This window comes from Lepidochelys kempii, chromosome 2 (genome assembly GCF_965140285.1).
Source record: "Lepidochelys kempii isolate rLepKem1 chromosome 2, rLepKem1.hap1, whole genome shotgun sequence".
NCBI classification, from domain to species: domain Eukaryota; kingdom Metazoa; phylum Chordata; order Testudines; family Cheloniidae; genus Lepidochelys; species Lepidochelys kempii.
Window position 1 is genome coordinate 208,402,558 of NC_136381.1, and position 143,743 is coordinate 208,546,300.

General features: G+C 43.9%; 4 protein-coding genes and 1 long non-coding RNA gene across 20 annotated transcripts; 2 read left to right on the top strand and 3 right to left on the bottom strand.

The window, feature by feature from the left end:
* Nucleotides 1-1,166: 1,166 nt before the first annotated feature.
* On the bottom strand, nucleotides 1,167-26,219 carry CBX3 (chromobox 3). Of its 11 annotated transcripts, none has more exons than XM_073333667.2 (7): nucleotides 25,149-25,525; nucleotides 23,390-23,440; nucleotides 19,410-19,552; nucleotides 15,800-15,965; nucleotides 10,659-10,753; nucleotides 3,982-4,054; nucleotides 1,167-1,807 (listed from the first exon to the last, which is right to left on the bottom strand). In XM_073333667.2, the coding sequence occupies exons 2-7, from the start codon at nucleotides 23,411-23,413 to the stop codon at nucleotides 1,739-1,741; spliced, it is 570 nt and encodes a 189-aa protein (XP_073189768.2). In that variant the 5' UTR covers nucleotides 23,414-23,440; nucleotides 25,149-25,525; the 3' UTR covers nucleotides 1,167-1,738. The 11 variants fall into 11 exon arrangements, with proteins under 11 accessions (XP_073189768.2, XP_073189769.2, XP_073189775.1 ...); XM_073333668.2 differs by having other exon boundaries at nucleotides 1,167-1,804; nucleotides 25,149-25,524; XM_073333673.2 differs by lacking the exon at nucleotides 1,167-1,807 and adding an exon at nucleotides 1,830-1,850 and having other exon boundaries at nucleotides 25,149-25,521.
* HNRNPA2B1 (heterogeneous nuclear ribonucleoprotein A2/B1) lies at nucleotides 25,281-42,221 on the top strand. Of its 6 annotated transcripts, none has more exons than XM_073333660.2 (13): nucleotides 25,281-25,494; nucleotides 32,119-32,229; nucleotides 33,582-33,728; nucleotides 34,916-35,126; nucleotides 35,486-35,587; nucleotides 35,670-35,750; nucleotides 36,811-36,873; nucleotides 37,878-37,997; nucleotides 38,256-38,381; nucleotides 39,573-39,655; nucleotides 39,809-40,737; nucleotides 40,975-41,105; nucleotides 41,872-42,221. In XM_073333660.2, exons 1-10 carry the CDS (start codon nucleotides 25,465-25,467, stop codon nucleotides 39,632-39,634), a joined length of 1,053 nt encoding a protein of 350 aa, XP_073189761.1. In that variant the 5' UTR covers nucleotides 25,281-25,464; the 3' UTR covers nucleotides 39,635-39,655; nucleotides 39,809-40,737; nucleotides 40,975-41,105; nucleotides 41,872-42,221. The 6 variants fall into 6 exon arrangements, with proteins under 6 accessions (XP_073189761.1, XP_073189758.1, XP_073189759.1 ...); XM_073333657.2 differs by lacking the exon at nucleotides 25,281-25,494 and adding an exon at nucleotides 27,005-27,149 and having other exon boundaries at nucleotides 40,485-40,737; XM_073333658.2 differs by lacking the exon at nucleotides 25,281-25,494 and adding an exon at nucleotides 27,005-27,149 and having other exon boundaries at nucleotides 40,502-40,737.
* A 7,213-nt stretch (nucleotides 42,222-49,434) lies between these two features.
* Nucleotides 49,435-88,054, bottom strand: NFE2L3 (NFE2 like bZIP transcription factor 3). The gene is given in 9 exon segments (XM_073329665.2): nucleotides 49,435-49,724; nucleotides 49,726-49,914; nucleotides 49,916-50,227; nucleotides 50,229-50,810; nucleotides 51,753-51,863; nucleotides 53,770-53,853; nucleotides 55,265-55,363; nucleotides 77,867-78,231; nucleotides 87,952-88,054. Coding segments are annotated over 9 exon segments (2,013 nt in total). The 3' UTR covers nucleotides 49,435-49,556.
* A 25,973-nt stretch (nucleotides 88,055-114,027) lies between these two features.
* Nucleotides 114,028-120,132, top strand: LOC140906167 (uncharacterized). The gene is made up of 3 exons (XM_073329666.1): nucleotides 114,028-114,482; nucleotides 115,007-115,232; nucleotides 120,111-120,132. The coding sequence occupies exons 1-3, from the start codon at nucleotides 114,098-114,100 to the stop codon at nucleotides 120,130-120,132; spliced, it is 633 nt and encodes a 210-aa protein (XP_073185767.1). The 5' UTR covers nucleotides 114,028-114,097.
* Nucleotides 120,133-122,550: 2,418 nt separating this feature from the next.
* Nucleotides 122,551-135,927, bottom strand: LOC140906041 (uncharacterized). Its single transcript, XR_012157029.1, has 3 exons — nucleotides 135,841-135,927; nucleotides 126,019-126,142; nucleotides 122,551-122,817 (listed from the first exon to the last, which is right to left on the bottom strand). It is a non-coding gene; the product is annotated as an uncharacterized LOC140906041 (long non-coding RNA).
* Between the last annotated feature and the right edge of the window lie 7,816 nt (nucleotides 135,928-143,743).

Here is a 143,743-nt window from a genome sequence, read left to right on the forward strand (position 1 = left end):
TAAGGTGCCACAAGCACTGAGTGATGAGATCACATTGTGATACACGTCTGGGATGATGAGCAGTGGCTGCAGAACTATCGCATGAGGAAAGCCACATTCATGGGACGGTGTGATGAGCTCACCCCAGCACTGCGGCGCCAGGACAGGAGAATGAGAGCTGCCCTGTCGCTGGAGAAGCACGTGGCAATTGCATTGTAGAAGCTGGCTACTCCAGACTGCTACCGATCTGTCACTAACCAATTCAGAGTTGGAAAGTCAACCATTGGACTTGTGTTGATAGAAGTGTGCAGGGTCATTAATCGCATCCTGCTCCAAAAGGCTGTGACTCCGGGCAATGTGCGTGACATTGTGGATGGCTTTGCACAAATGGGCTTTCCTAACTGCAGAGTGGTGATAGATGGCACACACATTCCAATTCTGGTACCATACCACCTACCTCCCAAGTACATTAATTGCAAGGGGTATTTCTCAATGGAGCTCCAGGCACTTCTGGATCAGCTTGGGCATTTCACAGACATTAATGTAAGCTGGTCTGGAAAGGTGTATGACGCATGCATCTTTCGGAACACTGGCCTGTTCAAGAAGCTGCACGCAGGGACTTTCTTCCCAGACCAGAAAATCATTGTAGGGGAAGTTGAAATGCCCATTGTGATCCTGGGAGACCCCGCCTACCCCTTAATGCTGTGGCTTATGAAGCCATACACAGGGCAACTTGACAGCATCAAGGAGCGGTTCAACAACAGGCTGAGCACGTGCAGAGTTGAGTGTGCATTTCGCCATTTAAAAGCCCACTGGCGATGCCTGTATGGGAAGCTAGACATGGCTCATGACAACATTCCTATGCTTATAGCCGCGTGCTGTATACACCCATAGTATTTGTGAAGAGAAGGGTGAAAGCTTCACTGAGGGCTGGACTGCAGAGGCGGAGTTTGAACAGCCAGAGACCAGGGCTATTAGAGGAGCACAGCATGAGGCCATAAGGATCAGGGATGCCTTAAGGCAGTAATTTGAAGCTGAAAGCCACGAATATTTGTTGCTATGCTCAGGATGGAGGTGCTTGTAATTCTAGGAGGTGATTGGTGCACATGATGCAAGAAGGGGCCTTAACCTAATTGAATGTTGCTTTGCATGCTCTTTTTGCTTTCACTTAATAGAATAGAAATTGCTTTCAAACAAAATTATTTTATTAAAAGACAACTGGAGGAAAGACTCAAACAAAAAAATTAATCAGCAGGGAGGGGGATGGGGAAGGGGAAGGGAAGGTCTCAAGGAGGGGTCCTGGGTCAGCTACAGATTTGTTTATGTCCAGGGATCACACCCAACCTTCTCCTTTGGCGTACAATGCAGCAGGTGCTGTACTTCAGCAGGGCCAAACTGCAGAAGGATGGGTGTTGGTGCAGTGAGTAGTGGGAGTCGTCAATCCTGGACTGTGAGGAGGGAGGACTGGAATGCTGTGGGTAGACAGTGGAGCCAGGAGGTTGATAATGTGTTGGGGGTGTGTGTGTGTTGGGGGGGCAGCACATGGGCAAAAGTTTTGCCACAGCGGCTGTAGGGGAGAGCAGGTACGGAGCTGCTTGGTTTGAAGAGCTAGTATCACTTGGAGCATGTCCACTTGGTGGCTCCATAATGTTTAAGAGCCGCTCCATGGCTTCTTTCTGGTGTGCCGCGTTCTCCTTTCGATCCCTGTTTTCGCTGTCCCACCACTCCTTCAATTCCTGTTTCTCTGCAGTGGAGTGCATCATAACCTCATAGAGAAAGTCCTCCTTAGTTCTTCTTGGCCGTTTTCTAATTCTGCACAGCTGTTCTGCTGCCGATAACAAAGAGAGAGGCTGGGGCTCACAAGGTCATCTCTGTGAAGTTTAAATGCAACATTTTACAGAAGCAGTATTGTTTTCAACACAGACAACACTGATTCAGTGCTTTAAAACATAGCCGGTACTGACACCTGTCACTAACTGGCTGACCCCAAGCAAGCACACAAGCCACAAGACCCCCAAAATGGCGAGTAGCGACAGGGGCAGGGTAAATCTCTCTTCCTGGACCCTGCTGTACACTGGGCACATGGCTCTTGGGGAGAGCTAGCACTGTAGGAGGGGCCTGATAATCATTCCTGTCCCCACACTTTCCTCAGGAGGTGATCATTATGGGAGACATTCACCACTGAGGGTGAGCAGGGAATCAAGGGAGGGTCTTCTCCAAGCCTGTGGCTTCCGCCCTGGCCTCTATGTGGCTCGCCTGTGTGCAGCAATGATCCCCCCACCCATCACAGGAAAGTGGCCCGGGAAAGTTACCGTTAATGGGGCAAGAAACAAAGCACCTCTGCTCAGGAATCTGCAGCAGCGGATTGCCCAGTATCTCCATGAGAGTTTCCTGGAGATCATGGGAATCTCCCTCAGAGGAGCAAGGAAATCAACAGCCTGTTCCGCCACTCAGACTAGGCATGCGGTGGGAGACGAGCCTGCTTTCTGCAACCCTCCTGTCCCCAACAACTTGCTTCAGCATTTCCCAAAATCAGATCCACTTACTAGGGGCTTCCTCTCCTGTTTGCGCTTTGCCAAGATCCGACTGCTGTGACTGGCTAGGCTCCTCTGGGGTAGGAAAGAGCTCCTGACTGCATGCATCTCTGGCCTCCGAGTCATCCTCTGCCTCTGGGTCCCCCGTCCCCTCTTTCTCCAAGGATTTCCTCCTCCTGGCTCAGTCCACTCTCAACTGACATGCAAGCCAACGAAGTATCCACAGGGGCCTTCGCAGTGGAGTCACCACCGAGTATTGTGTACAGCTTTTTGTAGAACTGGCAGCTCGTGGGCACAGCACTGGAGCATCAGTTTGCCTCCCGCGCCTTGTAGTAGGCATTCTGCAGCTCCTTCACTTTGACCCTACACTGCAATGTGTCCCGCTCATGGCCCCTTTCTGACATGCATCATGAAATCTGTCCGTAGGTATAATTCCTATGGCTGGAGTGCAGCTGGGACTACACAGACACCTCTCCCCAAATGTAGATGAGGTCCAGCAGCTCGGCATTGCTCCAAGCGGGGGATCGCCTGGTGCATGGAGCAGGCATGGCCACCTGGAAAGATGCGCACAGACCATTGCACGGACCACCAAGCAAACAGGAAGGGGACTTTCAAATTTGCAAAGGAATGTATGGGCTGGGAATGACAGTTGGGCACGTAAGGGCAAGGCAGTAGAGTTCAAACGGATGACCAGGAGGTGAGAACTGGCTTCCTAGAGGTGTCCCACAATGCCTACCACAGCGCTGTAAGTGCCACGGTGTCTATGCTGGCACCACAGGGCTGTAGCCCCAGCGCAGAAAGCTCTATGCCTCTCGTCAGGGTAGTTTTTGTTTGTTTTTTTAAAAACAAGAGTGCTACAGTGGCGCAGTTTCTGTGCACTGAGTGGCTTGGCAGTGTTGGGAGTTACTGCACAGAAAGCTGCTTTACTACGCAGAAACTTGCCAGTGTAGACAGGGCTTCAGTTGCATCAATATGGTGTAAGTCACAGTACATCTACACAGGGATTTGCACCAACATAATTATGTCAACACCTACAAGATCTTCACCAAGCATTCTCAAAACTACGATACCCACACGAGGAAATAAGGAAACAGATCAACAGAGCCAGACGTGTACCCAGAAGCCTCCTGCTGCAAGACAAGCCCAAGAAAGAAACCAACAAAACTCCACTGGCCATCACATACAGTCCTCAGCTAAAACCTCTCCAACGCATCATCAGTGATCGACAACCCATCCTGGACAACGATACCTCACTTTCACAGGCCTTGGGAGGCAGACCAGTCCTTGCCCACAGACAACCTGCCAACCCTAAGCATAGTCTCACCAGCAACTACACACCGCACCATAGTAACTAACTCAGGAACCAATCCATGCAACAAACCTCTATGCCCACTCTGCCCACATATCAACACAGCGACACCATCACAGGACCTAACCAGATCAGCCACACCATCACCGGTTCATTCACCTGCATGTCCACCAATGTAATATATGCCATCATGTGCCCCTCTGTTATGTACATCGGCCAAACTGGACAGTCCCTACGTAAAAGGATAAATGGACACAAATCAGATATTAGGAATGGCAATATACAAAACCTGTAGAACACTTCAACCTCCCTGGACACACAATAGCAGATTTAAAGCTATTTAAAGATTTAATAGCCATCCCGCAGCAAAAAAACTTGAAGACCAGACTTCAAAGAGAAACTGCTGAGCTTCAGTTCATTTGCAAATTTGACACCATCAGCTCAGGATTAAACAAAGACTGAATGGCTAGCCAACTACAAAAGCAGTTTCTCCTCCCTTGGTGTTCACACCTCAACTGCTAGAAGAGGGCCTCATCCTCCCTGATTGAACTAACCTCATTATCTGTAGCCTGATTCTTGCATGCATATTTATACCTGCCTCTGGAAATTTCCACGACATGCATCCAACGAAGTGGGTATTCACCCACGAAAGCTTATGCTTCAATACATTTGTTAGTCTATAAGGTGCCACGGGACTCTTCGCCGCTTATGTCAATATAGTGGTGCAAAAATCCTTAAGGTAGGCAGGTCATCACAACTGATTCCTCCTCAAGGAATAAATTGTGAGAGGTTGGGGTGTGGAAGAAAATTCAGGATGTGCTGTGCCATTCAGTGGATAGTATTACCCTGCAGGAGACTATTTCAGAAAGTATCTTCAAAGCAGGCTAAAATATAACCTTCCAATAAGAAAGCCCTGGGGGACAGAAGTGCAGGACTGTAAATAAGATTAAGGTAAAACGGTCAAGAGTGCCTAAAGATCCTTAATCCCAAGTGATTTTCTATGAGATTTAGGTTCCTAGATGCCTAAATCCACTTTTAAAAATAGGACTGAGACACATTAGCAACTCCAGACAGGTTGCAAAGTGGCCAAGACAATGAAGGACAGTCTACCTTAGGCACAGAGTGAAGTTCAAAACCAGAGCAAGGAAATGCTGGAGTGCAAGAAGTATTCCAAAATGAAAGTCTCACTTACTCCCTGTCCAGGCACAGACAAGTGGATGAACTTCAGTGAAAGATGTCTGAATGAGTCCAATTTTATTAAGAATACATAGTCTCTAAAGGTACTTACATAGGTTATCCCTGATGCTCTCAGGAAAAGGATCAGATGTCCTTAAGGTAAAGGTAAATACAACTCCCGTTCTGAAGGAGGGTGGCTATAATTAACACTAAGCTTTTGGCAAAGTGCTGAAGCCAGGTTGGAAAGTGGGGGCCAGGGGATGGAGAAAGAAAGAGGAGGGGAAAAAAATTCAGAATCTGAAATGGACATACCTACATTTTGCCTTTTGGGGTAACACTAGCCCCGGGGTGGCCGACCTGTGGCTCTGGAGCTGTATGTAGCTCTTCAGAGGTTAATATGTGGCTCCTTACCTAGGCACTGATTCCGGGGCTGGAGCTATAGATGCTAACTTTCCGATGTGCTGGGGAGTGTTCACTGCTGAACCCCCTGCTCTGCCCCAAGCCCTGCCCCCACGGCCCCTGCCCCTGAGCCTTGCATGCCCTTGCTCCTCCCTCCCATAGCCTCCTGCACACGTGAAACAGCTGATTGCAGTGGGTGGGGGAGTAGGCGCTGATTGGTGGGGGCTGCCAGCAGGCAGGAGGCACTGGGGAGCAGATGTGGGGCTGCTGACCTATTACTGTGGCTCTTTGGCAATGTACATTAGTAAATCATGGCTCCTTCTCAGGCTCAGGTTGGCCACCCCTGCACTAGCTGTTAGGAAAAAAAGAGAGAGATTGCAGATTTCAATGAATTTATGGATTTTGAAGTAGCTGTCCTAGACATTTGAAATTAAGTATGTACCATTAGTCTGCTTTATATAAAGTCAACTTCAAAAACACTCAACTAAATACTACTTCTAATCTGGAACTCTCTCACCCAAAATGTTTTGCAGGACCATGAAAGGCATTTTGGGAGCTTAAGTTTCCCACTTTAGGAAACTTTAAAGCAGCCAGTGATAGTGAGATAGCTAATTCTTACCCATGTCAAAGTGTAGATTCAAAAGCTCCTGCCGCCCCTCCTCCATATTAATGGCGAATCCCAAGCCCAGTTGTGCTGTGCATCTGACTGCATTGATGCCTCTACTTCATTTGTTGCTCACTGTGAATTTGTAGGGTTTCAAATTCCAGAGCTCAACAACTAAATTGTTGTGATAACAGCGGACACTAGCAGGGCCAGCTGACAAAGCTATTTAACTTCACCGCAAACATTAAATTAAGGTAGAGTGAAAAATCTAGCACTCCTTCTAAACATTCTCCATCATAACAGGCAGGAATTGCTCATCAGCCCTGTATCGAGAAGCCTAAATATTTCTGCACTCCACAGCTGCTCCAAAGTAAACTGCATTCAGGGGATAGAAGACGAAGTATAGGAGAGGATGCAAAAGACAAAAGAAAGTGGTTAAGAAATAAAATGGCAGATGGAAGTATATTAGAGACAGTGGCGGGGAAAAAAAGAGACAGCTTTAAAGAATGAATACAATCACACCAACATTAAATTGGCAATTTTCAGTTTTGGTAGACTGACCTACTTGGTCTTCCATTCACCACAGTTAGAATTCAAATGCTTATGTGAGTTTGTACTTTAATAGACGTCATCAAGGGAAACTCCTATTTTCTAATTCTCCCATTCCCAAGCATAAAGTTTTCTCCTTGTTTCACTAGAGCCTGATTTGGTGACCTCTAGAACATCCTGGAAGACCTGTTTTTCCCCAGGCATCTCCAAAGGAACATGGTTGGGAAGATATTGTAGATGATCTCTATTCTTTTTAGGATTATGGGTCTAATTTGAGTGTTCTGTATTGCTATTTTCTGGAAGCTTAATATTATAGAAGCATTGGCAGCAACTCACAGCTAGGACTGGAATCTGAAACAGGTTTGAAATGGGGCATTAAGTAAATAGTTTCTCTATATGTAGCCTTTTGACAGCATTAGGGCATGAAAGCTATTTTTCTGTATAGTTACTTTCTTTTCTTTTCATAAATTTAATCAGTGTTTGAAATTGGTCTGTCTGAAACTTGTCTATGATAGACTGCTATCTACACAAGTTAGTAAAAAGGGAAAGTATGTTACGGAAAGTGAAAGTATCTGGTAAAACAGGTAGATTGGACTTCATTTTCAAAACTACCTTTTTTATTTTATTAACTATTCTCATAACTGAAAGGTTATCTTTCAGCAGAGGCTAGAGCAGGGGTGGGCAAACTTTTGGGCCTGAGGGGTTGCACATCGGGGGTTGCAAAACTGTCCAGAGGGCCGGGTACGGAAGGCTGTGCCTCCCCAAACAGCCTGGCTCCTGCCCCCCATCCACCCCCTGACTGCCCCCCTCAGAAACTCCAACCCATCCAACCCCCCAGCTCCTTGTCCCCTGACCACCCCCTCCTGGGACCCCACCCCCCCGCTCCCTGTCCAACTGCCCCCCCCCCGCCTCCTATCCACACCCCCACCTCCTGACAGGCCTCCTGGGACTCCCACTCCCAACCCTCCCTGTTCTCCGTCCCCTGACTGTCCCCCCAGAACTTCCGCCCCATCCAACCGTCCTCTGCTCCCTGGCTGCCGCCTGGGACCCACCGCCCCGTTACCATGCTGCTCAGAGCAGCAGGAGCATGCCGCCTGGCCAGAGCCAGCTGCGCTCCCTGCGCTGCCCAGTAGGAGCAGCAGGCCAGAGCGCTGCCTGCACTGCAGCATACCTATTGGGGAGGGGCCGGAGGCTAGCCTCCCCGGCCAGGAGCTCAGGGGCTGGGGCAGGACGGTCCTGCAGGCCGGATGTGGCCTGCGGGCCATAGTTTGCCCACCTCTGGACTAGAGGATAATCCTTTCAAGACCATTCTTCTTTCAGGGAAAAATCAAAGAATGGCAATTGATGGCCACTATCTCCCATTTTCTCCATGGGACTGTGCCCACAGGCTACTCTTAGTTAAGAGAGTATGACCATTTCCCTTCAATATGTGCAGGAGGCTCAGGCTCCCCTTAGTAAAGAAAGGCCAAAGGGAGTGCAATCAAGTTGCTCTTGGGGAAGTTGGCATCTGTTTATGCTTTCAAGAGATAGGTTAGTGTGAGGAGCAGGAGAACGAGAGGAAGACAAGATGGGAAACTGGGGGTGTGTATGTGCAAAGACTGTGGAGGGAAGGAGGGAAACAGGGACAGATGCAGGGTGGATCATAGAATCATAGAATATCAGGGTTGGAAGGGACCTCAGGAGGTCATCTAGTCCAACCCCCTCCTCAAAGCAGGACCAATCCCCAATTAAATCATCCCAGCCAGGGCTTTGTCAAGCCTGACTGATCAGAAGACAACCCATTGAATACAGACAACTGAGAGCATGATGAGAGAGGGACAGTGTGGTAGGGAAAAGGATGAAATAAGAGGAAAGATGCCAGCTTAACCATTTTAGCTGTTAGGGGAACTTTCTCCAGGCAGCCAATGGAAAGGCTCATAATTTGTTTAATTTAAAATTCAACCTGAAATATGTGATGATCACATGCTGGATCTGCATCTTTCCTCAGACTGCTCAAAGTGACTTTCATTCATGTAGGGAACACCATGTCTCCACAATAATAATCCTTCCTACACAATACTCAGCCCTTGTTTACCAAGTCAGAAGAGAAGCCAAAATCAGGTCTCTCTCTAAAAGGGAAACTGCAAACATTAGACACCAGTCTACTGGGACAACTTCCAGTTCAATATTTTGATGAACTGAAAACTAACTCAAAGCTCAACACTTCTTCATATTATGTACCAGTTTTTTGTTTTTTTTTTAAATTGAAGTATCAATATAAAGGAAGAATATAAAACTATTTTATTGACCACCGTTCACCAGTATTTACAATAAAGTAAACAATATACAGTATGATAACATTCAAATTACTACAAAGTTAGTTTTTACCTGGCCTCTTTGGGACTAAATTACCTCAAAGACTAAAAAGAATGGTTCTACATGTTACGGGGCTAGGTTGGGGTAAAGAAGATACATGCACATCAATAGCATAGAAGACTATAAAACATCTGTGAGTTTGTTTAAACATTTGTTATGATTCAGTAATAACTATGGAGGATCATGAAGGTTTAAAAAAGCCTTTACCTAATATGGAGGAAATAGTATCAAATGCTGTCCTTTCATTAATGAAGCAAGTTGCAGAAAGCCTTTATTTACTTGCTGTTGATGCAAAACACACTACTTCAAAAAACAAACATATCAAACTCAATTCTCATTAGAATGTAGAGGTTTCTCACATTGCTAATAAATCAAAAGAATAAAATCCAAATCCAGGTTTTAATATTCATATATATATATAAAAAAGCAATGCAAATGATTATTGTGCTTCATCTTCCGGACACGAATGCCAAGTTAGTCGCTCTTCATAAAAAGCAATTACAATCTGAGGACATTTCATGTTAGCTTCTTTGGCCAGCACCAAGTCTGCCTCATCCGAGTCTTTCCTAAGAGGGCAGGGTTTAAAAAAAAAAAAAAAAAAAAGTCTTGAGTTTAAGAGCTATTACTAAACCAGATGTGTCTGCAATTGAGATTAGAATATATTTCATGATCAAGGAGCAGAGGTAGGAGTTTAAATTTTAGAAATATCTATCCCTATTAATCACCACTAGCAACTTTCCAGAGGCCATCACTCTGAGAAGGTCCTCTTAAAAGGACATCAATTGAACATCACAATTTCTAGTTAACAGCAGTTTCAATACAGCAGTCCCCAGTTTTCCCTGCCAATTTGTGTTTTACAGTCACATTTTCCCCTCAATAAAAAACGTCTCTCTTTCCTGTTTGAGAGATCCACACAGACAAAAAGGGAAACACTGCACAAAGAAAACACTGACTACACAACAAAGGATAACCTGTCTAGTATTATGCATTACTTCTAATGTCATGTAAAACTTTTCAGACAGGTGTCACGGACAGTTAAATTGACAGTGTCACTCTGGGTAAACTGGACAATCACAAACTATTAAATCCAATTGGAACATATGCAATAAACAATTTATCAGATTGCAATTTTTGATCCCGTGTCAGAGTGAGAGAAAATGCAAGACAGACACAGTTGATACCCCTGTATTTTAAAAACTTTTACTGATTTCACATGCATGTTAGAAGTAGGTTTGTTGCATATAACAAAGTATAAGCTAGCCACAAAGACAGGAAATAAGAACAAACAAGTTCTCTCATTTCTTCATTTAATAATGCTACAGAAATTCCAAATTGCAACCTGCATTTTATATACATCCCAAACTTCACATATCCACTACTTGTGGTTTTTAAGAGGATGAGTAAGAGTCTTCTAAAGTGCAAATCTTTAAGTGTCTCAAAGTGAGACTCTGATATTTTTGGGGCAACTCAGTTGGACTTCATTGAGAGCAAAATTAGACATTTAAATAAAGGGATGGAAGCTACTATTGCACTGCCCACACTCCTCTGCCAAAAAGCATGTATTCAGTCTCTCATTAGTTTGACCAATGAATATTAGAAATGAGATTCCAATCTTACTCTACTTACTATTTGCTCAGGACAGGTTCCCAAACACAGAAACAAGTAAATTGTCATCTTTCCTGTCTCATTCCAAAAAGGAAATGGTTTCTTACCAGTTTAAACAGTGGATCAGAGTTGTCTGTACATCACTTACCATTTCATAAGAAACATAAGTTCTCCGCTGCTATCTGTGGCCCCAATTATCCGCTCAGGATCAAGACCTCTTGCAAACCCCCTTGGTTTATCAACCTATTAGAAAGGTTGAAAGTCACATCTAGTTTAACATTAATTTTCATCATTTTAAGGCAAGTGTCAGACAAGTTACAGCTTACATCAAGTCAAGATTTATTTTGTCATTTTACGCTTTAGAATGAGCCACTGAATTAGTTAAATTTAGCAAAAAAGATGAATTTACATCATTAATATACACATTTATTTCAGAAAACTAGATAAGGCAGGAAGCATCTTTCTAGTGGAAGCTTAGTGTAAAGGTCAGGGAACATCGTAGCATCCCATAGTTCGCCTATATGAGTGTATGAGTGACATGCAAACTGCAGCCAATTTCCTGAGTTTAGGAGTGCGGCAATAGCTCCGAGTTAAAAGTGATTTCTGCAGAGAAATTAAAATCCAAGCCTGCAAACAGGTATTTCCTTGTGAAAAAAAAAATATATCACAATGATGTCAAGGGTACCATACAGGAATAACTAAGAGTATGCAGTCATTGTTTACATGACCATACCCTTAAGATTAAACAAAAAATCTCTTATTTTAAATTTCAATTTTTAGACTAATTTAATTTGCTAAACATTCAAATTTAAGGTTATTTTAAGAAGACTGCCTATCACTTTATAAGTAAGGCTATGATTTAGTGACAGGTGATTTTAGTAAAAGTCATGGACAGGTCACAAGCAATAAACAAAAAGTCACCACCCATGACCCATCCATGACTTTGCTGCTCCCAAAGCAGCAGCTGGTGCAGCTTACCCAGGGGCCGCCCCAGCTGCTCGGGCAGCCCTAGGGTCAGCCACACTGGCTGCTGTAGAAGACATGGAGGTCCCAGAAAGACATGGAATCTGTGACTTCCAAGACCTCCACAAAAGACTTGCAGCCTAACTTATAAGATCTACAATGTAGACCGGGGCGGGCAAACTTTTTGGCCTGAGGGCCACATTGGGTTTCCAAAATTGTATGGAGGGCTGGTTAGGGGAGGCTGTGTCTCCCCAAACAGCCAGACATGGCCTGGCCACTGCCTCCTATCCGACTCCCCCCCACTTCTCGCCCCCTGAGACTCCTGCCCCATCCAACCCCCCTGTTCCTTGTCCCCTGATGGCCTCCCCAGGACTCCTACTCCATCAAGCCCGCACTGTTCCCTGTTGGCCCCGCTGGGACTCCTGCCCCATCCACCACCTCCTGCTCCCTGACCACCTCCAGACCCCCCACCCCGACTGCCCCCTGCAACCCCATCCAATCCCCCCCATTCCTGACTGCCCCCCGAGACCCCTGCCCCATCCAACCCCCCTGTTCCCCACTCTCTGACTGCCCCAACCCCTATCCATACCCCCGCCCCCTGACCACCCCCCACCCCTGAACTCCCCTGCCCTCTATCCAACCCCTCCCCCCAACCGTGCACCACAGAGCACTGGATCAGGTTGCGGCTCTGCAACTGCACTGCCCGGCTGCCCAGAGCATCGCGCTGGTGGCATGGCACGCTGAGGCTGTGGGGGTGAGGGGGGCAGCAGGGGAGGGGCCAGCCTCCTGGACCAGGAGCTCAAGGGCCGGGCAGGAGGGTCCCACGGGCCGTAGTTTGCCCACCTCTGATGTAGACTGTTTTACCAACTTAAGTGTCTCATGTCAAATAATTTTGTTTTATAGTGAACTAATGCCCACTGTGTACTTTTGTGCATCAGTAATAAAAGGTAAAGAACAGCTCTAGGAAAAGATGACCAGTTACCTTTTTCTCCCTTTGCTGGTCTTAAATGGCAATGGTATCTTTTCCTCTACCCCTATTTTCAGATGCAGACTTGGAATGATTTTAGACTAGTCATTACCCATGAGATAATTACTTTGAAGTTAGGTCATTTCAGGCCTAAACTTATCAACAGCATCCCTTTAAAGCAGAGGTGGGCAAGCTATGGCCCGCCCGGTCCCAAAGCTCCTGGCCAGGAAGGCTAGCCCCCAGCCCCTCCCCTGCAGCCTCAGTTCACCGTGCTGCCAGCACTCTGGCAGCATGGCTGGCTCTGGCTGGGTGGCGTGGCTGCGAGCTCCTACCGCTCTGAGTGGCATGGTAAGGGGGCAGGGAGTTGGATAAAGGGCAGGAGGCCCCGGGGGGGAAGTCAGGGGACAGGGAGCGGTTGGATGGGACAGAGGTTCTGGGGGGTGGTGGTCAGGGGACTGGGGGTTGGATAGGCGTGGGAGTCGGGCAGGGGGGCTGTCAGGGGGTGAGGGTGTGGATAGGGGTCGGAGCAGTCAGAGGACAGGGAGCGGGAGGGTTGGATGGGGGTGAGGTCCCAGGGGGTGGTTAGGGGTGGGGGGTCCCAGGAGGGGGCGGTCAGGGTACAAGGAGCAGGGAGGGTAGGATGGGTCAGGGGTTCGGGCCAGGCTGCTTGGGGAGGCACAGCCTTCCCTACCTGGCCCTCCATATTAGTTTCGCAACGCTGATGTGGCCTTCGGGCCAAAAAGTTTGCCCACCCCTGCTTTCATGTGTGGTACATTTAGAAGGTGTGAGAACAGATCCAGATATGCGAGTTGATTTCTTTGACTTTCAAGAGTTATCAACTTTTACTGTTTTAGTTCATAGGAAAATAGGAATTGACTTTCAAGAGTTATCAACTTTTACTGTTTTAGTTCATAGGAAAATAGGAATTGCCATACTAGGTCAGATCTAAGGTCCATCTAAATCCAGTCTGCTGTCAGACAATGGCCAATACCCGATGCCTCAGAGGAAGATGTAAAATCCCCACAGTAGGCAGACATGGGATAATATGTCCCCAGAGGTCTCATTCTGATCTCTAATGGCAAAGATTTAAAACAGGGTTGGACATGGGTATCAGGAATATCCAGATTAATGACAAATTTTGTAAGGGACACTAATGCTTCAGGACCTAAGTTAATATCTTAAGTACTTGGCCTGAGTGACTTCCTATTGTAATGAATTCCACAGTTTAATTATCCATTGGGTTAAAAGTATTTCCTTTTACTGTTTTTGAATTTCCCACTTTGTAAATTTCATTGAATGTCTCTTTGTCAATGTATTATGAGACAGGGAAGAACAGGAGTTCCCAATCTACCTTCTCTATATCATTAACCATCACGTATACTTTTATCATGTTCCCTTTCAGTCATCTCCTTTCTAAAGTAAATAATCCCAATCTTTCAATTTCTCTTCATGAGTTTAATCCATGCCTTTGATTGGTCTCACTGCTCTTCTCCCCCTCCCCTCACCCGTTGTACAATATCCTTTTTGAGATGGGGTGATCAATACTATATACAGTATTCCATATGAGGCCATACACTGATTTATATAAAGGAATTAGAATATTTGTATTATTCATCATCCTACCCCCATGCCAGTGGTTTTCAAACTTTTTTTCTGGCGACCCAGTTGAAGAAAACTGTTGATGCCCACGACCCTACGGAGCTGGGGATAAGGGGTTTGGAATGTGGAAGGCTGGGGCAGAGAGTTGGGGGTGTGGGCTGTGGGGTGCAGGAGGGTGCTCTGGTTTGGGGGGGCCCAGGTCTGAATCAGGGGGTCAGGGCTCTGGGTGAAGGCTCAGGGCTGGGGCAGGGAATTGGGGGCACAGGTTTACCTCCAGCAACTCCTGGACAGCAGCACAGCTGGGGTGCAGAGGCAGGCTTCCTGCCTGTCCTGGCACCAGAGAGACCACAGTGCGCTCCGGAAGCGGCCAGCAGCAGGTCTGGCTCCTAGGTAGAGGCGCGCAAGCGGCTCTACGCGACTCTCACCCACAGGCACCGCCTCCCACAGCTCCAGCCAATGGGAGTGCAGACCTGGTGCTCGGGCAGTGCGTAGAGCCCCGTGCCACTCCCCCAGCGCGTAGAAACCGGACCTGCCGCTGATCACTTCTGGGACACAGCGCAGTGTTGGAACAGGTAGGAACTAGCCTGCCTTAGCCAGGCAGCACCACTGATGGTGGTGCTGATGAGAGCTGCTGCGACCCAATGTATTCTATTCCATGACTCAGTACTGGGTCATGACCCAGTTTGGAAACCACTGACCTATGCATCCTAACTTTAAAAAAAAAACAAACAAACAAAAAAAACAAACAAACAAACGAACTACACAGCTGCATACTGAACAGATATTTTCAGTGAGCTGTCTACAATGACACCAAGGTCCCTTGCTTGAATTAATAGTTACTTTAGAATCCTGCAAGACATTTATGTTTTCCCCTCCAATATACATTATTTTGTACTTGTCAGCAATGAAATCATTCACCATCATGCTGCCTATTTTTCTAGTTTGTTTAGGTCTTTCTGAAATTCTTCAGCCCTCTCTGGTCATGACTAACCTAAACATCTTTTTCATTTGCAAATGTTAGTAGCATCACTCACCTCCCTTTCTAAATCATTAATATATTAAAACATTGGACCTAGGACAAAACATTGAGGCACCGTAACCCATGATGAAAATTGACCATTTAATCCAGGGGTTCTCAAACTGGGGGTCGGTACCCCGCAGGGGGTGGTGAGGTTCATACATGGTGGGGGGGGGGAAGGGGTTGCGAGCTGTCAGCCTCCACCCCAAGCCCTGCTTTACCGCCAGTATTTATAATGGTGTCAAATATATAAGAAAGTATTTTTACTTTATGGGGGGGGGTGCGGGAGGTTGCACTCAGAGGCATGTTGTGTGAAAAGGGTCACCAGTACGAAAGTTTGAGAACCACTGATTTAATCCTATTCTCTGCTTCATTATCTCCTAGAGCCATAATAATACTCTCACCAAGGAATACTTATCTTCTTTCGTGGAACCTTGTCAAAAGGTCTTTTGGAAGTCCAAGGAAGACTTTGTCGACTATTTATTCACTACTTTGTCATGTTCAAATATATTAGTGAGACAACTTTCTTTTGCAGAAGCCATGCTGGTTAGACCCTATCATCATGATCTTCTAGGTGTTTTATTATTCTGTTTTTAAATTATTGTTCTAAACCAATTTTCTAGATATAGATGTATGGCTTGTCTACAATTCCCTGGATCACTCCTAGAATTTTTTAAAATTTGGGTACAAACATTCAACATAAGAAAAAGCATTTGTATAGCAACAACTTCAAAATACTTACAGAATCCCTCTTTTTCTTTGATTTGCTGTCATCAGATTCACTATCTGATAAAGATTTTCTTTTACCACCATCTGTTTTTTCTTTACCAGCTTTCTGGGAGTTCAGAAAGGCTTCAATTAACTCTGGACAATCTAAGTTTTCTTCAGGCTCCCATGTGTTGTCAGCACTGAAACATACATACAGCTAGCTCATGAGATTATCAAAAGCCCAGAAACCTAATTTAGCCACATAACTGACAGTAAGCAAAAGCTTCTTCCCCAGCACATAAAACAGGCTTCTTAAAGAAGAGGGGAGTCTACTTTATTTTCTTAAATTACCTTGCAGTCATCAGATATGCACTTAGAGTTATGCTCTATTCTGTTATTGCTGCAGAACAACTGCTGACAGAAGATACAGTACAGACATCCCCATCCACAACATTTTTTTTTTAATCCCTACCAACCCACCCAGTAGAAGCTGACTGACCCTCGAAACTCTACTCCCTTCCTATTTAAACACCTTGAAATACAGATAGAGAACCATATAAACTGTCTGGGGGCATAAGAAGAAGCTAATTAAGTCTGGAAACTATCCAGGTGTGCTTAGTTTTTATTAGCTACTGAACGTCAAATCTATTAACTGTGTCCCTAGACAGTATAAGTGCCTTCTCAGTCAATCATATGCACCAGTACCAAACATTGCACAAACATGGGAATCCCCAAGATATTTTCAGTTACTGAAATATACTGGGATATCTTGAGGCAAGTCCCATAAACATCCAGACTAAACAAGTTACTGCTATGTACATCTGAGCAGAATATGCACTTTAGGAGATAATACACAGGCAATCATAGTGTGACTATTTCGAGCAATATACAATTATAACATAAATGTGTTACTCTTGAGGGAATTCTGTGCTACAAAGTAAAAATCCTGTGTACAGTTTAAAATTCTGCAGTTTTTTATTAGTCAATAAATAAATGTGGAGGCTCCAGCATGTCAGTGGGGGGCACAGGCCACTTGCTGCACAGAGGCAGATTACCCTGCAGCTCCCCCTCTCCTGGGACAGGGACTCAGCCATGAGGCTGCACCCAACCCTGGCACAGTACAAGGGCCAGGCCTGCCCCAAAAACACCCTGGGACCCCGCCCCCTCTGCACCGGGTGCACTAGGTGTGGGCAAGCAGGCTCAGCCCAGCAGGATCCAAGTGTAGAGGGGCTTAGTGTGGTGGAGGGATCCAGATGTGGGGTCAGAGGATTTTGTGTGGGGCAATCCGATGCAAGCAGCTTGGGGGGGAGGGAGGGAGCAGGTGTGGGGGAGGGAAGAATCTGGATGCACAGGGGCTCGTTGGGGAGTTCCAGGCAGAGGGGCAATGGGACTCTGCAGGATGGTCCAGGTGAAAGTGGTTGGGAGCTAGTTGGGCTCAATGGAATAGGAGTCTGGGGGGGCTTGTTGGGATGGTCCAGGTAGGTGCACGGAGGGGTGGCGGTTCAATGGGCCTGCTTAAGAGGGGAGCCCTAGAGGCGGCCAAGGGGACACCCCATGAAGGGCTCCCACTTCCTCCCTCTCTTTCCCATCCCTTTCCTAATGCCCCTCCCCAAGCACTATCCTCCCGCCCATCAATCCCACATGCCCCTCTCCCAGCTCCCTCCTCCCACTCCACCCTCCCTTCCCCCATGGGCACTCACTGGATGGCTCCCAGCACACAGAAGGGGAGCACAACTAGCACTAGAACCCAGGAGGCAGTGTCCAGCTGCAGAGTCAGCAGAGCCAAGCGGCACCCTCCTTTACCCAGCCAGTTCTGTGCTCACAGAAATAGAGGGGAAGCAGTGGCACAACCCCATACCTCTGTTTGGGGGGCAATGCCTCAGTGAACTATGCCCATGGACATCCCCAAGCGCCCACCTTCCCCATTATTTTCTGCAGGGAAGCAAAGAAATCTACAAAGGGACATGAATTCTGTGTGCACACAGTGGCGCAGAATTCCCCTAGGAGTAATGTGTGCAAGATTGTGGATGTGTTCTACCAGTAGGTAGGATATATGTTTAAAGGGATTTATTTATTTATTTATTTGCAGCTGATGAAGTGTAATCTCCCACAATTAACTCTGAGCAGAGTGATTCACTAGTCAAGCAAGCCCAGAGTTCCTCGAGTGAATTTAGCTTTGTTATCCATGTCTTAACTATATGGGATCAGAGTTTCTCTACAGTGCTTTAGCACCAATTTAGCTATCAATTTTTTTAAAAAAGGAAGTTAAATCAGTGCAACATCTAACGTGCATACAGTTATATCAATAAAAGGTGTTTATGTGTATATCTATACTGAGAAACAGTGGCAAAGTACAACTATTAGTGAGGCCTTATTGAATATTACAGTTACTTCAGATTTTCTTCCACCCTGGTCTCAAAATATCCTTAAAACATTAGTTAGAAGAATGAATACATACTTAAAATAGATCTGCTTGTTTTGAAATGCTATGGGCTACTGAAGTCTGATAACCCACCAACAGAAGCTCCAGTATACAATATCCCTTTCCCTTTTATAATTTTAAAATACCAAGGGCATGGATACACTTGCAGATGTAGAGCACTTTGAGTTAAACCAGCCTTCGGAGAGCACAGTAGGGAAAGCGCTGCAGTCTGTCCACACTGACAGCTTCAAGCGCACTGGCGTAGCCACATTTGCATCACTTGCAGCGGCATTGGGAGCGGTGCATTATGGGCAGCTATCCCAGCATGCAAGTGACTGCAACGTGCTTTTCAAATGGGGGGGTGGAGTGTGACAGGGAGCGTGTTGTGTGTATATGGGGGGAGAGAGAGTGGGTTTTGGGGGGGTTGAGAGCATGTCAGCATGCCGTCTTGTAATTTTAGACAGCAGCAGACCCTCTCCCCCACCCCTCCACATTCCACACTAATGGCTTGCTTTGTTTCAGAGCAGGTAAGCAGCCGGCTGTCAGAAACAGAGCTTGCAAAGGGCATATCCGCATTCCTGCGGCGATTCAAAAACAATGACAAGAGTGGCCACTTGACTTAAGGGGATTATGGGACATTTCCGGAGCCTGATCAGAGTGCAGGAATGCAACACCTCGTTCACACTGGTGCTGCGGTGCTCCGGCGGGGGCGCAGCAAATGTTATTCCACACGCTGAGGTGGAGTACCAGCAGCGCTGTAGCCACGGAGTCAGAGTGCTCTACGTGCCTTGCCAGCATGGACAGGTAGTGAGCTAGTGCGCCCGGGGCTCCTTTATTGTGCTGTAACTCACAAATGTAGCCAAGCCCCAAGTCATCCTAAATGAAAGGCTACTCACTCTTAGGCCTGGTATACACTATGAACTTAGGTTAGTATAACTATGTTACTCTGGGTTGTGAAAAATCCACACCCCAAGCAATGCAATTAAACTGACCTAACTCCCAGCATACACAGTGCAAGGTTTCTCCCATCGACCTAGCAACCACCGCTCGGTGAGTTGGAGTTTTTCCATTGACATAGGTAGTCTTCACTGAAGCAATGCAGCTGCACCACTGCAGTGTTTGAAGCACAGAAAAGCCCTTACTTTCCACTGTATTATTGCCTGTCGAAGTATCTAATGGATTTTAGGGGCTACCAGAAAAATATACATTTGGAATTCCTTACTCTGTAAATCCTTTCCATTTCAAGAAGTATTCAACCTTCCCATTCACTACACGTCTGTCCAGGACTTTCTCCACAACAAATTCTTCAGGCTCTGCTTCTTCAACTTTTTTACCTTTGCCATTCTGTTTCTTTCCCATTTTGTGCTAAAAAAGTTAAAAATTATATTTATAATAATATATTTTATATTGCTTTATGTAGCTATTTCAATGGTCAAGCACAACCTTTACTCACTACATAGCAGAAAAATGGCAACTTATTCATACTGGGTCCAGGGCTCAATTTCCTATTAGGTTAGAGCAGGTAATCTGAGTGCCATTTTTTGTAAGTTGCTGAATAAAATACCCAAAACTGAGAAAACAGTCTTTTTTAAAGGCAAAATGTTTTGCCTATGCAATCAATGCCTCCTTTCCCTTAATTGTCATTCCACTCCTTCCTCTAGTGCCAAAGACTCAAAATTTACAATAACTTCTACAGTAAACATAACTGAACACCCACAAAAAAGGCAGTGTATAAGGAACAGCATAAAGGCATACACAAAGTAGTAAGCGTTAAAGGAACTGTGGGGAGGTGGACCAAAGAGAAAGGGAATGATATTCTGGCTACTAAGAAAGAAAACCAAAGGCAATTGATTACTACTTTCCTCTCACTCCCTCCAAAAAAAGTAAAAGTGTGGAGGGGAGAAGAGATAAAGACATATTGCTATACCAATCTGGATGCCCAACAATAACCGATAACAGCTGCCAGCAGAATGTGTTACTTGTAACATTCCATAGCTGCCATTCTCCCCCCATCTTTACCCATGGACCAATGTAACTTTCATTCAAACACATGTTACAGAGGTTCAAAAACCTAAGATAGCTAAGCTTAAAGAACAGCACTTAATGTACAAAATTTATCTTATTAAAACTTTACAGAGATGTTGTATTTAAGTGTACATTAGATATATTATTGTATAACATCCTTTAAATGCTTAAAATAAAAATTAATTACATCCACATCATCCTCAAGGCATTCCAAGTTTAATAAGGCACAATTAAATGTATTAGAAGGACACAAGGTATTTTTCAAAATTTCCTTGTTAATAATCCTAAAAGGCTTGAAACAAGTCTCGTACTGTCACATTGAGTGTTTGGAGCTCTATGGGATTAAGTGCACAGTTTTGGTTGCCATTTTGGATGCGCTCCTTATGGGAAAGCATTCAAAATGGCAGCGGGACTTTGAAGCTCCCACAATGCAGTCCTATGGGAGCATTAAAATTAAGTAGTGCTGTCACATTTCCTTTACCAATGTATTTTCCTACTGAGGACAGGCCTGCTATTATAGCATTGGTCATGAGTACTATCTGCATTTTGAGAAAGCAATGCATCAGTTTGTTTTGAAACTCTACATAAGTTTTAGATAGACTTTCCAGAGTTTGAGGAAGGGTGGGTGTTTTGTTTTTTAAAGGGGATATCATCAAGTATGTCAGGCCCAAATTTAGTTCTTTCCACTTTTTGTAATTCTTTTCAAAAACATACGTAATCCTTGAGGATCCTTTTCCCAATTAGCCCTTCCCAAATGCCACTTCAGACTCCTGGTTAGAAACCTACAAATTGAAGGTTCATACAGCAAAATATAAAAAAGGAAATAGGTTTCAAGATTTCTATTCTAAACAGTGAGTTTATACATATAAAGATACCAAATGTGGTGTTTGTTTGGGGGATAGGGTGATTTAAAATAGAGCAAACATTTACAATCAGATTTAAATCTTTATTTGTATGTCCCAGAGATGATATTTTGAGCAAAGCACCAATGTCTGAAGAGTGCCAACTTAATCACAGGTATTTTTTGGCCGAGAGAGAGAGAATATACAAGAAGACAGAGAGAAAGGAAAAATATGAAGATGTCAAGCTATCCTCTGAAGGCAGTTTCCTTTAAAGAAAGAAAGGAGTGGAAGACAGAAGAGAGAAATAAGTAGAGATCGAAAAATAGCAAAAAGTGAAGAACAAGTGACATAATGCTCATAGCACAATAGTAGCAACACTACAGTTATAGCTGATGAGTAAACATGTATTCAAATGAATATAACTTTGTGAGAGATTCTCCTTTGGGCTTCGACTCAGTATCAAGGGGAATTATTTTGAGAAAGTGAAAAAAAATTAATTCACCCTCTTATTCTCATAATTTAAGTACAAACGCTTTTTAGACCTCTAAATCAATGAAGAAACTTAAAAATTTGGCATGCACAAAGCCTTCCATGGAAGCATATGAGCTTTGTTTTTAAAAAAAGACGCTTGCTTGAAAAACTGTCATGAACACTTGAAATTTACTGGACATTACTGATTTAAGCATGCCTCATATGTACACGAGGACAGATGTTCAAACTTGTCTTCTTGTCCCTCACTACATTCTATTATGCATATCTGACTGCATGGCCTGAAGAAAAATTGTGCATTCATCTCAAATTTTGGATGCTCTGTGGATGGATGCTTCTACATGCACTTCACCCAACAGAAGCACACAGTATCTGAAGTTGTTAATGGAAAGAATTGTCACTATACCCGTTTGGCCTCTTTTTCCGAGTCCCATAGCTGAGAACACCATATCCTGGGCATTTTAATGTTGCATGTTCGAATAAAGTGTACTTTGCTACTTTCCCATATTCAAAATTCACATAGTAGTATACACACATTTCCTTCAGTGTATCATCACTCACCTTTTTAATTTTATACAAGTGAAAGATTATAACATTAATGTAGCATTGTGGTAGATGGTTCAGATATACAAAAGTCAGAAACATCAAAGTTACAGTTTCAAGAGAAACACTATCTGTCCCCCTCATACATTCGGAGAAGCATGGTTCCTATGGGAACCATTAGCTGATTTTCCTGACCTGTGCAGCTAAGTTCCTAAAAAAATACTGACTGCATTAATAGGTTCTCTTCCCGTCCTCTGAGCATTTCGGACCCGATATTACCCTCACTCATGTTAGAGAGTTGGGGCACTAACTTCTAATGGAGGGTTCTTAGCTTGATAAAGTGTTTGCAATGTTATTGCTTACACTGTTGCAGTCCAGTGAAAAATGATGAGGCAGTTAAGGGACAGGAGGTGATATTTAATTTGTCTGGATATGGGATAAATTAGTACTTACTGACTAGTAATAAGTTTAACAGCAGGCTTTTTTTTAGTAAATGTCATAAGAGCACACAATTTTCCCTCCTTCCCCACATTTAGGCTATATAAAAATCTGTTTGTTTATTATTTTTCCATCAAGTAAACCTAGCACTAGAGTTCTGCACTTCTGTCCTTTACAAACATGTACTGCCATTAGTTAAACGAATATTAGAGCAACTACTGTGACATCCATTTGTCCTTAATTTCAGAATTGTTTGGCTCATAATTGAATATCAAGAAGTTTCACAGTAACTTGATACCTGTCAAAGCCCTGTTATAATGGTCCAGGTGGGGGAGACATTTAATAATCTCTGCTCCTCTGAAATCAAAGTGAATTGTTATTTACTAGTAATAGTTCCAACAATCCTAACTATGCCCCGTCACATCAGTATTAGGTAATAGTACTGTTCCTGTAGTTGCCATCATTTTTCCCTTAACTGCTAAGAAGAAGTTAAAATGAATATGTTTTTGCCCTTTTTAAATACACAATGAATTACATGGGGTGCTGAAAGGAGGCTAAAAAATTCAAAGTGTTTTCTGTTAAAGGTTATTAAACAATCTTCACTTTAAGTCAGAGAGCTGAACTGGAGCACAGACCTCCATTAAAGAGAGACGTTCTTTTGTTTTGTTTGTAAAATGGCAGTTTTATTTAAGCCAAAGTTAATGTCCTTTCTATTAGCCTTACTTTCTGGATCTGAGATTTTAGTCAGAATAATGCTGGGGAGGAGAGATGTGGATGTATCTTCTACATGGAGATGCCAAGTTATAATTTTGAAGAAAAATACTTCGGTTAAATCCTTATATATTTTAGGTGCTCATGAACTTACCAATGTAGTTTTATTGGAGGCCATTTTTATTGCAGACTTGCAGAGCTTTTACTAGAAAAATGTATGACAATTAAAAGGAAGTTTACATTACTCAGCGAAAGGCATCCCAATACAATCATGGTCCTTGTTCCAACCCCCATGTGTTTACTGCACATAACATTTCAAGTGTGGATTAAATCCAAAGAACTAGATTACTAGTTTCTCTGACAACCCACAAACACACCATTATGCTAGCCATCACTCTTGCTACTGATTGTGTAGGAAGGGTTACAAGAATGTCCTTCCACCAGCATAAAGCAGAGATGTTTCAGAGAGAGGCTGGGAGAACCATTAGGATATATATTTCCTTAAACCCAATGGGATAAAAAGCGTTCGGATTCTAGCAGTTAACCAAGAGATATTTAAAAGCATTTTCAAGATGCAAAAGTTAGATTTTAATTAGCAACAGCTAAGTATCTGTAGTGTAACATAGTAGTGAGTTACCAGTAACCTTGACACAGCAAGAAATACATATAAACTGCAGATTATGTTAAAGCAATTGTAATGTTGCAAATTTAAGGATCAGAAGATAAGAGTTAAGGCTAATACAGACATTAACTCTGCCAAATTGCACACATTGTATATTGAAGACTAAAATGCTTAATTAAGAAATATACATTTCATTAACTTAAATAGATTATACAAACATATGGTCTGGATGAAGCAAACTCGTCCCCTTTCCCATACAATTTCTCACACTAATCACCTCTGGGCACAGATTTCACCACCCATTCCTAGAAACTACAAAATGAGCAAGACAAAGGTAAACCTTTATTAAAGGCCAGAAGAGGCCTTTGACTCAGCAATCCCGCCCAATTCTCATCTCCTGGCAGCCAGAGAGGTGGTATCATAGCCAAATCCGGTGGGGGGCGGGCAGAGGGTGAGGGTTGGGCCCTGCTGCTGGGCACCTCATCTTGTCTCCATTGTGATGAGGGGAGGGAAACAAAGGCCCGTGGTAGAGGAACGAAGGGGTAAGGCTGCACCATAGGCTTGTGGTGGGTGCACATAAAAGGCCTGGGTGACCTAACGGGACTAGGCGAGCCAAATCCGGTGGTTTTGCACGGAGTAGGACCAAGCCGCAGCCCAACATAGAGGGGGAAGCCCTGCGCCCCTTTCCCCTTGTGAGGGAGGGAACAGCTGTGGCCACACGACAGCCGGACCCGGCAAGTCATGTGCGTTGCCCAAAGCCGCCCGCCACCATTTCACACAGCCGCCCTGAAGAGAGAGCGACGGCCCCTTCCCAGCGCCACGTTGCCCCCTCGCCAAGCACGACCATTGCGCTCCAAGGCTAAGCCAGGCGGACCGCGGAAAAACCGCCCCCCATGCGGGGGGCTTCGCTTTGTCTACTGAACGCGCCCACTCCGCCTCCACGCTGGGTGCTACCGCGTCTCCCCAGGCTGCCCCCCAGCGTCTACCCGCTCTCCTCCCCACACCCCTCACGTTGCACCACGGCGAGGCCCAAGAACCTTCCTCCTACCTCGGGGGAGAGGCACCCCCTGGAGATCCCGGGGCTCAGCTCCCTTTTCTCCCGCCCAGCGCCGCCACTTCCCTTCAGCTGGGCTGGCTGCTAAAGGCGGGCAGCGGTGGCGGCGTTGGGCTGGGGGGGGGCAGGACCTTTGCAGTTACACCAAACACGAGCCCAGCTGCAAGGGATTTGGGGCGCTGCCCAATTCACGGCGAGGTTAAATTGGAAACGAAAGAAAGAGAGAAGGATACAGACTTCAATGGTGCCCGGCGGCTCGGGTTTCCCGTCTCCTCCTTGCTCCCTGCGCGCACTGAGCAGCAGCGACATCTGAGGGGGTGGGGGCAGCGGCTGGGGCGGCTACTGCGGGGTGTGAGCGCTGAGCTGCGCGCTGGCTGGCGGCGGGGCACAGCGCACAACGCCGCCTACACGCTAGCTGCAGCCTCCTGCCGCCGCCGCTGCTGCTACCGTGTCGCCAGTGCGGGAGCGAGAGGGGGGCCAGCCAGGGCTTCTCTCCGAGACGGCAGCTTGAAACACGGGGACGCGGCCTCAGCGAGCGCCTGGGCGAAGCAAGATGCCTCGCGGAGACAGAGAGAGCGACTGGGTGAGTCCCGGGCCCCCCTGAGAGCGCGCTATGGCCGCCTGGCGAACGGCCACCGCCAGCCTCTGCCTGGGCGCGGCTCCGAGGCGAGACGGGCCCAGCGCCCGAGCGCAGCGCCGGCGGGGGAGAGGCCCCGCGTCGGCCGAGGGGCTGCTGGCGGAGGGTTGGGGGGTTCGGTGACGGAGGAGAACGTGGGGGCCGGTGGGGCGAGGCGGCTCCCGCGCGGGGAGGGGGGGGCAAGTAGAGGAGCTCGGGGCGCTTCACTCCTTTGCCCAGTGGGGGGAGGGGGGAAGATGGGGCCATGCGGCCACTTTGCCGAGGGCGGGCGGTGGCAGACCGCGGCCATTTCCCCACTGAGCTCGGCGCGGGGGGAGGGGAGCCGCCGAAGCGCCATTTCCCCGGCGAGGCGGGGGCCGCACTCACCCTTTGTGGCGGGGCAGCTGTGCGAGGAGCTGGCTACCGCGGGGTCTGCTCTTCTCGCTTGCTCGCGGGCCCGGCTGGCGGCGTCTCAGTGCTGGCGCCAAAATCTGGCCACTTATCACTTCCTCCCAGGCCGCCAGAGGCGAAGGTGCCAGCCCGCCAACAAAGGGGATCTCGGGGGTGCACACCCAGTGCGCTCCGGGTTTGTGCCTGCACCACAGGTGGGGGAAAAGGAGACCTTTGGCTAATTATATCTCTCTTGCTGCGAGGATCAGTCTCCGGGCAGCTTCGGCAATTTCCGGAAAAAACCCGAAGCTGGAGCAGACCCCGAGCCGAGCAGCTTCGGCTTTGTTCGACCACCAGAGGCTTTCCGGCTTCTTTTGCCGGAAATTACCGAAGAAGCCATTTTAGGCGATGATTCCTGTTTCGGCTCTTCCCGGAAACTGCCGAAGCGGATCGGCAGTTCGTTTTTTCCCGGGTAGTGCCGACGTGGAGTAGGTCCACGACGACGCCTGCTTCGGCTTTTTCCGGAAAAAAGCCATTGCTAACGGCGTTGCTGAATTTTTACTACGTTATTGAAACACAAACATCCCGCAGAAGTGCGGGAGCTCTTGGGGGTGTTTAATTCGAGTCGAGGTCAAAACAGCCAGAGACCGTTGTGAGTGGGAAGGGGAGCGAGGGACGGACCACTGCGTGGCGATGCATTTAAAAAGACGTAACAGTTAAGGCAGCCATTACTAGAAAGGTTGGGTCGTATTCTCAAACAGGGTTACGTAGACCATGAGGTGTATGGTACGCAAATTTGGGTTGTACAGCTGCGAAAGGTGCGTTTTAGTTTGTAGCAGTTAGTACCTTTACGTAACAAAATACTTATTCGTAAACCCGTACGCTGTTAGCGCAGCTCTAGTAGTTGCAACTTTCCCGTTAGCTGATGCGCTTGGTGGCGCAGTGGGCGAGACTTGGTGGTTTTCCGTAGCAGAGACGTTAGAGGGGAAGGAAGGTTCTGGAAGCGCCGCCGGCGGTTGGGCTGGTGCGCAGCACAGGGAGGCGGGGGTACACGCTGCGGCAACAGCGCAAGCGGAGGCGAGTCCTAGAGCCGCCTGACAGACCGTTTAACCGAGCTCCGGTTGTGCTAGCGAGCCGCGCGCGCCCTAGGGGTGACCATGGAGGGCAGTAAGCGAACCGGGTCTCTCTCTGGCCCTGCGAAGCGCCGGGATCAGGCCGGGGAGGCACAGATGGTAATGGCGGTAACGAGGGGGAGGGGTGAATGGGCCGGGGAGGGGAGGCGGCTGGGTCCTGCGGTAGGGAACCTCCACTGTGAAATAGCTGAGAGGAGTGGCGGGTAGGGACAGGAGGGTGCGCTGAGTGGAGCGGCCCCGTTACCTGGTGCAGCATCTCTCTGTGGCGGGACGGGAGGGGGGGGGTCTGGGAGCCGGTGCGTTGGCTGAGAAGGGCGGTAGCTAGTTCTGTTCCGGCCCGAGGGAGAAAGGGGGTAGCCGGGGCCCTGTTCCCGAGGGTGGGGGGCTGGTGGAGCGGGCGTAGCCGAACCTGCGCGGCCGGCCAGAGAAGATTTTCCCCTCCTCTGCGGCATCGCGCGCCCCAAAGCAGCAACCATTTTCCTTCTCTGGCCACTGGCGGCTGCCCCTGTCTCCCGGCGCTGCCACATGGCGGGCGCTGCGCGGCCGCCGCTTTGCGCTTGATGATCTCAGGCCTTTGCGGCGCCAGTGCCGCTGCCGCGTTGGGTGGGGACGCCGAGGAGGACTCGTGGAGTCACACGAATACGACTAGCTCCTTTTGAGTGGAGTCTGCGCGGTGGTGGGGGAATGGGGAATCTAACCCTAACCCCTCCCCCCATCCCGTAGAGGCTTCATCCCTCGGCGCTCCTTTTTTGGCGGGCACCCAGTTGTCGGATGTTGATCAGAAGCTTCCGCTCTCCTATCTCTGGCCGCCATTTTTGCTGATTATGATCTTAACCTGCTTGAGTTTGCAACAGTTCAGAGCCATTCTTTCCCTGCCTCTGTAGCTGTTTTTTTTTATAAAACACATTCCTTGTGATTGGATGCTGTCTTCTCAAATAGAGGTTTCACATTTCCCCACCCTTTGCAGATTCGTGGGACATAATATAATCTCAGAACTGGCAGACTCCTAGTTACTCATTAAAATCTTACCCATCATTCGCTCCTGTGAGGGGAGGATGCATGATGGGAAGCTTTAAAGACCACTTATACCCTATTCTTTTATTATAATTTGGGCGGGGGGGGGGGAATTTTCACCAAGAGTATCATAGAAGGTGGGAAAACCATCAGATGGTTTGTGTCATGTGTATTTTATACCAATTAATGTTAACTTTGGTATTAATTGATGGTATTTGATTTTATCTGAAGGGTTTCTTTTAAGTTGCCATATGAGACTTAGGCCTTACTTTTCACTACAAACATTAGACCAGTATAGTTATGCTGACAGAGCTCCCTAGTGTAAAGAGTCTACTGGTGGGAAGTAAGTTTTTGTCAGCAGCAGAGTAATCTGTGTGCCCCTCTTCACTCCCTAGAAGTCTCAAAACTCCAAGTCCATGAGCCATCCAAGGCAGGGCATGGCACAGCATCAAGTATTTGAGCAAGTCAGTACTGTACTTTGGGTGGGACATGCTATTTTTGATGTACTACACTGCAGTTAAAGAGTTGAGACTCCAATGGCAAACTTCAGAATATAATTTCTGTAGCTCATCCTAATGGAAGTGTGTGGTCACAGTATGAAAACTTTAGTACTGAAACTTACTTTATTTTTAGGTCGCAGCATGCATTTTTTTGTTGTTGTTTTTTGGTGGTTTTTTGTTGTTGTTGTTTTTTCCTTTTGGCTGAAACAGTTCTTTGCATATAAACTCAAACTTTAATTGTGCAAACATCAATTTAACAGGGGGACTAGGCTGTTTACTGGGCTACCTTCTTTTTCCTTCCCGGTCATGCTGGCTGCTTCTTGTCTCAGTAACATATTGCTTGTATGGTGAAAATATTACAAAATTATATATAATTTTTAGCTGTCCTGCAAGAAACTAGTTACCAAGTGTTCTGCAGATCATCAGAACTGTCGTGTCATAGATTCTAGTACATAAAAAAGGTGGGGAGGCACTACCTTTTATTGGACCAACTTCTGTTGTCTTGTCTCGTCTCTCTAAAGTCCTATGCCCAACATGGCTACAACAACACTGCTTATTCTAGTAATTATTTATCTTCAGAAGGTATTTCAAGCCCTGTAATCTGTTGCCAATACATGTAACTTAAAAATACCTGGTTTGGTAGTCTGCTTGCATGCCAAATGATAGTGATTTGATCTGTTTCGTTAGCATTCCTTTTCTGCCAAATACTCCAGTTAGGAGTTTGAGGTAGGAGGGTGCTTTGTGAAAAATAAAATAAGTTTATGGAAATACCTTATATCATAATGTAGTGGCCCAAATATTCCCATTCACTAATGATAGATTCAGGTCCTTTTATCTTCCCATTCCTTCTCTTTCAATTGTTCGCAACTTGAGTAGTGTGGGTTTTTGTTTTTTTTTTTTAAAGGGGGGGGGATTTTGGGGGCCTGTATATGGGTTAGTACTGACTCAACTTTTGATAACTCTCTGTGTGCCTATTGCTTTCCTCAGGCTTTGCAGATTGTTTTGCAGCAGTGCAGTAAAGTAACTAGAATGATAAAATTGAACAGTAAAACATTTTACATTGTTGTTGCAAACCTACCTACTGACTGCAGAGCCTGAGAAGGGCAGCAGGATATGCAGCTATATCAAAAGCAGATTTGGTATTCTCTCTCCAATTTCGTTTAGCTATTGGGGCACACTATGGAAGTCTTGCTTTAGGCAAAATCAAGAAGTTTTTTTTATTGGTCAATGTGAAAATTCAACTGGAAAAAAAATTGAAGGGGATACTGTTTTTAAAACTATTTAAAAAAAAAAATCTTGAGTATTTTCTCAAATGCTCAGTGTTAGTTTTTGATTACCTGTTAGGCTACCTTTTCTTTCTCTCAACATGAATAGTGAAACAGATTAGCCAGCTACGCTTTTGTTAATCTCATTCTGTTCAATATTATTAGGTTCTTGTACCCTAGTCCAATGCTCCATTGTTGGCAGTATAATATATACAAGATTTTTTTTGAAGCTATTTCTATTAAAATAAAAAAAATGGAAGTGTGTGTAAAACCTCAGTTTTTACAAATTCTGTATTGGAGCAAATTTGACCAAGCCAATCCTCTCATGTTCTTGAAGACTTGAAAATAACCCACTAAAATTTATCGGTATTCCCAAAATTTACCATTAATAAGTGTCTCTTCACCCTAAACATGATGATTCTAAAGGAAAAAGAATCTAGCCTTTCAAAATTACTTACCCAAGTGAGTGGGTAAGCAGAATATTGTGAGGGAATAATTAAGTATCCAATATTGGGGCAAACCAGTGTGACAAGGCATTCATTCCATCTTTTTGATGGTGTTAACTGCTCTGGAAATTTTTACTGACTTGAAACTTCTAATTGTGCTAATAGCTGCTTCCTTTCCAAGGTAGTGATTCTTCTCCAATTTGATAATAAACTCTTCAGTTGTTAATTGAGCTCTTCATAACTTTGGCTATTTGTTTTGTGGTAGCATCTTGACATCTCGGTACCGTTATGCTAGACGTAGTACACGCCATGAAAATTGTCCCTGATTCAATAAACTTCGGCTGTTGGCCATTTTGTTAAGATGAATTGCTTTCATTCCTCCTCTTTATATATTGCTGTTTCAGTATCCTACAATATTTAATGTACTGTATACCGGGGTGGCCAAACTTACCGACCCTCCAAGCCACATACTATAATTTTCAGAAGTTTGAGCACCAGGCGCACCTGCCTAAACCCCACTCCTACTGAAGCTCTGAGCCTTGACAGGTGTTTCTCACAGGGCTGAAGCCCCAAACTCCCTTTGCCCTAGTCTGGTAGGTGGAGGATGGTGGGGGGCTCAGTAAGCTGCCCTTAGTGCAAAGGCCTTCATCACCTGACTAGCAAAAGGTAAATTTGCCTTTCTGAAGGCTAGATCTTTTAAAAAAAAATAGTTTCATTTTTTTTAAAGCAGGTAAAATAAAGTATATTATATGAGAGCTTACTGTTGCTTAGAACTGCAAAACATAAAATCTGTTTGCCTTCACGTACCTTTCCCAGAAAACAACCCCTATATCTTACTCTAAAATATCTACTTCCTTTATTGTATGCCTGATTTTTTTTAAGTTTTTTTTTTTTTAACTGAGTATGTATCAAGGCAGAGTTAGCCTATGTGAATAACACTAGTTCAGAATATGTAGTCTCCTTTTTTTTATTTTGTTTTGTGTAAATTTTGCCTGGGATAGGCATGGCTACAACTTTCAAGCCTCTTTTTGATACAAAATAGACCTCAACAGTAAATGTAGAAATGTCTGTCTTGGAAGAGTACTTAAGATACAATGAGGGAAAAAAAGTAAGCTGCTTCCCACTTGAGGCCTGATCCTACTCCTATTGAAGTCAATGGCAAAACTCCCATAGCTCCTTAATATGTACCTCATGAGAGCTTTAATTGTCCATATGTGAATGAATTGATGAAAGAGATTTAATAGCTTAAGGTTTTTGGTGTCTGAGCCTATAAGTTTTTATTTGATTACAAAAGACGCTCCCCCACCCGCATTTTGTGTATGCCTCATATAGAAGCTTGTTTCTCCTTTTCTGGTTTGTACTGGTGAACATCAATTCGAGCACAAACACTTCTTTATATTTAAAAAAAAAAATTGCCTGCATTTTGGAATGAACAACATAAATCGGTATCTTCTAATCTGGTTTTGTAAAGAGACCACACAGCTCATCTATTATAATCTATGGGTTTTTTTTAAGAAGACGCTATTGCAGGGAGGAAAACTTGATGGCATTTCAGTGGACATTTCTCCAGTTCTAAGAGTACTTAAAACCTAATTTTAATTTTTAATATATTTGTGAGTGGAAGGAAGGTAATTTTAAAAAACACTCTGAAATTGTAAAGAGCTACTTTTTTATAATATATGGGTCTGTATTGAATGGCAATAATGAACTTCAGATAAACACAATCTTTTGTTGAAAATGAGTATTCATTGACATTTGTGAACATGTCTGAAGACTTACTCTGACATTAAACAGTAGTATGGGAGAATTGCAAATGATATTAATACTATATTCTCTAAATTAGAGAGAAAAGGAGCAGTTTCGCAAACTGTTCATTGGTGGCTTGAGCTTTGAAACAACAGAAGAAAGTTTGAGAAACTACTATGAACAATGGGGGAAACTTACAGACTGTGTGGTAAGTTGCATGTGCTAATGTATGCTGATAATGTGGACTTAAAAACTTGGTAATAATTGCATACCATTTTCTGAAGTATTGGAATAGCAGTAGATTACTATTGTGACGTATGTTGAAGTATTTAGAATTTTAACTGAAAATATAAATTGGTGAGTACTTACATAACCCAGACACCTGAGGCTCTTGGCCTCAGTCTTGTCTTTTTGCAGGAGGGCCACAAGTTAACTTTGCCTTATCTATGTTGGGAAGGGTAGCATTTTAATAAGAGAGCAAATAGAAGCATCTAGTTGATCCCTGTATGCTTCATGTGAGATCTTTAGAAAGCTTTATGTATAAATTGTGGTTGAAGTCAACAATTTCATGAACAATATGCATGATGAAGGGTAAAGCCAAGTTTTCACTGTAATGCAGAATTATACAGTTCAAATACTTTAATCATGAGTAATTGGGTTAAAACACCTGCTTTTGTGTAGAAAGCAGGGAAAATCTAAATTAAAGATATGTAGATTTATTCTGTTCAAGGCCCATCACTTTTGGTTTTTATTTTGTTTTAAATTTCTCAGAAATCTATTGGTGTTCATTACAAAATATACAAAAGGGGTAAGAAGTGGTGCAGGGACACACCCCCCCCCAACTGTGAAGTTAAACTTTGAGGGATAGGAGGACAGAAAAAAGGGGGGGGGGCGACAAATAGAGACACGTAAGACTATTTAAAGTAAAAGAAGGTTTAATCTTCGTCTGGAGCAGGTTGCTGGAGCCAGAAGGTTCTGGCTTTTTTTTTTAGGACTTGAACACACACACAGAGAGAGGCAGGTGTTTAATCTTCCACTACATTGTCTTACTTTAACAGACAGCTTCACATTTACACTGAGGCCTGGTCTACGTCTAAAATTAGACTGACTTAACTACATCACTCATGGTGTGAAAAATTTTGTGCCCCGTGAAACAGTTACCTAACTTCCACTGTAGATGCAGATAGGTCAATGGAAGAATTCTTTTCAGAGAGGTTGATGAACAAAATCGATGGAAAAACCCTTTGGTTGATGTAGGAAGCATCTGCACTAAGGCGCTATAGTGGCACAGCTGTAGCATAGATCTACCCTTCGACTAACTTATTAGTAACATATCTATCTAATGTATTGCATTTTCTTAACGTCATCAGTATTTTCATGTTCTTGAGTGGTCCAAAATTTAGGTGAAGATTGATTAAAAACCAAATAGCAGCGTTTGTAAAACTGGGAAGTTTTTCAGTAAAAATTTGTCAAACTGAAAACGAAGAGCCTTGTTTATACTTAGTGGTAGTATGAAAATTTAGTAGTGAAACAGTAAAACTTCCTGATTTCTTTTTGCAGGTGATGAGGGATCCTGCAAGCAAACGATCGAGAGGGTTTGGTTTTGTAACATTCTCCTCTATGGCTGAAGTTGATGCAGCTATGGCTGCAAGACCTCACTCAATTGATGGAAGGGTAGTTGAGCCAAAACGAGCAGTAGCCAGAGAGGTGAGCAAAGTACTGAAAAGCAAAGAGGCTTTTTACATTATGAAAGATTAATGTCTCTGATTTGGTGAGAAACCAGCTTATCCTTAAAAAGGAAAAGGAGTACTTGTAGCACCTTAGAGACTAACCAATTTGTTTGAGCATAAGCTGCATCAGATGAAGTGAGCTGTAGCTCATGAAAGCTTATGCTCAAATAAATTGGTTAGTCTCTAAGGTGCCACAAGTACTCCTTTTCTTTTTGCGAATACAGACTAACACAACTACTACTCTGAAACCTAGCATATTCTTACTGATAGAATTTCAATGCTTTTTTTTGTAATTAAGAGTCTCTGGTTAGGGGCACATGCCTTTTTCCTTTCTCCTTTATCTTGTTACCACTTCTAGAAGCTTTACAGCAGTACACATGTAGACGTTGACTTGTGCCAGTTTGAATTTAGGACTTGATTGACAGAAGCCATTTCAGTTTTTTAGGTTGAGTGACTACTGCATTGGTGGGGGCTTAAATATCAAAAGTTTAATCCCTGCTGTTGTAGGTTGGATATCCTAGTAGCAGAAGCATTTGGGGAGCTGTTCTTTTTGATACTAGAGATCAAGGGTGAGATTCTGGCCTCATTCATGGAAGACCACGGGAGTTTTGCTAGTGACTTCACTGGGGCAGGATTTCACCTAAAGTTGTCTGGCACTTAAAAGATAGGCAGACAAATTAAATGAAGTTGTCTGGAATGTGAGTATAATCAGTTAAAATGAAAAGGACTCAGTCAGTTTATAGATCACAGTTCTGTCTGGAAAATTTGTTCCTTGCTATTCTTGCAAGTAAATGAGATTTCTCTTAACATTTCAGTTCTATCAAAATATATTGATCTATTTTTTAACTTTTCTTTTGATTACACTTCCTGTATAATTTTCATTCTTTCTGCAGCATAGTCTGTTTCCCCTCTTGCTTGTTTAGAGCTTTTCGCATAGCAACCAGAGGTAGTTGCTTTAAAAAATAGAAGAATGATTGTAAAATTAAAAAAAAAGGCAGAGGCATTCCAGATAATACGGTTTATCTGAAAACACTATAAACTCACTTCTTGAAATTGATTTAGATTTCAAGTTGGCTGTCTTTAAGATCTTCATTAAAGAGTCCATATGCAAAACTCTCTCTTCCACTAATAGTTTTGGAAAAAATATTTGTTAATTCTTTCAAGGAATCTGGAAAACCTGGTGCTCATGTTACTGTGAAAAAGCTGTTTGTTGGTGGAATTAAGGAAGATACTGAGGAACACCACCTTCGAGACTACTTTGAGGAATATGGGAAAATTGACACTATTGAAATAATTACAGATAGACAATCTGGCAAAAAGAGAGGTTTTGGCTTTGTTACGTTTGACGACCATGATCCTGTTGATAAAATTGTATGTAAGTAAACTTCATTCCACAATTTCATCTAACAATATTGCTACTTAAGGTCCCAATATAGAGAACACATAAGCATGTGAGTAAGTTTTTGAATGTAATTGGATTAATTACATGCATAAATGTTTGTAGGAACATGGCCTTAGTTTTGAATCTTCAATTTATAAATTTGATGGGATCATGTAATAATACTACCTGAAATTATCCTGACATCTTTATGACTTCTGGATGATTGGAATTGGTATTGCAAAAATGTGAGGAGGGAAAAATTATTTTCTCTTTGGCAGTTTAGCCATTCCTGAGTTAAACTCCAGAAGCAACATTTACTGCGTGTAATTTCTTCTTAAATTTATGATTTACAGTGCAGAAATACCACACCATCAATGGCCATAATGCAGAAGTAAGAAAAGCTTTATCTAGACAAGAAATGCAAGAAGTTCAAAGTTCTAGGAGTGGAAGAGGAGGTATTTGAGTTTCACTTCATGCTTTTGGGTTCAGAGTTTTCCTATAATACGTACATTAACAGGAATCTAAAATCCATCCTAGGTAACTTCGGCTTTGGGGATTCACGTGGAGGTGGTGGCAACTTTGGTCCAGGACCAGGAAGCAACTTCAGAGGTGGATCTGGTAAGGCTACCAGGCTTATCCCTTTTTTATTTTTCTTTTGGGTTTCAGTTTGCTCTGTAGGTTACTATCATCTACTGTAGTATTGGCAACAAAAAACTTCTTTTAGAAAAGACTAATAACAAACCTCTTATTAAAAAGAAATTAATCTTTGTGATTAGAAATAACAATGGAAAAGAATCTATATAAATGTATGAAGTCAGTGTTTTTGAGCTGTTAGTTCACTTTAATACAAAAAAGCACTGTGACCGTGTCTGAAGTAATCGGAAGTTTTTTATAAAGAAAAAAGCAAAAGTGGTCCATTTTAGAGAATGTATACAAAGTAATATAATAGATTGCTAGAGTAAATTATTACAATTTTAGAGTGAGCTTTTAAGTATAAGTAATTGGCAACCAGGAAACTGCTACCTTGACTATCTTCAGTTCAAGTCCAGAAATACAGCTCCACTTTAAGAGAAGAAGATTATTTAAGGTGATGGTTGTATGCCTTGTTTCTGACAGATGCACATTTCTTGGTTTAGGGTGCATATGTCTGAAGCTTTAAATTCAAATGACCAGAAAGCTTAAAATATTTTCTTAAGTCCATTATACTTTTCTCATATATACCCCCTAGAAATGGCTGTGGGTCAAAAAAAAATTAAGGCTAAAAGTAAGAGAAATACTAATCGCCAAAGTGATTTTATTTATCCTTAAAGAAGGTTAATCACAGTTTGGAAACTACAGTTACATTTTGAAATTTGTATTTCAGATTAATACAGCAATTTATAATATTGAAAGTTCATGATCTGTGTTTAGGGTATTATGTTTCTCCCGCAAGAGTTGATCTCAAATACGGTATTTGTGACACCAGTTTTTGAAACGGACATACACACAGCATCTGCTTGGTACTGTATTTGTGGGTTTAAAAGTAAACTGTTTTTTTGTGAATTTTTTTTAAAGAACTAGCTTTAAATTTTTAAAATTGAGGTGACATCTTTATATATTTTAAAAATTCCAGCTCACTATTAAGAGTAAACTTTTCCAGTTCCGTACAGATGAACTAAAAAATACTTATTTCCAACAGATGGATATGGAAGTGGTCGTGGATTTGGTGATGGATACAATGGATATGGTGGAGGACCAGGAGGTTAGTGTAGGCTAGTGGGGTTTTTGTAACTTCTCATACTTGAAAAGGTTCTATATTTTTTGTTACTAATCATATTAAGCTGTAGAGCCATATTGATCTGGTTCGGGAACAATAAATAACTGCTGATGTGTTTTAATCCTTGGTCTTTAACTGTGTGGTTTGCCATACATCCAGGGATGACCATGCCTTCCCTCATCTCCTGCCCGTGAAAACCTGGTGTTTCTATCTGCAGTTTTTCTCATTTTCTTTTTCAGCCCTAATCTCCAGTACTAGATTATTCTACACCCAAATACCTGCACTTGCTGATAAATGTATGCAAGCATAACCAGTCTGGTGGTTTTCCCTAAGGCCTTCTTGCATTCAAATCCATGTTTCTCATTTTGGAAGTATATAATACTTTTGCCACACTACTCAAAGTAATTAGTTCATCCTGATGGCTCATGCTTATGTACGATTTTCTCCCCCATTCCTGAACTGCACACTCAGTCTTCACCCTATTAAAAAAAATCATGTCTTACACTGAGGTTTTTCCTTTCTATACCAATGTTTTGTGTTCCTTTATGACTTTGCAGAAAGTCTGTCAAAAGAATTGGTAAAGAAAGTTAGTGACTTTTTAAAGACTTGAAAATGTAGTGTTAACTCCGGCTCTGTGTTGCTCAGCAGTGCTTTTCTAAACTATTAAGCTTTCTGTAAAATTTAGGATTTATATAAAGAAAAACCACATCTCTTTAGACCTAAATATCATGCATTGGTAACATTTCTGTTTTAATCCTTAGGCAAAAACTGCAGTCAGGCTAAACAGTTAAGGGGGAGTATATAGCTTTAAAAACTTCTATTTGTAGAAATCACCCTTCAAAACTTCCTGTTGGCCTTTTTGTCCTTCAGTAGACTGATGCTGAAGAAAATTAAAATCTTAGTTTTAGCAGAACACTGCGATCTGAGGAATAGTACAACTGACTTTTTTATAATGTAAAGTTACTATTTAAAGGCTTATTTCATAATAGGTGGCAATTTTGGAGGTAGTCCTGGTTATGGAGGAGGAAGAGGAGGATATGGTGGTGGAGGACCTGGATATGGCAACCAGGGTGGGGGCTACGGAGGTGGTTATGACAACTATGGAGGAGGTAATACATTTGCTTAAAACATTTAACTGAAAGTTTAGTTTTGGACTAGCCTGAGCAAGATTATTGACTTGAGAACGTTTTACTTCATAAGTGTTGTCAAAACCAGTATGCCATTTTCTATGGTCAGTGAAGAAAAATAATTGACTTTAGTGACACACTACTCTTTCTTTCTTTCGTTTTTTTATCTTGATTTGTTAGGTTTGTAATAACACAGAGAAATAATTCTTACATTTACCTCTTTTTGTGTCAATAATACAGGCAATTATGGAAGTGGAAACTACAATGATTTTGGAAACTATAACCAACAGCCCTCAAACTATGGTCCAATGAAGAGTGGAAATTTTGGTGGTAGCAGGAACATGGGGGGAGGACCATATGGTGGAGGTATTGTATATGTCATGGGTTGAATTGGGACCAAACTTTTCAGTGGCCTTTGATCCTTTGTAGAGACCAGGGGACACGTACGGATTAATCTGTGTACAGAATTGCTGCATAGTCTTTTATAAATCCAACTTGCCAGCAGAATTTTAGAGCCAGTAAACAGTAGTTAAAAGAGTGGTAGTGGTTATCTGTGAGTGCGCCCAAAAGAAAAATACATTGTCAGCATTAAAACAGTGTGATTTCAAATAGCAAGATCATTATTTGGTGTGAAGGCCAGTTTTCTTAGAGCTGGAACAGTTAGTTTTTGTGGTGATGGTGTTTGTGTGTGTGTGTGTGTGTGTTTTTTTTTTAAATATGTTTACTAATAGTTTGTTTACCAGATTGTACTTGGGTCAGATATGAACTTTCAGTGGTCTAGTCAATATAGAGTTTGTTTTGGGATACTAACTTCATGCACATTAAGTCTGTTTGTTTGTAAAATATGATATATGATGTAATATCACACTTCTTCCCTGCCTTTCCCAAATTTTAGTGTTAGTAAATGTCGTCATAGGGATATCAGTCAGACAATAATTTAGTTTTGGCAATGGGTTAATTTTTTTTAATAAGCCTCCTATTTAAATTCCTAAGCATTAGTTAGGGTGATGTGAACAAATTATTTACTATGGTAGTAATTATCACCAACTCGCTACTCGCCACTAAACTTTGTTTTTTCTCTGTCCCGTATTAGGGTCATTATAAAATTTCTGCCTTTTTTTCTTTTTGGTCAGCAGCTTCTAAAAAAGTAATGCTTTTACATGTGGAAAGCAAGCAAAGGGAAATTTACTTCAGACCAGCCTTCTGTAAGGTGTAGTATGTGGGTGGACTGCTGTACCCACATAATACATGTTGCAGGATCAGGCCCCAAGAGTGCAGCATTATCTTCCCTATTTGAGTATATGTTTAAACCATTGGAATTTCTCTTGCTGCAAGAATCTTGTGTTCTGTTTTCAAAATGTGGCTACCATGGCAGTTCTGGGGGAGGGGGAGGAGGAATAATCTCTCATAGAGGACAATGACAGGTTAGCTTTATATTCAAGGTGGTGCGCACATTGTCATCTTGAATTAAACCAAATATAAATCTTCTTGTAAATGTGCCTGGGTTTAAAAAATAAAGATGTAAATGTCGTCTATCCTGTTGTTCCACAAATGCAGGAAACTATGGTCCAGGAGGCAGTGGAGGAAGTGGTGGATATGGAGGGAGGAGCCGTTACTGAGCTTCTGCAAACTTGCCATGGGTAAGTATCTTTATAAGTGCTAAAATTGCAGTGTTTCTTGAGACTTAGCTGCAGGAGTAAAAGCTTTTTAGGATCATATTATCTTTCCTTTAAAAATTCATTAGATGGATAATTTCATAACCTATTTTTTACTCTTTACTTCTGTTGAAACAGGCTTCACTGTATAAATAGGAGAGGATGAGAGCCCAGAGGTAACAGAACAGCTTCAGGTTATCGAAATAACAATGTTAAGGAAACACTTATCTCAGTCATGCATAAATATGCAGTGATATGGCAGAAGACACCAGAGCAGATGCAGAGAGCCATTTTGTGAATGGATTGGATTATTTAATAACATTACCTTACTGTGGAGGAAGGATTGTAAAAATGCCTTTGAGACAGTTTCTTAGCTTTTTAATTGTTGTTTCTTTCTAGTGGTCTTTGTAAGAGTGTAGAAGCATTCCTTTGATAATGTTAAATTTGTAAGTTTCAGGTGACATGTGAAACCTTTTTTAAGATTTTTCTCAAAGTTTTGAAAAGCTATTAGCCAGGATCATGGTGTAATAAGACATAACGTTTTCCTTTTAAAAAATTTAAGTGCGTGTGTAGAGTTAAGAAGCTGTTGTACATTTGATTTAATAAAATAATTCTAAAGGAAATACTGTGTAATTATAGATTATTTTTTTTTAAAAAAATATTGTAAAGGCAAGGAGTGGGTAGTATAAGGTCCCACAAATAATACAAAGCTGTTTGTTGTACATGTAAAATTAAATGCTGGTCAGAAAAAGTATGTTGTCTGTAAATTATCAGGTTTAAAATATCTAGATAACTTAAGGGATATCTCTGCAAGGAGAAACACCTTTTTAGATCTTTTAGATGCTGCTTCTTCAATGGCAAGGAAAGGAAATATCCCCAGCGAGGTACTCTTCCAGGGACACAGGTCTAGTACAAGAGAACTCTTGAAAACGGCACTAAGTTCAGCCAGTCTTAAAAAGCTGCGCTGTATTTCTGCAAAGCTTTAACTACCGTAGTTTTATAAGGATGCCAACGAAGGCTGAGGGTGTAGAGCAAAATAGTTCTAAGCTTCAGTTAAACTTCTTTAGGTAAGATCTTATTTACTTTTCCTTTCTTAATGTACCAAAAACAAGAAACTAATACTATATGACAGTCTCTTTCAGTATAGTGGTTATCATATGTAGTTTAACATAGCAATGAATTGAGTTAACCATTACCAACTGAAGAGAATTTTGTGAATCCTATATTTTTCTTGTATTAAATTTTGACATCACGTTTTCTTAAATTTCAGCTACTTAACATATTTTTTTCCTACTGGAATCTAGCTTTGATATGAGCCATGGACAAGCATAGACTACTGCTACTGTACACTGCTACAGTTGAACAAATGAGACCTGCAAGTGTCCATTAGTAAAGTTTTGCAAGGGTTCCATACCCGATGTTGGTAGTTAAAATGGTAGGTCGGCAAGTTAATTAAATCATAAAATGTTCTTTACACTTTGCAACCTTCTTATTTTTCTGGGGGTTTTGATGTGCAATGAAGATAAGAGTAGTTGTACAATAGTGTTAATGCTGTTGGAAGTGAAATGTACTGCATCTGTCTGTTCTGGCAACAGTATTTTATGTAGCGCATTGCACCCTGAAGGATCCCAAGAAACTTTAGATTGTTTATATAATAGAGAATTTTCTTCACTACTGAAATGCATCTACCTCTCGTAAGGAATATGACACCCATTCTTCTTTAATGCTGCATAGTATTTCTTTAGGAGGGCAAGAGAAGGTCTTCAGTTGTAACTACAGGTGGAATTTTATATACTGTATATGCAGAATGTTATTACCTAAATTGGAATTTGGCTAGGATACTGAGGTTTCCACTGTCTTTTACAGTTCTTACCGCTAATAACTCTTAGCAACAGATTCTGTCACCCTTATGCTCTTATTGAAATCAGGAAGATTTTACATTCATATGCTATTCAGCATGTGTAAATTGGTAGAATCTAACCCCTAGTTTATTTTTTGTATTGGTTTCATTGCCTGAAACAGGCTGCACACCTAAAGAACAGGTATACAACCAACCAAAGGTGTATTCGTTTTGTGATCTGCACATTAATGAATTGTTTATAATTTTTGAAACTGCTGAAGTTCTTCCATAGGTAATATGGATAGACATACATGATAAACATCTTCAGATACACTTTATTTTATTTTTTTTCCTTTGGCAGGAAGGTGCCATGCTGCAGGTAACAAACGAAGAAGTGGTCAACCACAGACATGCTTCAAGAAATAAGATATTCTGAATCATCAGAAAATAATTGCTTTTTCTGGCTTCATTAAAAATCTATAGGTTAAATGAATCCTGATAATAAAACATCTCCGTTAGTACAGCCTCCTGTAATGCTGGGGTTTTTAAAAATATAAAATGATAGTAATAACTGTCTGTAAATCTCTTGAATAAAATTCAGGCGGGCTAGGAAAAGCGGACCATTAATGTTATGAAATAACAAATGTTATATGAATAGAAACATTAAATGCATATTTTTATCGCGTTAAAATAAAATATTTTTATACCAAAGTAGTTCTAGTGTAATGATTAATAAATCTAATGTGTGTTAACAACACTGTTTATATACAATTGAGTTGAGCCTTTGAGGCCTTTCAGAAACATACATTTCATTTTGAGGGAGATTAAAACAATTTGACAACCATATTGATATAATTTGCATATCTGAGTAATCATTCACATGCGTGTACTTGTTCTGTGCTGGGAGAAACAGCATTACGCAGTCAAGAAGCTACTTTGATTTTGGACAAACTTCATTTGTTTCTAAATAAGTAGCTTTTTGGCTACAATTTTTATCCTACTGTATGAAAAAGTCTCTTCTGTCTTTGAAAACTAATTGCTTAAGACAATTCAGATGAGTCAAAACTTGTTAAATAGGGTCTTATTTAGAAACAGCTTTGCATTTAGCATGTAAGATGTAATGCAAAACTGTGATCTACCAAAACCCAAGTTGACTTTTTTTGTTTGTTGCTTACTGTGTATAATATTACACCTGGGGAAATTCTGTTCCACTGCGCGCACACAGAATTCATGTCCCCTGTAGATCTCTCTGCTTCCCTGCAGGAAAAATTACTTTCTGATGGGGAAGCAAAAGGAAGCTGCAAGAACTGTCACATGACCCCTCCCCAGCAACCAGGGTAAATTGTTTCAGGTGTCCAGAGCATTCGGTGGAGAGAGAAATCACTGCAGGGCTGGTGGCTCTTACCCTGCCCAGGGCTCAGCTGCTAGTCCCGGCTGGGTTGGATGGGACTCTCTCTTCCCTTGCAGTGAGGGGCTGGAGCCAGGTCAGACCCACCCCCAGAAACATCCCTCAGTGGCATGAAGCTCTGCGCACACAACCTCTCCCCCTTCCTCCCCACTCTCCCTCCCCAGTTTCTGTCCCCATTCTTCCTCAGCTGCAGGGAGAGGAGTCTATATGGGGAGGTGCAACCCTTGTGCATCCAGGACTCCCACCCACTGCTGAGCCTCACCCTCTGTATCCAGTGTCCAGTTGCACCTGTACCAGCCCACCTCGCTCCTTCCCCCCGCCCGCCCGTTCTTGGACCCCCATTCCACCAATCTCTATCACCCACACCACACTGCTGAGCCCCTCTACTGATCTCCAGCCATCTTCACCTGGACCCCCTCAGAGTCCCATTCCCCCTGCACCTGGAATCCCCAATGAGCCTTTGTGCATCCAGATCCCTCTCCTGAGCTGCCTGCACCCAGATTGCCCCAGCCCTGGATTCCTCCACACATGGATCCTGCCAGGCTAAGCCTGCTTGACCTGCCCCTGGGTCAGGGCTGGGCATGCATGCAAGAGACTGTCCCTTTCCCTTGCTATCTTGGTGCACTTGGTGTGGAGGGGCAGGGCCAGCCATTGCACCTCAGTCACCATGGTGGAGCTGCAGAGTTATCTCCCACCTCTGTGCAGCCAGCGGTCTGTGCTCTCCACTGTCATGTTGGAGCTTCCACATTTATTTTGTGAGAAACTATGCAGAGTTTTAAAATACTGTGTATGGAATTCCCTCATGAGTATAATGTGTATCTTCTGAATTACACATAAGAGGTTGAAATACATTCCAGCTTAGAAGTTACTTGGAAAGCTAAAGCATTTCAGCCTTGTATTGTTTGACTGTCCACTGCACTGAGTTTAAAACAAAGTTGGAAGCTATTATGCTTAGCTTTTCTATAGTAATAGACATTCTTATGTCTTTATGCATTCTTGAAAATAGTTTAAAATAATGTTTTGAGGCTTTAGTATAAAATTTCTTTGATAAAACAATGTAGCAAACCTTGAATTGCATAGTTAATTGCAGGGCTGCACAGGAGACAGCCACTAATCATGATTGACCTAGGGTCAGACCTGTAGTCTTTTGGTATGCTTTCTAATTACTCAGGAGGCTTCCTTCCCTGCTTGGACATGTAACCTGATTTGAGCCAGGTCCGGTTTACAAAAATTTGTTTTGCGTTTAGCAATTCTGTGTTCACATCCCAACTCACTTGGCGACTTAAGATGCAAATTGGAAGAAAAACATTTGGGGAGGAATTCTTGTGCCTTTTGTGTTTGTATGACTCCTATTTTCTATTTGAAATAAAATATATATATATATATATACATATATATATATATATATAGCAGTACTTCACCATTGTGTGAATTTAGCAAAGGTGAAAGCATAATCTGTGTTTCTCTGAGGCTATGCCACCTTCCCTCCCTGTAAAGAGGGGGTGGGGGGCGATGGGGGTGACGTAAATGGGGAAACATGCTAAAGCTGTGGAAAGCTGCAACATTTTAATAGATTTTAAGGTGTCTCACTGTAGCATACTTCATTTATTTAGGAACATGCTTAAGAATCTGGACAAACAGGATTCTTGTGTTCAGTGGTGAATTTAGTGGAAAGTTGTGGTTTGTAGTCAACATAATACTAATTCTAGTAATTCTCAATAAGTCCTGCAATGTGTGGTTATTGCTCCTCTGTTTGTAAATAACCTGTCTTCCTTTTTTCCTTCAAACTACTATGAAGCCACTTTTTTGCAGAGTAAATCTTCATTTAAAAAGTTATTTTGCCATTCAAGATACATGCTATGTCTCAGTAAAAGTGAGTATTACTGCTAGTACTTTGCTTTCATAAAACTGTACAATAAAGAATAAGGAAAGATCATGTTCATTCACTTAAACAACATCAATTTCTGAAATTACCTGTGTCTGCCAAGGAACTTCCAATATGCTGCAGACAACTGAGGACCTGGTTGTAGATTTTGGGATTGGGTTACCCCACAGAACAGGAGGCATTTTAATCTTAAAATGGTCAAGAGTAAGGCTTTCCTCCTTCATTCTTCAAGGTGGAGGTGAATGAGTGCTTTCCTTTGGTCCATTGCTGGCCTCCAGCCATCCAAAGTAATGCAAACTCCTAAGTTGTGCAGGAGTGTGGCATAGCAGTGATCAAAATTACAATTGATGCAGAGTCTGGTGTGTAGGCAGAGAAGCAGGAATTTGTGACCAGTTGGCCCCGCTCTTTCCAGCCTCCTTTTCTGTGCATCTCCTAAGAGATGGGTGGGATTCTTCAGATTCTCAACTACCCTGCTCTAAAGGATGAAATTTACAATCTGGAGATCTGACCCAGGACCCTCTGCACTACATAAGCTGGTTGGTTGAGCAGCAGCACAAGAGGGGTTGGTCTGGGCTGCTGGAGAAGGTCAGCTGGGAATTCTGCTCAGCCCCTGGGTCTGCTTTTGTGTGCATCCCACAGGCCCCTAGGGTGAAAGTTCTGTGGTTCCAGTCCAAGGGTTGAAATAGCAGCAACCCCAATCTGGGACCAACATGTGCGGGTGAATTTTTGCCTGTAAATAGTGAGTTTGGGTAGGTAGTTGGCTGCATAATTCAAGTCTATTGTGCTACGTATGGCATATGCACATTGGAATATGTTAGTGACAATTCAGATTTCACATCTGTTCCTTTTTAGGTGCACTACGTTTCTACTTAGGCTAATATTCTGGCAACCTGATCAGGAGAGGCAGATATTGGATGGGAATGCAGTGAGGCAATAAGTGCTCCTTAAACTGTTCTTAAAGTGTGAAGCAAAGTGTCTGCAAGTAAAGGCACTTCCATCCCAAGGTGCATTGGAGCTCAGTTATGTACTTCATTATAAAATTATCACACTGATATTTGAAACGCTGTTCCCCATAGAGGATACATGTTGGCTCAACATTACCTTCATTTTGTGCCTTTAGGTTCAGTTTATAGTAATAGTCATTGCTTTGGCAAAGTAGGAAAAGAAATTACTGGAGTTGAAATTTAAGAAAGAGGCTAAGATTAACCTCTTCTAAAAGTGGTATAGGTAGTCAGCACTTTATTTCAAAATATCTGTATGACCTCTTCAATACTCCTTTGTTGCAGAAGTGAACAAATGAGGCTTCAAAGATGGGCACTAGAGGGAGAGGAGCTCTAAGAGAATAGGCTAGAAACCATGGAAAAGGTGAGGACATGGAATCTATAATCACTATGTAGTATACTTGTAAAACCAGATTTCAAATAACCATACTAATCTAGATTAGCTCATAGCTACCAAATAGATCAATTATCTACCACAAGAGATGTCACTACCTGGTCAAGAAGGGGTTAAAGATTTAAGCGGTAGGAAGAAGCAGGTTAGTTAGATTTGAGGTGCAAGGGCAAACTTTTACAGAAGCTTGCTTGCACTTGTACTTAAACAGTATTGGGTCAGGTCAAATAAGCCATTTTAGAACCTGATGGCCTTACCGTTTTCCATGAAACTCCTAGGTATAAAATATCTGCAAGTCTGATTTTGGCAAGCAACTACATTCTCCCTTTAAGATTCCTTTCTTCTGTGTGTCTACAAGTTAAATTCACTTGTAATAAGTGTTTTTTAAAGGGCCAGTCAGATTTAAAAACTACTGTATTGTAGGTACTACTGATAACTCTTTAAAAAGAGAAACTAGCAAAGTAATAGTCACAGGGTTACTAATGTTTCTATTTTGAGCTTGACATTAGCCTTTTTCATGGTATTCTATTGAATTATACTAGGGAAAAGGTAGTTCTCAGTGAAAGTGGTTGAAGCCCAGAGAGTTTCATATATGCGTTATGAAATAAAAAAGCCTTGAGAGACTTCAGTCATATATCCTCTTAAATGTTAATACAGGTTCGACTAGAATGGCAGACTTTTAAAGATCTAAAAGGGTAAAAGTTGTGGGTCTGTATACAGCTATTTTTAAATTGTATGGTGTGCCAATTAAATTCCTATTGCTGTGATCAATGCCAGTGATTAGCAGAGATTAAGATTTAATCTTCCTAACTTTCTTCAACCCTCCAAAGTTTTGTCTTCAAGGCTAGATCAAATCTTAATAATTCCTTCAGAGATGCAGAATGGGACTCGGCTAATAAGTCACCTTTTTGAGAAATCGAAAATACTTGTATAGGAGGAAGCGGTCTGTTCTGTCCTTAATGTTAGATCTTGCCTAGGAGCCAAACCTGCTGCTGGCCACTTCCGGGGCGCAGTGCGGTCCGTGGTGCCAGGACAGGCGGGAAGCCTGCCTCTGCACGCCAGCTGTGCTGCTGACCGGGAGCCACTGGAGGTAAGTCTGTGCCCCAGCCCTGAGCCCCCCCAAACCCAGAGCACCCTTCTGCACCCCAAACCCCTCATCCCAATGCCTGCACCCCCAGCCCAGAGACCTGGTCCTCAACCTCTTGTCCCAGCCCAGAGCCCTCTACCACATCCTGAACTCCTTATTCCTGGCCCAACCCTGCAGCCCTGAGCCCCTCCCACACCCCCAAACCCCTCATCCCCAGCTCCGTTGGATCAGGGGCATCAACAATTTTCTTCAACTGGGTCCCCAGGAAAAAAGCTTGAAAACCACTGTTCTGGGAGGTGTGACAGTTGTCCACTAAAAACTTGGACATATATAGCAATTTTTAATGCACAAATACAGTGTGAATGGAGTATTGTATAGGAGCAGATTGTTATTCTCTCAGGGGTAAGTTTTTTGCATTATGAGGAAAGTAGGTATTTGGTTAACAAAATATGAATTGATAGCCTTGCATCTGCTGCTCTAATTACTGTAAACATAGCTGCAGCAAATTTAACACTGTAGATTCGTGCCATGATAAATGGCATACCTTCATCCAATTTTTCTTTGAAATAGAAGTCATCTTGGCATTTCCTTTGTACGTACAGCATCTTACTACTTTCGTATAGCACTTTTCTGAGTTACTGGACACTGCTGCTGTGGAATGCTTATACTATTCCTTTTTTTTTTTTTAATGAACAAAGTCCTAATTTTTGTGTTAGGATACCAGATATTCACATAACTACATTCTGTATCGGATGCTTATAATACTTAAAAGGTAACATTTTTGGTGTAAGTTCTTATCTCGCCGCTACATACTTATTTCTTAAAATACCTTTTCAGACCTGTTTTAGGATATGTATAAGAAAGGGAAAGTGATCTATTGTGAATAAGGATGTAAATACCTTTGCAGATTTCATGGCACAGATAAATCCACTAAAGCTAGCATGTCTTCACTGTATGCAATCATAAGGCAAGTAAAATAGTATATATAAGTATAAATAAATAAATTAAATAAGGCAAGTAAAATAGATTTTACCTGGGAACATTTGAGAAAACTCTTGGCAAATCTGACCTCTAATTTGTTTTTAAACAGAATTTTTAAGGTGTTTACAAAAGATTTAATTTAGAACAATGTAAAAACTTTAAAAAAAAAAAAAAAAAAAAAAGTAATTTTCCTTAGGATAAAAGAGAAAAGTCAAGTTATCCAGACTTTAAAAAGACAGTAGATAGTACATTACATATTTGAAAACATACAAATCATAGGAAGTGTCTGATTCACCACTGCATTCTTTCATGTTTACATAGAAAAGTGAATGGTGTAATAGTGGCATAAGACTAGGGTAACAGATTGTACCTGCTTCAACAATTTCAATATGTACTTAGTGGAAAAAATGTCAAAATAAGTATAAAATTAACGAGCAATCCTAGTTTGCTTGAGACTACAAGTGTTTGTGTATGTGTATGTGTATATTTTGTGGGAGAGAGGAAAAGTCTGAATAGCCTCCATGACCTCTTCAGAAAACTAGTACAAAAAGTATAATTTACACCCACAGAAAAGAGAAATACATAAATAATACATAAAACTACACAAAATTTAAGCCAAACCTTTGCAAATCTAAGCCTTCAGCTTTTTTAAAAAAAACTCTGCCAGTGCTAACAGACTAAATCAAAATATAAGGCTTTACCTTCCAAGAGTCATGTACTTAGGAAGGAAAATACGTTTTTTCCCCTCCATTTGCAACTCCTCTCAATTTTGTGCCGATCCCCCACCCCCTTTTTTTTTTTTTTTTGCATTGATCCTTCAATTTCTCTACCAAATAGGGAGAATTCTCCTAGTTCCGACTGTGACAAAACTTATATACCTGTCTGCCCCCTACAACCCTTTTTCCATACAATTATATCAATGTAATATTTATTTGCAAATACTGTGTGCAAACTCATTTTAAAGGCAATAAATCCACACTAAGTAGAAATTATACTTCTGCTGGTGGCCTGGCATCCTCCAGTAACTCTAATTACATCTCAACAGCTCAGTCAAACTAGCAGGTTTTTACTGCTGTAGCTTCTAAGTGTTGACAATTTATTTATATATAAAAACTATCCCAATAATTAAAGATGCAGGCCACCTGCACAAGTCTCAAAATACTAGTTTGGGTCTCTCTTTTTTTTCTTTAACATGTTCATAAGCATTCTTGGCCTCCAGCGTTTGTTACTATCTCCCTCTCCCCCACCGGTCAGCAGAATGAGTTCTAAATAATGTAGTGATCCTAATATTACTTATTTTTGTTTCCGTTCTTCTTGGTTATCTTGTTTCTGTTCTGATGTGACTGGTCTCTTAGGTATTATCAAAATGCTGCCATTACTACCACAATGAAGAGCATACTGGCTTGGATTAACAGGTCTTCCCTGGTCATCCCTTAACCTACTGAAAACTACATGATAAAGTAGTTACACTTAGTTTTTGCTTCATAAGACTAATTGATTTATTACACTGAAATTTCTGCTTCTTAAGGCTCTCTTTTTGGGCATGAAGCTTGCACACATCCTCTTCCAAGTTCAGGATCACATCTAGTTTACATTTGCGGCAGTTCTGAGCAGCAGCCTTGTTTTTTCCTTTTCGCCTTATGTCACTTATAAATAAGTGATATTTCAGTATCTGTCAGATAGAACTTTGATAACATGTTGTTGAATGCATCAATAGGCATGCTCACAATTTCATCTACTGAAAATGGAATTCTCAGGGCTTTGACATGGCATTCATCATGGCTAAGATTATCTGTGCTATTGAGGCAACTGCCCTTTACTTTGTTTGATTTCCTAGATGATGAAGAATGATGCTCAGAAGTGGATGCTAATTCATTTGGCAGCTGCCAAATAAGTGTGGTTATGAAGAATATGTTGAAGTGGGGGGACTCCCCACAATAGTCTGAATCGCTTTGATAGTCCATATTGGCAGTGTTTACTATGCTCTGGGTAATGACCCCCTACAGCTCCTAAGCCATCATGGGAAGTATATTCTATATTGCTACTGTAGCCAACAGCACCTTCATTGCAGGTTGAAACAGAAGATAAATCAGAATTGCTTGAAGAGGTTGTGCTCTGGCTTGAAAGTCCAGAATCTGAGTCAGGTTTTTCAAAAAGCTGAGAGACTTCCCTAGGATCAAAACCTTCCAATGGTAATGCCATTAGATTTATCTCCTCAAATATGTTCTCATCAAGGTCTGAAAGAAGATTCTGGTTTGTTAGGTTCCTAATGTCAATAGATGGTGGTAACCCCCAATTAGTCCCATGAAGTAATGATTCAGGGTTTATGATGCTAGAATTTAAATGCAGAAAGGAATCCTGTCTCTGTATACTCCTTATTTCTGGATTTACCCTAGTGCTGTGGTTTGATCTCAGTAACATAGCTTCATGGAGGCTGACATCATGGCTAATAGCCTGGGTCAAATTTACAGTGTAGTAAGAGGATAATGAATTCATGCCTCTACTACTACTGCAAGCAACAGGTTGAGTAGCTCCCAGTGAAATTTCCTAAAAGGAAATGGGAAAAAAAATACAGAATCAGCAACTTTTCACTCACTCACTCTCACTTTTTTTTCTTTCAGTATTCTCCCTACTATTAGAATCCATAATAGCACTAAACTTTTCTATTACCTGATCTGGAAGCACTATGTCCTACTTGCACACAGGATCTATCTAGTCTACAACTATAGAATTTCCCACAGACTGCATCCTTTAGCACAGAATTGTGCTCTAAAATTTAAGAGATTAAAAACATGAGCAGAGTCCAACCACTACAGTGCCGTCTTCCTAAATCTGCCGACAGCTTGAAACAAGCTGTGTGAGTTATGAACTACCCCATTCAGCGTAATGGCTTGATAAATGGTCCTGTTTAGTTTTAAGATGTCAACATTAGCTATTTTACTGATCATTCTGGAAGACATACCCTGAGAGTGAGGGACAAGCACGTTGACTGGATATGTCCTCATTGCAGAGAGAACTCAGGTGAGCGGTACCTAATAGAGCCTAGCCCAGGCAAGAACAGCCATGCTGCAAAGCTTTAGTCAAATTACTGTGTCCTGACTGGTGCTGCACTCACCCATGTGTGTTGCTGGGACTTCTGGGGGCATGTCCCATAGTTCTTTGTACTTTCACAAGCTGAGCTGTGAATGGTGGGAGAACATGTCTCCCATTTTGGGCAGCTGGGGGTGGGTGGGGGAGAGGGGGGAGTTGTGAGAAGGCACTGAAGGACCAGCATTCTAGTGGCTTAGCCTGGGTCTTCCCTGCAAAATGGGCAGGGGTCCAGCCTCAATGAAAGCATCGCTTGGACTTAGTCTATACAGAAGGATGGACAGTTAGCCCAGTTTAAAAGCACCATCACGCTTGGGTCAGATATTTGAGTGTGTGGATTGTAAAGGTGTTAGCGGTAACACCTGAGTAACCGTGTGGGTTAACTGTACAGTAAAGACACACCTTTAAACTGCCTGCCTTCTCATCCACTAAAACAGTCCACTCTCCTGCTGTCAAAACCTCCAGGTTACGGTCTCCTTCAACATTTATATATAAAACTTCTAGAATTTCCAGCTAATGCAAAATAGGGGGAGGCAAGATTGTATTATTCATTATCATATTGAATTCATTATTTTCTTTCAATATAAATGAAGCTGCTGCATAACCTCCAATTTCCAAGTGCTAGATTGCCAAAGAAGCCACAGACCTTTGTCATGGCATTTAGATCCTTACTGTTGCAGAGTCGACAGGCCTTGGTTATATTTTGTAACTTCTAATAATACAAAATAATTATAACATTGTAATGTCCTGTTTATTGACTCAGGCTCTAGCACTCAGTGTAGCTGCTCTGATTTTTATCAAGTCCAATGTTCAAAAAAATAGTCTTAAGACTAACTGAAAGCTGGTGGGTGGCTTTATTTATTTATTTATTTTTTTAAATGAAGTAGCTTTAAGCCCCAGACAAGATCTGGCCAATGTCATTTTAAGCCACATTTTCTTTCTTGGGGGAGGGGGGAACAACTTGCTATGCAAAAGACTTGGGCAAGCAGGAAAGACCACACTGCACTCTCACTGCATGCAAAATACTATCAAATGCACAAATTAAAAAAAAATTTGAAAAAATATTTCCCCCCTTTTAATCTCTGTTACCTACCAAATGTTAGTAACATTTAAGGAAAGTCAGACAAAATATACTTTGAAATGTAAAGTAAGGTTTGAGAATTTAGATAAACTCTGATTCCTTTACAGCTTCATTTGACGAACAGTGCTTCATTGTGAATATATCACAGTACATAAAGATAACACCTTTAGTAACATAGGATTTTTAAAACATTAAAAATTAGCTGAGAAGTGGGATGAGACCCTTTTATCAAATAATGAGGTTTTAATATTCAGATTTATGTCCTCTGATATTCAGATTTCTGTTTACATGCTGAAGCTATGCCTGTCCCAATATTTTGCATATTTTGAGGGCCTATTTCTGCTTTCAGTTATGCAACTACAACCCCCTTTGCAAACAGTGGGATTTACAAACACATAACAGAGCAAAATTAGACCTACCCACTGGTCCAGTTACAGAACCAAGTCTGGAGCCAGAAGCTGGATTTGAAACAAAAAGTATTATGAATAAACTAACAAGCATATAACAGGTCATCTCTACCAGAACAGGAAAATGTTAGGTTATGAAGTTCTGTCTTATGGTTATTTAGGGGGATGGTAGGAAGGATTTGTTTAAAGTCCAATGACAGATGCTTGGCTCCATCATCTAGCTGGAGTCAAAGATGTTCTCCACCTCACCAACTGTGAAGTGAATGGCAAGGTGTCCCCACAGTTAAATCCTACATATTTTCTCTTACAAGTGGGCTTATCAGACTGCAGCTCATTAAGCAAATAATCTCAGAAGCATTTGTACAAATCAGTTGTGTGTGTATATATAAAGTTCTCTGCTATGCTTACCTGTAACTCAGGTGACCGAAAAAAGTCTTGCCATGTTTCTTCTACGGAGTTATCACATACTAGCCCTGCTGTAGACTGGGAGGTAGAGCTGGTGTTTTCAATTTATGCCCTTAAAAGAAACAGAAGTTTTTTTTCCAAGATCTGTTGTTATTTTTTTAAACTGTTAGCAGTTAAAAGGCCTACGGTTGCTAAACACAGACTGTGAAAATACTGTCATGAGTATCCTGTTTTACATAGATAAACTGTCTTGTTGAATATTACCAAGGGGCACTGGGAAGAACTGGAATTTTTAAACAGTTTTCAAATAAGTTATGTAATTTTACAGATTCAGGAAGCAGGTAAGTAATGACTATGCTAAAAGGTAATGACCAGAGTAGCTTTTTACAACAGAGTTTTCAGATAAATTACTGAACTGACTTGTGACATACTCTCTGCTTACTCTTTAATTAAATGGATTATCCCAGTTATCCAACTATGCCAGTTATAATCCATTGCTAATACAGCTGCGAGTTTTCACATTTACCTCTAGTGCATTTTCTGTCTGTGATGTCAGCAGCAGCAAATAGTCTCCCAAGAAGGGAGAGGAATCTATGGAATTTCTGTTGCTCTGCAGTGGAGGAAACAAAAACACTTTTTGAAAAGCACAATTCTTTAGAGACAAACAAGAAGTAAAGTAAGGGGTGTGGGGGAAGGGAGCACAGTCCCTTCTCTGCTAAAAACAGAGGGAGAGCTCCCTCTCCTCTCACTCTGGTTTCAGTCCAGTGGGCTCTAATCATCAGACACAAATGAGTGCAAGTTAGCTAATACAGATTCAATGGTTTGTAATTTTAAGCAAGGGTCTGAAATATAAAAACTTAAGCAAATCTTGACTTTCTATCACATCCCCACCATCACGCAGATGCCACACTAGCAGTCAGTGGCATGTCTAGGTTGAAGTTTTAGGTGGAACACTGTAATCCATTAAAATTTAAGGTGTCCCTCAAGCCCCTGATGGGGCTGCTAGAAGTACAAAAGAGCACAGGTGCTCTCCTTAGCTTGCTGCTGCTTTGGAACAGTGCAATATGGTGAAGTGTGCTGGAGCTGTTAACCCTGCATGGAGCCATCGTCTGGAAGAGAAAATGCTATGCTGTTAGGAGGGGCAGAATGATCCTATAACTAAAAGCATCACTCCTGCCCCACAAATGGCGCACTTGTGCTTTCCTCCTTGACAAAGTTGCACCCACCTGACAAACAGTGGGAACACATTTGAAGCCTCTAAGTCCAGTAAAAGGTTGAAAACAGACTGGGTAATGACAGGCAGGGCTGCTGGCGAAATAACTGGAAATTAAATTCTCAGCTCTCTTGGAAAAGAAGCAATCCCTTTATTGCAGATTGCAAGGAGACGTAGGCCACAAGTGCTCACTTGACTTTTTAAGTCCGTGCTTTAGTGTAACTGTAAAATGTGGCAACCTTAGTGTAACTCCCCCCCCCTTTTCAATATACAACAATACTTGGATATTGACAACCAAGTCATCCAAAATTTAATCCTCTAGGGACGAATCCTACTTCAAACATTGAATCCTGTGGGCATACAGCACCATCTATACCTTGATAAACCACATAGTAAAGTGAAAACATAATTTAGCATCCTTGTCTCAAATATTTATGTGCCTAACTTTGAAAGCTTGGAGAGAGAAGGTCTGCTATCTTCAGAACTAGAATAAATAGAATAGAATAAAAACTAATTTTAAGATGACTGATTTTGGAAGGATTAGAATGTTTCAAGGTGAAACAATATTTGTAAAGGGAGCCTAACTTTTGAGAAGAAGAATGGGGATGTCCTATTTAGAGTATCATCCAGACATTACCTCTTTATTAATTTTCCTAATAGCACTCACAGAACGAATGATAAACCATTTACCCAGGGGTTATGTGGGGGTTTTTTTTGTATCATTACACTTACCTCAGTGTTAGAACCTGTATTTTCTCTCTCTTCCCCCTCAGTTTTAGCCTTTTTTTCCATTTTCTTCATCATTCACCTGCTTTATCTTCTCCCCGTCTTGAGATTCTGATTGTTCACTTCCTTTATGCAGATAATAGTAATCCAAAGCTTCCTGACCAGTTTTCAAGTCTACATCCTGAAGAGTCAGAAAAAGTATATTCATGCCAAAAATATTCTTTAAAAAGACACCCCTGCTTAATTCAGTCATATTATATAATTTCCAGTGAAACATATATCTGATCATATATAAATGTCATAACATGACAAGCTGAGAATAGGACTGAAGTAGGACAGAATCCTGCATGTGTAATACATTAATGTACGCTCTGTATCTCCAGTTTTATATGGGGATACTGAACCTCCTTATGGTATAGCTTGACATTCTTCTGCTTCACTCACCAGCAGGGGATAGTTGAATTGCATAGAGCTGCAAACGATGACCCACAATTGCACTGGACATAAAAGCAGACACTACCATAATTTTTTAATATACAAACATGCTAAGCTGTGACACACAAATTACATGAAATTGTGCTCATGGTGATATGGCAGGAAGGGGTTTGCAACTGCTATTACAGTAACTATTTTGTTTCCATGTAGGCAAAGTCCAGGACGGAGGGGGTCAGAATAGTTACTTTTGTAATTGTCTAAATATGACTTAAAACTCCATTGCACGGTAGATACATTGTGACTATATTCCATCCCAGTGTGTTATTGTGGAATGTCATCCAGAAGACACTGAAAGCAAAAACTTTTCAATATTCTGAAATCAGAATAATGTTGTTTCTGGTGTTTGAGACATACATACTGGAACTTTCAAATGAGAACTAAAAAGACAATGTCTACAATGGATAACTCCATTCTCTAGAATGGAATGTTCTGCAACAGCAGAAAAGGTAGGTTCATATTGAATAGCAAGTGTTACCTTCTCTGTTCCAAAATCATATGTTGGAGCACCATGAATTTAGGTTTAAGGCTTTATTGATCCCCAGACATGAAGTGTATAAATTCTCCAACTTGAATCAGTCTCTTTCCTATATAAAGCTTTTTCTGAACTTCAAAAGGTGTCTGTTTTTTTTTAAGTACAACTTGATACAAAACACACTCAAAATCATCTGAAATGTCAAGAAGCTAAAAACATAGAAAGACAAAGTATTTTAAAATATACTAAATGTTCTTGGGAAACAAAGTAACTTAGGACCCTAATTTTATTATATGACTTTTGAAAAAGTTGTAAGGGAACCCTTAATTTTAAAAATAGACTTTTCCAATGGTAAACTGGCATCAAGTGCATTAATCAATTCCTCTGATGCAAATCTTTATCCAGTATATAATATACAATTCCCAGATACTAATAAGGAGACTTCAATATAACTGTAACTGAGAAAATAGCCAGATATCTGGAACTGATCAGAGAACTTACTTGTTATGAACAAAGATCAGGAAGCGATTTGTTTTTCCAAACACTTGCAAATTTTTCAATATAAATTTCCCCCCTCCGTAATGGAACGCCAGTGGAAGGCAGTTTAGGATGTGAGATTTTTAGTCTGCAATAACTAAGGTCTTGTTCCTGCACATGCTTATGAGTTCAGTGAGCTACATCTGGTGCATGCAGTTATTCACACACACTAGTGTTTGCATGATCAGAGCTAAGTCTTTCATTCTAGAAAGAACTGGCCTATATTTGACAAATATTAATATAATTCAGTACTATCTCAATCAAAAACTGAGATCTAAAATCAGGGATAAATAGGTATAAAAACCTGCAGCAGCTCCCCTGGTCCAGCAGGTGTACAGCATGTTGAAAGCAATACAGAGTGCTCAGCCCCAAAGAAACAAACAGCCTAAAAGTGCTCAGCCCCAACAAACAGCCTAAAAGAGCAAATCCACCCCCCCCCCCCCAAGAGCAACCTTTCTGGATGACTGAGGAGTGGCATGAAGGAATCTTTAGCTTGCAGGATTACAGCCACAACGTGGTGTCCCGAAGGGTAAGCATAAATAGAAAATTATGAATGGGGAGGCAACATAGCATCCTCAAGATTCCTAGCAGAAAAGTAAAAGTTGCAACCTCATCCCATCTCAGGGGGTGGGGTGGGGCGTGGCGTGGCGGAAATCGGCCACAGCAGCTTTGTGAACAGTAATGGACACGTGTTTGCAGTGTAGATAATGCAAAGCATTTGAAATTGCATTAGCCTACAATGGACATATGCAACAGCTGATAGCCTGCTATAAGCCTATTGTGGAGTTAGGCTAGCCTTTAACAGCTGTTCCATCATCAGGAAGACAACTCTTTTCTGATGCTTCAGAATGGTTAGTTCCTTTATAAGGGCAAAACCAGTGGTCAAATATTTCTACAATCTATAAAAGTCAGTAGTTTTCATGCCTTTACTGTCACCACCAATTCAAAGATCGCTTTCAGATCCTTTCCTATCACTTCAGGAGGCCAGGACCAGTTTAGGCTTTAGCGTTCACATCCAATGAGATCAATGGGGTGGGAAAGTTCACACTTCTCAGAGCCATTGTTTCAGATTGTCCGCAGACTCAGGAAGACAACTCTGCAGGAGGCAACATTCAGTTCATATTTGGAAGATTTTCTATACAACCATAAGGGCTAGAGCCATATCATATTGCCTCTATATAAATCTATGGTATGCCCACATCTTGAATACTGCATGCAGATGTGGTCGCCTCATCTCAAAAGAAAAAAAAATGTATTGGAATTGGAAAAGGTTAAGAAAAGAGCAACAAAAATGATTCAGGGCATGGAACAGCTTCCACATAAGGAGAGATTAATAAGACTGGGACTTTTCAGCTTGGAAAAGAGACGACTAAAGTGGGATATGATTGAGGTCTATAAAATCATGACAGGTGTGGAGAAAGTAAATAAGGAACTGTTAGTTACTCCTCATAACACAAGAACTAGGGGTTCTAGAACTAGAACACCAAATGAAATTAATAGGCAGTAGGTTTAAAACAAACAAAAGGAAGTATTGCTTTATACTACGCACAGTCAACCTGTGGAACTCTTTGACAGAGGATGTTGTGAAGGCCAAGACTATAACAGGATTCAAAAAACAACTAAAGTTCACGGAGGATAGGGCCATCAATGTCTATTAGCCAGGTTGGGCAGGGATGCAAAACCATGCTCTGAAGTGTCCTTAGCCTCTTTTTGCCAGAAACTGTCAATGGGCAACAAGGGATGGATCACTTGATGATTACCTGTTTTGTTCATTCCCTCTGAAGCACCTGGCATTGGCCACTATCAGAAGACAGGATACTGGGCAAGATCAGTGGTTCTGATCCTATTTATCATTGTGGGCCACATATGCAGCTCTCTATGTATTATGTAGGCTGCAGCCACATAATATATATACTACCTGTATGGCCCTGAGGATGTCACATGGGCTGCAGCTGTGTGCTGATTGGGCTGTAAGCGGCCCACAGGCTGGGGGTTGAGAACCACTGGGACAGATGGACCATTGGTCTGACCCAGAGTGGCCATTCTTATGTAAAGACTTACTCTAAAAAACAAAACAAAAAACAAAACAAAAAAACCCTTCAGATCTATAGGTTTCAGAGTAGTAGCTGAGTTAATCTGTATTTGCAAAAAGAACAGGAGTACTTGTGGCACCTTAGAGACTAACACATTTATTAGTTAAGCTCACGAAAGCTTATGCTCTAATAAATTTGTTAGTCTCTAATGTGCCACAAGTCCTCCTGTTTTTTTTTCAGCTCTATAGGTTCTGAAAATGCTTCATCATGTTGAACAGGTTGAGTGTTTGACACCTCTGGATTAGTGCACTAAGCACAATGCTGAGAGCCAGGGAATCCCAAATTCTGTTCTCACCTCTGACACTTGTTGATTTTAATTACACTAGACAATAGAATTTGGGAGTGAGTCTGGTTAGTGGATTAGGCATCAGCCTTGCATCTAGGAGGCCTGGGTTCTTAATCATGGTTGTGGCATTTGCTTGGTGTGCAACCTAGGACAAATCACTTAAACTCTCAACTTCAGTTTACTAATCTTTAACATTGAAGTAACAATATGGACTTAGTTCATAACTAATGTTTAAAGAGTGCAAAGTATTAAGACACAGGTGGGAAAGAGGTCTCATCTCTAGTAGCAGCAGACAGTACAAACCAGCATTCACTGCCTTTAATTGCTTCAGAGCATGCATTTCACAGTGAGTCAGACGTTCCAAACTCGGCCCTCAGTTATTTGTGGACATTGTTTTTATTGCTGGTTATTCGCTTTCCATTATATTTCATTCTAAGCCTGGACTGGAAATATTCACTCCATTGTTCTTGTTAATCTGTGTGTTGTTTTGCTATGGGTTTTTTGTCCCTTTTCCTTTGTAAAACTATAGATAATTTTATCAAAGATTAAAAATGGATGTTAACAGATTTCTCAAGCTACAGCTTGCTCTTAAGATAACATGCATTCTCTGTCCTGCTAAATTGATTTTTTCACCAAGTTCTCTACACTTTAAACAAAGTCAGATTGCACTTTACACAAGTTTACACCACACAGTACAAGACAGACTTGTGCAAAAGAGCTACAGATACTGGTTACACAACCAGCAGTGTCTATTTTACTATGCTTTGATTAAGTAATAAAAATATCTAGTTCTTATACAGCTGCTTACTATCTGATTACTGCTGCTATTTGTCTGTGTACTATCAAGTCAGTTCTCTACATTCATAATGAAACAAAACATCCTTTTTTCCTCAGACACAGATGTTGGATCATATTAAAGAAGTCCTGTATTAAAATCACAAATGAGTTTGATTCCCCAGAGTTTAAATTCCAGGGTATTACTAATTAAGAGGAAGGTCTCTTGGTTTTTGGATGCTAATTGTGTTAGTACATCCTAAGACAGAATCTATTCTCAAAGCAATACTTTGTAACAGCAATAACTCACACAGAGAGAGACTCAAAGCGATACTTTGTAACAACAGAAACAGCATACAGAGACTCCCCGCCCTTTTGTTGTATTTATCTCGCTTTGTTAACAATTATGATTAAAATAGAGATAGAGGATGTATGTGGATGGATGCTTGGTGTTGATAATAAATGAATGATCAGGGAGGTGCCAGTCTAAGAATCCAGTGTCGATCAGCCGAAGAAGGCGTCAAGTGGAAATAACCAGAGGACCCCCGGAGGGCAGCTGGAATCCACCCAACAGCCTCAAGAATGGGAGAACCAAAGAACAAGATAACATCTGGCAGCACGGAGCCATCAGGACTGTGCCATCTGCTGACTGAGTCAGCAACAGCATGATGAAGCAATTCCCATAGACTGGCATAGGAAGAAATTCCTATAAAAATGGACTCTAGAAACTGAGAACTTTGGGGTCCAATTCTGCAAACCAACTTCCAGGAGCATCAGATGAGCATCTGAGAAGGCCCTGCTCCCTCCTCGTGTCCAGGCCACCTGGCCAGTGGCTTGGCACGAGCAACTCTAAGGCTGATAACTATGATGATAACCTTGCAGAACCTGTGTGTGTGTGTATGAATGAATGCGCGAATAAATATGAAATTGAATGGAATGTTTATAGCTATAACTAACTGCTTACTATGATTCTTTCTGTATTCATAATAAATGTGGCATTTTGCCTTTTCCCCTTTAATAAGATCCTGCTGGTTTTTATTTTATTGGTATAACACAGACATTTAAAGTCCTCTGAAAGGGACATTATCCTTTGAAATATAATCACAGTTTAAAAAGTTTGGAAGATAAAACAGTAGCACAGGAAATATCAGGATTATGACAATCAGGCTGCCTTGGATTACATATTTTATGTAATGCTATGTCTAGGCATTTTATTAAGATTGCTAAAATTAGTCAAGTGAGTTATTTAGGCTAACTGAATATTACATCCGTGGTTTCAAATGCTGCACCTGTTTACCATCTATTATTATTTTCAATATCTCAATCCTGAAAATTTACTCTGGGCTGCAAATAGGCACACGCTATTGAAGATCCCTTGTTGGCTTCAGAACAGTCATGACAGTCTATTGGATCAAACAAACACTTGGGGGCTGGGGGGGGGGAGTATTTACACAGCACTGGGTCTACTATGTCAACCATCATGTTTACTTGAAAACACACTATTAAGTGTGTGTATGCAATATGTCACACACATTTATACATACGACTCCTCCCCCCGAATGCAAATAGTGATGGACAGAATTAGAAGCGAAATACATAGCGCTATGGTATTTTTATTAACTTCCTGCAGATGTGTAAACCACTCAAATTCAGTTACCGTATAGTTCGTAACTTGAAAAATCACTGACATCCCTTTAAAACATTCAAAAGTTAGTCTTTTAAAGCATTTCTAGAAAATATTTAATAGACCTTTAGGTTTTCAGTCGAAGTGTTCGGGGCTGCCCAGGGTGGGGGTGGGGGGGGAGTGGAAGTGGGGCAATTTGCCCGGGACCCCACAGGGGTCCCCACGAGAGTTTTAGATGGCATTTTGGCTGCAGGGGGTCCTTCAGTGCCGCCGAACACACCCGGAATGAAAGACACACTCTGGGTCTTCAGCAGCAATTCGGCGGCAGGAGTCCTTCTACTTCATGTCTTTGGCGAAGTGCCCCGAAGACCTGGACCGGAAGGACCCCCGCCGCCAAAGACCCCAGGCCCCCTGAATCTTCCAGGCGGCCCTGAAAGTGTTTGGCCTTGCATTGGCCCTCTATACCATGAGTTAATTTCAGCCTGAAGGAAGAACTATTAATAGAAAGGATGAAGTGATGTGTAAAATTGATTTTGTTCTGTGTTTGTGCAGTGTCTAGCCCAATAGGAGTCATGGACCGGGAAGCCAGGTGCTACAGTAATACAAATACTAAATAATAAACCTTGTGAACTGTACAACAGCTTGTTTATTTACTATTCTCTTCTAACCCACTGATGCATCCCTTCAAACTGTATTCCCTCCAGAGTTCTCTTCATCCACTACCTATGAGCAAATCTACAATAGAAACTTTTGCCAGTATAGCAATGTCAGTTAGGGGGTTGATTTTTGACAACATTTCTATACTAACAAAAGCCCTCATGTAGTTGCAGTTATACCAGCATAAGAGTCTTTTGCGACTATAGCTTATTTGCTCACCGAACCGGTTTAAGCTATACAGGCTTCTACATGCAATTTTTTGCCAGCATAAGAATCATAGAATATCAGGGTTGGAAGGGACCTCAGGAGGTCATCTAGTCCAACCCCCTGCTCAGAGCAGGACCAATCCCCAATTAAATCATCCCAGCCAGGGCTTTGTCAAGCCTGACCTTAAAAACTTCTAAGGAAGGAGATTCTACCGCCTCCCTAGGTAACGCATTCCAGTGTTTCACCACCCTCCTAGTGAAAAAGTTTTTCCTAATATCCAACCTAAACCTCCCCCACTGCAACTTGAGACCATTACTCCTTGTCCTGTCCTCTTCTACCACTGAGAATAGTCTAGAACCATCCTCTCTGGAACCACCTCTCAGCTAGTTGAAAGCAGCTATCAAATCCCCCCTCATTCTTCTCTTCTGCAGACTAAACAATCCCAGTTCCCTCAGCTTCTCCTCATAAGTCATGTGTTCCAGTCCCCTAATCATTTTTGTTGCCCTTTGCTGGACTCTCTCCAATTTATCCACATCCTTCTTGTAGTGTGGGGCCCAAAACTGGACACAGTACTCCAGATGAGGCCTCACCAATGTCGAATAGAGGGGAACGATCACGTCCCTCGATCTGCTCGCTATGCCCCTACTTATACATCCCAAAATGCCATTGGCCTTCTTGGCAACAAGGGCACACTGCTGACTCATATCCAGCTTCTCGTCCACTGTAACCCCTAGGTCCTTTTCCGCAGAACTGCTGCCTAGCCATTCGGTCCCTAGTCTGTAGCTGTGCATTGGGTTCTTCCGTCCTAAGTGCAGGACCCTGCACTTATCCTTATTGAACCTCATCAGATTTCTTTTGGCCCAATCCTCCAATTTGTCTAGGTCCCTCTGTATCCTATCCCTGCCCTCCAGCGTATCTACCACTCCTCCTAGTTTAGTATCATCCGCAAATTTGCTGAGAGTGCAATCCACACCATCCTCCAAATCATTTATGAAGATATTGAACAAAACCGGCCCCAGGACTGACCCCTGGGGCACTCCACTTGACACTGGCTGCCAACTAGACATGGAGCCATTGATCACTACCCGTTGAGCCCGACAATCTAGCCAACTTTCTACCCACCTTATAGTGCATTCATCCAGCCCATACTTCTTTAACTTGCTAACAAGAATACTGTGGGAGACGGTGTCAAAAGTTTTGCTAAAGTCAAGAAACAATACATCCACTGCTTTCCCTTCATCCACAGAACCAGTAATCTCATCATAAAAGGCTGTGTCTTCATAAGCTGTGTCTACATTTTTAGTGTAGACCGTTAATCCTCACTTTCCCATCTACAGCCCCATCGCCCTCCTCTCTCCACCTCCACAGTCCTTCTGCAAGTCTTCTTCTCCCATTTCCTCAGTTTCCTCTCCTCCATCTTTCTCATTGACGTACACTTTGACTTCCAGCCTGTTGACTCCTCTAAGGCCATTCTCACTAGGTTCTCTGCCAAGTTCAAGGACCTTTTCTCTAGCCTCATCCTGCTCAAGCTGTCTGTTGCCTTTGACTAACAGTTACTCAGTCCTCCTTGGGCTTTTGTAATTCTGTGCTTGACAGGATTCTCCCACTCTCTTTCCCTTGGTAGCTTCTCCTCTCTAATAGAGTCTCTCAGGGCTCCCTCCTCTTCCTCTTCTCCTACAACACCATACTCCTGAGCAAACTCATCCATTCTCATGGTGTTAATTACAGTTTCTATACTGACAACTCCCATATCTACCTCTGTTCCCTATCCTCACCCTCTCTGTTCAGTTTTACATCTGCAAGTGTCTCTGGACATCCTGGAAGAAATATAGTCCCTCCCTCAGGCTGACCAAGTGAACAAGGAACTTCTTTTCTCCTTCACCTGTCCTCCTCCCCAAAAATATCCATCTTCCCAATCCCCTCTTTATCATGGTCAATAATGCCCCTGTTCTCCCAGTTGGTAAATCCACAACCTTGGTGCTATATTTGACTGCTCTCTTTCCTTTTCCACTACTCCCATCCACGCTGTCACTAAATCCTGCCAGTACTTCCTCTATAAGAAAATAACTTACCTTTCCTTACCATCCTTACTGCTAAAACCCTGGTCATTTCTCATGTCAGCTACTGAAGTCTCTTTCTTTGATCCTTTCCAATTAGCAGTGTATCCTTCCAAGTCTATCTAACTTGCTGTAGAAAAGTCCTCTTCCCTGACCACTGCTCTAACTGGGTCACCTTCTCTTTGAATCACTGGTCCTGACTGCTGATCTGCTTCTACATCAAATTCAGACTTCTTTGACCTCACCTTTGCTCCTGTTTGCATTTCATTTCCTGCAATTCGCCCCCTAGCCTCTGTCTCCCTGGCATGCCTCAGCACTTCCCTGACTCTCTCCCATAAATAAAAGGAGTACTAGTGGCACCTTAGAGACTAACCAATTTATTTGAGCATAAGCTTTTGTGAGCTACAGCTCACTTTATCAGATGCATTCAGTGGAAAATACAGTGAGGAAATTTATATACACACAGAACATGAAAAAATGGGTGTTATCATACACATTGTAAGGAGAGTAATCACTTAAGATGAGCTATTACCAGCAGGAGAGCGGGAGTGGGGGGGGTGGGGGGGGGGAGAAAACCCTTTGTAGTGATAATTAAGGTGGGCCATTGCCAGCAGTTAACAGGAATGTCTGAGGAGCAGTGGGGGGTGGTGGTGGTGGGGAAATAAACATGGGGAAATAGTTTTACTTTGTGTAATGACACATCCACTCCCAGTCTCTATTCAAGCCTAAGTTAATTGTATTTTCCACTGAATGCATCTGATGAAGTGAGCTGTAGCTCACGAAAGCTTATGCTCAAATAAATTGGTTAGTCTCTAAGGTGCCACTAGTACTCCTTTTGTTTTTGCGAATACAGACTAACACGGCTGCTACTCTGAAATCTCCCATAAATGCCTCTTATGCACCTCCTACACCCAGAGTGCCCTCCCACATTTTTGAGGTTGCATTGCACACATCAAGACACTTCCCAAGGTTTAGCCCTCCGACTCTGACCCCCACTCTACTGTTCTGGCCCTCTTGCTTCACTTGGCTCTTTCAAGCCCTAGACACATTGCGGCTTGCTGTAAGACGCACAATCAGAACACACCATCACCAAGTCTTGGGTCCAGCATTAATCAATATTTTCATTCATGGCACAGAGAGCATGCTTATAAAATTTGCAGATGACACTAAGCTAATAGAGGGTTGCAAGCACTTTGGAGAACAGGATTAGAATTCAAAAGGACCTTGACAAACTAGAGAATTGGTCTGAATGTGACAAGATAAAATTCAATAAAGACAAGTGCAAAGTACTTCACTCAGGGAGGAAAAATCAAACACACAGCTACAAAATGGGGAATAACTGGCTAGGCAGTAGTTCTGCTGAAAAGGATCTAGGGGTTATAGTGGATCATAAATTGAATATGAGCCAACAATGTAATGCAGTTGTAAAACAGCTAATACTCTGAGGTGTATTAACAGGAGTGTCATGTGTAAGACAGGGGAGGTAACTGTCCTGCTCCACTCAGCACAGGTGAAGCCCCAGCTGGAGTACTGTGTCCAGTTCTGAGTGCCACACTTTAGGAAAGATGTGGACAAACTGGAGAGAGTCCGGAGGAGAGCAATGAAAAGGATAAAAGGCTCAGAAAAATCTGACCTATGAGAAAAGGTTAAAAAACGGTATGTTAGTCTTGAGAAAGGAGGACGGCGGGGAAGGGAGGAGGGAGAACACCTGAAAACAGTCTTCAAACATGTTAATGGCTGCTATAAAGAAGATGACACTCAATTGTTCTCCATGACCAATGAAGGTAGGACAAGAAGTAACAGGCTTAATCTGAAGCAAGGAAGATTTAAGTTAGATATTAGGGAAAATGTTCTAACTATAAGGGTAGTTAAACTCTGGAATAGGCTTGCACATGTTTGCAGTGTAGAAATCCCTATCATTGGAGGTTTTCAAGAACCGGCTGGACAAACACCTGTCAGAGATGGTCTAGGTTTACTTGGTCCTGCCTCAGTGCAGTGGGCTGGACTTGATGACCTCTCGAGGACCCTTCCAACCCTGCATTTCTATGATCATATATTGTTACCAGCAATATGAATTTAAGAATTGCATTACAAAAACTAAATCTGCATTACTTTGCTGAAACGACAACACTTATCGGAAAAAGCAATTATACTGTACAATTCAAGTAGTTCTAATTCCATGTAAAGACTTTCAATAAGTTTAAAATTAGAGGTCAGGCTATATCCTTACAGTAGCTTAGCTCCCTCAACTGCTCTTGCCTTAAAAAAAGATACCAGATTTTATTGGGCACTATTAACCAGCCATATATAATTCCCCTAAAATAAGATCCCCAAACATGGACTTGTAGACAATTATGAAAACAAACAATAACATTACTGAATTAGCACTTGCTTCCTTGACTTTCACAATATATAAACAATGTAATTAAATTAATAATTAAAGCAGGCATTTTAAAATTCTGTGTGTGAATTCAGTACTTGCACAAGGTACCAGACAAACACAGCCCTGGAAAATGGAGCTAAACTACACAGCAAATCCAGCTTGTGTGTGGGCTACAGCTTTCCCAGCACTGCCTATGTGCCTCACCCCTGAGTTGGACAGAGTCCCATACAGGAGTGAGTCAGGAGTTCAGCTTCAGTCCTCACTCGGATCTTCAGCATCTCTGCCAAGACTGCCAAATGTCAGGTGTAATACTGGTTTCTGTGATGTTGGCCATATAGGCAAGTAATACAGTTATCACAAGGCTCTATATCCCATTACCAGTCTTCTAACCCAAGCAGTCCCCACCTGTTTCTCTTGAATGAAAAACAGCAAACCCCAATGCCTCGGAAAGGAAAGTTCTACTCCAATTCTTACATCCCACTCCTGCAAACACTTACACGAGAGTACCGTATGGATGTACACAGTCCCGTTAAATTCAGTGGGGCAACTCTCATACATAAGTCTTTGGAGAACAGGGCCTTAGGTTGTGAACTTCTTTCTTGGACTTTAAGCTCCTTGAGGCAAGGATTGTCTCTTCCTGTGTGTTTGAGGATAGATGCTATTGCAACATGAATAATAAAAATAACACCATAACTTGCTGTGCTAAGATCTTTAAAACTCCATATTTACACCTTTTAAGGTGTTTTTTGAAAACGGGTCTCTGGCGTTACCTGATTAAAATATGACCATATAGATAATTGTTGCAACCACTGTTATATATTTGCAACAAATCTTGTACAAAATGTGGCATGTAATATGTCTATAAAATGGTTATGATTTGCTGGTTATGATCATGCTATCTGTATGCATGTATCGTTTTTGTATTTGAAGTTATGAGTATTGGCTCAAAACCTGGATTTCAAATGTTTGCTCTTGGGGTAACACCCACAAGGTAGTTAGCCAGCACATCTTGGAGGGACTATGTAAATTAGGTGGCCCATCAAAAGGACACAACTCACAATGGACCACTGGAGACACCCATCTACACTGAATGGACTTTTCTGTGAACTTTTCCATTTGAAGTATAGGTAATGGTTCCCTGCAATGATTAAGCAAAATTATGCATGGACATGTGACTTGCTCATGTGACTCCAAACCCCATCTTTTACCTGTAATTTTCCACTAACTGCTGAGGGCTTTGTTTGAAACAATGGGTATCCCTCCACATGGCAGAAGCTATGAAAGACCCTGCAAACACCTCCATTTTGTCTCTTTTCTGCTCAAACCTCTGAACTATGGACTTCTATTAATGGGAGTATTCTAACCAAGGGACTAAGGTCTTTCCAATGATTTCGAAGCAACCAGAGACTTATCAAGCCAGCAGTTCATTCCATCACTGCTACAAGCCTAATGGACGAACTTTGCATTTATTTTATGTATTTGATTCCTTTAAACAATTTAACTCTCACCTTTTTCTTTCTTTCTTTCTTTCTTTCTTTCTTTCTTTCTTTCTTTCTTTCTTTCTTTCTTTCTTTCTTTCTTTCTTTCTTTCTTTCTTTCTTTCTTTAGATTTTAAATACCAAAGGATTGGCAGTAGTGTGATTTTTGGGTAATATCTGAGTTATATATTGACCTGGGTGTGTGGCTGGTCCTTTGGAATCAGAAGAACCTTTTATTTGATGAGATTGGTTTTAAAGAACCACTCATCTTTAAATACAGTGTTTTTGGTGGTAATACAAGGACTGGAATGCCTCAGGAAATTGCTTCTCTGACTTCTTGTTAGCCAGTGTAGTGAAACAGAAATTTACTTTTGCTGCTGGTTTGGTATATCTTATGGGGGAATAACCACCAGTTTTGGGATGTATTTCTCAGCATTTTCTCCTGAATTTGGTATTCTCATTTGTGACCCATGAAGGCACGGTTACAGTGCTAAGATCTTTAAAACTCCATATTCGCACCTTTTAAGTTGTTTTTTGAAAATGGGTCCCACTCCTTCGTTATATAAAATTCCAGCATAACCCAAAATATTATATTCTTTTTCTACCCTTGTCTTGGTACCTTTCCAACTTTGACTTTTCTCCCACTCTGCATTCAAACCCCTCCTTTCTTACTTCTTGAGCAAATTTTTCAGTAAGAATCCATGGGACATCAATTTATAATTTTTGCATTGCTACAATTTTAAGTCTTCTGCCTATATAATATAATCGTATGTGTGTGATCCAGGAAAAAAAGACGTACACTTGTTTAACTTTACTCATGTAAGTAGTATTGTGCAGTGAGCAGCCCATTCACATAAATAATGTCACTTTTAACATGCTAAACATAGTTCCATTAAGTTTACAAGGCTATTAGTCATTTATACCATTTTTTACTTTACAAGCCATATTTTTTTACCAGTGCTACTATTTGATTGGTTTGATTAGTAAGGCAACACAACATTATTGTGAAGCCTATATTTTATTACAAAAATCAATTTAATGACAGTCTGGTTCCACAATAGTCAATACCAAGGCTACGCTGATCTCAGTTTGTTGTGTAACAATCTAATGCAGAAACACGTACACAGCTCTACTTGTTCTTAAAGACTGACCAGCCTCCATAATACTAATCTGTCTCTTCTCAGAGCACTAAAGAGAAAAACAGGTCAAACTGTACTGTAAATGATTGCATGCCCAGATAGGACACATCAGCAACTGTACTTTTCATTGACATTTTTAAATCCATTTGTCTCTCAGGCCCATGAATATCAAGTTCCCCAAAACTGATATTATCTGATCCATGAGAATCCACAGCATGAACTTTGCTGGCAACCCCACCCCCAGTGCAGGATGAACAAAGTAAATTCAAAAAGAAAAGGAGTACTTGTGGCACCTTAGAGACTAACCAATTTATTTGAGCATGAGCTTTCGTGAGCTACAGCTCACTTCATCGGATGCATACCGTGGAAACTGCAGCAGACTTTATATACACACAGAGATCATGAAACAATACCTCCTCCCACCCCACTGTCCTGCTGGTAATAGCTTATCTAAAGTGATCATCAAGTTGGGCCATTTTCAGCACAAATCCAGGTTTTCTCACCCTCCGCCCCCGCACACACAAACTCACTCTCCTGCTGGTAATAGCCCATCCAAAGTGACAACTCTCTACACAATGTGCATGATAATCAAGGTGGGCCATTTCCTGCACTTGTTTTTCTAGTCAGTAGTTACCTAAGTCTCTTGACTTGTTTTTAAAACCTTACTAAACCAACCAAACAAAATACTTCCTTTAATCCCCTTACCTAGACTCCAAGCTCCAGTCCTGATTTCTGGTGGGGAGTCTAAGGCTATGTCTACACTGCCACTTTCAGCGCTAAAACTTTAGTCATTCAGGGGTGAAACCCCCAACCCCCCCCAGCCACAAAAGTTTTAGCACTGAAAAGCGCCAGTACAGACAACACTTTATAGGTGGGAGCCCGGTTCCTGGCGACAAAGCCACCACCGCTCGTTCAGGGTGGGCAGTTTTTTTTTAAATCGCTGGGAGAGCTCTCCCCGGCGATAAAGCGTGTCTACACTGCCCACTTCACACCGTAACCATGGCCGCACTGTAATGTGGGGAGTGTAGACATACCCTAGGCCCTGGTCTACACTAGGACTTTAGGTCGAATTTAGCAGCGTTAAATCGATTTAAACCTGCACCCGTCCACACAATGAAGCCCTTTATTTCGACTTAAAGGGCTCTTAAAATCGATTGCCTTACTCCACCCCTGACAAGTGGATTAGCGCTTAAATCGACGTTGCCGGCTCGAATTTGGGGTACTGTGGACACAATTCGATGGTATTGGCCTCCGGGAGCTATCTCAGAGTGCTCCATTCTGACCGCTCTGGACAGCACTCTCAACTCAGATGCACTGGCCAGGTAGACAGGAAAAGAACTGCGAACTTTTGAATCTCATTTCCTGTTTGGCCAGCGTGGCAAGCTGCAGGTGACCATGCAGAGCTCATCAGCACACGTGACCATGATGGAGTCCCAGAATCGCAAAAGAGCTCCAGCATGGACCGAACGGGAGGTACGGGATCTGATCGCTGTATGGGGAGAGGAATCTGTGCTATCAGAACTCCGTTCCAGTTTTCGAAATGCCAAAACCTTTGTGAAAATCTCCCAGGGCATGAAGGACAGAGGCCATAACAGGGACCCGAAGCAGTGCCGCGTGAAACTGAAGGAGCTGAGGCAAGCCTACCAGAAAACCAGAGAGGCGAACAGCCGCTCTGGGTCAGAGCCCCAAACATGCCGCTTCTATGATGAACTGCATGCCATTTTAGGGGGTTCAGCCACCACTACCCCAGCCGTGTTGTTTGACTCCTTCAATGGAGATGGAGGCAATACGGAAGTAGGTTTTGGGGACGAAGAAGATGATGATGATGAGGAGGTTGTAGATAGCTCACAGCAAGCAAGCGGAGAAACCGGTTTTCCCGACAGCCAGGAACTGTTTCTCACCCTAGACCTGGAGCCAGTACCCCCCGAACCCACCCAAGGCTGCCTCCTGGACCCAGCAGGCGGAGAAGGGACCTCTGATGAGTGTACCTTTTAAAATGCTATACATGGTTTAAAAGCAAGCATGTGAAAGGATTACTTTGCCCTGGCATTTGCGGTTCTCCTAGATGTAGTCCTAAAGCCTTTGCAAAAGGTTTCTGGGGAGGGCAGCCTTATTTCGTCCTTCATGGTAGGACACTTTACCACTCCAGGCCAGTAACACGTACTCGGGAATCACTGTAGAACAAAGCATTGCAGTGTATGTTTGCTGGCATTCAACCAAAATCCGTTCTTTATCTCTCTGTGTTATCCTCAGGAGAGTGAGATATAATTCATGGTCACCTGGTTGAAATAGAGTGCTTTTCTTCAGGGGACACTCAGAGGAGCCCATTCCTGCTGGGCTGTTTGCCTGTGGCTAAACAGAAATGTTCCCCGCTGTTAGCCACGGGGAGGGGGGAGGGTTGAGGGGGTAGTCACGCGGTGGGAGGAGGCAAAATGCGACCTTGTAACGAAAGCACATGTGCTATGTATGTAATGTTAACAGCAAGGTTTACCCTGAAAGAGTGTAGCGACTGTTTTATAAAATGTGTCTTTTTAAATACCGCTGTCCCTTTTTTTCTCCACCAGCTGCATGTGTTTCAATGATCACAGGATCTTCTCCTTCCCAGAGGCTAGTGAAGCTTAGAAAGAAAAAAAAACGCACTCGCGATGAAATGTTCTCCGAGCTCATGCTGTCCTCCCACACTGACAGAGCACAGACGAATGCATGGAGACAAATAATGTCAGAGTGCAGGAAAGCACAAAATGACCGGGAGGAGAGGTGGAGGGCTGAAGAGAGTAAGTGGCGGGCTGAAGAGAGTAAGTGGCGGGCTGAAGAGAGTAAGTGGCGGGCTGAAGACAGGGCTGAAGCTCAAATGTGGCGGCAGCGTGATGAGAGGAGGCAGGATTCAATGCTGAGGCTGCTGCAGGACCAAACCAGTATGCTCCAGTGTATGGTTGAGCTGCAGCAAAGGCAGCTGGAGCACAGACTGCCACTGCAGCCCCTCTGTAACCAACCGCCCTCCTCCCCAAGTTCCATAGCCTCCACACCCAGACGCCCAAGAACGCGGTGGGGGGGCCTCCGGCCAACCAGCCACTCCACCACAGAGGATTGCCCAAAAAAAGAAGGCTGGCATTCAATAGATTTTAAAGTTGTAAACTTTTAAAGTGCTGTGCTTAAAGTGCTGTGTGGCATTTTCCTTCCCTCCTCCACCACCCCTCCTGGGCTACCTTGGTAGTCATCTCCCTATTTGTGTGATGAATGAATAACGAATGCATGACTGTGAAGCAGCAATGACTTTATTGCCTCTGCAAGTGGTGATTAAAGGGAGGAGGGGAGGGTGGTTAGCTTACAGGGAAGTAGAGTGAACCAAGGGGCGGGGGGTTTCATCAAGGAGAAACAAACAGAACTTTCACACCGTAGCCTGGCCAGTCATGAAACTGGTTTTCAAAGCTTCTCTGATGCGTACCGCGCCCTCCTGTGCTCTTCTAACTGCCCTGGTGTCTGGCTGCGCATAACCAGCAGCTAGGCGATTTGCCTCAGCCTCCCACCCCGCCATAAACGTCTCCCCCTTACTCTCACAGATATTGTGGAGCACACAGCAAGCAGTAATAACAGTGGGAATATTGGTTTCGCTGAGGTCTAAGCGAGTCCGTAAACTGCGCCAGCGCGCCTTTAAACGTCCAAATGCACATTCTACCACCATTCTGCACTTGCTCAGCCTGTAGTTGAACAGCTCCTGACTACTGTCCAGGCTGCCTGTGTACGGCTTCATGAGCCATGGCATTAAGGGGTAGGCTGGGTCCCCAAGGATAACTATAGGCATTTCAACATCCCCAACAGTTATTTTCTGGTCTGGGAATAAAGTCCCTTCCTGCAGCTTTTGAAACAGACCAGAGTTCCTGAAGATGCGAGCATCATGCACCTTTCCCGGCCATCCCACGTTGATGCTGGTGAAACGTCCCTTGTGATCCACCAGAGCTTGCAGCACTATCGAAAAGTACCCCTTGCGGTTTATGTACTCGGCGGCTTGGTGCTCCGGTGCCAAGATAGGGATATGGGTTCCGTCTATGGCCCCACCACAGTTAGGGAATCCCATTGCAGCAAAGCCATCCACTATGACCTGCACATTTCCCAGGGTCACTACCCTTGATATCAGCAGATCTTTGATTGTGTGAGATACTTGCATCACAGCAGCCCCCACAGTAGATTTGCCCACTCCAAATTGATTCCCAACTGACCGGTAGCTGTCTGGCATTGCAAGCTTCCACAGGGCTATCGCCACTCGCTTCTCAACTGTGAGGGCTGCTCTCATCTTGGTATTCATGTGCTTCAGGGCAGGGGAAAGCAAGTCACAAAGTTCCATGAAAGTGCCCCTACGCATGCGAAAGTTTCGCAGCCACTGGGAATCGTCCCAGACCTGCAACACTATGCGGTCCCACCAGTCTGTGCTTGTTTCCCGAGCCCAGAATCGGCGTTCCACAGCATGAACCTGCCCCATTAGCACCATGATGCATGCATTGGCAGGGCCCATGCTTTCAGAGAAATCTGTGTCCATGTCCTGATCACTCACGGGACCGCGCTGACGTCGCCTCCTCGCCCGGTATCGCGTTGCCATGTTCTGGTGCTGCATATACTGCTGGATAATGCGTGTGGTGGTTAATGTGCTCCTAATTGCCAAAATGAGCTCAGCGGCCTCCATGCTTGCCTTGGTATGGCGTCCGCACAGAAAAAAGGCGCGGAACGATTGTCTGCCGTTGCTCTGACGGAGGGAGGGGCGACTGACGACACGGCTTACAGGGTTGGCTTCAGGGAGCTAAAATCAACAAAGGGTGTGCCTGTACATCAAGGAGTATTTCAGGCAGGACTGCACGGAGGGTTCCAATAAGAAATGGTGCACCTAAGTTATCGTTGTTATTGGAACAAGGAGGTTAGCCTGGCCTCTGATTGATACATGGCTAGATTTACCTCGCTGCACCTTCTCTGTGAGTGAGTGCAGTGTGATCTAGACAGGGGAGGAGGCAAATGAGTACAAAACAAATCTGGTCTATTTCTTGTTCTGACCCACTCCATCTATCTTTTACATCTTTGGCTGGCAGCAGACGGTGCAGAAGGACTGCATGCCATCCACATCTCATGGCTGCTCGGCAGAAGATGGTACAGTACGACTGCTAGCAGTCCGTATTGCCTGCCCGCTCATCATAAGACGGTTCAATAGGACTGACTGCAGGACTAAAGAGAATGACCTGCTCAAGTCACTCCAAATTTAGTCCCTGTGCCCATGTCTGCCCAGGCGCTCCTGATCGACCTCACAGAGGCGACCAGGAGCACCTCAGACATGACGATGACGGCTACCAGTCGTACTGTACCGTCTGCTGCCACAAGGCAAGGGGTTGCTGCTACTGTGTAGCAATGCCGTACCGCGTCTGCCAGCACCCAGGAGACATAGGGTGACGGTTACCTGAGCGGGCTCCATGCTTGCCGTGGTATGGCATCTGCACAGGTAACTCATGAAAAAAGGCGCGAAATGATTGTCTGCCCTTGCTTTCACGGAGGGAGGGAGGGAACGGTGGCCTGATGATATGTACCCAGAACCACCCGCAACAATGTTTTAGCCCCATCAGGCATTGGGATCTCAACCCAGAATTCCAATGGGCAGCGGAGACTGCGGGAACTGTGGGATAGCTACCCACAGTGCAACGCTCCGGAAGTCGACGCTTGCCTCGGTACTGTGGAAGCGCTCCGCCGAGTTAATGCACTTAATGCACTTAGAGCATTTTCTGTGGGGACACACACACTCGAATATATAAAACCGATTTCTAAAAAACCGACTTCTATAAATTCGACCTAATTTCGTAGTGTAGACATACCCTTAAAAGTGGGAAGCTGCCAATAGCACTGGACTGCTTTTCATGTAAGGCAGAAGTAAAAGCTACAAATTAGCTGAAGTGCCTTGTAATCCTATTTATTACTGCAGCCATATTTTTACAATACAGGTGGCCTTTATTTAACGGTATGGAGATAATCTTTTGTAAAAAGGCTGAAACTTCCCTTCTGTCTTTCATCTTGTGCACAAATGCTGGCCTTGAAAAGACAGCAGGAATTTCCCTAGAGGATGATTCAAAAACATATTAACAAAAGAGAAAATGACCATACATACTATTTTCAACATGTGAGAATTTCCCCAAAATCTGTCTGTTTGGTAAGGTAACTACCATAATAGAATAAATATAAAGAGAAAGGGTCTTTAATCCTATGAAAGAGTTTCAAATTACAATACATTTTATGCCTGTTAATTTATTAGGAAGCTAGATAAATTTGCTGGAGAAGACACTAGATTTTTCATTCTAGGAACCCATTTATGTTTCAACTGAAGAGCACTGAGATTTGGGATTCAGTTTACTAATCTCTCTCTCAACCACGCTATACTTTAGGGAAGTAGGGCTCCAGAAAGGTCCCGAGCTAAATTAGCACAGAAAATGAATAATTTCTCACTCCAGTACAAGTGATCCCTTTAGGTTAGGGTGGAGAAACTAGTTCTGCAACTACCTACACAAATAATATCAATACAGTACAGAATCATAACTAAGCTAATCCTTGTGCAAAATCCTAATATTAAGAAAAATTAAGAGAGTTTTTTTACAATATAAGTATTCTTAATAATTAGACAGCATCAGTTGCTGATCACTGAACTCAAGTTATTGAAAAAATCTTAGCCCTCACAGATTAAAATCTAGTATGCAAAAGTATTGTCATGTAAGTATTATTTTACTTTAGATTGCAAAATATGTCATATATGTTTGCACAACTCAGTGTTATTATTCATCTATGTATCACTGCTTGCCACCATGGTATCAGATAGTGGGTTTATAAATTATTTAAAAATCAAAGCATTGATTCTGCAAAAATTACACGAGTAACTTTACTCCTGGGTGTAGTCCCGTTAAACTGAATGGCTCTACTCACATGCATGAAGTTACATGCACGTTTAACTGTTTTGCAGGATCAGGGAAGTGGATTAAATAAGTTGCTGAAGTTAGTAAAGGGACACATATGGCATGTGTCTATAACTGAACAATCTAAGATAAACTGATCATGATTACCAGGTACAACTATATGTTCTGACGTGGTTTATGTCACTCATCAACTACTGTAATAAACCACAGACAGTTTGAAGTGTTTCATTTAGCACTGGTGAAGCTGGAGTTCAGCTCTGGCACAATAAAATGGCTGAGATTTATGGTGACAGTATTATAAAGATATTGACAAGACCAGCTATTAGACAGTGATGTACATATGCAAAAAGAAAAGGAGGACTTGTGGCACCTTAGAGACTAACCAATTTATTTGAGCATGAGCTTTCGTGAGCTACAGCTCACTCCACCACAAGTAGTATATAGTGCAGTCCAAGTTTTGATGGATCATGGATAAACTACATTTAAAAGTGTCCATGTGCACACATTAAGAAAATACTTAAAGCTAAGGCCTTAATCCTGCAACCCTGATTTCAACAGAATTTAAAATGAGTAAAGTTAAGCACACGGTTAAATCTCTGCAGGATTGGGTCCTCATGGATATTCACGTGTCCCTGCTTATTTTGTTAAAAACTGTAGTCTGCTTGCTGACCCAATTGTTCTTCAGCTTTTGTTAGATTATAACCTTTGCAGAGCTAAAATTACTTACTTATTTGGTCTACATTACTTACCATCAGTGTGTACAGTTACGGTGCTAGAGTGAATAAAGTAGATAATGGAACCTTGTTATCAGTATAGACTTTTTTAGCACACACCCAAGATCACTTAGAACTGAAGGTCTTTTTACAGACAGCAGAAAAGTCACCCTGTCTCTTCACTTCTTAAAAAAGCTCTGACAGTTTAAGAAGCTGCCTCCTTTTCCTTCCCTTTCCTCCTTTTGTTACAGGATACACAGTATTATGTTCAGATTAAACCTCTGTCTCCTCCTCAGCTGGGGCATCATGAAAGAAAGAAGCATTTTGAGATCCAAGCTTCCTGGAAGTTCAGCATAGGTGTGTCAGCAACGTAACATTTAGGATTTGTCACATTACAGGGGCAGGTGCAAGTTGGGGCATTCAGATCCAAACCAGAACCACCTCCTGCCAAACTTTGGTTTGTGGAAGGCCGGGAGACCAGCTGGTCCTAGCATTCCAGGCCCCTCCCCAGCAGTTCTGCAACACGATGTAACACCCGGTTATTTCATAAGCAGAAAAGGGGAAAGTGTGAGGAGCATCTGCCCTGGATGCATCCTCGAGGTAGGGTGGGGATGTGTGTGTCGTCCCCAACCCCCTTTACGCTTGGGGTGTCCCCTTGGCAGGCGGGACGCCTTCTCCTCCTCTCCGATCTGCAGATACCCGCTTTCAGCCGCAGAAGGTGCGCGAAGGGGAGGCAGGTCTTCTCCCCACCTCCCCGGCCCTGTCGGTCCCCAGGCTACCTCTGGACTCCAAACCCCAGGCGGCGAGCGATGCTCTGTGTCCTCCCCTGCCCCTTACCCCTAGGGTAGGACAGTCCCTTCCCCCAGGACTGGGCTCGGCTCCGAGGGCTGCTGCAGCTCCTCCAGCCCCTTCCTCCTGGGCCTGCAGCTGCAGGCTGCTCCCCCGGGCACCGCTCTCGCTGGGGGCATCTCCCCCGGCGCCACTGACTGGCGAGGAGGGGAGCGCCCCATTCTCCTCGCCGGCCACGGCGTGCACCAGCCAGGCGTCCAGGCGGGTGCGGGGGATGTACGGGGCCCCCAGCGCCCGCACCTCCCGGAGCAGCAGCAGCCGGTCCCAGTCCCGCTCCGGGCTCTTGGGGTGCCCGCGTGGAAAGCGTCCAGGGCCCGGCGCCGGGGCAGATCCGGGTCCAGCAGGAGGGCGACCTGCAGCAGCAGCCCCTCCTCGGAGCAGCAGCGCCTAACCAGGGGCTTCAGCTCCGCTCGGGCAGCTCCCCCAGCGGCTCGCAGCAGCCGGCCCCAGGGGAGGCCGGGGCAGCACGTGTCTGTGCCGGGAAGGGAAAGAGAAACCAGACAAAGGAGCCCAGGGCGCTGCGGCCGCTCGGGCTCCCGCAGCGAGCCACAAAGGGACCGCCCCCCCCCTCCGACCGGCCCTTCCCTAGGGGCACCCGGTGCTGGAGTGCTGCCACCCACCCACGCCCGCCCGCCCGCCGCCACAGGCAGCTGCGCTGGGCCACCTGCCCCTGGAGCGCACCCTCCGGCCCTGGCCGCGGAGAGAGGCAGCCGGAGTGTGGGGCGGAGCCTCCCGGCTTCAGGCCGGGCCGCAGCCCTTGGAGCCCTGCATGGGGCCTGGGGGACGACTTGCCCCTCCAGCGGCACGTGCTTGAGACACTCAGTCATTCCGGCTCCCCAGAGCCAGGCGCTCCGAGTCATTCTCCAGGCCGGGGCCGGGCTCCACGACTTGGCGTGGGAGGATGCTCCGCCGTCGGACGCTTCGTTGTTCTCCTGTCACTGTAACTCTGCCCGGCTGGCGCAGCTCCGAGAGCACGTGAGCAACTGGGGCTGGTTCAACGGGCGAGGCTCCAGGCGGAGCTGCGGAGGGGGGGAGAAAGGGGCCTCCTGTCTGTGTAGCCTAATGAAAGGAGGCGACGGAACAGGCCGGCGGCCGGGGAAAGACACGCAAAGCTCTCGGACTTGCAGAGTGACAGGGTTCAGAGCAGCAGCCGTGTTAGTCGGGGTCCGCGAAAAGATCAGGCGGACTTGTGGCCCCTTAGAGACTAACCAATGTATTTGAGCATGAGCTTTCGTGAGCTACAGCTCACTTCATCGGATGCACACTTTCCACAGTATGCATCCGATGAAGTGAGCTGTAGCTCAGGAAAGCTTATGCTCAAATACATTGGTTAGTCTTTAAGGGGCCACAAGTCCGCCTGTTCTTTTTGCAAAGCTCTCTAGGGATTGACGTCCTCCTGCCCCCCCCCTTTTTTTTTTTATTCTGCATCGCCCCTTCCACAGCCTGCAACTTTCACAGCTCTGCGACCCACTGCGGGTTGTTAGTCACCGGCTACTCCCTGCTCCTGTGCCACTGTCATCTCCCCCTGTCCTTGTACTTGCTGGATTCTCACTTTTCCAATTCCCCTAAGTAGTGCTCATTGGTTCAGCCATATTGCAGGTTCTGTAGATTACAGGTTGAATTCAGCCCCACGCCTAAAGCGCTGTATACATACTGATTTAACCCAGAATAGAAAAATACCATGTGAATTTAATGAAACAGAATTACCACGCTTGTTGCATAACACTTTCATTTTCTGACAGATGTTAAGATTGTATGCTTCATATTGCACTAAAGGATTTTATGCGTTGCATTTCCATTTTTAAAAGCAACCTACAAAATAATGAGACTGTGCTTAATAATGTTAGCATGTTAAGGCCTAGAATCTGCTCTGTGTGGTAGTCCCCTGTGCCCATGCCCGGCCCCACTTAATTCACTTGGGCTTTTGTGCAGTTGTAAGCGTCCGCCTGTGTACAGCAGCTTGGTGAATCAAGTCCTTGGATTTTACTAAAGATGTGTATTACTAAGGAAACACCTACTTATGCTACATTTTAATGCTAATACTTTTTTCTTAATGCTAGACCTGAAAGCTGGACTCCAGGCATATCCCCAAGGAGAAATTCTGAAGAATTCCATAGTGTGTCACTCTCTTCTTTGGCTCTCCAGCTAAGCACTTGTCCCATCCCAGCACACAGTTACTTTCCTTCCCCCAGGGTTAACAGTTTTCAGTCATTCAAACCACAACAGATAATTTATAATCCCACTCTGACCAGGAAAAACTCAAAGAAATTCTCAGTTTGCCTATGAGCTGCATTGTTCCACTGAAAAAAGAAAAGGAGTACTTGTGGCACCTTAGAGACTAACCAATTTATTTGAGCATAAGCTTTCGTGAGCTAGAGCTCACTTTTCTTTTTGCGAATACAGACTAACATGGCTGTTACTCTGAAACCTGTCATTGTTCTACTGATTATAGGGCAATCATTTATGACCCTAATAAAATAATAAAACGTAATGGTATATAGACACAGATTTTAAATACAATTCATTTGGTACCTAAATATCTTCAATTGTTTAAATTCTCCCCCCCCACAGTGTGACTATAATTTCAATAACTATCTACTTTGCACTATTTTAACTCACTTTGGGATTTATATACCTTAGAGTAGTTTGCTATTTTTGCTTTTTCCTTGTAATTACTTTGCTTCTACTCTTTGGGTCTTCTGAACAGGTCCTTTCCCCCTCCTGTTCTGCAGAATCTCTCCTCACTCCAAATCAGTTAAGTGTCTCAAACAGTTGTTTTGACACTAAGAGGGACAATACCCTGCTGCACAGACACTGAAAGAGACATTTCCTAAACAGAAATTTCTGCCAGTAATGGGTCATATTTCTCATTTTTCTTTTGGCAGTGGTGATATTTCCCTTTTTCAGTTCTGCTAATTATATGCTGTTACTCAACACAAGAATCTAAAAAATATCCTCACTACAACGATTGATACTCTGTTGTCATTGACTTTTTTCAGTAATCCAAAGAAAAAGTCCGTCTAATACAGTGGTTCTCAAACTTTTGTATTGGTGACCCCTTTCACACAGCAAGCCTTTGAGTGCGACCCCCCTTATAAATTAAACCCACATTTTTTTATATTTAACACTATTATAAATGCTGGAGATGAAGCGGGGTTTGGGGTGGAGGCTGACAGCTCTCAACCCCCCCAGGTAATAACCTTGTGATCCCCTCCGGGGTCACGACCCCCAGTTTGAGAACCCCTGATCTAATAGAACCATGTACTTACTACCTATTAAATTTTTCTAGGTAGGATGAGACTGATGATTTCATTCCTGAATGGGTTCATTTAAGTTCATCTAAGGTTCACATTGTTGCTGCAAAGAAATAAATTATGGAACGATCTATACAAAGCTAAAAGAACCAGCTTTATTGCAATGCAATCTGTCCTCATTCTTGACAGCATAATGTGTTGTTGCTGTCTAAAGAATACATTTAACCAGTTTATTGTCTCTAGAACAGTGGTGTGCAACCTGCGGCCCGCGAGTCGCACGCAGCCCGTCAGGGTAGTCCGCTGGTAGGCCGTGAGACAGTCTGTTTACATTGACTGTTTGCAGGCACGGCTGCCCACAGCTCCCTCTCTTACATAGTAATACCATGCAATACAGGCTTACAACAAGGGTAGGGTTCCCAGCAGCCCTCACTCCCCAGTCCAGGCTCACCTTTTGAGCCCCTTCTGAGCTGCCCTTGCTTCCTGTTTCCTCCCCTTATATTCTCCCCAAATGGCTTGTTAGCCCAGTGATTGCCACCCAGGTGCTCACTATCCCCCAACAGAAAGTGTACCTAATTCTGGTTGGATGTATTCCTGGAGGTGTCGTCACATGACATAATCTTTAATTAAAGATTAATCTTTAATTCCTGGACACTCCAGGACAATCCCGGAGGGTTGGCATTCTCTAACCTATACTGGGCCTGCAACCAGAGGCACCACCTTTCTGAGTTGCTGGGGGGTGCTAGACCTTCACCCCAGACCCTGCTCCCCAGTCCACTCTTTCCCACAGCACCTCCTGCACACCACTGAACAGCTGATTGTGGCGGATGGGAGGCGCTGGGAGAGAGGAGGAGAAGCTGATCGGGGAGGCTGCCGGTGGGTGCTCAGCACCCACTGTTTTTTTTCCATGGGTGCTCCAGCCCCAGAGCACCCACGGAATCGGCGCCTATGCCTGCAACCTTCTCCAGGCTGCAGCAATGTCAGTAATCAGGGTGCCCTTGCCTCATTCACTGCATACCCCTTACCTCCCCCATGAGCCCCAATAGGCTATTTTGGATCTTTGAAGTCGTGTGAGACTTCCAAAGATGTCCACATTCACAAGTAACCCTGCCTTGTGAGGGGCAAGGGGAAAGGGGCAGGCACTCTGGAGGACCTGGTTGGTACATCCTAGGGAAACATCAGTAGGGATGATGTTTTGGACACCTTTCAGGAGTAGGAACCAGTGTTAGGCTTTGTGTAACTTTTTCTTTTATCGCCAATAGTGAGTGCAGCTCCAGAAATACTTGGAACATAATCTCAGCAAGGTTTGTGGCATTTTCTGTGCCTGAGTAAGCATTCTGCATGTTGCTCACCATAGTTATCTTATCACTGCTCACCCCAGAGGAAATAATGGGTGTTTGGGGAAAATGTGGGCCAGTGCAGTGCTTACTGTAGCATATTTTAAATGCTCAGTAGTGAGTAATTTCTTTCTTTTGACAAGATGGTGGCTCTTTAGAAAGTCTCTTTGCGTAGATGCTCTCCTGTGGCTGCTGTTTATGGAGCACTGTTGCCAAGGACGACCCTTGAATTCAACTCCCTGAACTCAGAGCAATGGCCTAGTCATGAGAGAGTAAGTCTACTGAGATTGTGGAGAGAGAAATTGGAATCCCCTGCCAGTCACTCATTAAAGTGGAGTTAAAGCTGCTGTCACAAGAGCCTTATGCTCCCCGAATCCCTCCAGAATGTGGGACTTCAGACCCTTAAACCCAACTCTTGGAAAACTAGGAAATGCTCATTTAGGAGTGACAGAAGATAGACTTTGGTGCCAACAAGTCTTAAACCAATAGTGCAGCTATGGTGCGTGTCTGTTACTGCCTCAGATTACAAAGGTAGGTCCTACTCCCTCTATCAAACTGTCTGGAGTGGCTCATGAGCATGACTACCAACCTCAGGGCAGATTGTGAAGAAGCAGGGCACAAACCCCAAGCTGGTTATGAGTTCTATACTTAGATGTCACCAACCAAGTATCAAGTGTAAGCTCCTCAAGCAATATAACATCCTTAACATGGATTCACAGACAATCCTCTTGGGTACTCTGGTATATCTTGCCACCCAAGGAAGCTTGCCTTTGTGATAAATGACTCCTTACACCAAAAATCACAACAATATTCAGGTTACTCCCAGTCCCAAAGGACCAGCCACTTATCCCAGGTCAGTTTGCACCTTAGATCCTCCATCAAAGACAACACTTGTAGCCAATCCAATAATAAATTAACTAAAGATTTATTAAGTAAGAAAAAGAAATGAGTTATTTACAAGGTTAAAGGACATAAACATACACACACAAATGAGTTACAGTCTTAGGTTTCAAAAGGTGATAGAAGTTGCTGTGATATGCATGCTCTGTGTGTCCTTTAGGGCTAACCCCAGCTAAGCAGCTGGGGATCCCTTGCTTATGCTTGGAAATCTTTGCCCCTTAGAGTCCAAGCAGCATAAAGAGATACAGTTCCTTCTTGTCAGGGATTTTTATAGATTCATAGATATTAAGGTCAGAAGGGACCATTATGATCATCTAGTCTGATCTCCTGCACAATGCAGGCCACTGAATCTCACCCACCCACTCCTGCAATAAACCTCTCACCTATGTCTGAGCTATTGAAGTCCTCAAATCATGGTTTAAAGACTTCAAGGTGCAGAGAATCCTCCAGCAAGTGACCCATGCCCCATGCTGCGGAGGAAGGTGAAAAACCCCCAGGGCCTCTTCCAATCTGCCCTGGCGGAAAATTCCTTCCTGATCCCAAATATGGTGATCAGCTGAACCCTGAGCATGTGGGCAAGATTCACCAGCCAGATACCCGGGAAAGAATTCTCTTTAGTAACTCAGATCCCACCCCATCTAACATTCCATCACAGGCCATTGGGCCTATTTACCATGAATAGTTAAAGATAAATTAATTGCCAAAATCATGTTATCCCATCATACCTTCTCCTCCATAAACTTATCGAGTTTAATCTTGAAGCCAGATAGGTCTTTTGCCCCCACTGCTTCTCTTGGAAGGCTGTTCCAGAACTTCACTCCTCTGATGTTTAGAAACCTTCATCTAATTTCAAGTCTAAACTTCCTGATGGCCAGTTTATATCCATTTGTTCTTGTGTCCACATTGTTACTGAGCTTAAATAATTCCTCTCCCTCTCTGGTATTTATCCCTCTGATATATTTATAGAGAGCAATCATATCTCCCCTCAGCCTTCTTTTAGTTAGGCTAAACAAGCCAAGTTCCTTGAGTCTCCTTTCATAAAACAGGTTTTCTATTTCTCGGATCATCCTAGTAGCCCTTTTCTGTACCTGTTCCAGTTTGAATTCATCCTTCTTAAACATGGGAGACCAGAACTGCACACAGTATTCCAGATAAGGTCTCACCAGTGCCTTGTATAATGGTACCAACACCTCCTTATCTCTACTGGAAATATTTCGCCTGATGCATCCCAAGACCGCAGTAGCTTTTTTCATGGCCATATCACGTTGGCAGCTCATAGTCATCCTGTGGTCAACCAATATTCCAAGGTCCTTCTCCTCCTCTGTTACTTTTATTTGATGCGTCCCCAGCTTATAACTAAAATTCTTGTTATTAATCCCTAAATGCATGAGCTTACACTTCTCACTATTAAATTTCATCCTATTACTATTACTCCAGTTTACAAGGTCCTCCAAATCTTCCTGTATGATTTCCCGGTCCTTCTCTAAATTGGCAATACCTCCCAGCTTTGTATCATCTGCAAACTTTATTAGCACACTCCCACTTTTTGTGCCGAGGTCAGTAATAAAAAGATTAAATAAGATTGGTCCCAAAACCAGTCCCTGAGGAACTCCACTAGTAACCTCCTTCCAGCCTGACAGTTCACCTTTCAGTGTGACCCGCTGTAGTCTCCCTTTTAACCAATTCCTTATCCACCTTTCAATTTTCATATTGATCCCCATCTTTTCCAATTTAACTAATAATTGCCCAGGTGGCACGGTATCAAACGCCTTACTGAAATCTAGGTAAATTAGATGCATTTCCTTTGTCTAAAAAAATTTGTTACTTTCTCAAAGAAGGAGATCAGGTTGGTTTGGCACGATCTACCTTTTGTAAAACCATGTTGTATTTTGTCCCATTTACCATTGACCTCAATGTCCTTAACTACTTTCTCCTTCAAAATTTTTTCCAAGACATTGCATACTACAGATGTCAAACTAACAGGCCTGTAGTTACCCAGATCACTTTTTTTCCCTTTCTTAAAAATAGGAACTATGTTAGCAATTCTCCAGTCATACAGTACAACCCCTGAGTTTACAGATTCATTAAAAATTCTTGCTAATGGGCTTGCAATTTCATCTGCCAATTCCTTTAATATTCTTGGATGAAGATTATCTGGGCCCTCCAATTCAGTCCCATTAAGCTGTTCGAGTTTCGCTTCTACCTCAGATATGGTAATATCTGCCTCCATATTCTCATTCCCATTTGTCATGCTACCATTATCCCTAAGATCCTCATTAGCCTCATTAAAGACTGAGGCAAAGTATTTGTTTAGATATTGGGCCATGCCTAGGTTATCCTTAACCTCCGCTCCATCCTCAGTGTTTAGCGGTCCCACTTCTTCTTTCTTTGTTTTCTTCTTATAGAACCTTTTACTATTGATTTTAATTCCCTTTGCAAGGTCCAGCTCTACTTGATTTTTAGCCTTTCTCACTTTATCCCTACATGTTCTGACCTCAATAAGGTAGCTTTTCTTGCTGATCCCTCCCATCTTCCACTCCCTGTATGCTTTCTTCTTTTTCTTAATCACCTCTCTGAGATGCTTGCTGATCCAGCTTGGTCTATAACTCCTGCCTATGAATTTTTTCCCCTTTCTTGGGATGCAGGCTTCTGATAGCTTCTGCAGCTTTGACTTGAAGTAATCCCAGGCCTCCTCCGCCTGTAGATCCATAAATTCTTCAGTCCAATCCACTTCCCTAACCAATTTCCTTAATTTCTGAAAGTCAGCCCTTTTGAAATCAAAACCCTAGTTGCAGATTTATTTTTGTTTATCCTTCTGTTCAGTTTGAACTGAATTAGATCATGATCACTTGAACCAAGGTTGTCCCCTACAACCATTTCTTCTATGAGGTCCTCATTACTCACCAAAACCAAATCTAAAATGGCATCCCCTCTTCTCGGTTCAGCAACTACTTGATGAAGGAATCCATCAGCTATCGCATCTAGGAAAATTTGAGCCCTATTATTATTACTAGCACTTGTCCTCCATTCTATATCTGGGAAGTTAAAGTCTCCCATGATCACGCAGTTTCCATTAGTATTTACTACATTAAAAACATTAAAGAGGGTTCTATCCATATCCAAATTAGATCCCGGTGGTCTATAGCACACCCCAAGCATGATCACAGGGGAGGCTCTAATAGTTTTCTTCCCCAATGTAATTTTTGCCCAGATGGACTCTGTCTTATCCATTCCATCGCTTCTTATTTCTTTACATTCTACCTCATCATTGATACACAATGCTACTCCACCACCTTTACCTTTATTTCTGTCTTTCCTAAACAGCACATACCCTTCAATACCTGTAGCCCAGTCATGACGACTATTCCACCATGTTTCTGTTATCCCTGTAATATCTGGATTCACTTCCTGCACCAGTAGCTCTAGTTCCTCCATTTTGTTACCTAGGCTCCTCGCATTGGTGTACAAACATCTTCATTTTTGCTGTTTGGCCTCGCTCACATTCTGTACCTGATTAGGCATGGAACCTATTAGACTGGTATCCACACTGCCCTTCCCCCTTATGTCCATCCTCCTACCCACGGCTATATCCTTTCTTACTTTATTTTCTTCCCTCTCAGTGTTAACATCCGGTGTGGAGATTACCTGGACATCTCCCAACCATCTCCCCCAAATTCCTAGTTTAAAGCTCTCTTAATCAGTTGTGTCAGCCTCCATCCTAGAAGTCTATTTCCTTTCCTACTCAGATGAAGTCCATCCCGAGAGAACTGTCCTCTGTCCATGAATGTCTTCTAGTGGCCATACATCCCAAAGCCCTCCTTATAGCACCACTCCCTGAGCCATCTGTTGATAGTCATAATCTTGTCACACCTTTGTTGCTCTTCTCTAGGAACAGCCAGAATTCCACTGAAGATCACCTGAGCCTCAATTTCCTTAAGCGTCTTCCGCAGCCTGGCATAGTCTCCCTTGATACATTCCAGCGAGAATCTACCGGTACCATTTGTTCCCACATGAAGGATGATCAGTGGATTCTTTCCCGCTCCCTTTAGGATCCTCTTCAACCTCAGGTCCACATCCTGTAACTTAGCACCTGGAAGACAGCACACCCTTCTATTCTCTGGATCAGCTCTGGTTACAGGCCTGTCTATTCTTCTCAATAAGGAGTCCCCGATCACATAGACCTGCCTTTTCCTAGTGACGGTGCGATTCTCCGGTCTATCCCCCGTTCCCTCTGGCTGCAAGTTCTTTCCATTTCTATTCTCCCTTGTAATCCTCTTCAACCCATCCTGTATCCTTCTGGGGCTCATATTTGATGTAGTTTCCATTGAATCTTCCCCTTTTTCTATAGAACTAGCCGCTCTTCTCTTCTTCTTTGCCCTTCCACCTTCAGTGACTACCTGCTGAGCCCCTTGTTCATTTTCTAACTCTGCAAACCTGTTTTTGAGCTCTACTTCTCCTTCACTAGCCCATCTTTTCCTCTGCGTGGTTCTCTTAGTCACATGCTTCCACTGTCCATTTTCTTCACCCAGCAGTCTCCCCTCAGAGTTCTTCAGTCCTGCTTCCATCTACAAGTCTGAGCTTTTGCCTTCAGCTGCCTCATGTCTTCGCTCCATAATCCGCTCGAACCCCGTTCTAAACTCAACCAGACTTTCCACCTGTATCTCCAGTCCTCGGATCTTTTCTTCCATAAGCTCTATCAGACGGCACTTCATGCAGACAAAACTCTTTCCAAGTACCCCCTCCAGGATCATGTACACACTGCAGCTTCCACATCCAGTCATCTTCATTGTGTCTTCCACTACATGGGTCACTCCCACTGCTGCCTCTGTATCTGTCATAGCCTTCCCACCTAAATTCTGTTAATCTGGGAAACACAAACCACACCAAAACAACAGCACCCACAGCAAAAACAAACCCCAAACAAGCACCGCAATACAAACTCCCCTTTCAAACTCCCCTGTTTACAGCTCTGTTTGCTGGCTCCTGAGCTGCTGCAGCTGTCCCTTCCCCCACAGTTCAAGATGATGGAATGAGTGTACCTGCACGTCTCCTCTTCTTGGACATGGGGGGAGCAATCAACAAAGTCTTTTGTCCTCTGATGTTCCACAATGGCTTGTCCGGTGTCTATGGGCCTTCTTCTGTTGGGCAGGAGATGACACCTCTTGTGGAAAACTAGTGTTTCACACTTGGTGATGCTTCTCTCCTGACGGTGGCGGTTTACAGTTTCAGAGAAAACACTTAAATATTATCTTATAAAGTGGGATGCAGATAGTATAAGTGAGATGAATGCATGCAGCAACTCACAAGCATTTTAGGAAGTCTAAACACTGAGTATATTTTTTATAAATCTAATACCTATTTTAACAATATTCTCACACAGGCGAACCAGACTGGTTTCCAGCTATGCATTTGTCAGTGTTCAGTGAGGCCTGGGGGTCTTGGCATGAGCTGGAACCTGGTCTGCCAGCATCACACACAAGATAGTCTTTGGTGTCAACAAGTTTGGGCATTCTGTCTTAAACCAACAGTGCAGCAGCTATGGTGGGTGTCTGTTGCTACCTCATCTTAGAAAGGTAGGCCCTATCCCCTTCATTATTATCTACTAGACAACTGAGCAATTTATTTCTTGTTTGTGCACAGATTTGATTAGTGAATTAGTCCAAGACCAGTACAGAGGTGATGTTCTCATGAAAGACTCCAAGCTGTTAAAAAACACTGTCATCCTCACCAGGTTTTGTTATTTCAGCAGTTATTGAGCCCATTACCAAAGTGTTGCTTTTATTTGTATATCTGGGGAAGTCAACGGCAAGTGTGGTCATTGCCAGGGTATCGCAGAGCCCTTCATATGAGGTTCTGTTACCATAAATCAGTTTCATTGCCTCTTAAGCAAGGACTGCATAACAGTGATAGTTTATATCAGTTTGTCTGCTCCCAGTAGCTCATTTGTCACAGGGAGCACATCTCTCTTGGATAATGCTGACTGAAGGCTTGTTCTCCTGGTAGCTTAAAGATTATTGTTCCAATGAGTCAATAGTTCAGTTACTTGGTGAACATTTATGAAGTAAACAAAGGAGGCTGATACTTTGGATCTTATTCACCTCTTTGATTTTGTCCTGGAGTAACTCCATTGACGTTAGTGGAGTTTCTCTTGATTTACACCAGTGCAAGTCAAAGGAGAAATGGACTCTAGACATCTAAGTTCTTCAAAGCCAGTCTTTTTTTTCTTCTTCTTGCTGACAGTTTTATCTGGTACATATCATTATTATAAAGAGTTTTGCTATTTCTTCTGCTACTAAATTCAGATCATCATTTACTTCCTGTAATATCTTATCAGCATACCTTTTTCCATGGAGCGCCCTATGCTTTACACCTCCCTTATCAGGTCCATTATTCCTCTGTATAAACACAAACACACTTTTTCTATCAAGATGTTCAATAATGCCTAATGCTCCCCCAGAGAAGTGTTAACAAACATCCCACTCTGTTATCAGCTGTTGATCCTGCTGGTAAAGGGTTAAGTGGGTTCTACTGACTGAATGCATCCGATGCAGTGAGCTGTAGCTCACAAAAGCTTATGCTCAAATAAATTTGTTAGTCTCTAAGGTGCCACAAGTCCTCCTTTTCTTTTTGCAGATACAGACTAACACGGCTGCTACTCTGAAACCATTCAGATGCTACTTTACCTCACCCAGATATAAAGGAGGTGGGGAGTGGCTCTTTAGAGAAAGCAGATTTATGGTGTGAGATAAGTGGTCCTGAAGTAGGAACCTTTGCAGCAGCCAAGGTTAGTGAAGCCAAAACCCATAAGAGAGCAAGTTTTTGATTCTATACAGCATGTGGACTTGTTTCAGAGCAGTTTGGGAAAGAGGTGTTCACACTCACAAGATTATAGATTTCAAGAATTTGTCTCCAATGCTTTGATGGCCTCTTAGGTTTGCTAGCTTATTAGCTAACTGACTTCTGCCCCACTGATTAACTTGTCAATCTGACTCAGTCTGACCAAACTGGCACACTTTTTAGAACCCTCTCCTCCGGTCCTTGTGGCACCACTGTCTTACTTTTCGTTGATCCTAAGCTTCTTCCAGCATAAGAGATCTTACTACATCTACTGTTTGTCATTCCCATCTAAGTCCTTGCAGTACTTCCCATTCCTGCCACAGCCAGTTATCAAAACAAAATTCCTAAATGCAAAAATAAAATAATCTCCTTCATTAATGTATTGTCAAAATCTGGCCCTACCCTTTATTTTAATTTGATTTTTTAAAGGGAGGAGGTAACTGCAGTTACTGGAGTCAGAAGATGCTGACTTCTGTCATGGTGTATTTAGGATCTTGACCCTGATCATGTGACTGGAGCCAGCCCTCCTATATGTCAGGTATCAGATATTACAGTGATTAGATCCTCATAAATACCTGGATGGAAAGAGTCCCTTATTGCCCCTGTGTCTGTGGAACTTGAAATCACTGCACAGTGCTGCTGGGCTCCACAACTATAGAGGGAGTGGGGCATTAGGTTACCCATAGGCATCCATGACCACTCATCCTCCCAGCCTTACCCCTATCTGTTACCTTGCTAAGACTGGCCTATATGGTGGGTGAACCCCTAGGGCTATGGTAATTTCTGCTGCCCCAGCAGGAGGGAGGTAATCAACTGGGATATATATATAGCCATAGAGGGCTGCTAAGGGATTGGGAAGGGGAAGCCAATTGCTTTGTCATGCTCACTTGCACACCAGGCCAACTGTCCACAGGATCAATGGGCCCTGTGTGGAGCCAGTTTATAGAATAGTAAAAAGCTGCCATGCTCCTACACTATGCAAGCCAATCCCTGAGTTCATCCTCAAATGAGAGACTGGCTATCAACTTACTCTCTTGCTCCAAACCCCTCCTCAAAACGCCCTTCTTCCTTCTGGTGCTCCATACATGCTCTCATGCACAGCTGCCTCCAACAGGAAACTGAACAGCCTGAGATTTTCCTCTCCAGTGACCCAGCTCAGATTTCTCTCTGCCATCTGGGGAACGAAAAGAAAGAGCCAGTAGATTCCTTTCAAAATCAGGAAGGTGTTTGATTTCCTACTTTACATGAGTCTCGACAGTAGTGGACCTCTGACCTCACACATTGTCTCCTTTATGGTCTGTCTGGACAGAACCCATCTTACTATTCTTTCTTCATTGGGAGGCCATTTGTCCTGCTCTCGAGGGCGTTGGTAGCCTGGCAGAGAGCTAAACTAATCAGAAAAGATTTTGTTTAGTCTGGAGTCCTGGATAAAGGCTTATTTTAGCTCTGAGGTTATTTATTTTAGCTGTGAGCTATATTATTCTAAAGCTACTATGCTAATTTTTGTAATTTATTTGGTTTCTTATAGAACATACTTTTTTAAAAAAAGTATATTTCCTCCCTATATTTTTAATATTCATTTCTGCCTCTTTCCCCTTCTTGGTATTTGAGTCCATGACTTACAGTTTACCCATGTCAGATTGCTGTGTGCCTGGGGGGGGTCAAAATATCCTAATTATTTGTGTGGCCCTATGACCCACCAAGGCACTTCAGCAAAGAGAGTGCAGAATATGATGGCATCTATGTCTGTCTTATCAACATATGTTCTTAATCACACCTATCACCTTAGTATCTGACTGCCTTGCCATGAGAGGAGACACGGACTCTATATGTCCACGAGTGTCTGTGGAAACTGGTGCTATGTATGTACATACCTATAGGGCTTACATCATCATAGTATCTGGGTTCCTAAAAGGCAGTTTGCAGAGAAAGGCAGCTTCTACCTATATTTCTGGCCTGGCCTCCTCTTGCATGGTCTCCATCGTCTGCTCTGACAATGCAATGCCAGCATCAGTACCCCCTGTGTCTCTTACAGACATCTCTGTGCCGTCCCTGTTTCTTCTATGCCATCCCTGATGATTGGGATGCCCTTCCCAGTCTCCACCAAGTCTCCGCCTTTGCCTAATTCAAACCACTCCTAAAAACTCTCTTCTGCAGACTGTCTGCAAAAAGTGAGTACGTTAAAAACCAAACATGATAGTTCAACCACCAAAATGTATGTGTGCCTAAAATGAGTAACCACAGAATCATATTTTTGTAGCCCACATCCTTCTTCATGCCACCTGCCTTAGTGGATGTTATATCCTCGCTGGACTGCCAAATACATCACTTAGAAGACTGTTAAGCGCCTCAGGGTAGGGACCTGTCTTCTTTGTGTTTCTGTGAAATCCTTAGCATGGGTGTGGTGCTATAAAAAGTAATAAGAAATTATTATAATAATGAAGAAGTGCTGATGGAGTGACTTGTCACTGAAGTTGCTAACTGTGTGTGTGAATGCTGGGTTCTCTCTCTCTCTCGGGATTGTAGGAGTTCCTGGGAGTGAGGCTGTGTTTGGTACATGCTGTGGGCACTAGCTGGATTTCTGTTAGTCTGTGTGTGTTCTTGTTTTTGTGTTCTTGTTTTTGTTACTTGCTCTTTGTTTAGGGGCTGTTGTTGTTCCCCCGTGATGGCACGCCTGCCCCACACTGAGCTTTAAGGGGTTAATGGAGCCTTGTGGAGGCTGCACAGGAGCCAGCCAATCAGACAAGGGCTGAGGGGAGCTGCTGATCAGGTCCCAGCAGACCCCTATAAGAAGAGCTGCAGGGCAGAGCAGCTCCAGTCACTCCCAGATGCTCGAGGAGGGAGAAGGACTGGCTGCCTTGCAGATTGAAGGCAGCTGGCACCCTGGACAAAGCAGTGCTACAGACAGAGACCCGGGGAGCTAAAGGCAGCTCCTGGTGCATTGTAGGGATCTGCAGGCTAAGGCCCTGAGGCAAGGGCAAAGAGGGTGCTGGGGCCGTGGGGAAGTGGCCCAGGGAAATGTACTGAGGAGTCAGAAGGGGCGCAGCAAGCAGCGGCATTCCACAGGGTTCCACCCCCCACTCCTCCTTGTCCCTGGGGAAGTGGCTAGACAGACTGCAGTTGCCACTGAGAGCAGTGGCTAGACAGGGATTGCAGAGACATCCCCCGGAAGGGGGGAGCACAGTGTGTGGCATGGCTGGAGGTCTCTGTCACTGAAGAGGATGCTGCAGTCCTTGAAGCTTCATGGGTCCAGGAACAGAAGAGGTGATGGATGGAACACCACCAGACTAGGGTGCACTGGCTACCAGAGCTAATTCCATATCAGTCATAAGGAGGTGCCGCAGTGGTCAGTAGACCCCATTAGACCCCCCCTTTCTCCTGGTGGGGTGGGAAGTTTCTCCATGGGATCCACTGCAGATGGGTTTAGTGATCTGACCCGCAAGCATGGGGTTTGGTGTGTGCCTACTGTCTCCTGCACTGTGGGGGAGGTGTTGCTGAATGTAGGTAAGGTTATTGGCTGTGCTAATATAAAATCTGCCTATCAAATAAGTAAATCCATAGTGATTTTCCTGGCCCGAAAGCAGTCTGTCAGTTGGTTGGTACAGGAGGGTCTTTGGGTCAAGGAGTCTTTTGTTCCATTTTTTCCCCTTGTTTACTACTGCTACTAAAGTAATTTTTTCCAGTGTTACCCCTTGGTCACAATGAAACCCTAGTGTCTGTTCTCTCCTATTACAAGAAGGTGGTTTCTGCTGTTAGGATGAGTCCGTTGGGCTGCAAGAACCCAAGTGTGGGGTGTGTTATGTCATTTAGGTTTTGGTTTATGTGGTTTTCAAATAACCCTGAACAGCCATTGAGCCTTGTTTTAAAGGACCACATAGATGGGGCAGATGTACAGTGTTTGCTCCCTCTGAAAATATTAAATGTTTCCTGTGTGGTGACCCTGGTCATTGAGGGCTTCCTGCCCGTGCACTGCTCACTCTGGGGTCCCTGGTAACAAGGTGGGACCCCAGAATTGCCAGGAGAGGGCTGGGACATCAGGGGACCAGCAGAAGATAGCCCGCATCTGCACTGCTAGCATTCATCCCTCCCCTCACCTTATGTGGCCTGCTGTTGTCGAGGGAGCAGCCTTCCCCCTACACTCCCCTCCCGCGAGGAACCCTCTATTGTGACCCCACCACTTGTCCTTGGACAGAAGTAAGTAGGTGCTCCTGAACTTCCAGGACTCACAAAGAGAGGTTCTAGAGAAGGGGGTGGAGAACAGATTGATGGAACAGATTTATCCAGGACTAGTCAAAAAAGGCTAAGACTTTAGAAACTCCTAAGCTGAAATGCAGTGGATGAGGGTGCAGCTCTGTGCTTTGAGGAGTGTTGTGCTGGGTGGGAGCTCCATGACTGGTGCTCCCAGTGGGAATTTTCCCCTGGCATGGCGAGCCCTCATGTCCCTGATCCTGCATACTGCAATGATGATGCTAGGTCCCAGCCTGGACCTGCACTGCCTGCCACTCCTGGAAAAAATAGATATGCCAGCTGCTCCCACTGAATCTCTTACCTTCATGAATAATAAGACTGTAATAGCCCTCAATATTTTTCTGAGCTGGTGGTCCGAAGGAGATGAAGAGCACAATGATGAGCTGTCTGACTCCTCACTGGTTCCTGATGTCTCAGTCAGCTAGCCAGGAAGGGTGGGTACAGTGTGCAAGAGATTAGTGGCTTTTTGGACAGCACTAACAGGAAGTGGGGAGTTGAGTTTGAGGCCTATTTCTCTGATTTACAGCCCTTTAGTCGCTCAGCTGCCCTTGTCTTGAGAGAGACCTCAGTTGATCGTAAAACATTTCCATCTCAAAAAGTTGTTGAGCAAGGTCAGGACATGTGCAGGGACTGTACAAGATACACAGGCCTCCCCTGGCTCATTTTGTTCAAAGAACTTCCACTTTCCTTCGTTTCTCTCTGCTTCTTGGCTCTCTCCTTCTAGTCTCCATGGTGCTGCTCAACTCTGGCTCTCTAAGCATAATTTATAGTATATTACATTTCATAGACTTTCAGGACAGAAAGGACTTTTAGGTCGGGATGGTCATAAAAGAGCATCACTTTTTGAATTTCTAGACAAACACAGGCTGATGTCCTTTTGCAAGAGACTAACTTAGACCCTGATAATCGGGGAATTGGTTGAAAGAAAGGGAAGGGAAAAGCTTTCTTGATCTATGGCGCCAGTGTCATAAATATCGAGCCCGTGGATGCTTCGGGGCTGGAGCACGCACAGGGAAAAAATGGCAGCCCCCCATCAGCTCCCCCCAGTGAGGCCCCACTGATCAGCACTTCCCCCCTCCCTCCTCATGCCCGCCAGGATCAGCTGTTCCACAGCGTGCAGGAGGCACTGGGGAGGAAGGAGGGAGGACGCGGCATGCTTGAGGGAGGGGTTGGAGTGGGGGCGGGAAGAGGCAGGGTAGGGGTGGGGCCTTGGGGGAAGGTGTAGAGTGGGGGTCTGGGGTAGAGCTAGGGGTCAAGCCCCTTTTTTCCGCCCCCCCCTTTCCCCCGGCACATCGGAAAGTCAGTACCTGTGCCCAATATCACTGCTGGGGGAGCTGTTTTCTTTTCCCTGGGGTGCAGGGGCACAGATCCTGTCTGTGAAGGAGATTGTGCTGGGCTGGCTCCTCCAGGTATTGGCACGGTTGGTTTTTAATCTTTTTCAGTGTGTATGCCCCCATGCTAGGGTGAGACCTTGTCTCCTTTTAGCAGACATTTGCCCATGCCATGCTCGGATGTGACTCTGATACTATTATTGTCCTGGAAGGGGATTTCAATTGCACTGTAGACTGTTTTAGACAGGAACCATGAAGAGCCACACCCTCAGTCAGCCAGGGAACTGTCTCTCCTGCAGACCTTTGGGCTAGTAGGTGTTTGGAGGTTCTCTCACCCGCTGTTAGGCAGTACTCTTGAAAGTTACTCCCAATCAGGTCTCAGGGGGTAGATTGGATCACTTTTATACCCCAAGGCCAGTGTGAGTATATTTTCTGTCTTCCCTGTCTCCCTCTGACTTGTCTGATCATCATTATGGCTCTGTCAGTGTGTCTTTCCCTCTTCCTGCCTGTGCTTCCAACTGGTGCTTTAATACCAAATTATTACGGGACTCAAATTTTACCCAGATATTCCCTGTGGTTTGGGAGCACTGGTGGCTGCAAAAGCCACTGTATGAATCCCTGAGACAGTGGTGGGATGTGGGAAGGTCCAGGTCCAACTGGACATAGATGCTTCCAGGTGAGGTTTTTTTTCTGGGTTGGAGAAAAAGTCTATGGACCATTGGCAGATCTCTTGTCTGTGGCTGCTCGTTTGACACCTGACCCTGCTGAGATCCAGACAGCAGCTCTTGCCTTTTACAGTACCCTGTAATCACCCAAAGCCGGTGAAGTGCTGGCAATGGCAGAGCCGCACCAGGGGTTACCCCGTCTAGTTGGTGAGGAGCAGCAGTGCCTGGATGCTAGGGTGGCCCCTCGCACAATCCTAGAACACTGGACATTCCGGTACTTCCGGGAACAGCGTGGGCCTGCCTCCGTCAACGTGACCCCACCCCCACCAGTGTGCTGCATGGCGGTGGGAGGGGGCACCATTTTGAAGAATATGCTGCCCTGCCCCGGCGTGACCTCGCATACACAGTATGTGTGAAGTCATACCAGCAGGGGCGGAGCAGTGCGCTCCCTGGTGTGGCGTCCCACGTCTGGAACCGGATAAAACCATGTCTGGTTTTGTCTCAGTGCCAGGCAAGGGATACACATTACAAAAGCAGGACTGTCCAATTTAAAACCATATGCCTGGCCTGCTACTGGACATCCTGCTTACATTACAGGAGCTCTCTGTTGCAGATCAGCGGCTTCGGTACCTGAATTCAACAAGCCTTTCTGGTATCATAAGGTCCTGACTTTTTTCTAGTGGTGCTGGAACAGAGCCAGGAGGAGCTTCCTGTCAGGGGCTGTAGGGCAGAGATCACCCTGTTTTCACAGAAAAGGAGACCTCTGTGACTTAAGGAATTGGAGACCTTTTTCCCTTCTCTGCTCTAATTATAAGATAATATCCAGGGCCCTACCAAGCCAGCTGAAGGACTGTCTGGACTCTTTGTTACATCCTGACCAAACATAAGGTCTTCCTAGCTGCTGCATACTTGTTCTTAATTCGTGACGTTTATACTGTCAGCAAACTTTTAAATCTGGCTTTGTGGCTTATTTCAACAGACCAAAAGAAGGCCTTTGATCAAGTTAACCATAGCTATCTTTTCAAAATATTAGAAGCTTTTGGGATTGGGGCAGTGTTAACTTCATATATTTCTTTACCATAACATTTTTAGTGTCTTAAAGATTAATGGGGTCTTAGCTGCTCCTTCCCAGTCTGCATACGTCAGGCTGCCCTCTGTCTGGGACGTTGTATGCCCTGAGTCTGGAGCTATTCATTCATCTCCCAAGAAGTCATTTGACTGGCCTGTTTGTGCCAGGGTTGCTAGATGCTTTCCCATTTTATCTGTCAGCCTGTGGGGATGACATCTGTTTTCATCATGTCTGAAGGTGACATGCAGGCAGCTTGTGCCTGTTTACAAGTATATGAACAAGTGTCCTCTACCTGAATTAACTGGGCAAAGAGTAATTGGATCTTATTAGGCTCTTGGTTGTGCAGCGCCCCCCGTATTGTTGCCCCAACAAGTACAATGGGGTACTTCTGGGATTTAGGTGCTAGAGGTTTTTTGGGGGTTTTTTTTTTATCTGAACAATACATGTTAAGGAACTGGGAGGGGGCTGAGGAGAAGGTGCAGAACCGCTTTCAGAGATGGCGCTGGCTCCTTCCTGGATTTTCTTTTTGAGGATGGGTTTTGATGGCTCTCAGTGGTTTGAGCATTAGCCTGCTAAACCCAGGTTGGTGAGTTCAATCCTTGAGGGGGCCATTTGGGGATTGGTCCTGCTTTGAGCAGGGGGTTGGACTAGATGACCCCCTGAGGTCCCTTCCAACCCTGATATTCTATGAACCTTGTGACCTCAATGTTGTGGCACCAACTGGTGTGGCTGGATCCTCCCCCAGGCCTCTTGGACCAGATTCAGAAGAACATTAACCATTTTTTGGGGATGGTTACCACTGGTTGCTCCCTGCTTTACTGTTCCAGCCACTAATTGAGGGTGGACAAGGGCTCATTGGCCTGGTCAGTAGGATGGCAGCTTTTCACTTCCACTTTGTTCAGTGGTTGCTGTACTCAGACTCCTGTTTGGCCTGCAGGTCCCTTGCCCTTTTTGTCCTCTGTTGCGCTGTGTGGATGGGCCTTGACCTGCACCTGGTCGATTAGAATGGAGGCAAATCTAAACTCTGTAGTGGCCTTTTTAACAGCTTCTGTACAGTGCACAGCCGGACTGAGCCTTTTTTAGACTGTGACTCTTGGAAGAGCCACTGTTTTTTTAACCCACTTTTTCTCTCTGAAGCTCTTTCCTGCAGGAGCCTATTTTCTGCCTTTACTCAGCCTGGATTGACCAACCTGACCCACCTGATTGTTCATTGTTAGTCACACTGGAAATAGCGGCAGCTCTGACATTTTTTGGATAAGGTTCTCGCTGAATTCCAGGCGGTGCTCCCTCAGTGGGCTGCACAACATCTGCAGAAAGTTTTTGCAGGGACTGTGCTTGCAGGGTAGAATTCTGTGTTCCCCTCACTGGTGGTCTCCCCTTACACAGATGAGATCCTTGTGCTTCCAGGCAGATTATTTTCCTGGTAAATGTTCCTTTTGTAGCCATGACCAAGAAGGAGCTCTACAGTATGTGTCATGATGTGGCATTATCCCACCATCTCTGATCTCCCTGATATAACCTGGAGCATGGCTCTGTCCCTGGGTGACTCTACATGTCCCTGGCTTGGAGGATGCTGTTCAAACCTCCTCTTTCTAAGCACTCCAGTGACTTGTATGGGAGGGTCCTGCACAGCATCCTAGCAACCAGTCATTTTGTTAACCATAGCACCTCTGAGGTGTCTGCACAGTGCCTTTTCTGTTAGTCCTCAGACACAATGTTTCATTTTTTCCTTTATCTCCCCCATTTGAATCCTCTTTTATTTTCTGCAACAGGTTTTCAGCAATCTGGGGTTGGCTTTCTCCAAGCCTGTGCTTGTTCTGGGAGTGAAATGCAGTGCTTGCATTTGGCCAGTTTCCTACCTGGCTAACTGGTTACTGGGTTAGGCAAAACTAGCCATTTTGAAATCTCAAGAGAAAAGAGGGGTCTCAATAGAGGGGTGTGATGTGTTAGGGCTGTTCCTGGCACTGATTGTGGCCAGTTTTCAGATTGATTACACCTCCTATAAATGGACTTGGAATCTGGACACTTTTTGGTCAACTTGGTGTATTAACAATAGTCTGAGTGAACTTGGTGGTGGTGGTGTTTTAGTGATCCATATGTAAGCAGTGTCAGGATGAGCTCCACCCTGACATCTGGTGGTGAGGTGTGGCAAGTTGTGGAAAAGAACTTCAGGGGCCGATCTCATTTGCATAGGCACACCCACCACGCCTAGAATGAGACCATAGCTGCCCAAATGGTCACTTTGGCTGCTGTGGGATCCCCAGTGTCTCTGTTATTGGGGCAGGAAGAATAAATTGTTATTACCCTGATTATGGGAACTGTGCTTGGAACTGTATGTGGCCTTTTGTTATGATGGAGGGATTCACCATCAACTAAGTAGCACTCGCTAGGCAAGGGTCATGGGTTCCAAAACTGTGTGAATGGAGAGAGGCTGGGGACAAGTATTAATACTTGGTGGCATGGGCCCCTTGGTGAGGGCCTTACATGCTAATTGCACTTCCTCCTCTCTCCACTGTGGAATATCAGAGCTAATTTTGATTTCATTAGAAGTCTAGTTATAGGCTGCTGAGCTCACTTTGGGCTGACAGTGTACCAGCACTGGGGCTCCCTTACTACAAACTGAATTCACCTAAGAGCTGAAATCACTGAGTGTTGTGTTAAGTAGTGGGGGAGTCTGAAGATATATTGTGGAGCAGTTTGTGGGGCTGCTGGAGTGCCTTGTGGACTGGCTGGTGAAGCAGTTTGATGCGGAGCAGTTCGTGGATGGCAGGAGCTGCTTGTGGGCCGTGGAGCTGAGTGAAGGAGTTTGTGGGGTGGCTGGCAGAGCGGAGCGCAGCTATGGGGCGGTCAGCTTCAGATCATGTAAGGTGCCTCTTACCCCCGTCCCATTTCCACCCAGGTTGGGAGGTAAAGCTCCACAGATAAACTTTCGAACTCTGGGGCTGCCCTGACCAGGGACAGAGACTTTTGGGGCATTGGACTTTTGGGACTTTGGGTGATTTGGGGTTGCTGGACTCAAGAACCAAAGGGAAAAGGGCATGCCCCCATTTGCTTGGGGTGGGTTTTTTTTTGCTCATGGGTTGTGTTATGAATCCTGGTGGTGGTGTTTCCCCAACATAATGCCACATTGTTTTTCTCTGTTATTAAAAGGCTTTTGCTACAGTCAGACTATGTGCTTGTGAGAGTGGAAGTATGCCTTTTGGAGGCGCCCAGCAGGGGTGGTATATATTTGTCCCAGGTCACTGGGTGGGGGCTCCAGCCGGTTTGCATTGTGTTATTGGAATGGATCCCCTAGATATTGAACCCGGCCCTTGTTGCTGCCAACTCTGACGGGCAGAAGGGTTACACATACTTAATGCTCACTTAAGAGGGGCTTTGTTTTATTTCATTGGTGTCTTTCTATGTATAGATTGTAATTTTATAATATTTAAAATCAGATTTTATGTGAATAAAGGTGTTTTTCATGTCATGCCTCTCTGGTTGTGTGATTAAGCCTTAGTAATAATATAGTAAATTTACTGTTGAGTCTCAAATCTATTCTTAATTTTTAAATGTAAATGAAAAATGTACTGTCCTAATTTAGTAATCCATATCTTGCTCAACCCCTGTCCTTAGTCCCACCCTCTTCTTCCACAAAGGCCTTCAAGAATAATCCAAAGAGAAATTTAAATAAAAGCAATGGACACCATTTTGAGAATGGAGCTTTGCCTGGTCTCCCACTCTAATGTGCATTTAAATGTCTGAATTCTACCGTTCTTCACAGAAAGCAATTAAAAACGATTCTATCACTTGGTACATACAAGAAATACAGAGACATCTGCTGGCCGACTTGTGGAGTTACTCCTTTAGCTGATGCACATATCTTTGTGCTTTTGATAGTGCAACATAGACCATGCAATATGTATATCCATATGGCAGTGTGAATATGTTTTTAATATAAAACCATCGGCATTATTACTGGAAGGAGCTGGAAGAGGATGAGGTGGGAGTTGCTGTCAACTAATGTCATTCAGCCTGTATCTGTTGCTCTGTCATAAATGGGACAAGACACATTGTGGGATCCTCTATTCCAATAGAAGACCCTCGTTTTCCCCCTTGTTTCTACTTCCTCATTATGTCAAGGACTCTGCGCTGTAGTGACTGTCCTCTGGAAGAGGTCACCTGCTTATCATTCCTTCTAGTCAGTCATTGCGACTCCCTGTGTCATTTGAATAATGCCGGGTATTCTGTCTCCCCTGGAGGTCACCACACTACTTCCTACAGCAGTGCAACACAGCTAGAAAACCAGCCTTCCCGATACAGACAGGGGAATCCTCAGATGGAGTAGGTCTACCCGAGTGGCTCCTAAGCCACCCCTTGGGGTAGGGGGCTTGCTCAGGTGGCAGGAGGGATAGCTAGAGCTTCGCTATACTCCAGACATCCCCAGCTGCCACAATGGCCTTTTGGAGACATGGGCACCTGGTGAAAAATAGAGTAACTACTCTGCTTCATGCTGGGGACCAAACTGGTGGCCATTTGGTGTAAAGGTTGCTTAATGCCCCCCACTTCCTGAGCTCCGCTGAGCATAGCTTGGATGCGCCTAAGATCTGGGCTTCAGTGCATTTATGCAAGCACAGAGGAATTGTTTTACTGAATCTATGGTCCATCTAGTCTAAGATCCTGACTCTGGCTGATAGGAAGGAGCAGGAAGCTGAAATTAGCAATTATGGGAGGACCTGCCCAAAGGGCAAGTTTCTAACTAACCCCTTTAATTAGAGGTTGTCTGACTTGCCTTAGGTTTGAAACTGCTATTGAACAAGGGGGCAACATTAAACCAGAGGCGCCTGCGTGTGAGGGTATAACATGGCAAACTTCCATCTGGACTTAAACCTGCAGTACAGTACCCATTACAGGGGACAGGGATGTGGGTACACTTTGCCCACATCCAGTATCAGGTATGTAAGGCAGCACTGGAATAGTTGTTAATTATTTGTATTTTAGTGATATTTCATAATGACAGTGTAACATTGCAGTTTACAATAGCTGTTTGCTAAACTGAATACTGGGAACCTTTAGTTAAGTTTTTCCTTAAGTTTTCAAATGACCTTTTCAATGTTTTGAAAAGTAATTTTCTTTCCAAAAGGACCTGGGTCTTTAATGTATAACTACTCCATCTAATTTATCTAATTCACTTGTGGCCTTATTCTGCTATTGGTCACACCAGCATAAATCCAAAATTGCCTTCAGTATGTTGCCACCAATTTATGCCAGAGAACAGAATTTGGTCCCTAAAATTTATCGCATTATAACTTATTCAGTAATGATTAAGAGTAGTAATTCATAGTACCTTTTTGGCAAAGCTAAACAATTCATTGTTGTCTCATTCACAAAACGACAATTTGAAAATAACTCATGAAGCTTTCTCTGTTCTTAATGATCACTGGACTTATATTTTAATTCTATATTTTAAATAGTCTTCTGCTGATTTTTGGCAGCAGCCTATGAACTATTCATAGCTGACTCCTTTGAAAATCATTTCATCACTGTCCTGGTATCTTTGCCATGCAGAAAGCTCTACCTAAATTATTTTTGTCAGCCCATATTTACAATACAATGCCATTTATGCTTTTGACAAACATGTCCTGAAGCATTTTAAAAACAGTTTTAAAATTATGACATGAAACAAAATTTGTGTCAAAGATGACAGGTAAGTCTTCAGTCTGGTTATAACAACAGAACACAGTTGAGATACAGAGCACCAGGTTCTGGGGCCCAATAGCTAAGCCCATATGAGCTGGATATTTGCGTCTCCCATTGATGTTGATTGCAGGTGCTTAGCATTTCTAAAAGACAGACCAGTACTGTAGAGCCAGATTCTGACTGCATTTTAGTTTTATTATTATTATTATTTATTAATTTGTATTACCATAGTGTCTAGAGCATGGTGGGCAACCTGTGGCCCATTAGGGTAATCCATTGGCAGGTCACCAGACCATTTGTTTACATTTGCACGGCCGCCCACAGCTCCCAGTGGCCGTGGTTCACCGTTCCTGGCCAATGGGAGCTGCGGAAAGTGGCGGCCAGGCTTACGGGCCACAGGTTGCTCACGACTGGCCTAGACTTAGGCCATTGTACAAGGTGATGTACAAACACAGAACAAAGACCCCTGCCCAAAGGGGCTGACAATCTAAGCAGAATCTAGAAATAACAGATGACTACTGTGATAGACCCAGGCCAGTTGGGTACCACGAAGTAGTAGAAGGCAGATATACTGGCCACTGGATTAGCAGTTTTCTTTTCCCTGACTGACCAGAGCAGGGGATGCTCGAGGCTAATGAGAGCACCTGACTCCAATTAACCTGTAAAGAGTCAGATGAGGCCATTAAGGTAATGTGAATACCTGACTCTAATTAAGGGACCTGCATGAAAGACCTCCTAAGCTTATTCTTACCAGCTTAGGTTAAAAACTTCTCCAAGGTACAAACTTTGCCTTGTCCTTGAACCCTATGCTGCCACCACCAAGTGTGTTAAACAAAGAACAGGGAAAGAGCCCATTTGGAGACATCTTTCCCCAAAATATCCCCCCTACACTCCCTTTCCTGGGAAGGCTTGAAAAAATCCTCACCAATTTGTACAGGTGAACACAGACCCAAACCCTTGGATCTTAAGAACAATGAAAAATCAATCAGGTTCTTAAAAGAAGAATTTTAATTAAAGTAAAAGAATCACCTCTATAAAATCAGGATGCTAAATACCTTACAGGGTAATCAGATTCAAAACACAGAGAATCCCTCTAGGCAAAACCTTAAGTTACAAAAAGACACAAAAACAGGAATATACATTCCATTCAGCACAGCTTATTTACCAGCCATTTAAACAAAAGGAAATCTAATGCATTTCTAGCTAAATTACTTACTAACTTAACAGAAGTTCTGAAGAGCATTCCTGACCTGGTCCCAGCAAAAGCAACTGACAGACAGACCCTTTGTTTCCCCCTCCTCCCCTCCAGCTTTGAAAGTATCTTGTCTCCTCATTGGTCATTTTGGTCAGGTGCCAGTAAGGTTATCCTAGCTTCTTAACCCTTTACAGGTGAAAGGGTTTTGCCTCTGGCCAGGAGGGATTTTATAGCACTGTATACAGAAAAAGAGAAGGGTAACCACCTATTTTTATGACAAGAGATCACTCCAGTCAGGCTGAGGAGAGCCAGGGAGCCAGAGGAGAGGAAGTGCGGCTGAAGGGCTGGTTAATGAAGACACCCTCAAGCCATCAGTAAGGGTGCCCTAAGGTAAGGGTGAAGAAGAGAGAAGTGGGAGAGCTGTGGGGAAGTGGCCCAGTGAAATGTAGCAACTCTGACAGGGAAAGGTTGGCTGCCAACAGCTGCTACCATTAGGGTCCCTGGGCCAGAACCCTAGGTAGAGGGCGGGCCCGGGTTCCCCCCAGCCTGCCACTACAGAAACACCTCCTGGGAGGGGAAGACAGGCCCCTGTCAGGACAGGCTGCTAAACTGTTTGGGAATAAGCCCATAGGGACAACAGAGATTGAGGGAGTTCTCTCACCAACCTCCTTGCTGGCTTATGATGAAAAGGGGTCAGTAGACCAACCCTGGCCCTAGAGATAGAAGAGCTACGTGGAAGGTCACAGTGAGCCTCTGAGGCTAGCATAAACTGCCTAGAAGCACGGGACCCATGGGGACAAGGTTGGAGCTCTGCCATACTACAAACAGATGGAGGAGGACAAGGAAACAATGAGACAATACTGGTCAGCATGACAGGCTGTGGTCTCAGCACACCAGTACACTAACATGTCAAGTTTTTTGCAGGCATCATGGCAAAGGAGAGGTTTCTGGAAGGATTTGAAGATGGATAATGAGATGGCTTTGTGGATGTTTGTGGGATGTGCTTCCCAAGAGCATGGGGCAGCATGAGAAAGCATGAAGGTGTGTATTTGAGAGTTTAGCAAGTGGGCAGTGGATGCTGACATCCCGGGTTGATTGGAGTTGAGAATCAACAGCTTGTTACCAATAAGAAAAGATAGCTAGGGTGGAGATGGACTATGAAGGGCCTTGAAAATGAATATCATCAGTTTTTTTGATACAATAAAGAAGGGGAAGCCAGTGGAAGGCTGCAAAGAGAGGGCTGATGTGGTCAAAGCGATGAACTATGAAAATGAGCTTTGCACGCATTTTAAATTAATATGAGTGGGATAAGATTGCATTTCTCAATGCCAGAGAGAGGGATGATGCAGTAATCAAGATGAGAGTCTGGACAGGAGCTTTATCTGTGTGGATGAGTAGGAAAGACCATATCTTAGAGATGGTGTGCAGAAAGGATCAGCAAAATTTAGACATAGCCTGGCTATGAGGACCTAGAGAGAGGTCTGAGTCCAAGAAGACACTCAGATTATGGTCTGAGTGACAGGTCAGGCAGGATGGTGGTGGTGTCCATAGTGATCTAGAAAAGAGGTAGGAGGGAGGACTTTGCGGGGAGGGAGATTAAGAGCTCTGTCTAGCCATATTCAGCTCGAACTGGCAGCTAGACCTCCATGAGGTGATGTTAGAGAGACAGGTCAAGCTTTTAATTTGGACAGGAGATAGGTCTGGAATAGAAAGGTAGATCTGTGAGTTGTGAGCACATATATGATAGTTGAATTAGTGTTTGCAGATGAAATTACCCAGAGATAAGATGTAGAGGGGAAGAGAAGGGGACCAATGACAGGGCCCTGTGGGTCTCTCACAGAAAACTGGGGGTGGATGAGGAGGAGCCTCCAAATGACATTGAAGGAGCATTTAGAGAGGTAGGAGTAGAGCCAGGAAAGGGCAGGGACACAGAAGCCAAGGGTGGAAAGAATTTCAAGAAGAGCATAGTCAGCTGTGTCAAGGGTGGCTGGCAGGCCAAGGAGGAACTCCACTGGCTTCAGTGGAATTACTCCAGATTTACAGAGGTGTCAACAAGATCAGAATTTGTCCTCTAGAGATTGATTCTGCTCCGACACTGTGGTTAATCAGGAGTAACTTCACTGAAGTCGGTGTAAAACTAGTGTGATGAGAGAATCAGGCCCACAATTATCAAATTACTTTAAATGGGAATGAAGGAGCATATTTTTCCATTCTGTAACATCTCGGTTCAATGCAGTTTCGTGTGTGTGTGTATATATATTTATTACAAATTAGTTCAAATATATAATTTAAGCCTGCTTGTAAGGTGATTTTTTCCCCCCCATGACATGGGCCCTGCTTCTGTTGAAATGGAGGAAAAAATGCATAGAAACATTTTTGCATGGAGATGACTTTTTATCTGTACTATGATAGTGAACTGGAAGAAATTACATTTCTCCAATATGTTAAGCAAAATGTTATTGTCTTGCTCTTGATGTAACCTAGAATGATGTATGGCTATTCTTAACTTGTGTGCAAGATGAAACTTTTCTTTAATTTTTCCAGTCCTTGTACACTAGCTATGGTACTGGGCTTGTTTTTAGTTCCCGTAATTCTTAATGTACTTTGTCTTTGTGGCCTGGAGATTTCCCTTTAGCAACTGTGCCAAGAACACTAGTTTTTAGTTTCATTTATGATGTCCATATTTATATTTAAGGACCATTAACTTCTCTCTGTTAAGCCCTTTTAATAGAGTACATGATTATTGATGTCTACATAGTTTCCTAAGTTTTTTAAAAATATTTTTACAGGTAATATATTTAATTCATAGTCCTAGATTCCAAGGCCAGAATCATCTAGTGTGATTACCTATTCTGAAATCCTGTATAACACAGGCCATAGAACTTCCCCAAAATTCTTCCTCGAGCAGATCTTTTAGAAAAACTTTCAATCTTGTTTTAAAAATTGTCAGTGATGGAGAATCCACCACGACCTTTGGCAAATTGTTTCAATGGTTAATTATCCACACAGTCAAAAATGTACACCTCATTTCCAGTCTGAATTTTGTCTAGCTTCATCTTCCAGCCATTGAATTGTTACACCTTTTTCTGCTCGATTGAAGAGCCCATTATTAAATATTTGTTCCCTGTGTAATTACTTATAGACTGCAATCAAGTCCCCCCAGCCTCTTTAATCAGCTAAATAGATAGTCTCAAAGAGCTCAATCACTAAAAGGCATGTTTTCTAAACCTTTACTCATTCTCATGGCTCTTCTCTGAACTCCCTCCAATTTATCAACATCCTTCTTGAATTGTGGGCACCAGGATGGGACAAAGTCACAGCAGCAATCACACCAGTGCCAAATACAGAGGAGAAATAACCTCTCTATTCCTACTTGAGATTCCCCTATTTATGCATCCCATGATCATGTTAGTGTTACGACCATTCTCCAATGCAATAGTTCTTGATATCTGTCTCCGTTACTAACTGTCAGTTAACTTGAGGTTATTGTGCATTAAGAAATAAAACCATTTCACAAATTTCTTTAAACATTTTGAAAAACCTTTTTCCTTTGCTGTTTTAAAAGCATTCCTGTTCCACATCTTGGTCTGTTGAGGTGTATCTGCTTGTTTCTTGCACGAGCATCCTTTGATCAAGGTTCTTAGTCTTCTGTTCTTGCACAGCCTCAGGAGGAAGGGGATTCTGAGGCACATGTAAGGGTCCTAACAACCAGAGCTGTATTTTGGAATGGAGAAGCGGCAATGGTAGTGCATGGGAGAGGAGCTAGGCAGAATGTCTCAGGAGGTGCTGAAGGTAACAGCTGTAGAAAGGATGTAGCCCTACGCTGCCTCCAGTAGAGGGCTCCTGGTGATTTTTAGTGAACAGGGGACACCGTTCCATGGCCATGCAACACACCCAGTAAAAAGCTTAGAATCATAAAATATTATAGCTGGAAGGGACCTCGGGAGATCATTTAGTCCAATCCCCTGCTCAAAGCAGGACCAACCCCAACTAAATCATCCCAGCCAAGGCTTTGTCAAGCCGGGCCTTAAAAACCTCGAAGGATGGAGATTCCACCACCCCCCTAGGGAACTTCTTGTGTAGTGTTTAGTGCTGCTGGCAACACCAGCAGCACCCGACTGCTCATGCTCAGTACGTGCCAGCTGTAGCTGCCTCGTGCATGGGAATTTTGGGAAAGGACATTGGCACGGAGGCAAGTGTTGTTTGGCTCTGTACTTTGTGTGTGCTGCAGATACGTACACATGCTCACCTGCATGCGTTTGGCTGGAAAATGCCAGTGTTGTAAGGATTGTTGTAAATTCTGCTAACAAGTCATTTCAGGCTAGCATCTTTATTTCACTAGGCACTTTTCATCATAACATGCTGACTGATCCTAGACCAGGTGGTTAATTTTCATTGCAGCTGTGGCTCATCTGTTCCATAAAGCACTTTAGCTGATGATAGTTCTGTACTAGCATTTCCCGTCAGAATCAATATTGCAATGCTAAAGACAGTCGGTAGTGGGATTCTGGCTCAAGGTAGGTATAGCATTTATGGAACTTTGACTTTCAGTGACTGAAGATGAAATGGCCCAGCTGGATGACATGAGTTAATTTTGGAGAGACTATCAGATCTTTACACTAATTATGGGCGTTCAAGAGGAGTGCTAACTATCACTGTCACCCTACTGTCTAGTGGCCTGCTCCTGATTTATTTTTATTCTTTTTATAACCCACATTAATGGCAAGTAGCATGTAAAACTGTCTAAAAACTGACTTCTTTGTAATCTGGTTTAAAAGCGCTTTGCAGTTTTACCTGCTAATGTGCCATTTAGGAGCTAATCCCAATAGTGTTGCCAACTGTCATGATTTTGGGGAGGTGTTTTTCTTAAACTCTAGCTTGTGGAAGCATGTGAATAGGTGAGAATCTCATCTTCCATTGAACAAAAGAAAGTTTCTAGTCCTCATGGTTGGAAAGAAAAGCTTGACAACATGACCAGAGTGTACTTTAAGGCTCAGTAACTAGAAGGCAAATTTCCCCCCCCCCCCCTCCCTAAATGTGTTTTTAAAAAAGCACCTTTAAAGCAAATCTCGTGATTTGGGGTGGGGTTGGGGACCTGACTCATGGTTTTTGAATGCTTGGGGAGGGAAATACAGAGAACAGCTCTGACACGTACCATGACGATACTATAGGACCAGGGGTCTCCGAAAGAACAGGATGATTCCACGTTGTCTTGAACACCAACAATCCTTTAATACAACGTAGGGTTGCCAAGTGTTCACTTTTTGACTGGAATGCCCGGTCGAAAAGGGACCCTGGCAGCTCCGGTCAGCACTGCCGACTGGGCCGGTAAAAGTCTGGTCAGCAGTGCTGCAGGGCTAAGGCAGGCTAGTCCCTACCTGTCCTGGCTCTGTGCTGTGCCTCGGAGGAGGCCAGCAGGTCTGGCTCCTAGGCGGGGGGGTCCATGGGGCTCCACATGCTGCCCCCACCCCGAGCACCAGTTCTGCACTCCCATTGGCCAGGAACTGCAGCTGAGAGCCTGCAGGTGAGAGCAGCACACAGAGCCTCCTGGCCTCGCCACCTAGGAGCCGGACCTGCTGGCTGCTTCTGGGGCGCAGCGCTTTGCCAGGGCAGCCCGGGAGCCTGCCTTAGCCCTGCTGACCAGGAGCCGCCGAGGTAAGCCCGTGCCCCAACATGGAGTCCCCTCCTGTACCCCCCCAACCCCCTCATCCACAGCCCTGCCCCAGAGCCTGCACCTGAGCCCAGTGAAAGTGAGTGAGCATGGGGTGGGGGGGAGTGAACTACCGAGGGAGGGTGAATATGGTGAGCCGGGGGGGGGGGGGAGCATGGCCTCGGGGAAGGGGCGGGCCTAGGGTGTTCAGTTTTGTGCGATTAGAAAGTCGGCTTCCCTAACTCTAAAAAGTGGTGGTCTGCCCTAGAACTGGCTAATGGCTGCATCACACCCCAGAATACTTTTACTTTCACTTTCTACTGACTCTGAAGCTTTGCTCTTACTCTGTCTACGGCAACCCATCTAGTGGGAGACGGGAAACACATTCGAATGAATGGATTACTTGTTACTTAGATTTGCTCTTTTCTGTTGGACTAGTGAATCTTCTCCAAGGCAATGGTCTCCATTTTGCACCTTTATTTCTTTTTGACTGCAAATAGCAGACAGTGGCTGACTTTCCTGGCATTTTTCTCTTGTCTTGGCAAGCCTGTGTGTAATGTTTTAAAATAGGTTAAAAAGAAATCCAGAGCTGCAACACATAAAAATATATTTTTTGCAACTCATTTCATGGAAATGAGGTGTCTGATTCTAATTCATTCTGTCAAATTCAAATTTATTTTATTAGTCAGATTAATCACAGTGGATAACAAGGTTATTTCAGAAAATATATCAACTGACTAGCACACCAAGGAACAGAAAGAATTCAGTGTAAAAAAGAAACAGAGGTTGGCAAATTTAAAAGCGGCCTCTAATTTTGTACTTGAAATTTTGCATCCACAATGAATTGCATATGCATTCTTGCAAAAGCAATCTAGTTTGGAATGTAGCTGTTAACATACAGATCTCTAACTGCCTGATTTGTAGTCAGAATTGTCATATATCCCACAACTCAGATCATCAGGCATCTAAATTGATTGCACCTCCCATTAATTGCAGGCACAAAATTGTAGGTGAAAAATGTAGCGACCCCTTTTGAAAATTTGGCTCATAGCAGTCATTTATTACAAGCCTTCCTTTTGAGAATTCTGATTGCTTTTCAAATGCACATAATGACACCAAAACCTGAAATTAGACATGCATGACCAGTTGATGATACCAGAATAGTACATCAAAGAAAGTGTCTTGAGGATGACTGGTCAATAAATCTGCTTGACAATTTAATTGGTATAATTGATAAAATCCATATAACTACTAGGGAGGAAATTAAATTACTCTATACAAATCAGGTTGGGATTTAGATTAGTATTTTCTGGGTCAACTCTGTTTCATGCAAATTATGTTATTGAAGACCCCTTCATTCTGAATGCATGTGTTACTTTTCCCCATAAAAAGTTTATTAATTCCTCTACTGTGGCATAGGCTGGAACCCTCAACCAAAGCTGCAGGTGAGTGTGCATTGCCGAGTCACAATCATCAGACGGTGCACTGTTTTTTGTTTGTTTGTGATTAGATTGCACACACTTCTTCAAGCTGCAGTTCACAATAGGGCTCTAGGGTTTAGAGATGTCAAAGTACTATTAATCTATGTAATCCATGAGGCTTTATAACACATTAATCAGGAGCAAGTATTCACAGAAAGAAGTTTTGCCCTTCAATGGCACCTATTCAGTGCTAAAATAAAGAGATAAAATTCAGGAAGCACTCAGTAAAATTCTGCGGCCTGTGTTGTGCAGAAGGTCAGATGATCATAAAGGTTTTCTGGCCTTAAAATCTATGACACGCAATATAATATAAGCTTAATGCAGGGAACAAACTAGTTTGCTCTTATCTGATAACTTGTAGAAAAGCTGAACAATATTTTTGGTCCTCTAGTTTCCACAACAGTGTGTCTGAGCATGCTCCACCCTTGTGAAGGAGTGAATGCCACGCAGGGCACTGCAATCCCCTTCTGTGGCTGATTCTGGACAGTTGGATGAGCTGCAGAGGACAGGGCAGGAATCACGGCGTGTGGCCTTGAGGATGCCTGCATTTCTGTTCATAGGAAAGTGGGGAAAATAGAGAAGATTCAGCTGGGCTCTGAAATGGGGGCGGAATAAACAAAGCTTGAAAGGGACACAAATTTCTGAGCATGCTCTGAGAGAGACTCCATTGCAGTGAGTGAAAAGAAGAGCCTTTTCATCAGAACATATTCTCCCCCCATTGTGAGGTAAAGGGAATAAAAATGCTCAGCGGTCTGCATGGCCACTGCATACCAGCTGTACAGTAATATTGTAATGAACTGCTTAGCCAATCATTGTTATGCTGGTGCGTTTAGCAGCTTGCTTCCAATATTGCATTATGAAAATTACATATTTCATGTAATCAGGTCTGTCTCTTACTTCATCCTCCTCCTCCACTTATAAATCTTTAGAATGGATGGGTCTATAAATCACATGCATTTTTCATTTATCATTTATTTTAAGCCAGGCAGTTTCTTATTTAAATTGCCATATGAATAAATCTAATAATCCTTATTCACTTACATCATCCCAAACTTTAAATCTTGTTCTGACTGAGGTCATAAGTGAAATCAGTATTAAGGGCAAAACTAGCAGCTGTAACAACTGTAATAGCTCGCCAAATTATATTAAAGGGCTCAAATAATATTAAAAATGAGGAAGAATTGAATTACATTATTAAAGCATGCTATGCTGAATCAGGCAAACATTGGCCCTAACCAGAGATCCTGAATGTGCATATACTGAATTTATCACCACACTAGTGCATATGCCCTGACTTAATCGAGGAATCAAGTACTTCCCTAAACATTTCTTTTTATGAACTGCATTTGTATGTGATTCTGTATAGGCTTTAATACAACACCTAAAGTCTGAACAGACATGGTGTTAAAAATCACAACACTCAGAGCAAGCCCATTGTAAGGTGTGAGGAAAATACTTGTTGGGAATTCTAAACCAATTTGCACACCCAGGGCCAGATTTTGTCACTCTTGCTCACATTGGGCTGATTCAGATGTTTTCACTCACCATGGGTAGCCCCTTCCTCTACAAGTGGTCTGTAGTGGGCTTCAGTTGGGGGCCAGCAGGCCTTCTGGTCAGGCTCTGCGGCTGAGAGCCTGCAGGTGAGAGCAGCACACAGAGCCTCCTGGCCCTGCCACCTAGGAGCCAAACAATCTCCCCAAACCTTGAGTTGGCTCTTCCGGCCAGTCTGTGACTCCAGTGGCCAAGCCACATTTCATCGTACCCCCTTGGAATCCTCCAGGATCTCTCAGGAGTCTAGGGGAAGAGAGAAGGGTAAGGGGACCAAGGCTTTCCCTCTCCACTGAGTCCTGGCCCAAAGGGAGAGAGATGAGGGGTGTCTCAGCCCTTTTGGGCTGCCACCCTAGATCAGCCTCAACTTGAGCCTCTTCCTACCTTCCCTGTTTCCTTTCAGTTTAGGGCATGGCCCCAGCCTTCTGCTTACAGCCTACAAAGTTCAGGGCTTCAGATGCAGGGGATGGTGGGGCTGTTTCCCAGCTCATCCTCAGCCCTGGTCTACACTAGGAGTTGAGGTCAAATTTAGCAGCGTTAAATCGATTTAACCCTGCACCCCTCCACATGACAAATCCCTTTTTTTCAACTTAAAGGGCTCTTAAAATCGATTTCCTTACTCCACCCCCGACAAGGGGATTAGTGCTGAAATCGGCCTTGCCAGGTCGAATTTGGGGTACTGTGGACACAATTTGATGGTATTGGCGTCCGGGAACTATCCCAGAGTACTCCATTGTGACCGCTCTGGACAGCACTCTCAACTTAGATGCACTGGCCAGGTGGACAGGAAAAGGCCTACAAACTTTTGAATTTCAATTTCCTGTTTGGCCAGTGTGGCAAACTGAAGGTGAGTGCAGAGCTCATCAGCAGAGGTGACCATGGTGGAGTCCCAGAATTGCAAAGGAGTTCCAGCATGGACTGAACGGGAGGTATGGGATCTGATCGCTGTATGGGAAGAGGAATCCGTGCTATCAGAACTACGTTCCAGTTTTTGAAATGCCAAAACATTTGTCAAAATCTCCCAGGGCATGAAGGACAGAGGATATAACAGGGACCCGAAGCAGTGCCGCATGAAACTTAAGGAGCTGAGGCAAGCCTACCAGAAAACCAGAGAGGCAAACGGCCGCTCCAGGTCAGAGCCCCAAACATGCCGCTTCTATGATGAGTTGCATGCTATTTTAGGGGGTTCAGCCACCACTACCCCAGCCGTGTTGTTTGACTCCTTCAATGGAGATGGAGGCAACATGGAAGCAGGTTTTGGAGACGAGGAAGATGATAGCTCACAGCAAGCAAGCGGAGAAACTGGTTTTCCCGACAGCCAGGAACTGTTTCTCACCCTGGACCTGGAGCCAGTACCCTCCGAACCCATCCAAGGCTGCCTCCCGGACCCGCCAGGTGGAGAAGGGACCTCTGGTGAGTGTACCTTTTAAAATAGTATACATGGTTTAAAAGCAAGCATGTTAAATGATTAATTTGCCCTGGCATTCGCGGCTCTACTGGATGTACTCCCAAAGCCTTTGCAAAAGGTTTCTTTGGGGAGGGCAGCCTTATTCCGTCCACCATGGTAGGACACTTTACCACTCCAGGCCAGTAGCACGTAGTTGGGAATCATTGTATGTTTGTGTTATCCTCAGGAGAGTGATATTATTCATGGTCACCTGGTTGAAATAGGGTGGTTTTCTTAAGGGGACATTCAGAGGTACCCGTTCCTGCTGGGCTGTTTGCCCGTGGCTGAACAGAAATGTTCCCTGCTGTTAGCCACGGGGAGGGGGGAGGGCCTAGCCACACGGTGGAGGGCGGCAAAATGCGACCTTGGAACGAAAGCACATGTGCTGTGTATGTAATGTTAACAGCAAGGTTTACCGTGAAAGAGTGTACCCATTGTTCTAGAAAATGTGTCTTTTTAAATACCATTGTCCCTTTTTTTTCTCCACCAGCTGCATGTGTTTCAAGGATTACAGGATCTTCTCCTTCCCAGAGGCTAGCGAAGATTAGAAGGCGAAAAAAACTCACTCACGATGAAATGTTCTCTGAACTCATGCTGTCCTCCCACACTGACAGAGCACAGATGAATGCATGGAGGCAGACAATGTCAGAGTGCAGGAAAGCACAAAATGACCCGCAGAAGAGGTGGTGGGCTGAAGAGAGGGCTGAAGCTGAAAGGTGGCGGCAGCATGATGAAAGGAGGCAGGATTCAATGCTGAGGCTGCTAGAGGATCAAACTAATATGCTCCAGCATATGGTTGAGCTGCAGGAAAGGCAGCTGGAGCACAGACCACTACTACAGCCCCTGTGTAACCAACTGCCCTCCTCCCCAAGTTCTATAGCCTCCTCACCCAGACGCCCAAGAATGCGGTGGGGGGGCCTCCGGCCACCCAGCCACTCCACCCCAGAGGATTGCCCAAGCAACAGAAGGCTGGCATTCAATAACTTTTAAACTTTTAAAGTGCTGTGTGGCCTTGTCCTTCCCTCCTCCACCACCCCTCCCGATGCTCCTCTCCTCCACCACCCCTCCCGGGCTAACTTAGCAGTTATCCCCCTATTTGTGTGATGAATTAATAAAGAATGCATGAATATGAAGCAACAATGACTTTATTTCCTCTGCAGCGGTGATTGAAGGGAGGAGGGAAGGGTGGTTAGCTTGCAGGGAAGTAGAGTGAACCAAAGGACGGGGGGTTTCATCAAGGAGAAACAAACAGAACTTTCACACCGTAGCCTGTCCAGTCATGAAACTGGTTTTCAAAGCTTCTCTGATGCGCACCGTGCCCTCCTGTGCTCTTCTAACCGCCCTGGTGTGTGGCTATGCATAATCAGCGGCCAGGCGATTTGCCTCAACCTCCCCCCCCCACCATAAACGTCTGCCCCTTACTCTCACAGATATTGTGGAGCACACAGCAAGCAGTAATAACAGTGGGAATATTGGTTTCGCTGAGGTCTAACTGAGTCAGTAAACTGCACCAGCGCACTTTTAAACATCCAAATGCACATTCTACCACCATTCTGCACTTGCTCAGCCTGTAGTTGAACAGCTCCTGACTACTGTCCAGGCTGCCTGTGTATGGCTTCATGAGCCATGGCATTAAGCGGTAGGCTGGGTCCCCAAGGATAACTATAGGCATTTCAACATTCCCAACGTTTATTTTCTGGTCTGGGAATAAAGTCCCTTCCTGCAGCTTTTGAAACAGACCAGAGTTCCTGAAGATGCGAGCGTCATGCACCTTTCCCGGCCATCCCACGTTGATGTTGGTGAAACGTCCCTTGTGATCCACCAGAGCTTGCAGCACTATCGAAAAGTACCCCTTGCGGTTTATGTACTCGGCGGCTTGGTGCTCCGGTGCCAAGATAGGGATATGGGTTCTGTCTATGGCCCCATCACAGTTAGGGAATCCCATTGCAGCAAAGCCATCCACTATGACCTGCACATTTCCCAGGGTCACTACCCTTGATATCAGCAGATCTTTGATTACGTTGGCTATTTGCATCACAGCAGCCCCCACAGTAGATTTGCCCACTCCAAATTGATTCCCAACTGACCGGTAGCTGTCTGGCGTTGCAAGCTTCCACAGGGCTATCGCCACTCACTTCTCAACTGTGGTATTCTTGGTATTCATGTGCTTCAGGGCAGGGGAATGCAAGTCACAAAGTTCCATGAAAGTACCCTTATGCATGTGAAAGTTTCTCAGCCACTGGGAATCATCCCAGACCTGCAACACTATGTGGTCCCACCAGTCTGTGCTTGTTTCCCAGGCCCAGAATCAGTGTTCCACCGCATGAACCTGCCCCATTAGCACCATGATGCCCACATTGCCAGGGCCCGTGCTTTGAGAGAAGTCTGTGTGCATGTCCTCATCACTCTCATCACCGTGCTGACGTTGCCTACTCGCCCGGTTTCACTTTGCCAGGTTCTGGTGTTGCATATTTTGCTGGATAATGTGCGTGGTGTTTAATGTGCTCCTAATTGCCAAAGTGATTGAGCGGCCTCCATGCTTGCCATGGTATGGCGTCTGCACAGAAAAAAGGCGCGGAACAATTGTCTGCCATTGCTGTGACGGAGGGAGGGGCGACTGACGACATGGCTTACAGGGAATTAAAATCAACAAAGGGGGTGGCTATACATCAAGGAGAAACAAAAACAACTGTCACACAGAATGGCCCCCTCAAGGATTGAACTCAAAACCCTGCGTTTAGCAGGCCAATGCTCAACCCACTAAGCTATCCCTCCGTCTGGTAGTTCAGGTAGGACTGAATCTCCATTAAAGTTTCCAAGGTGCCCCTGACAGATCTCACCAAAATGATTGTTGGCCGTTGATTTCACGGAGGGAGGGAGGGGGGATCAAATGAATACAAAACAAATCTTGTCTATTTCTTGTTTTGATCCACTCTGTCTATCTTTTACATCTTTGGCTGGCAGCAGACGGTGCAGTAGGACTGCAAGCCATCCACATCTCCTGGCTGCTCGGTAAAGATGGTGCAATAGAACTGCTAGCCATCCTCATCTCCTGCCTGCCCAGCAGAAGATGGTACAATAGGACTGTCTGCAGGACTAAAGAGAATGACCTGGTTGAGTCACTCCTAATTTAATCCCTGGGCCCATGTCTGCCCAGGCGCTCCTGACCAACATTACCAAGGCGGCCCGGAGCACCTCGGACACGATGAGGATGGTTTTCAGGCCTATTGCAGTGTCTGCTGCCGCAAGGCAATGGGTTGCTGCTGCTGTGTAGCAGTGCTGTACCAAGTCTGACAGCACCCAGGAGACATACGGTGACAGTGAGCTGAGCGGGCTCCATGCTTGCCGTGGTATGGCGCCTGCACAGGTAACTGAGGAAAAAAGGCGCGAAACAATTGTCTGCTGTTGCTTTCATGGAGGGAGGAAGGGAGAGAGGGCCTGACGCCATGTACCCAGAACCGCCCATGACAATGTTTTTTGCCCCATCAGGCACTGGGATCTCAACCCAGAATTCCAATGGGCGGCGGAGACTGCGGGAACTGTGGGATAGCTACCCACAGTGCAACACTCCGGAAGTCGACACCAGCCTCGGTACTGTGGAAGCACTCCGCCGAGTTAATGCACTTAATGCACTTAGAGCATTTTGTGTGGGGACACACACAATCGACTATATAAAAACAATTTCTAAAAACCGACTTCTATAAATTTGACCTAATTTCATAGTGTAGACATAGCCTCGGAGTCCAGTTGTGTGTGTCCTCCCCTTAGTCAGAGGGAAGGGCGATCCTAGCCGAGTCTTACTCACAATCACGGTACATCCCCTATAGATCAGTAGTTCTCAAACTAGGGCCGCCGCTTGTTCAGGGAAAGCCCCTGGTGGGCCGGGCCAGTTTGTTTGCCTGCTGCGTCCACAGGTTCAGCCGATCGCGACTCCCACTGGCCGCGGTTCGCCGCTCCAGGCCAATGGGGGCTGCGGTAAGCGGCACAGGCCGAGGGATGTGCTGGCCGCCCTTCCTGCAGCTCCCATTGGGCTGGAGTGGCGAACTGCGACCAGTGGGAGCCGCGATCGGCCAAACCTGTGGACCCAGCAGGTAAACAAACCGGCCCGGCCTGCCAGGGGCTTTCTCTGAACAAGCGGCGGCCCTAGTTTGAAAACCACTTCTATAGATTACTCTGCCTCAGTGGCTGCAACCTGCCTGTTTACTTGCAGCCAATCTCTCCTCCATGCTCCCCCCTGCCGGACTACCAGAGCTCCCTTTTAAGCAGGCCTTCCATAGGGAGCATGCTCAGCTTAGGGGCAGGGCCTTTTTGGCCGTATACTGTTGCACCACTCCTTTTTTCCATAGTGTGGGGTTTGTAAGCCCCATCACACACCTATCCTGTCAGGCTGAGTGCTGCAGGGTCGGCCTGTATGGATAGGTCTCCTCTGTCCCGCAAAAAGAAGTCCATGTTCTCGTGGTCACATCCCACTCAATGCAGTAGCTCAAACTTGTACAGGTACAGTGAGAGGTATGAGAGCATAATCCTCAAGTTATGGTCTTTTGTGGTGTTCTGCCACTGAAGAGCTGCATGATCCATCATGAGATGGAATGGCTGGCCCCATAAGTAAGAGCAGACTGCTTCAAGCGCCCATTTTACTGCCAAGGAATCCTTCTCTATCACTGAGTATGCCACTTCCCAGGGGAACAATTTCCAGCTAAAGTAAAGGATTGGGTGTTCTTCTCCCTCCACCTCTTGGAAAATCATGGCTCCAAGGCTGATATCGGAGGCATCTGCAGGATGAAAGGTTTAGAAAATCAGGGTGGAACAGGATGGGCTCCCAAGTTAGTTGATCTTTTAATTTTTTGAAGGCTGTGGTGCAGCCCAGAGACCACTGGACTGTCCTGGTATGGACAGTCTTTGTGGTGCGTGCAGTACATTCCACCAGAGCTTGGACCTGTCCTACCACAAAGGGGCATAGGCACCCCCTCCCCACTGCATACCCCAGGTACATCACCTCTCAATTAGCCAGGCAGCACTTGGCAGGATTAGTTGTAAGTCCAGCACTTCTGGAGGGCCTGAGGACTGTTGCAAAATGTTTTAAATGCTCATTCCAGGACTTGCTGTAGATAACGATATCATCGATGCACACAGCTGCATCCTGATCATGAGGCTGAAGCACCTTGTCCATCAACCTTTGGAAGGTGGCTGTTGCTCCATGTAGGGCAAAAGTATTGTCTGGAATTGGTACAGGCCAAACAGAATGTAGAAGGCTGTCTTTTCTCAGGACTCCAGAATCAAGGGGATCTGCCAGTGACCCCTGGTTAGGTCAAGAGTGGAGATATACTTGGCGGCCCCTAACTTCTCTAACAATTTGTCAACCCTCAGCATCAGGTAGGCCTCCAATCTGGATACCCCACTGACCTTCTGGAAGTCTCTGAAGAATCTGGTCAACCTGTACTGTTTAGGTACCAACACTATAGGGCTTTGCCACTCACAATGTGACTCCTCGACTACCCTGAGGTCTAATATAGCTTGCAGTTAATTCTATACTGTTTCCCATATGCGCCTCGGCAATGGCCAAAAGTTCTTGCTTACCTTTTTCCCTGTTTCAGTCTTTATGTGATAGAACACTAGATGAGTTTGTTCTGCAACTGTGGAAAAGACTGCCAAGAAGGACTGGGCAAATTTTTGGATCTGCCACTTTTGCTACATCTGCAGGGTCTTCTCCGACCAGGACTTATTCAGAGCTGGGGGCTATGGAAGCCTGAGGCCTGCGTTCTGGAGGATATGGCATTAGCAGGAGCCCTTCTCAATATTTCCAGGCCTTTAGCAGATTGACCTGGTACATCTTAATGTCTTTCCTTTTGCTGGGTTGATGAACCTCATAATTTACTGCCCCAATTCATCAGATCACTTCAAAGGGGCTTTGCCATTTAGCCAAAATTTCGATTCCAAGGTGGGGAGCAGGAGTAACATCCAGTCCCTCAGTTGGAACTCCTGGACATGGGTTCCCTTATTGTACACTTGCACTTGCCCCATTGTGCCTTGGGTAGATTTTCTCTCACAAACTCTCCTACTGCCTTTGACTTCTCTCTTAGTTATAGCATGTATTGTTCTGAGTTCATAGCTTTGGAATTTAGTTCCTCCCATGTCTCCCAAAGGAGGTCTACTACTCCCCTCAGCTGTCTCCTGTATAGTAATTTGAATGGGGAGAACCCTGTCGATGCCTGACAGACTGCATGGATGGGGAACAGGAGTGGTGGAAGTAATTGGTCCCAGGGGCAGGCTTCCAAAGCTACAAAATTCTGCAGCCTACTTTAATTTCTTTGCCAGACCATAGAATTGGGAGTGGTACACTGATGTTCTTACAGCTTTTAGCATCAACAAGCTACACAGTTCCCTCATAAGATGGGACATAAAGTTGGTGCCCTGATCTATGATTATTTCCCCAGGGAACACCACCTGGGCAAACACTTTCATGAGCTCCAGGGCAAGGGTTTTTGCCTTTCTGGAGTGTAGTGGAATCATCTCGGGGTACCGTGTGGCATAGACTAATAGGACTAATCTGTGCTAGAATCCAGCTGCACTCTTTTCCAATGGGCCCACTATGTCCAGACTGATCCCCTCAAATGTAATCCCTTACCACAGGGAGGGGTATCAGTGGGGTCCAGGTTACCTTCCCTTGACTTGCCCGCTGGAATTCTGGGCAGGAGGCACGGTACTCTTGTACCTCCTGGTGGACAAAGTGTCACCTGGTTGAGAATTTTCCCCTGACCAAGGTGTCCCCCACAGGGTGACATGCCAGACATAGTATTTCCCTGAGGTACTTCTTTGGAACAAGCAATTGCATTTTAACATCTCCTGTCTGGTGGTCCTTCTCTGTTCTCTATATTTTCTCTAGCTTGAAGTGAGGCCATTGTTTCTGGAATCGAAGTTCTACCACCTCACCATTGACCCAGGTGAGCTGTTCATAGGTTCATCCCAATGTTGAGTCATTTTTTTGTTCTTCAACAAAATCCATGTTGTCCAAAAATATGTTGGTCACTGCCGGCTCACTTAATTTCTTCTGTTTGTCCCCCTTGGGGAAAGTCTGTCCCACTACAGCCAAGGTGCCATCTGTGGGGGGGGAGGGGGCATGCTCCTTGTCCTGGGTCTTCCTCCTTGCCTTTGCCTGCTAAGGCTTGCGGCTCCGCTGTCTCCTTGTTTCCAGTGTCACTGTCAGTCACATGCAGGGGCTCCCCATTCTCAGACTGCATCAGGTCTCTAAGAAAACCACCAATCTCACCCAATTATTACCAGATATGCCAGATTTAGGGCTACTGCCACACAGATCCTTCATCATGGTTCCGCCAGCCCCCACCCACCGCTGCTCCGGTGGCCCCAGGCAACTGGACCCGGAGCAGCAGTGGTGGCGGCGGGGCCATGGGCTGCCCCCTGCCTGGAGCAGTGGCAAATGGTGACAGGGCCCTGGGTCACCCCCACCTCAAGGAGCATCAGCAACCACTGGAGCACACCCACCCCCAGCAGCAGCTCCACTGGAGCAACCTCCCCCACACAGCACCAAAGATTTAGTGAGGGGTGTTTTTAGTAAAAGTGATGGATGACTTTTTGGTTATTGCCTATGACTTGTGTAACCAGGCTGGCCTTGGTGGGACCCAACTGAGAGTGTCAATTCAGGACAAATTGCTTAACTGCAGGGCAGTTACAGCCCAAGGCTGGGGTTCCTTTGCACACCAAGGCAAACCAAACCAGCCAAACAGAGAAGACTTGAGTTTTAACCCACTGGCTAACCACAAGTCACATAAGCAATTCCCTTAGATGCTCCAGTTTTCCAGTATCTCCACCAGTGCCACTCGTTATGGGGATGAACGGTTATGAAAACCAACACCCCAGTGAAAGAAAAAAGGTTCTCCCTATCCCAAAGGACCAAGCCGCAGACCCAGATCAATATACAAATCAGATCTTACCCACAAATCACGCTGTTGCCAATCCTTAGAATCTAAAATCTAAAGGTTTATTCATAAAAGGAAAAAGATACAGATGAGAGCTAGAATTAGTTACATGGAATCAATTACATACAGTAATGGCAAAGTTCTTGGTTCAGGCTTGTAGCAGTGATGGAATAAGCTGCAGATTATAACTTCAAATCCAGTCTCTGGAGTACATCCACAGCTGGGATGGGTCATTTAGTCCTTTTTTCAGAGCTTCAGTCTGTAGTGAAGTCCATCCAGAGGAAAGAAGCAGAATTCAAGACAAGGTGGAGATGAGGCAGCTACCTTTTATAGTCTCTTCCAGGGTAAGGACACCTCTTTGTTCTTACTGTGGAAAATTACAGCAAAATGAAGTTTGGAGTCACATGGGCAAATCACATGTCCATGCATGACTCAGTTCTTTACAGGAGGCAGCCATTGCTCACATGCTATCTTAAACGTTCCCAGGAAGACTTCCTATGTGGATTGGAGTCTCCTAAGGTCCATTGTCAGTTAAGTGTTTCTTGATTGGGCACTTAATTTGCAAATTCCTTTCTCAAGAAGCTGACCAAATGCTTTACTAAGGCTACTTAGAATCAAAACACATTGATATACAAATACATAGCCAATATTCATAACTTCAACTACAAAAATGATACAACCATACAGATAGTATAATCATAATCAGCAAATCATAACCTTTCCTTAGACACCTTACACAACATCCTTTGTATAATATTTGCTGCAAATATATAACAGTGGTTGCAACAATGATCTATACTGTCCCAGTTCATATTAATAATGTCACAACTTGTCAGTGACTTTTACTAAAAATACTCGTGCCTAAACCATAGCCTTAATGATAGCAAACAGATCAAAGCTGATTACCTAGTAAAAAACAAAACCACAAACTGAGCTTAACACACTAGATAGGTAGCACTTATGACTTAGCAAATCCTCATCCTGAGTGATAAACAGGCTGGCAGATTCTTAAGGCACAAGCAGTCTTGGCTCTGCAACTTGGGTTTTTCAGGTTTTCATACACAAGCTAGAAATCCCTCTAGCTTGGGACCATCACTTCCCACAGTTCAGTCTTTGTTCCTCTGGTGTTTCCAGGTGTGTTGTTGTAGGGGGAGTGAGGTTCACCCATGATGTCATTGTCCCCCTTTTATATCTTCTTCCCTCTTGCTGGAAAGCTCTTTTGCTGGATCAAACATTTCCCATTGTATGATGCTATCTCTGAGAGGTTTCTATTGTACACAGTTCATGGGGTAATCCTTGGGCTTTTGTGAATTTCTTCAATGAGCCATTAACATTGTTTGGCCTTTTTACTGTTGTACCTGAAAGGCCGCTTGTGGGTGTTTTCAACCTCACAACATGTTTCAGTATCACATACATAGCCAAACTCCATAACTTCACATACTACGATAACACATACCATCCAATGAGATATTAATGTCTAGCAGATCAAGATGTTTAGAATGATATCTCACAAGGCATACTTTGTACAAAACACATCCTAATTACATGACAGTGGTGAATATTGGGGTGCCAGGGTGTCACAGGCCCCATCTAGTCTCCTGCTGCTTCTGTTGGCCTCAGGGAGGACCTTGCCCTTTGGTCCCCTTCACTTCTTAAGTCCTGGTCCTGATGGAGGCACATGCCCACCTGCCATTCTTGATCTGCCTCCCCCACATCCTTGCTAGGCCGAGATAGCCTGGTCCTTCTGGCCCACCCTTTTCTTGCTGTCTCTTCTGTTGCCTGGATTAGTTGAGGTGGGACTGGACTGGCCCAAAAGATTTCTGCTCTGGGCCTTGTGAGGAACTGGTATTTCTCCACCAAGGTTATGACCTCAGAGAGGATTTCAGGAGAGTGGTACATCACCCATTCCCATCCTCCAGCTGAGAGAATCTGTGTGAACTGTTCTGGGACAATTCTTTTGGCTACTTGGGCTCCCTACTTTTGCTGGGCTGGAGCCACCACAAGCAATGTTCGCTTAGGCACTGGGCCACAACCTGTGGTCATGGCCTGGGTGTGAACCTCTTCTCCCCCGCCCCCCCCCCCCAATTGCTTGTGGTACGTCTCGGTGGAAATATCAAAACATGTCTAGGATGGTCACCTTCAGTCGAGGGTGCAACTATCACATCGAGACCCCAGTACACAATCTGGGCCACTTCTGTCAAGTAGGGCGCTAGCTCTCTGCAGGCTAGCAAGCCAATAAGGCCACACTGTCAAAGGTTACCAAGAATGCCTCCAGGTTGTCCCCTGGTGCCATTTTTGTTAGCTTCAGCAGAGGATTCAGGTCCAGACCTGGGCTAGAGCTGCCTGCTGCCGAACTCCCCAGCATAGCCTGCGAGTGAAACAGTGTGTCCATCTGCTGCACAAGATGTTGCTGTTGGTCGCTTTGCTTGGCTGTTAATTCCTTGATGAGTTGTTGCTGCTGGTGTTGCTGGGCAACCAGCTACTAGGGTAACTGGATCTGCTGCTGCTGCTGTTGTTGTTCCACAACCCATTTCAATGGCTTGTCCAAATCCACCTTTTACTCATCCTTTATACAGTTCCCACATTCACCACCACTTTGTAGCAGGCTTTGCTTATGGGCCAGCAGGACTTTTGGTCAGGCTGCAGCCAAACAGTCTCTCTGGCTCTTCCAGGCAGTCTGGGGGCCTGGCAGCCACTTCACAGTTCATCACTCCCGCCCCTCCCCCCCCACCCCAGAGTCCAGGATCTCTCAGAAAGCAGGGGGAAGAGGGAAGGGTGGGGGACCCAGGCCCTCCCTCTCCACCAGATCTGGCCCAGGGCCCAAGGGAAGAGAGGGGAGGGGTGGCTCAGTTCCTTCTGATTGCCTCTCTAAGCCTCCCCTGAGCCGCTTCCTACCTTCCCTGTTTCCCTTCAATTTGGGGCATGGTCCAGCCTTCTGCTTACCATCTCGGTAGTTCAGGGCTTCAGCTGAAGAGGCTGGTGGGGATGCTTTTTAGCTCCGTGTCCAATTGTCCCCCACTTAGTCAGGGGGAGTGGGATCCCAGCCTAGTCTTACTCCCAGTCCCAGTCTTTTCCCTGTAAATTGCTCTGCCTCAGTGGCTACAGCCTGTCTGCTTTCTTGAAGCCAGTCTCTCCTCCATGCTTCCCTGTGCTGGGCTGCCAGAATTCCCTTTTAAGCAGATCCTCTATAGAGAGCATGCCCAGCAGCTGCTGAAGATTGGAGCCTTCTTGGCCCAATACTGTTCCATCACATGGTCCTATTACAACCTGGTGCATTAAATAGCATTTCACTCTGTAAATAGTCTCATTGGCAGAACTGGCCTCCTAAAGTAGCAAGTCCCACTGAAATGCAAAATATAATGATTATTTAAAAGTGTAAAAAGGATAACTTAAGTGATCAAGAGCTATCTTATGAGCAACAGGTTATTTTTCTGAAATATTCAGATATAAAAAGAATGGCAAGAGATTTCTTTGCTAGAAAAAAAATTACACGTTGCCTTGGAGACTTTAAAGAAAGTCTATATTTTCTCCAGTGCCCCAAACTCTCATCATTTCATGTCTCACTTACTGCAACATTCTTCTCGCTGGACTTGACAAATGCAGTCTTGTCCCACTCATATCCCTTCAGAATGCTCTGCCAAGGTCATTTTCCTAGCCTGTCGTTTTGACCATGTCAGTCCTTTCTTTGCATCCTGTCATAAATATAAAGGGAAGGGTTACCACCTTTCTGTATACAGAACTATAAAATCCCTCCTGGCCACTGGCAAAATTCACCTGTAAACGGTTAAGAAGCTAGGATAACCTTACTGGCACCTGACCAAAATGACCAATGAGGAGACAAAATACTTTCAAAGCTGGAGGGGAGGAGGGTGAAACAAAGGGTCTGTCTGTGTGATGCTTTTGCTGGGACCAGGTCAGGAATGCTCTTCAGAACTTCTGTTAAGTTAGTAAGTAATCTAGCTAGAAATGCGTTAGATTTCCTTTGGTTTAAATGGCTGGTAAATAAGCTGTGCTGAATGGAATGTATATTCCTGTTTTTGTGTCTTTTTGTAACTTAAGGTTTTGCCTAGAGGGATTCTCTGTGTTTTGAATCTTATTACCCTGTAAGGTATTTAGCATCCTGATTTTACAGAGGTGATTTTTTTACTTTTTCTTTAATTAAAATTCTTCTTTTAAGATTCTGATTGCTTTTTCATTGTTCTTAAGGTCCAAGGGTTTGGGTCTGTGTTCACCTATGCAAATTGGTGAGGATTTTTATCAAGCCTTCCCCAGGAAAGGGGGTGTAGGGCTTGGGGGGATATTTTGGGGGAAGATGTCTCCAAGTGGGCTCTTTCTCTGTTCTTTGTTTAACACGCTTGGTGGTGGCAGCATAGGTTTCAAGGACAAGGCAAAGTTTGTACCTTGGAGAAGTTTTTAACCTAAGCTGGTAAGAAGGTCCCCACATCTGTACCCTAGAGTTCAGAGTGGGGAAGGAACCTTGACATATCCCTTCACTGACTCCCCCTTTATTACATCAAATATAATCTGCTTGTCTTTACTTCCAAGGTCCTTCATGGTCAATCCGCACTTTCATTTGCTATTGACCCATTGATGCTGACCTCTATTTGGCTCATGAAGTTAGCCTCCATTGCCTACTTGTTAAATTTTCAAACAAACACCTTTTGACATTCTCCCATACTGCCCCTCATACTTGGGAGTTATACCCTGTAAACATCCACTAATTTACCTCATTAGCCACCTTCGAATCCCTCCTCAAATGCTGCCCAATATTATCTCATTGTTTTCTTTTTCTCCCTGGTCTGTCTGTACCCAGCTATTATCCCTAGTCTTATACTCTTTGGGGCAGGATTGATCTTTTTGTTCCGTGTTGGTACGCTGCCTTCCACAATGGGGTCTTGGTCTCTGACTGGGGCTCCTAGGCACTAGGATAGTACGAACAACAATCAGTGGCTGATTGGATGTATCCTGAAAATAGCTGGCAAGTTCCTAGAGAAGAGCTGTGCGAATAGCTAATTTACTGGTTCAGTGACTGAATTAAAAAAAAAAAAAGATCAGGTTGACCCTAAATTACAATTTTTTCCAAAATATTTCAGCAAAATGAAAAAGTCAAAGAAAATTTATTTTGGTCTAAAAACAATGTTTCATTTGACCCAAAACAAAATATTTTGTTTCATTTTAGGTGGGTTTTTTTTACCCTTTTAAAAAAATATAAGTGAAGCACAATTTTAAATGAAAAGACATTTTGAACGGAAAACGAAACATTTCATTTCAACAATGACAAAATGAAAGGTTTACCATGTTCTGAATTTTTTTTCAGCTGAAACAAATCAGCAGATTCTACAGGAATTAGCAAAATGTTTCAGTTCACCCAAGTATGCATTTTTCAGTGAAAAAAATTTTTGTTCAAAAAATTTTGTCCAGGTCTAGCCTGGACACCACATCTGTAATATGTGGATGAAAATTTTTGAAGTAGGTTCTCCCAAAAAAGAACAATCTAGATCCCTGACAAAATGAGTCATGTCCATTTTATTTCACTTACTTTCTGCTATTTTAAATGTACACTCTTTCAAGATGGGCATTCACCTATTAATGCTTTATTATTATTAATTAGCATTATTTATTATTAACAACATTTGTGTTGGAGTAGCACCTAAAGGCCTCAACCACATTGGATCCATTATGCTAGGCACTGTACAAACATATAATAAATGACAGTCCTTTCCCCAAACAACGTACAGTCTAAGAGACACAACATAACAGAAGAAACAAGAAGTGGGGGTGGGAGAGATGAGGTGACAAATAGTTGGATGTACACAAGTCCCAGCTGTCCAGTAGTAATGATAACTGCTCTTCACCTGCCTAGCCATTATCAGGTTGTACTTCATTCCATGCATTCCAGAAGAGGTGAGTTTTGAGGAAAGACTAGTAGGAAGACAGGATAGTGACTTACAGATTTTGACTGTGAGCTTTTCCAACTTGTGAACATGAAGGGCAGCTTGAGAGAAAGCACAGAAGTTTTTGTTGCAAAAATGGAGAATTGGGTGATTCCATAGCCCAAAATACAGTAGAATCCCTGCCATCTGAACCGTGACTATCCTAACCTTCATTTCTAATGAACTGTGAGCAGGTCTCCGTGGTTTGCTCACCCCAACTCCTCCATTATCATTAAATGTTTGGTGCCACCCAAGCAGTTTGTAGACTCAGCATTCTGCTGTGGGATAAACTAGTGTGCATCTGAAATAACCACACTGTGATAGATACACATTTCTAAGGATTGTTTGGCAATACAATGGCCATATTCTTTTGCTGTAACCCCTTTTATTTCAGTGGGATTGTATCAGCGTAATAGATCATAATTTGATCTCTTGTGTTTAGCAAACTGAATGTTGTCAACCTATATCCTGTAGATGAGGAGGAAAGATCTAAAACTACAGCAGCAGTGGGAGCATCTGAGACACATCAGAGAGGCCAGTGAATGATAATCGGTTGATCAGAGCTTTTGGACTTTACTGATCTGAGATGGATTTGAAGTTACAATTTAGATGTGAGGCTCTATATTCCTTTGTTGTGTATCTATCTAGTTAGTATCACTGTTCCCCTTTTTGTCTGTTACAGCCTCTTGTTGAGCCTTGTTTTAGATTAGATTGTAAACTCGGTCAGCGACTGCACTTCGCGCTGCAGGTCCCCCAATCTTGACTATTACACAGCACCTATCACCATGGTATCTAAGTGTCTTCTGATTCCCAAGAACTTCGAACATATAGTTCCCCAATTCAGTGCCGTTTGCAAGAGCCAAATCAAAACGAGTCAGCTTAGCTTGCATTTATGCATCTTTTTCTCAGATTAATGACTCCAGCACGATTTTACTAATTTACACTAATGACAACCTATTACAAGTTACTGAATTTTGTGAATTAGCCAAAAATGAACAAACAGGGTTTAAAACACACACACACAAAAAAACCCATAAGCATAATGCATCATAAAACATTGTTTGTTCATTTATTTTGCCAACTGTACTTTGGATTTAATTATTCATAAAACTTCATAGTACAGTGTGGTTGCAAATGTAAAGTAAGTAGCATTTGCACAGTGGTGTGGGGAATACCTGTAATACTGCAGGTTTCTGAGTAACAGCCATGTTAGTCTGTATTCGCAAAAAGAAAAGGAGTACTTGTGGCACCTTAGAGACTAACCAATTTATCTGAGCATAAGCTTTCGTGAGCTACAGCTCACTTCATCAGATGCATACTGTGGAAAATACAGAAGATGTTTTTATACACACAAACCATGAAAAAATGGGTGTTTATCACTACAAAAGGTTTTCTCTCCCCCCACCCCACGCTCCTGCTGGTAATAGCGTATCTAAAGTGATCACTCTCCTTACAATGTGTATCATAATCAAGGTGGGCCATTTCCAGCACAAATCCAGGTTTTCTCCCCACCCCCCCCAACAAACCCACTCTCCTGTTGGTAATAGCTTATCTAAAGTGATCACTCTCCTTACAATGCGTGTGATAATCAAGGTGGGCCATTTCCAGCACAAATCCAGGGTTTAACAAGAACATCTGAAGGGGGGGGGGGTAGGAAAAAACAAGGGGAAATAGGTTACCTTGCATAATGACTTAGCCACTCGCAGTCTCTATTCAAGCCTAAATTAATTGTATCCAATTTGCAAATTAATTCCAATTCAGCAGTCTCTCGCTGGAGTCTGGTTTTGAAGTTTTTCTGTTGTAATATCGCAACTTTCATGTCTGTAATCACGTGACCAGAGAGACTGAAGTGTTCTCCGACTGGTTTATGAATGTTATAATTCTTGACATCTGATTTGTGTCCATTTATTCTTTTACGTAGAGACTGTCCAGTTTGACCAATGTACATGGCAGAGGGGCATTGCTGGCACATGATGGCATATATCACATTGGTGGATGTGCAGGTGAACGAGCCTCTGATAGTGTGGCTGATGTTATTAGGCCCTGTGATGGTGTCCCCTGAATAGATATGTGGGCACAGTTGGCAACGGGCTTTGTTGCAAGGATAAGTTCCTGGGTTAGTGGTTCTGTTGTGTGGTATGTGGTTGCTGGTGAGTATTTGCTTCAGGTTGCGGGGCTGTCTGTAGGGAAGGACTGGCTTGTCTCCCAGGATTTGTGCAGGAAATGGCCCACCTTGATTATCATACACATTGTAAGGAGAGTGATCACTTTAGATAAGCTATTACCAGCAGGAGAGTGGGGGGTGGGGGAGAGAGAAAACGTTTTGTAGTGATAAACACCCATTTTTTCATGGTTTGTGTGTATAAAAACATCTTCTGTATTTTCCACAGTATGCATCTGATGAAGTGAGCACTGGCTCACGAAAGCTTATGCTCAAATAAATTGGTTAGTCTCTAAGGTGCCACAAGTACTCCTTTTCTTTTTGTAATACTGCAGTGGCTCTAATTACTTTCAGACAATGAGTGTCAACATTTTAGTGATGACCTTATGTACTAGTAAATATGGTACCACATAATATATTTTGTAAAATAATTAAATTTTAGTGATGAGACTTTAGAATAGTGTCTGCTATTAAATCTTTATAGGGTGAGAGAGGGACCGCCACATTTTTCTGCAGGTTACAAAATATGAAGTTCATTGGAGTATGGATTAATGAAGTTCTGCTCTGTTTTATTAGTTAGATAAGAGCATAACATTCCACAATAGGTGAAAAAATATGCATCAGAATAGCAACATTTCTGTTATGCAAATGAAGATGTTCTGATAACCCTACACTATAGCAGAGCACCAAACTCTGCCTTCCTTCAGTTCATTTTGGCCAGATTGTTAGAACTACAATATGTCAATTGTTAAGAAAATTTCTCCTGCACAACATAAAACAAGGACATAAAGACACTTTGCATGAAGTCACTGTGGGGAAACCCTGGGACCTTCTGGAGAGCATGAAGTACTTCTGTATCTCCCATTTATCACACAAGCATTCTAGCAGTAGAGCCAAATGAGATATGTAGAAATACCTTGCTAATCTACATTGGATGGTGCTTGTTTTGTAAGCAGGTCATGGTGACCCTGAGAAAAATCTTAGTTGCTTTTGTGTTTTCATTATTTCTTCTGCGACACTGGCATTCTCTAGGCCTTTGAAAATGCTAACACAGAGAGAAAATAAATAACCAACATGTTATTTAGTGCCTTTCATCCCAACGGATCTGGAAGTAATTTACCAACAGTGGGCCTGGTGCTCAAGGGAGGGAATGGAGCTCAAGAAATCTTCCCCCATTATGCCATCTGCATATTTGCCTGATCACAGTACTGGGATGTTATGAGTCGATGACTGCTACTTGGTATAGGACAGACCCACTTTCTATAGGGCAATTTTTCAAACAGTCAATTAAAAAAAAGTTTGCCTCTGTAGCAAGGTGTTCTGACCCTTTGATGATTAGGAGAACTCTCCTGGACCAGTACCACTCAATTACAGGAATAATACCTCTAAAATAGAGGATGTAAATGTAAAAAGGGTAAATGCACACAAAAGACCACATTTCACAGCGAAAGACCAGATTTCTTGGTTCATGACGTGGTTTTCATGGCTGTGAATTTGGTAGGGCCCTACCCCTCAGCAGTGAGGAAGAAAATTAGCTCAGAGGCTACTGGGAATTGCAGTTCCCAGGGTAGCTGGGCCAGTAGCCTGGGATTCTGGCAAGGTCTGCCAGGAAATTGGGGTGGACGTATATGGAGTCTTCCCAAAAGACTGGGGAGAGACTTGGAAGGAGCCAGTTGTGTTAAGGGGTGTCTCCAGAGTTTGAGCAAACAGCTCACTTTTTTTTTTGTATTTACTTTGAGGCAAACCCTTTTGGCAAGGGACTGAGCCAATCAGATTGTGTCTCGCTACACAAGAGCTCTTTGTTGGCTGATCCATGGAGAAGTGTTTTTCTTCACCTCAAAGAACAGTATATGGCCAGAACTGTCAATGTAGCTGAGACATAAAAATGTAGTTTTTTCCCCCTCTCCCAAAACTGCAAGGGTCTAGCCCTTTCTGTCTGTTTGACCTGCCACACAGCTTCTTGCTCCTGTTACTTGTAATCCCAGCATTCTTAAATGACTACAGTTTGGTGGGTTATCCTTTATGGAAAAGCCCTATAGAATGTCATAAAGAATGAAGCTTCCTATAGAATGTTTAAACCAGACTATAACATTTTATAGCATGGAGACAATGTTGTACTAAATTGTATAGCCCTTTTAAAGTCAAGCATATAGAATTCTGTTTAGTTTCTCCAGAACCCTATTATCTTCCATCCTATTGAATTCTATAGGACTTTTCCATACAGTTTTCAAGTCTCCACCTCTTCTTTTGAAGTGGATTCTTTTAACCTAGTTATAAGATATTTGGCTTAGGCAGTGTAGATTTTTACAAATTTTTTCATTTATTTTTCTCTCCGTGGAGCTTTGTGTTCTACTTCATCCAGTCACGTTCCAATCACTTGCCTGCCTTTTAATATGTAACTGAACTTTGAATATAAAAGAGTCAGAGTCACTAGTGTGGACTCCAGCACCTGAGTGAAGTCAGTAGGACAGTAAGGCTACATCTACACCGCGCACAACTTTTGGTGGTGTGTAGTATATGTGTAGCTACATATCGCAGTGGAAAGCACACTGTGTCCACCCTGTGGTGTGTAGGTACATGTGTCAGTGAAAGGCTCTGGCAGAGGTGAGGCACTGGGGGAAAGGCTTCAGCAGCTCCCCGTTGCTGGTGCCTTTCACTGGGGCAAGGAAAGGCTCTGACAGTGGGGAAGCAGAGGCTGAGCCTTCCCCCGCTCCCTTCCTCTGCCAAAGCCTTCGTCCACTCTTGGAGATTTTCTCCACTGCCAGGGCCTTTCCCTGCACTAAAGCCTTTTCCTGTTGCCGGAGTCTTTTTCAGGGAAAGACTCCAGCAGCGGTGAGGCAGCAGGTTACTACACTGCTATAAATAACAGTATGGATGGGAAAGCCTAGCTTGGCAAGTAGAAAGCCATGTAGGGTATGTATTCAACTACATGCCCACACCCTTCAGGTGTGGCTTTACTCTGCTCACCTAAGCTGTGCTTTACCATCTACATTGCTCTTTATACCCATGCTAGCGAGGTTACATGGGTATGTACACTACATGCCACCAAAAGAAGTGTGCAGTGTAGTGAATCCCAGTGCAGAATTAGGTTCTAAGTTTGTTTATGGAGCTTCTGAACTGGCTGAATTTTAACCTCCAATGGATCTGATTTTTTTAAAATGTCTTCTGATATTGTTACCTCTGATGTGTCATGATGGAACCTACTTTTGATAGAATTTAATTTGTCCATAGTAACTTGTACAGTAACTTGGCCTCTGGTCAGCCCTTTTGAGTTATGCAGCATGATTAAAAAAAGAGTCTTCCCTTAAAAATAAGACACATTTTGCATTCAGCTATCTCAAAAACACATTTACATGTTGACATGAATTTAATATTCAATGAGAACAAGTATTTTTGACAAAAAGTATTTGAATTTTACTGATGGCCAAACTGTGCTACAGGGAGGTTAAGTGATATGCCTAGGATCTCACAGTAAGTCAGTGAGAAAATCAGGAGCAGAGTTCAGACACATTTGTGTGTTTTAACCACTAAACAACATTGCCTCTTGCAGTGTTACACAGTCTGCTACCACAACTGGCCTTTCTTCTTCATAATATTCCTTCGTTCCTCCTTTTGTGTGTTGTGCCTTCCCTCCAGATATATAAGCTTATCTCCCTTACTATGCTTGCTCCTAGTTAAAATGTTGAGTCTCAAGGAACACTGGCCTATTGTTCTGAATCCCCTATTTTAAAGACTAGCTTTCTTTTGTCCATACTCCATAGCAAGCCTCTAGTTGCTTATGTAGGCCAACGTTTTCAAGTATCCACTAGTTTTGTGAGTCCAACTTGAGTCATCTTGAGCCTAATGAGCACCCAAAATCTGAGGCCCCTCAAATTAGAAGCCATGTTGAAAATGTTGGCCATATAACATTTCTGAGGTGAATAAGACTTCTCCATGGATCAGCCAGAAGGGGGCTCTTGTGCAGCGAGAAGCTATTTACCTGCCCTCCTCTGGACCCAAGTTTGTCGCTTTCACAGCACCAGTCAATTCCTTTGATACCGGTGAAAAAAGCTCCCAAATCTTTACTCATTCCCTCCCTGTTGTTTCATTCATAAAGTATAATGCTAGAACTTTACTAAGCCCTGTGGACTGCTCTGTCCATGTGACTGAGTTGCTAAGGGTTACAATATTTGAACATTCAAAAACGAAGACACTCCACGGGGGGAGGGGAATTTGCTCGCACCCCTCCCTCCCGGCCCCCCCTCAACTCCACCCCTTCCCCGCCCCTTCCCTGCCCCCATTCCAACCCCTTCCCCCAAAGTCCCCACTCCAACTCTGCCCCCTCCCTGCCCCATTGGACCCCTTCCCCAAATCCCCGCCCCACCTCCTCCTCTGATTGTGCCGCGTTCCCCCTCCTCCCCACCGTGCAAAACAACTGTTTAGCAGCGCCAGCGCTGGGAGCTAGGGGGGAAAAGCGGGCACTCTCTAAAATGATCAACATTCACTTTCTTTCTCGAATAATCAACATTCACTCTCTTTCTTGAATGATCAACTCTTCTTTGGGGAAAAATAATAATGGCAAAATCCCAGACATTTTTAGATATTTAAAAATTCCTCCCAGATGGCAATTTAAGAACCAAAAAGCCGGACATATCTGGGAAAATACAGATGTATGGTAATCCTAGAGTTGCTTCCAGCCTAACTCCCTATGTGCCCTGTTCCACTGGTTTGCCCCCAATAATAGTCTCTCCAGAGAACATTGGCCCTGTGACTCTAGTTCCACTGATCACGATACATCTTCCCAATCTTACAAATATATTAATATAAGCATTAAAAACAAATAAATTGATGCCCAAACCCCCACCTTGTATCCCTTTGGCCAGAGGTTGCTATTATGTAGCCGTGTTGGAGTCTTGTCTTTACCACAGACTCAGCTGTTTACATAGTCTTTGAGATGGTGTGATTGCCTGTTGAAGAGACCAAACTAGGGAGTGACCTATCTTTCTCCCTGTCACCTGTCTCCAGTCTAGCAAACTCTCTCTGTGGCGTTTCCTCCCTCCCTGCGGGGTTGGCCTCTGGATGGTTTTCTGTCTTTCCATTCTCTGGTGATCTCTGTAGGCTCTCTCTGCGTACCATGTCTGCTAGCTTGTAAGTGGCTTCTGCTCCTTTAGCTCACTTGTATCTCTTGTGTAGTCATCTTGGGTGCCACTACACCCCCCATGACTCCTTTAGTCCACTCCTGGTATTTGTAATGGCTGGTTCCTCACAGGAGTGCCTGTCTCCAGGGCCAGTAGACTGACCTGTTGTACTCTAGTACCTGCTTTCTCAGATTGTTTGCCATCTCCATCCCTCTGGCTGCAACAGGCATCACTGCTATCAGGATTTTGGTCCTTTGTCCCATGAGTGCCTGTGCTGGACTGTTTTGGCACCCCTGTGAAGGGGTGTTCCTGTGTGCCAAAAATGCTAACAAGAGGTCTGAACCAGCAGAAACAGCTTTGTGCAACAGCCTCTTAACTGTTTTCACAGCTGATTCCAATTTACCATTAACTCTGTGGGTATGCCAGGGAGGAGGTGTGGTGGTCAAACTCCTGTTTGCATGCAAATTCCTTGAATTCTTCCAAGGCAAAATGCGGAGCCCTGGGTGTGGGGCTGGCAGCCGGGACTTGCATGTGGGGCTGGGAGCGGAGCCCCGGGTGTGGGGCTAGCAGCCGGAACGCCGAGTGCGGGGTCAGGAGGAGCAGAGCCTGGGCGCAGGGCTGTCAGCCGAAGCCCCGTGTAAAACCAGAGGGTGCTGCAGCACCCCCCACACCTCTAGTTCCCATACTATGCTCCATGGTCCCTCAAGGGCACCCACTTAAGGTTTCCAGCTCCTAGACATCACCTCTCTTGGGTAGACACTCGGTCTCTCTCCCTCCTGACCAGGGTTTTAAGGCTGCACAACTCCCTGCCCTACACTTTGATATCTGTGAGCAAAAGGCCAGTGCCTGTGCATTGCTTTCTCCCTGGGGGTTATGAACAGTGTATTGCCAGCCATTACAAGTTACCACACGCTGCCACCATGTTTCATTCACAAAGTGTGACGCTGAATGCAGGTTAAAGTTGAACAAATGGAACTTTATTAAACCCTGTGGATAGGGTTGCCAACTTTCTAATCGCACAACTGAACACCCTTGCCCCGCCCCTTCTCCAAGGCCCAGCTCCCTCCCTCCGTGACTCACTCTCCCCCACCCTCACTCATTTTCACTGGGCTGGTGCAGGGGTGCGGGAGGGGGTGAGGGCTCCGGCTGGGGGTGTGGGCTCTGGGGTGGGGCAGGGGATGAGGGGTTTGGCGTACTGTAGGAGGGGGCTCAGGGCTGGAGCAGAGGGTTGGGCTACAGGAGTGGGTGTTGGGGTACGGTTCCCAGCCAATGGGAGCTATAGGGGCAGCGCTTGGGGCAGGGCAGGGTGCGGAGCTTCCCTGATTGCCCCTGCACCTAGGGGCTGCAGGGACATGCCGGCCACTTCCGGGAGCCGCACAGAGCCAGGGCAGGCAGGGAGCCTGCTTTAGCCCTACTGTGCCGCCGACCACACTTTTAAAGGCCCAGTCAGCGGTGCTGATGAGAGCTGCCAGTGTCCCTTTTTGACTGGGTGTTTCGGTCGAAAACTGGACACCTGGCAACCCTGCCTGGCCACCCTGCCTGGCCCTGTGGACTGCTCTGTCCAAACTACTGAGCTACTTCCAGCCTAACTCCCTGTTCCACTGCTGTCTCCGCAACAACAGTCCCCCCCGGAAACATTGGCCCTCTGACTTCAATTTCACTGACCATGATACACCTGTATTAGGAATTTATAAAATTGAAATAAATCAGTCACATTCATCTCTGGTTTAACTCCACCGATGGCAGCTGAATCACATCACAAAATATTTTAGCCAATTAAGTTTTAATTTACCCCAGGGCATGTTTGTGTGTGAGCGGTGATTGGTGGGTCAGTCAAGTTTTTTATAATACAGTAATTCAAATTCAGCAAAAGTAGTGAAGTGACACACTGTAACAAATAAAATCTTTTAAACTAGCTGATGTGTGTTAGCGTCAGTAATCGACTTTCTGTAAACTGTGCTATGCTGCTACATGAATAAAAACAAATGATATAGGTGAGTGAACTATCAATTACAGTATCAGCAGGATGTCTTGGCTTAAAGATTAAAGACTTCTGTTGCTCTAGCTTGTTTTACAACCAACCAAAAATCTTGATAAAATATCTTAATGTTGTGTCAGAAAAATGCAGCCTTGGTGGATGGGTTTGCAGAATGATGATCTATGAACACAACCATTTCTAATTTTTCTATAGCAAATGGAATGTTTTGGACTCATGCATGTTTGTCTCAGTTGACAAACTGGGAAACCCCCTATAGAAGAGTTGCTTTTGATTTGACTTATGCTTTTGAATTGACTTATTATTTCTTACTCACTACCTTCAAAGTAGTATCTGGCAAGATCTTGCAGTTTTCAGGGCCAAGAGACAAAGAGGAATTGTGGCTCATGATAAAATGAACGGATGGCTCCTGATAATGTCAGATTTGAAAACTTTTTTGTATCCTCTCTGTTTCTGCACATTGTGCACTCAAATGCCTAACATACTTGTGAGATCTATATAAAGAAATGATAATGCTGATATTTGATGATAGCTTGCAGGAAGACTCACTTGTGAAGTGGTTTCCTGGGCATCCATCATAATCTACAATACATGACTACTATTAAATGCACGATCTAGATTATGAGCTATTTGAGACAAAGACTATCTTTTGACTGAACGTCTCTGTGTGGTGCCTCCCACGGTGCGGTCCTGATCCTTTATTCTATTCAGATTCTAAACTGTGTAGTATCTTGATTGATGTCCCTAGGGGGTAATGCAATACAAATACATAAATATTATTAGATTCTTATTTGATTAAGTCCTTATATCCAGCAGATTAAAATGGTATGAAAACTTTATGGTATGAAAAGCACTGCTGTTGACTTATTTTCCAGATATGTTTCCAAATCAGATGCTTCCTTTGCTAAAGAAAGAGGGTATGTAACAGGGTGGCTTGCCCTTGGGCTACAGAGCCTGGGGATAAGCCAATCCCCTGGTTAAAGAATGAGCCCCGCTGAGGGGAATCAGGTAATTTCTAGCTGCTGTAAGGTGTGGGGCTGTGCAGGAAGTTGTAGTAAAACTGCAGTGAGTGAGGTTCTTACAGGGAAGACTCTGAGACCAGGGGAATTGCTTCAGTTAGGAAGGGCTGGGAGTAGCCTGCTAAGCCATGAAGGCCTCTGACCAAACTAGGGGAATCTGGGCTGTGCCCAACTGAAGACTGGAGGAAAGACTTTTAGTTTTGAACTTTAAGTTAATCAATTGGACCCTAAAGAGGGCTGTTGTGATTGACTGGAACACCGTCCCCACCCCCACATGTGGGGTTTATTTGGGGACTCAGGAAAGGAAACTGAGGTGAGGGGCTGGGTATTTTTGCAAAGGTTGGATAAAGTCACAAAAAGAGTTTTTATTGACAGAGAGATGGGAAGGCTGAGCATGTAGTGTCAGTGATCCAAAAACCTCTTAATGGCAACTGGCAAGGGGGCTCGTATAAGCTGGATCTAATATAGCTGGAATACTAGTAAAGCCATACCTGCAACCCTTTTTTTAGTTTATACTAGGCCTTCCGCTCTACCCAGATCTCTCACCTTCGTGCTCTCTGTATCTCCCTCTTCCACTCTTGGTACCATCTGGTTAACAACTCTTACGTTTTGCATCCTGACTGAATTCCAAAAGCAAATGGTACCCTGAGAAAAGGTAGGAACAGCCATCCTCTGCCTTTGCACAAACTAATTCCTTCTCAGTCTTCAAATCCTTCCTGAACAACATATTTTTCCCATGTAGCCAGCACAGTTTAATTTACCCTCTGGCCCTGTCTTCATTCCTCCTTGTGCCTGAGCCTTTTGTTTTTATCAGTTTTGTCTATATTAAATTATAGTCTCCCTGAGGCAGGGATCTCACTTGTTGCATCTTTGGAAAGGGATTTATTCTCCTCTAGTGCTATATAAATGATCATCAGCACTAGCATATAAAACTTGGACAGCATATTGCTGCCTGCAGCAATGTGCTATATAAAATGGAAGAGAAGTGAAGGAAAATAATCCACACCCAAGTGCTGCAATAAATTCCTTCTCAAATTTCAGCTTCATTTCAGTTCTAGCCTAAACACACTGATAACACCATCTGAAATCCACCCATGTAATCTGTATAAAGAGAGAAACACTCAGTAAATGGGAGAAGATTGCATATCACAACACATTTATGGCAGGCAAAGAAAGATTTCTCTAGATGCAGAAATGAATAGTTAATTCACACTCACTTACAGCAAAAGCCCCTAAATACACTTCTGATTTACAAGAAATCAAAGAAAAAGATGCAGGTCAAGAACTGTAATCCTTTAATTATGCATCCTTTTAAAAATCTTATATCCGTGTGGTAGGCATTTCTTTATAGGCAGCTTCTTAGCTTCCTTCACATATAACAATAAAACATTGTTTTCTTCCAGTGAGTGTTCTCCTTGTGCAGTCACTGTTTACCTTATGGGGGAACTCACTTATTTAGAAGATCAGCCTAAGTATTAAAAACCCAACAGCTGTCACATGGAATCGAACTACTTGGTACACCTATATCTTGTGTCCTGCCTCCTGCAGTAATCAATATATGATGCTCCAAGGGAAGGAAAACTTTCCTTTCCCTTTCACTATAATGCACTCAACCAGTTCTAATTTTTCAATGTAAAAAAACAAGCAGTAAAAAAAACAAAAAACAAAAAACCCTGAAAAATGTAAAACCAAACCTTTCAGGCCTTCTGCCTGGATCATAAAGGAGCAAAACTCAGCACAATCCCAATTTTGTTTTATTATCACCTCTAAAGTTAGCACATCCATCAACTGAAAATATAGGAGCTGTATAAATAGATTGTATAACTGTTCAAAGAAAGAAAAATGAAACACTATAGTTTTTCCAGTGACTTCTAGCCTTTTCCACTACAGCTCACTTACAAGACATAATAACTAAGCTATATTCAAGAAGGTACATACATAAGCACTCCCATTAACCTCCATGGGCATACTCATGTGTTTAAAATAAAGCATGTTGGATAAATATCTTCCGGAATCAAAGCCTTTGGGGGTGAATTCTCATCTCCATTGCAAAGCTTGAGTACACATAACTGGGACTGGGGCAGAACAGAAAATCTCTTCCAAGTTGTACTGCTTTATCAGTACAAGTATAGTTAAGTGGTACCAATCCTTTAGTGTTGACTCAGCTATACCAGTGTAGCTTGTTCTCCTGTAGGAATGGGAATAAGCTATACCAGCATGAGGCACCTGTGATGAGGCACTTCCACCTGGAGCACTCTCCTGCAGCAGGCCACAGCACATCAGGTGCACCTGCCCCAGGTTCCCCTTTCAGAGTCCCCAGAAATAGCCCAAACAATCTCCCCAAGTATAAATATAGCCCTTGTGGCATTCATTTATTTATTATAAAAGTCTCATACACAAGCCATAAGAATATGAGTCCCAACACTAAGTCCCACAACCATAGTCCAGAGCGTACAGCAGGTAAAGCCCCAACCTCCCTCACCCCCTCCCCGATCTCCAGAGCAGCCCCAGTGGTGCCTGTCATCCTGCTCCAAGAACTAGCAAGTATCTCCCGCTGCAGCTTTTAGCCTTCAGCCCTCTCCAGCCTCAGATCTCTGTCTCAGGAAGGACAGCTGACCAGCCCTTACCCCTTTTAAGGTTCCCTGGCTCTACTCAGGAAAGGCAGTAGGCTAGCTGGCTTCCTCATAACTCCTCCCAGGCAAAGCCTGCGGAGAGCTCTCTGCAGCTTTCTCCAGAGACTGCCTCAGCCCTAACTCAGATCAATTGCACTCAATTACTCTCTCTGTGTAGGGTCTCCTCCCCTCCAGCCTTTATAGCCCCAGGTGTTGTCTCATTCTCTTAACTGGCCAAATTGGGACCTCCTGTTCTGGCACAGGGGCACCAGTGCTGCTTCATTTACAGGGACCAGCTACCCTGTGGTAAACCTTTATACCAGCATTAACTATGTCTATACTAGAGGTTGTAGCTTTATAACTATTATGATAAAAAAACCCACACCTAGAACTGAACTGGTTACACTAGTATGTATGAAATATGTGCATAGGCCAGGCATCAGGGCTGTGGCTGTGACTACACTTTTCAGAGTAACAGCCGTGTTAGTCTGTATTCGCAAAAAGAAAAGGAGGACTTGTGGCACCTTAGAGACTAACCAATTTATTTGAGCATAAGCTTTCATGAGCTAAGTTTTCAAAAAGTTTTCGAAAGCTTATGCTCAAATAAATTGGTTAGTCTCTAAGGTGCCACAAGTACTCCTTCTCTTTTTGTGACTACACTATCTACTGAGCACCTGGTCCCTTACCTAAGGTTTGAATCCATGTTATTCGTATTCCCTTTGCTGATGGTCCTGTGTCTCCTCTCTTATAACCTTAGGACATGTCTGGTCTAGGACATAGGGCATGTCTAAAAAGGTATCAGCTAGCTTGTTTTTAACTAACACATTTTAATTACAGGGTTTAACATGTTCTGCTACTTTCTCTCCTGACAGCATTGCCATATTTCTCATGACTTATTGTGACAATGTCATGGTGTAATGGAGAAGAGTAAACCTCTAAAAGTGTTCCTCTTTTGCGTGTAGAATGGAATTTTTGCTATAGGAATTTAGGACCAGATTGTCAAACAAGCTGAGTGAACAATTGCATCTGCAAAAGGGAAGAGCCATTGTGAGTCTGATTGCAATGATCACACTTGTTTGTGCAAATGCAAAACAGCTTATTAGGAACCCTTGTGTACACAATTCCTCCATGCACAGATCTACTAGCCATAGGCACCAGACTGATAGCCTGGAAGACTGCAGTCCTCTATCCACAGAATAGTAAGGTATCAACAGTGCAAGGATCCCCCATTTGCCCTGTTAGTGTGTCTCAGTCATGTTTTGGAGGGAACAAGTCTAGAGGTAATTGGTTAATTTAGTCTCTGCCTTGACAATCCTCTGTTACTCTGTGGAGATTGCTAATAGCAATTTGTTTAGGTTTTAGGAGGTGGCCATCAAGAAATGGATTGTAACCAGCAGCTCATTTAATAAGAGACTTCTAATGGAAGGAACTTGGGTCACTATGGAACTGGGCCCTATTTGAGTGTGTCCTAGAAGTGAAAGGTTCATTCAGCCATAGATCCCATTGCTCCTGAGCCATCCAGTTACCCTTGATTCAGTTTTTAAAAATAATTGAAATAATCTAGCATGAGTTTTTAATTTTTATTTGAGGTACAGGCAGGCAATTGTTATGACCCAGTAACTGGATCATTGGGTAATTTGTAATCTCTAATTAGTAATTAATTAACAAATTAAACCCCAGTGAAAGATGTAATTTTCCATTGTTACAGGGCAAAATTGCATCCACACATTTTTCTGCAGTGAGTAGGGCCCAGATCCTCAGAGATATTTAGGCTCCTAACTTCCATTGATTTCAGCGATTTCAAGGGTCTTATTTATTTGCAGTTTTTCACTGGTGGTCTTCTCTTCAGTTTCCCTTTCCCCCATTGTTTGTCATTCTTTTTCTTCCCTTTGTTGTTCTCCAGACTCTCTCCACGCATACTATCTGTATCACCTTCTAGTTTTTTGCATATGCTGTGTTTCATTAGGTTCTTGTGCCACATGGGTAGGCATTTAGACCTGTTCAAAGTGAAAGTAAGATACCACTAAATCAGAATGAGAATGTTTTGCGCCCACTTGGTTCTCAGTTTGCATGGGTGCAAATGAGTCCACATGGTGTAAAGTAATGGAGACTCCAAGCCTTTGTATTTTCATTCCTTTTATTCTGTCTCATTCAGTTTCCTGTGCTCACCCATATTTTTGTTTCATTTTTTCTCTGAATCTTACTCCTTTTTTCTAGTCGTGAGTCGTCTTAACACAATCTATCCCTGATGTTAGGCCATGTTTCTGCATGAAAAGGATTATCACTGAAAGCTCAGCTGTGGTAGAATTCTTTCATTGGTATTGGTTGCAGATGTATTAATGGTTCTCAGCTGTGTAATGCCAAATTGTACTAGTGGTGTCAAGGTTCTCCCCGGCCTATTTTACCATTCTGGGATCTGTTCAGAATCTGTGCTCCCAGCGGTGACAGATCTTTC

Bases quoted from the DNA above. Each gene is read 5' to 3' on its own strand.
- CBX3 (XM_073333665.2), bottom strand. From the start codon at position 23,413: ATGGCCTCCAATAAAACTACATTG. The intron at 10,754-15,799 runs GTAAGTATTTTG...CCTTTCTAATAG, and splicing joins CAAAGAAAAAGAGGGATTCT to GTTGATAAACCAAGGGGGTT. The intron at 3,068-3,981 runs GTGAATGAACCG...GCATCTTTCCAG, and splicing joins TTACATTGGTGGACATGCAG to GTGGCCATGCCTGCTCCATG.
- HNRNPA2B1 (XM_073333657.2), top strand. From the start codon at position 27,075: ATGGAGGGCAGTAAGCGAACCGGGTCTCTCTCTGGCCCTGCGAAGCGC. The intron at 27,150-32,118 runs GTAATGGCGGTA...TCTCTAAATTAG, and splicing joins AGGCCGGGGAGGCACAGATG to AGAGAAAAGGAGCAGTTTCG. The intron at 35,588-35,669 runs GTATTTGAGTTT...AATCCATCCTAG, and splicing joins TTCTAGGAGTGGAAGAGGAG to GTAACTTCGGCTTTGGGGAT.
- LOC140906167 (XM_073329666.1), top strand. From the start codon at position 114,098: ATGAAGGACAGAGGATATAACAGGGACCCGAAGCAGTGCCGCATGAAA. The intron at 114,483-115,006 runs GTGAGTGTACCT...TTTCTCCACCAG, and splicing joins AGGTGGAGAAGGGACCTCTG to CTGCATGTGTTTCAAGGATT. The intron at 115,233-120,110 runs GTGGCGGCAGCA...TCCCTGTTTCAG, and splicing joins GAGAGGGCTGAAGCTGAAAG to TCTTTATGTGATAGAACACT.